This window comes from Amphiura filiformis, chromosome 1, assembly GCF_039555335.1.
Source record: "Amphiura filiformis chromosome 1, Afil_fr2py, whole genome shotgun sequence".
Classification (NCBI taxonomy): Eukaryota; Metazoa; Echinodermata; class Ophiuroidea; order Amphilepidida; family Amphiuridae; genus Amphiura; species Amphiura filiformis.
Window position 1 is genome coordinate 42793411 of NC_092628.1, and position 144179 is coordinate 42937589.

Consider the following 144179-nt stretch of genomic DNA (forward strand, 5'->3'; position numbering starts at 1 on the left):
AATAAACAGTGTATTTGTGTTGTGCATTCGTGTGAGTTCGGGTAAAAGGTGATTTTGGCCTTGAGTCAAGTACGACTCGTAACAGTATGCCATCAAAACAAATTATATGATGTTTGGAACTTCACATACAACTAATAATATATTGTTACTATCAATACCTTTCCTTAGTTCACACACGAATATATAACAACAACACACTGTTTGTATAAGTTAACAAAATAAAAATCTTTAATGAAAAATACAATATGATTAGACAATGATTTCGCAAATAAGCATGAATGCGTACCCGATTAATTACCATAGCAATTGGTTTACACTATTTTTGAATGTATTGCCCTGCACTAGGCGTAACGCCGTTCCTTTGTATTGTACATAGATTATCAAAGAAAAGGGATAAAGACCATGGATCGTATTTCTATAGAATTTTACATCATACTGATTACTCGTACCTGTAAGATTAATGTGTTTAAAAAGAGCGGTATATCGTAGTCAATCTCTCGTTGCACACGTACACAAGTGATGAGTGTATCCTGCTTAAAGTGCCGGGCAATACATTCAAAGTTAGAGTGAACACGTTGCTATGGTAATTAATCCTGTTTCATAACTACTTCTACATAACAAAATTTCAACGCACGTATTTGTAGCAATTCAATATGGCCAGATTTTTCCCTGGTATATTAATAGATTTTTTAATTTTTTTTCTTGTTTAATATACTTTTCGTTTAATGTCTGCTATTTGTGATGATGCTTGTGTGTCTTGCTCAAAAAAAGTTTACGATTGTCATAAAAATATAACATGTAAAATATGCAAAGGATTTGTTCATAAAAATGTACCAAATTGAAACCAAAAGAACTACAGCGTATAAAACACAATGAATGGACTTGTAACAATTGTACGATGGCTCAAAATAAAGACACACGTTCTGACGATGATAGCGATGATATAAATATCACACATCATCTTAAAACAGCAGATATTACTGATGCCAACTTTATTAAGAAATACGATGAAATGATTTTCAATCCATTGAAATTTGAAAATAGTACTACAGATAAAGATAATATTACTAATGACAAATGTATCCACCAATGTAACTATGTAACACCAAACCAATGTTCCTTCTTAAAAATGGTAAATTAAATTTTATGAATGTTAACATTAGAAGCCTAAAAAGAACTTTGACAAACTCAAGGAATGTATGAAAGCTATTAACCACGACTTTACCATAATAGGTATTTCTGAAACCCATTTAAGAGATAAGCCACCTGATTTTTACAAAATCGCTGGATATAACTTTGAATGTGTCCACAGAGTTGGAAGACAGAAAGGGGAGTAGGCATGTATATTTCGGACAAACTTAAATACCAGGTACGCAAAGACTTAAGTAAATCAACCCCAAACTTTGAGTCATGCTTTATAGAAATTGAAAATGTAAATAAACGAAATATCATTGTTGGTACTGTATACAGAGCCCATACATCTATTAATGATTTCATAACAGGAATAGATCCTATTTTAAAGACTATTAATGCTGAAAAAAAGCTTACCTATGTTTTAGGCGATTTTAATATAGATCTATTAAAAGTTGAGGAACATAAAGCATACCATGATTATTTAGACCTAATTTATTCCTATTCATTAATGCCAACTATATACAAACCGACTAGAATTACTGAAACTACCGCTACACTAATTGATAATATATTAACGAATAACGAAGCTGTAATTCAGTCTGCTATCATAGTTACAGATGTGAGTGACCACTTTCCAACAATCTTGTCAACAAATCTAGATGTAACTGACATTCCAAGTCCAACGGTGACACATAAAAGGGTTCATAGTAACGAAAATATTTACATGTTAAAGAAAAGATTAGCTGATGTCAAATGGGAAGAATACCTAGATAATATAAATGCAGATGATGACTACAATAAGTTTATCAGTATATTTAATAAAATATATGATGAATGTATTCCATTAAAGAAATCTTCAAATAAAAGGAAAAGGGATCCGAAATCGCCGTGGATAACCAAAGGGTTACTAAAGAGTATAAACATTAAAAATACTTTATATAAACAGCATTTGCAAAACCCAAGTGCTGAACGCCTTCACAAATTTAAAATATATAGAAATAAACTTCATGCTTTGATACGCAAATCTAAGAGGAAATATTATTTTACCAAGTTTGAGCGTTCTAAAAATAATATGAAACAAACATGGAAAACAATCAATAATATCATTGGCCGTGGTAAAATAAGACAAGCTCAAAAGAAATTTAGAAGTGACAACGGCAATACTATTACCAATCCCCATGATATTTCCAACCTTTTTAACGATTTCTTTGTACATGTAGGTCCTAATCTAGCATCACAAATTCACAAATCAGGTAAAGATTAGTTTGCTTACCTATAAAATCCAGCATCTAGCAGTATGTATATGAAGCCAGTTGTTGAAATGGAAATCATTAAAATTATTGATAAATTTAATCAAAATAAAAGTGCTGGTCATGATAATATTGGAAATTTTATTATAAAAAGAGTTGCAAAGGAAATTGTTCAGCCGCTTGCCTCAATCTTTAATCTCTCCATTTCAACCGGTGTTGTGCCACAAAAAGTAAAAATAGCAAAGGTAATACCAATCTATAAAAAAGAAGATTCTGAAGTATTTTCTAATTATCGCCCAATTTCGGTACTACCTTGTTTTTCGAAGATACTTGAAAGACTAGTGTTTAACAGATGTATTGCGTATATAGATAGTAATAAAATACTAAATGATAAGCAGTTTGGTTTTCGAAACAACCATTCTACATACATGGCCATAACTCAACTAGTTGACAAAGTTAACTATGCCGTTGAAAGAAACGAAACCACAATTGGAATTTTCTTAGACCTTTCCAAAGCCTTTGACACTATCGACCATAACATATTAATTCATAAATTGGAACACTATGGTTTTCGTGGTATCGTACTTCAGTGGTTCACTAATTATTTAAGCAACAGAAAACAATATGTACATTACAACTCTTGTGAATCAGAACTTAAAGATATTATTTGTGGTGTACCTCAAGGTTCTATACTGGGTCCCTTATTATTCATTCTCTATGTAAACGATATTATCAACACATCAGATGTATTAGACTTTATATTATTCGCAGATGACACTACTATTCTGTACTCACATAAAGATATTGAAAGTAAATATCAATTAATTAATAATGAATTGAAAGAAATTAGTAATTGGTTCAAGTCGAACAAACTATCGGTAAATGCAAGTAAAACAAATTACATGGTTTTGGGTACACCACATATGACATCAAAAATAAACTCAACTGTGTGTGATGTATCTCCTGAGATCATTTTAGATGAGTCAGTTCTGGAACGGGTTACTAATACAAAATTCCTGGGTGTGATTATTGATGAATGTTTGACGTGGAAATACCATATAAACTGTATAGCAAAAACCATCTCGCGAAATATTGGAGTTATGAACAAACTTAAATTTTATGTACCTGATCGTATCCTGTATTCTCTATATTGTACTCTTGTTTTACCTTATTTAAATTACGGAATATTGATTTGGGGTGATACGTGTAAAACATACTTGGATAAAATTATGAAATTACAGAAATGGGCTGTGAGGACAATAGCAAATAGTCATTATAGAAGCCACACTGCTCCCTTATTTGCCAAATACAATATTTTAACTCTTGCAGACACCTACAAACTTGAATTGGGGGTATTTATGTACAAGTACAGTAATAATGAATTACCGGGCGTATTTGATGGCTTCTTTACACTACGTTCCAATATTCATAATTACCAAACGAGAAACGCAGATAAATTCAACTTAATGAAGAACAACAAAACATTTACTGACCATGCCATTCGTACTGCTGGTCCAATATTATGGAATTCATTGCCAAATTCAATAAAACGGCAAATTCATTGAAACATTTCCGTAAGATATATAAACGTGACTTGATCTCAAAATATGATTAATTCTTGAGCATCGTGTTTCTCGTTTGTTTGTTATGCTTTGTTTTGTTTTTTTACTTCTTTTGATGGTAACATTTCTTTGTTAAGGGGGGTGACTTCCTCTGGCCTTACTGGCCTTCTGGTCATCCCCTCCATAATTCGTTTGTTTGATATTGCCTTTGTTTTTTAAAATATATACTTGTGTGATTTCATGTGAATTATGGGAAAATAAAATATCTTGTTTCTTGTCTTGTATTTCATTTTCACGCAAACAGGCAAAAGGGAAGAAGCATTTCGCAAATTTTGGCAACATATTTTATCGGTACATACACACAACATTTTGAATTGTTTCCCCCGAAACAGATAGCAAACCAATCTGTTAAAATTGTCAAAGCAATCTGTTAAATTCAAAAACTTATCACAGAAATATATATGCCTAAGTTTAAAACAAACATTGTAAAAGGTTGGAAAATGTATATAATTAATCTGTACTTAATAATATACCGTAATGTTTACATGGACTTTGACCTGTAGCCAGCCCGCCAGAAAACAAACTGTTAGTCATAGCACTACAGGTTACAAGGTAAATGGGTGCATTTACAGACGACAAACATGGAATACTTGAAAATATTGCTGTTACTCCCCATATTTCAACGATAGTAGGCAGTTACATAGAACCTTAACTGGTAGGTTCAACGTTTGACGATTTTCATTATTTTGCCATTACTGGATATAGACAATGAATATTATTAAAATTTCACTTTGTTCATGACTGCCAACCGATATTCCCACTTCACAGTAAGTATTATTTTATAATGTTTTCAGCATAATGTATTCTTATGTACGATGGTGTAATTACAAGCTATTGCAGGCTTATTTTGTATGAGTATCACCCTATACAGGTATATTCACAATTTAGTTCATTCTTTTATCTTCAATGCAGGCCAATTGTTCTTTTAAATTTGTGTACTCCCGGTGTGTACTACCATATCAAAAGTATATACTTGTCCGCTGCTACATGTGTCTCTTTTTACCCCGGGGGGGGGGGGGCACTCAACTTTGGAAGTGACGGGTATGTGCCTACCGGAGTCGCGAAGTAGGGGCCTATCGGGTACAAAGCGTTATTTTAAAAAAGGGGGTCATTGGGTACAATATTTTGAAAAAAGGGGTCATCGAGTATAAGATTTTTTTTTAAGGGTCATCAGGTAGAAAATTTTGAAAAAATGGAGCAAAATTTTGAAAATTTCGGCATAATTTTGAAAAAATGGAGCAAAATTTGACAGTTTCGGCATTTTTTGTTGCATTTTGATGATGCTATTCTAGAAAAAAGGGGTCATTGGGTAGCCGCAACCAAAAAAGGGGGTCATTGGGTAGCCGCAACTAAAAAAGGGGGGTCATCGGGTATGGCTTTTAAAAAGGGGGTCATCGGGTATAGTCGACTTCAAAAAAGGGGGCCTACAGGCACATACCGTCACTTCCAAAGTTGAGTGCCCCCCTGGGCTTTTTACATAATAGCTAGGAATAAATACCAGACTCAACTCAAATGAAGGTCACTCCAAGTTACCCCCAAGTCACATGGTTTAGGAATATAGAGATCATTCCTTACCCATGTGACTCGGGTGGTTTTAAGTGACCTTGACTTGAGTTGCTAGCTATTACGTAAAAAGAGACACATGTAGCAGCCGACAAGGGCATCATTTATTCATTTTGACATGATTTACACATTTATGGAACTGCTATGTACAAACATAATTGCCTTATTTACAATGACAAAATTAACTGTACCATTTTTACTTTAACACCCGCTTTAACATTCCTCTTTCTTTAGGGTTATCAAAATTTTCTGCCTAGGCTATGCAACACACATCATATCAGTCACCAAGGTAGTGAGTATTTTGCACACTCCTAAAAACTTCCTACCTACAGTACAATAATCTTCTTTATGTAAGTAAGAAAATGAGTAATCGACAACTAATTCGCCTCTTCAAATGCTTACTGGTCTTAACCTGTGGCCTTTTCATGTGGCACATATTGGGATTTGGAAATTGGACATACAATTACTTTCAAAGTCCTCGGTAAGTAAAAGAGATATGAACGAATGTAATGTATGTATGTATAAAATTAAAAAAAAATATTGACATTTTATATAGCGCCTTTCATGTGTATCAAAGCGATTTACATTTATTCCGCTGTCATTAGAATATGTCGCTGTAATACAATGCCCAAGACATGCTAATACCTTTGGGCGGGGCTCATGGACATTATTCCTAACAGCTCCCCATTTCACCCCTGGGTGGAGAGAGGCAATTGAGGTAAAGCGTCGTGCCCAAGCGCCTTGCCCAAGTGCACAATACCATATGATGGCACCGCCGGGGCTCGAACTCGTAACCCTCCGATTGCGAGGTAGAGCCACCGTGCCCTCAGGTAAAAGGTATTGATTTACAGTTTTAAAAACAGTCACACCAATCCTTAATAGCTTTCGATACGCGCTATGTGTTCCACTCTGTAGGCTATAAATAATGTAATGTAATGTAATGTAATGTAATGTAATGTAATGTAATGTAATGTAATGTAATGTAATGTAATGTAATGTAATGTAATATAATGTAATATAGGTATTAACCTATTCTCTATATAACAGATCCATTTCTCAGAGGTACCCAGACGCAAAGCCATTTTCATACAAAAGTCGGAAAAGAATCAATTCTCACAACACCGAGCTTAATGAAACGGAATTAGCTGCTCTCGTTGAAAGGTCTAAAATATTACCCAAAGGTTCAAAAAATATACATAAGAATGACAGCGATCCTCAACCAACTCTTCCTTCGTGGATGTTCTACCAGATGGCTTTTCAAGGAGACAAGTGGGTTTCCAATAAAACAAATGCTGAAAAATTTAGGTAATTATAGGTTGTTATATTTTTTGCTCATTTCTCCGACGTCCACGTTCCCGTTTATGTCACCCAAATATCTCTTATTTTTCCATTTGATCTGTCTCCTAAATGCCCATTTTTCAATTTCAACAGTAATTCTCATTATCACTGATATTTTCTTACTTATTGTGAACACACAAAGCCAGTTGAAGCTATTTAGAACTAAAAATTCGATGTTTGAGGCTTCTGTGAGACTGTTTTGGATCTCAAAAAAAATGGTCATGTTTTCACGCAATGCTGCCCTAATTTAGGTCCAAACGGTCGGTCTCTCACCCAACGACCCCATAATTCTTACATGTTGCGCTCACCTAATGACCCCAGATTTGTTTTTACCTTTTACTCTGACCAAAAGCCCGTTAGTGTGAAAGTGTCAGCCCTATACATATATCCATTTCATATCGAAGTGTATGTATTTTCCCCCTAATTTTTACAATCTTCGTCAAATTTTGTCCCCCGTGATATTTGTCTTCAACCTCACCTCACCCCCTGTTGACCTTCCCCTGAGAGAGTCCTGGCTACGTCATTGCATATTAAGTTAAGCAAGCAAGCCAGAAAGAAAGAAGGGAGTGCAGGAGGGAAAGAGGGCGAAGAGAATACTTCAAAGTAGCCGTGCCTAAGATGAGCATTGAGGACGTTGCCTTTCAAATGAGTAACACATGATTTACGAAGGATTTAAATAATGTAATTTTTTTCTTGTTACAGAACAGAACTACGTGGAATAGAGTTGAATTCAAGAACTCATATGGTATTGTCTCATAAAACGACTCCTGTAGGAGTACGATTGCCCTGTTATTTTTGTAAACCAAATGACACAGTCCAAGTACAAAGCTGGTTTACTCGTGTTATGCCACAGGTAAGCAATATTGAACTTAAAGGAAGTATCCGGCAATCACAATATTTGCCTTATACTCGTATGTTAGAAAATTATTATCAAGCACGAATCGCTTGGTTTCATTTTAAGGGCGTACTACACCCATGTATTGGTTTGATAGCTTTTGATTGGTCTAAAAAAATATTTTTTCATTTATAGCTAGGCATTATATGCACGGATCATGTGAAATAAAGAAAAAAATAAAATAATAATAAAAAAAGGTGTTTTTAAACCATTGTATAGTAAGTCATTTTAGCCCTATATATTTTTTGTTTACATGTATCCTGGTAACTCAGATGCATGTTTCATAACAAACCATAAATTGTCCATAATTTATTCTTTTCAACATGTTCAAGTAGGGGGCATGAATAGAATACATTAAATCCTTTGTTATACCATCTATAGAAATGTACTCACTGATTATAACACTGAATAAATTAAATAGGCCTAATCTCTTCCACATAGACAATTTAATAGTACACCATGTATTTATCTTCTATAATGTGGTGTTAGGAAAAGAGATTAAAAAAGGCTATACGGTCATCAAAGGTCAGGTTATAGGTCAATTGGTTCAGGTCAAATTCAGGCATCAACATGTGGTAGTCTGTGATATCATACATGTCATAATGAGGCATCAATTTTGATATTTTGTCTGTTACTGGATATATAATGGAAATATGTGAGGTGGATATACTAAAATACCTTGGGATGTAAATGGTGAGTACAATTTAGATTGCCTAGTTGAGATGAATTGGGCAAATAAATATAAAATAGTTACCAAAATCACAAAAATGAAGCTTACGGAAAACTACCTAATATGGTGGTATGGGTGACAAAAATACAATCTTTTTCAACATTGCTGTAGTGTGGTTGTGGTAACCTGTTACCTATGGCTTAATTAAGTTTCAGTGAAATAGTGTCGCAAGTTCAAAATACAAAATATAGCTCAACATTGAAAATAGAAGCATTTTAACCGGTTCGTTTTTGATAGTTGTGGAGCACCAAGTTCATGAAGTCATAAAAGAGATCAGGGACCGCTTATTCCCATTTTACATATCAACATTATTTCCCTAATGTGTTAGCAACACATATCCAAAATTTTAACGAAATCCGTTGATAGTAAGCTTTCCAAAATGAAGTGAATTTAAAACATCAGTGATGTACCACCTTTTGGCTTATATCATTAGAAGCATGTACGCTTCATTGATACTGATGCCACCAATTGAACGAGAAGATTTGCCCCTTCATTTTGCATACCACTTTGTCCAATTTCTTTTTCTCATTTCTTCACAAAATGCAAAAAATGCAAAAAAATGCATGGGTGTAGTACCCCCTTAAACAAATTCATATTGACCATATAAACGAATAAAAAAAGACCCTTTCTCAACACGCGATATTCAAATCAAAATTCCCGTGCACCGAAATTGTCTGGTAATACAATGAAGGCTGGCGACAGTTGAGCACAAATAACCATGACGTCATTGCCCTAACCAATTTAGGCGCGGTAATTTTGAATATCGCGTGTTGGGAGACGACTGTATTTTATTATTTTTTGTGGTTAATATGAGTTTGTTTGAAATAAAACCATGTGATTCGCGCTTGATAATTATTTTCTAACATATAAGGCATAATGTTATTATTGCCGGAGACTTCCTTAAAACTATAAGTAGTGTATCGTGGCAAAGAAAACTAGTTTAACTATACATCCTTCCCCACAATCCATAGCGTATTTGGATTGCGAATAAACATGATAAATAAAACTCACCAGTTGATAACACCTGTTTAAGACCTCTCTTGCGCCAGAAATCCCAAACTTTACGAAAATGTCCAGGGTGTCCTATCATCAGTGTAGATGTGTTTGACTCAACCGTTGTACTGCACGTTGACACGCCTTCACCCAGGATGGGTCGTCATTGCCCTTGCCAATTTTGGCGCGGGAATTTGAATATCGTGTGTTGGGAGACGACTGTTTTTATTCATTTTTGTCAAGATGAGTTTGTTTTAAATAAAACCATGTGATTCGTGCTTGATACATATTTGGCTAACATTTAACGTACAATGCCATGATTTAATGGGATGCGGAAAAGGTATTATTTGTCTTAAAATTTTCTAAATTAATTCATGACATTATCATTCCTTCAATGTATCGTTGCGAAAAACAAAGCACACAAAACATATGAACCAAAAGTTCCCAGATTTGGGGACACATTACCCAATTAACTCTAAAAACTTTTTGTTTCAAAGTATATGATATGGTCAACAAATTGCATTTTGAAATAGTCACTATTTTCAGTTTATTGTAGACTTCATAGCGTAATTGCAGAATAGACCACACCACAACTTCAGATCCTGAACATTGCGTTGATGGTGACGAGACCGTATAATGATATTTATACTTTTATTCATTTTATTATAGGGTCGAATATATATTATAGTTGTTGCAGTAAAAGTAGATTTACCATTCCAAACCGTTGTTGGTTAACGAATAACCATCCACTTGAGTGTATAGGGGCCCCGGATATAGGGGCCGGGTAGCATTACAAGTGCGAATATTTCCGATTCAAAAGTATGATTTTTACACGTTCTTTTCAGAGTTCTCCTCTTGAGGGGAAAAGTTTCAAACGTTGCAGTGTTGTTGGTAACGGTGGTATACTCGCGAATAGCACCTGTGGAGCAAACATAGACAAGGCTGACTACATATTCAGGTAACCGCACCCGTTGACCAACCGTCTAAAACTTCTGGTCATTCGAATTGCATAATATACTCCTCTTAATTCTTTCCCACACTCCATTATTGGTTAAGTTCAGGTTCCAAAGTAATATTTTCGAAAGTGAATGGAAAGATGAATCCCACTGTAATAGTTTTGTAATAATTAGTTAATAATTAGTCATTGTATTAGTCATTCGATTAGTAATTCATGTAAATATCTAAATCACGATAAATCACGAAACCATAATCATTAGTCATGTAATTATTCTTTTAGTAATACAAATACACATCGTTTCAGTATTATTTTCCTTGAATAACAAAAACTCGTATCTTGTATGACTTATTTTTAAATAGTCGAATTAGACCATTTTTTTGACCAATTAGATTTTAAGTGTTGACATACCGCCACATATATATAAGTGAGTGTGTTTTGTAACTTTAATTATCTCTGCGCGGGTGTCGACTGCAGACGAAAAGTATCAGAATTGTAAATTTTCATGACCATATTTGGAATTAGATTGAAAAATGCATTAAAATGAGTACAAACAAGCCTAGTATATTGGGTTAGTGATTCTTATGATAGCTCTTGATATTTTGAGAAAATATCTCAAAACTTGGGACTATAAGTCTGACTAGCACTCAGTTCATTAATGTCACCATGATATGTCATCATTATTTTGTTGATGTAGTACTATATAGTATGTCAAATGCATTAAATAGTTCAAATTCTCTTCCAGGTGCAATTTGCCTCCAATCGCTAAGTATATCAGAGATGCGGGACAGAAGACAAATCTTGTTTCATTAAATCCCAGTATGATAATGAGTCGGTAAGCAAACTTGATTTGGAACAAAGATCTAAACGAGACAATGTGTGCTAAGAAGAGTCTGTAAAATGATAAGCACTATTGTGGTTTTTTTTGGGGGGGCAAACAACGTGCGCCTGAGGATTTTGAGGTGCGTCAGGAAACATCTTGCTACATGTGGATTATCATAAGTTCATCCGTTAGGCTAAAAAAATTGTTATGTTTCAAAGCCCATGGCAGGTTCAAAAACGAATCCGGAATGAGCTTATTAAGATTTCATTTTTTTAATTTTTCAATTAAGATGCCATTTTCGAGTATTCAAAAGTATACAGCATAAAACTGTGGTTGATTTACATAATTGAAGTAATATCAATTGTTTTGTTTTATACCAGCTTATACCTAAACAATGCGAGTATCGCATCAAGTAACTTTTCTTCCAAATTTGTCTCAGAATTTAATGATTTTACGGCAAAAAAAAAAAGGAAAAAAAAAGAGAAATAAAAAATGAAATTGCCGTTTCAGCTGACATAGACGCGCTAAGAAAACGCACGAGCGCGGCGGCTTTGAGACATAACAAATTTGTTAGCCTAACATACGTATATACACTTGAATAGAATTCTACTTCTTTTTTACAAATTTCAGATACGGCTTATTTGGCAGCAAAAACTTAACACAAAAATTCAATTCTGATTTAGCTGAATACACAGGACTTATATTGGCGACATGTCTAGGCGACCCATCCTGGGTGAAGGCGTGTCAACGTGCAGTGCAACGGTTGAGTCAAACACATCTACACTGATGATAGGACATCCTGGACATTTTCGTAAAGTTTGGGATTTCTGGCGCGCGAGAGGTCTTAAACAGGTATTATCAACTGGTGAGTTTCACTTAATCGCAATCCAAATATTACGCTATAGAAGGTTGAACTATACTGCGCCCAGAAAGCATACACTTGAAAAAAAAAGTTTAAAACTAAACCATATTTATTTATTTTGTTTTTTTAAAGATATAATCTTGCATATTATGACACCCCTTTATTCCAATGTAACCTCCAGAAGCAGAGTTACAAACATTTGATTAGACAAAGATCCAGTTTTAAAAGCGACAAACTGCCCTATACACGTCCGATTGGAGCATGTGATGACAATGTACAGCCATTATGCATGGTCAACAACGGTGGCCACACAAGATATTGATGGGATTAAAAGAAATTAAACAAAAGGAAATAAAGAAAACTGAAACAACAGAACTGAAAAATAAAATAAAGTTGTGAAGAGTACAGAGAAGAAAAAAAAATGAAATAAAAACTTACTGCTTTAGCATATGTTTAGATATAGCTTGACTGAAGAAACTGTGTTGTCTCTTTGTTGCACTTGTTGGAATCTTTTCGCCTGTATAGACCAGTTTGTCACTTTTGAAACTGGACCTTCGTCCAATCAAATGCTTGTAACTTTACTTCTGGAGGTCACATTGGATTCAATGGGGTATCATAATGTGGAAGATTAGATAGTGCGTCGATTAAAAAAATGCCGAATTATGGTTTCGTTTTAAAATTAGGAAAAGATTATTGCCGTTTCCCACCAAAATTCACCCGAACATGGGCAAAAGTAATGTAAAATACCAGATTTTTGCGAGCACGCGCGCACATCAATTATCCAAATAAACCGGCATATATCTCACCATAATGGGCTATTCCAGAAATTAACGGCACCTACCCTAAAAAAAGAAAAAGAAAAGCGCAGTGATTTATAGTGCGCTACGCACAGGCACAACGCCTAGACATTGATCCACAAGCCTCAGCACACTTTACAGGTTGTCGCTGACCACTATGGCCCCATATCAATCCATAAACCATTAAATAACAAATCAGGGACTTTGCTGCTTCAAGATGAGCGCACACCCTAGACATTCCACAAATAACCATCGCAACCAGGATCAGCTCCCCGAGTTTCGTACGGGTTACAACGAGACAAATTAGCAGTGAGTTCCTTGTCCAGGGGAATTTCAAGCTAACTCAATTTTTCCACGAGAGCGTAATAGGCACCGCCAGGGTTCGAACCCGCAACCTCTCGCACCATAGTCGAACGCCTTATCGATTGAGCTAACTTGACTGCTAAAGAAGACACGGGATTCCCAAAAAGTTTGAGTTTTCCCATGTCTTCTTTAGGGGTAAAAAGCCGTCCTCGGCAATTGCGAGCACCAACATGCGAGGGGGTATACACCCCCCCCCACACACACACATTTGAACATGAGAGTCCGTGATCATTATTTTTAGAATCCAATAAATATTCATAGCTGATTGATCATTGATTATCGACTATCGATTAACACCATCTCAAACGCTGCTTACCAGCGTGCTAAGACTGTGATGAAATCCGTAGCCATGATACTCTATGTACTACTGCTGGCTATGATCTTTCCTTTGTTTTTTCTTATTTCATCTGTCTTATGATTTACGAGGTCAGATCTTAAAAAAGATTAAGATTTTCCCATGTCTTCTTTAGGGGGAGAGCCAAAATTATCTGGATGCGCCCAATACCTGGTCAAAATGATGCAACCGGGATTTTTTTTTGCGTCTTTGCCCCGACTTTTTAATTTTGCCCCTCCCCTGACAAAGAAAACTGTCTAGGTTCCTGGATTCTAACTGAGCAATGAGAATAATTGGCCACCAGTTTCAAGTGTTCATAGAATAGCTTTAGGGGGTACTACACCCCTGTGGTAGATTTGTGACTATTTTTGCATTTTTTCAAATCACACACTGGTAACAAAAGTTATGTATATTATTGGGGCAAGGAATCCAATTACTACACTGAAATTTCAGTGACTCAAGACAAGCGGTTCAGTGTGATAGGAAATGAGGTACATCCTAGCGGTACCTTATTTCTTATCATAAATAACGAACCGCTTGTCTTGGGTCACTAAAATTCCAGTGTAGTAATTGGACTCCTTGCCCCTATACATAACTTTTGCTACCACTGTGTTATTAGTTTTTGAGAAAACGCAAAAATAAACGCAAATTTATCGAGGGGTGTAGTACCCCCTTAAGACTTTCAGTTTTGAATACGAATTACAGAATTAACCAGAATGTACCTACTTTTTTAAAAATCTATGTCATACACAAATTATATATAAATCTTCTTTATTTTTCTTCAGGTTTCTATCTAGCAACTACAGCTCTGGAATTATGTGACGAAGTACACCTGTATGGATTTTGGCCATTCCCGTTCACTTTTTATTCTGAGGAACCCATTCGTTACCATTATTTTGATAAAGTCAAAGCTAAATCAGAAACACATAGTATGGCATTAGAATTTTGGGAATTGTGGCAAATGCACCAGGATGGCATTCTTAGACTACATATAACACCGTGTTATGGCGGAACAAATAGCCCTAAACTGGCTGAACATCAAGTATCATTTGATTGAAAGTGTTCAAACCTATCCTGGCTGAAGGTCAAAGCATGAAAACAATTTTTGTCTTATGGAGCTGAACTCATCTTCGACGATGAACCGAAAGATTTTTCTTCGTGTACTCTGATCTCTTCTGGATGCAATATATCTAACAAAATATACACTATGGAACGCATGGTTCTTCATGGTGGCTCTCATGAAAGAACTGCGCTGTGTGTGCAAGGAAGTAGACCGTGATCTATAGGCGAATCCAACGAGCCAAGTCATGGTCAGGATTTGGGCGGCCATTACTGGGTCCCCGCAGCACCAAACTGGTGTTGTGACCGCCCAATTGGGTAAAGCTGCTTAAAATTCGATGTTAGATTCTTTTGTGTTGTAAACTGTCAACTGTCATCATTCTTTTGTCTACGTGTAACTGAAATTTTGGAAATAAGCTTTTGTCGTGGATATCTACTGAAAAATGTCATAAAAAGAGGATGCTAGGATCACGAAATACTCCTTTAACCCTAACCGCCTAAGGGCTTTTTGGCGACGGGAAGGGAAAGAAGAAAGGAATAAAGAGAGAAAACAAAGGAAGAAGTTGTTTGCTCTGGGTGGGATTCGAACCCGGGACCCCTCGCATGCCAACCACTGGCTCGGCGACACTTAGCCACGGGTGTTGGGCTTCGCTGGCCAGTGGAACCGTGCCTATTTATCACTTAGGGCGATTGCGTCATCACACCACGTGGGATGGACGCACGAACAGCGCATATATCAACTTGTATTTTTTAGTACTTAGTACGGTTAGGGGAGGTTGCTCGAGGACACGTGCAGCATCAATCAAACGCGCGCTCGCGGGGGAACATGAGACAAATCTGGGTTTTTTGGCCTAATTTTTTACACAATGTTTGTGTTTGTTTCCGTTTTGGAGTCAAAATAATATCTACTTAGAAGTATAACAAACCTGAAGTATAAAACACATTATTTTACAGTCCACTAAAATATTTTCAAATAAATTGGAAAAAAAATACACAAGAAATATATACAATTGTTAGAATGTTTCACTCCAGTGAAGCTGGAATCCCAGCAAAAGAGCAATGTAAATTAATTATGGTAGCCATGCATGCAGTGTAATATTTTCACCTCTGACATATTCATAACATGTTGGGGTGGGTGCACATACAGCATGTACTGTGCACACAGGTTTTAAAGAGTTTTGCAAAAGTACATGTATAGTAGTTTACACTCAATTTACAGTAACATGTTATCAGCATAATATAAAAAAGTTTTGGTAGTGTTTATTAATATAAAATGATTTAAGCTGGTTTTTTTATGATCTTTATATGAAATTGTGCCTTATTTAATACGGTAAACAGGTATGAAAAGATGAGAAATTGTCTTGAATACCAAGAAGATGAGCCATCATGGAAATAAATAATTTTGGGCCTTACTCGACTCCAGATTTGTTAAGCACTTCAAAAGTTACAACTGAGCTCAATTTGATGCCTTTCTGGGAAAGTGCACAATACTTCTGATATTTTACACGCTTCTGCAGGACTATTGTACGCACAAACATTTGTTTAAATAATCGTCAGCAAATTTTTTGGAACATCTCTAATATTTGGGTTGCTAATCACGTGGTGTTTTAGACAAATTGGTATGATAAAAGTGCCAAATCCTTCGGTAGCATGTTATCCAAAAATGATTTTATTCTAAATTTCCAAATTTAAAGAAAAATTTAATTTGAATATTAACTTTTTGAAATACTTCTCTTTGGTTTATGCTATTCAACAAAATTGGAAAAGAGATGTTAAGATGGTGGACAGGGAAAAAATAGATGATATTAGTATCTCGAAACTGAATGAATGATTCCGGCAATCACAACATTATGCCTTATATGTTAGAAAAATTATTATCAAGCATGAATCACATGGTTTTATTTAAAACAAACTCATATTGACCATAAAAATGAATAAAAACAACCGGCTCTCAACACGCGATATTCGAAATTCCCGCGCCAAAATTATCCAGTGCAATGACGTCATGGTTATTTGTGCTCAATTGTTGGCAACCTTCATTGTATTACTGGGACGTCATTGCACTCGACAATCTCGGCGCCCGGGAATTTTGAATATCGCGTGTTGAGAGACGCCTGTTTTTATTCATTTTTATAGTCAATATGAGTTTGTTTAAAATAAAACCACGTGATTCGTGCTTGATAATTATTTTTTTTCTAACATATAAGGCATAATGTTGTGACTGGCGGAGACATCCTTTAACTAAATTAGTCCATGAAATGTGTAGTTATTCAAAAGGTCTTTAAAACCCCTGTTTGTGGTTAATGGGCTATTCAGTTTGAAGAGTGGGACAGTAGATATTTCCAATTTAAGATTTCACACAGGTATGTAACTGTGAATAATTGCTCTCTCATATTGGTTTTGCTAAATCTGTTTTGGATGGTATTGAAATAACTCCTTTTTGGAATCAAGTTCAGTTTAATCTTTTGAGAAACTCCCTTGAGCTTAATATGAGAGATATTATTTTGGACCTATTGGATACTGAGAACTTCAAATTTAATTTAGTAATACTTCATGCAAAGTATTATATTTATATTTGTAAATAGGATAAAGGTAAACTTAATTATAATATTTTTGTAAAATTTCTTAAATCTTGTAGAAAAACTGGGAAGTTTTTTGCTGTTAAAAATGACAGTCTTAAAAATGGAGTAACAGATGGAAAAATGTCAATTTGTAATGAGATGTTTGGTGGTTCATGTGCTAAATTGAATTATTGTGCATTCTTATGTTTATAATTGTATCGTGATATATTTTCTTTGTATACATGCTTGTATGGGGTTTTTTTTTAAGAAAAGAAAAAAAGATGACTTGATGCAATAAATGACAGAGCCTTTTGGCTCTGTGAATGATAAAAAAAAAGAGTTTCAGAAACATATGTTTGAAATTGGTTATCTTGAGCTCAAGCAAAATCACCAAAACAACGTATAACCCACTGGCAGCTGGACTTCACTGCAGTAAGCTTAAAATGTCTTGTTTGGCTGTATTCTTGTCCAAAAGTATTAAAAAATATACTTGAACAAATACAATTCGTCATGGTTCATCGCGTTTATTCCTGCACACTAGTTATAATACATGTACAGCGCTGGCGAATATTTCACACGTTTCTCTTTGTCTCATCAAAGTCAGCGGCTCAAAATGGATATAAAGTTACATAGATGTTTCATTTTCATGACTTTCGTCATCCTACAAAATATACATTATTCGGTTGGGGGTAAGTAAACATTATTTGTTTAGTTAAACGCTATTCTCGATGTTTAACTAACTTCAGCAATTTCGGGTAACTTTTTAACACTTCCTGTCCCTTCTACATGTTCTACAGTCCACGTGCGCAGCAAGGCGTGTCAGTGGAGTTGTTGTTGTTGTTTCGGCTGTTGTCGCAATGGTCACAATTTAGTAAAATAACATATAGGCTACATAAAACTAAAACACATTGAATGTTGCCAATTATATTTTCATTGGCTCCTTGAAAGTGCCAAAGAAGATGCGTGGTGGTTATTTAAGGGAAAGTGTAAGAATTTATTTGAATTATTCCAGTTTATAAATAGCAATGTGTACTTCTCAACTATTTTTAGTATACATCAGGGTACATAAAATATATTCAATAGGTAGCAGGGTGCAGTGTAAAGCTATCTTCATTAGATAACAGGGTGTATATCCAGGGTGTATAGTGTAAATCTTAACATGCTTAAAGTAGACATGTGACATTGTAGATAGCATGACAGTGTATATAGTGCAAACAGTCTTCAGTAGATAGCACGATGTAGTGCAAAATTATCTAGATTAGATAGCGGGGTCTATTGGCATAGCGGGATATAATAATATAAAACTACCATCAGTAGATAATATTGAGATAGAAATCGTCAGTAGACAGCACCATCTTCAGTGGGTAGCAGTGTGTGCAGTGCTTAAATCATATGGTGAAAGCCCTGTAGTATAAAATTATCTGCAGTCGATAGCATGGTGTAGCATAAACTATATTGAGTAGATTTGTGTACAGGGATATTACTCACAAAACACATTCTCTTTATTGCTAAAAGATATTTGTATTTTAACTAGCCTTATTACTTTTTAAGTACACTATATAGGGTGTACCAGAAAAAAAACCGGGTGAATGAATTTGGACATAAGTCAGAAAATAGGCATTAGAATACAGCAAATTTAAATAAAATCTTGCATTTGACTGATTGCAAAGAAATGAGCGATTACATAAAGGTCCCGGATAAAGGTCCGTTCATCCAGGAAAGTTCTTTCTCAACTTTCCTGGTTCATCCTACGCCGCAATTGCTTTGCGGTGCGGTGCGTTACCCATATATCGCACCGCAAAGCAATTGCGGCGTAGTATGAACGGACCTCACCGCATCCGTCAATTCACTTCATTCCAAGTTTGAATGAAAGATCACCCAACACAATGCGCACTAGTGGTTAACATGTCATTTATATTTTGTTCGGTGATATACTTTTCGTTCTTCTAAAACAATCTGATTCTTACAAAACGTTTAATTAGGTTTTGTTCAAATACTGCACGATATTAAAAATGAAATCTTGCATGTATGATAATACACGGTACTTGCAAATATCTTTTTCGTTAATGTTAATATAATTATTGCATGAAGAATTATCACATAAAGAATTCCATCTGGCTAAAAAGTTAAATATTCTCACACCTTAAATAATATTTGTAATATTTCTAAGAAATGGTAATGCAAACTTTAAATCTTTAAAAAAATGTTCATGATATCAAAAATCACACGTAAAGCTGTAAGCACTTGATCATTGTCATCCTTGGCTCAAATCTTCTTTGGAAGTTTAAAATATAACATACTGCACAACATGAATAATTCAAGCTGGTAAGCTTCTAATTGCAGAAATCAAAGTTTTTGTGGACAAACTGTTGCTTCAAATAATGTCATGAATAATGAATGCAAAAGTTTTAACTTTAAACAAAACCCTCATCACTTAATCCCACCCAGGTGCAATGGGAAGCTGTTAGGGGTAGTCACAGTCGTCGTACTGATGAACCCTGCGCCATTTGTAGGCTGCAAACGTGGTTCCGACATATTCTAATGACGGCGGAATAAATGTAAAGCGCTCTGAGGCTGTTTACGGCATAAAGCGCTATATAAATATCTACATTTTTTTTACATTTTTAATCATGTCTTTCTTGGTTTTTTGAAAAGTGTAACACATTACATGAAAAAAGTTTTTAATATTTTAGCTATCCAATTTCAGAAATCCATGTTTAGTTTCTTAAAATGGGCGTTGCCTTTTAAATTGTTTGTCCATTTCTCGACTGATATTCAAATTCATGGACTGGAAATACAAGATGTAACACATGAAATTATGCAATTGTATTACTGTTTCAAATTTAAAATGAAAAGCGCAACACATATACTCGTTCTTGTATTAAATAAGAAATGTCTAAGCTGTCAGAGGCACTTTAGTTAGGTTCATTTTATAATCGGGTTCAAAAGTCAGCTGAAAAGTTAACCGATTATCTAAAAGGTTGCTGCGTATATAGTAATAACAGTACATGTACTCTACGATTACGTTGCGCCTTATTCCCCATTATGTTACCAGAATTTTATTTCAATGTCAAGGTCCATGGCCCATAAGAGTCAAATCTTAATTTCACTGCAATCTATTGACAGAATGGGCAAAGTTAAGTATTTACTTTTAAGGGTTCCATGGCTGCTCATTATATTTTTTTCATGACCCGTGTATTTATTTCATCATAATAATGTGAGCCAGTGAGCCGTGTTTTCATGGGTACTGGTGTGACGGGGTTTGGATTCATTATTTGTCATCTGTAATGATCCATTGACCCGTGTATGTGCAATAACCATGATAACGCAATATCATGTATTAGGCAAAAAAACAAAAACATGTTTGTTTCCTGTAGCAGGTCAAAAAAGTCAAATGCAAAATGCGGTTTTTTATTTTTATTTATTTTTATCATCCATGTCTCCAAATAAAAAAATAAAAAACTTTTTTGCTGCAAATTGGAATGGGAAGTTACAGTGGGTCTCTCCGACACACACACAAAATCATATTTCTTCATATTCAAGAATATTTATGACCCCATTTCAACCTGCAGTAGTTTTTCACTATGCTCGTTTGTTGTGTAATGTGTAAATGTTTATTCTAGTAGTGTTTTATGTTTGTTTGTTTTTGCGATTTTTCCGGGTTTTTTTTCTTTTTTTTCCTTTGTAAGTGAAAAAAATTCAAATGCGCACAATAAGCCGTCAAAAACGAAATGCGAGCGCGCTACAGGAAACAAACATGTTTTTTTTTGGCCTTACCTAACAAACATTAGGAAATCAATGCAAACAAATGGGTAGAAAAGTACACTTTATCCCGGGACTTTATCCTGCCTTAAATTAAAATTTTAAAAATGATATTAAATTTTTAGTATTATCTTAGTACATTTTCGATTATTACAGTCACAAATAACAAATCTGGCAACTAACGGTTACTGTCATATCAAACGTTTCCAGGATGATATTTATGTTGGAGAAACTTCGGCCCACCTATACGTGCAAAATCTTTTAGTTGAGACTCTTAGTTTCGAAGACGTTTCGAATTGACGTTTTTGTAACACGTAATTTTTGCCGGTAGTTTGATTTCTGCACTTTCCACCATAGATTAGATCCAAGGCCATTAATATTTTGTTTATGACATTTAGCCACAAGCCGGAGTCACAAACCCCTCCCCATGTGTATCCCTCCCCAACACACCCTAATGACCTTACTCTACATGCCACATATACTGTTCCCCCCCTCCATGCCCTATCACAGCTCTCTGTACATAACACATTACTTACTGCATCACAAAAACAATCCACGCACAAGCGAACCCCCCCTGCACACACACCGTCCTAAAAGGACTTCTCTTAATCTTGTGGGCCTATAACTATCATTTTCCTCCTGGTCACACATGCGTCCGAACTCAATCTAATTTATTTCAAAGTTGTGCACAACGTGACTACAAAACGTTTAAAACTCCCGAAATCATGTAATACTCAGTATTTCATTTCTGCATTTTCTGTTGTTTCTGGTAGTTTCTGTAATTTCTGTATTCTGTATATCTGTCTGCCGGGACCCAGATATAGCTGCCATTGAGGTGTAGGAATGCGTGAAATTGGATTACTATTTTCATTCATTTTGTGCTCCAGGGTATATTATATACTAGTGTTTTGGTATGGTAAACATTTTTACTCAAATTGATCAAGATAGGGCAAAGCCGTCACAGAGACCTTTTCTAATTAAAGGCCCATTCAGTGACTTGCTCAACCAGACCGGCTTCAGATTTTGGTACCTTTGTCATTGTCATAGATGTGCTAACATAGCCTGCTAGTAGTTCAGCCGAAAGCCATGTATGAAAGACAAAATAAGGCATTTTACATGAATCTCTAATTATTAACTACATGTATTTCAATGGGGCTTCAACTTTGTCTATAATACTGTTTCCTTGTTTTTTTGGACCAAATTTTTCATTTCAGAAATATCGAATGACAATCTCAACGATTTATTCTTGACTTGGGATTTATACACAGTTTTAATTTTTTTATACTTTCGCTGGGATCACTGAATGGGACTTTAAGTCATCAGAAAGTCAGCGCCAGCCCATGTCAATGGTATTTACTGTTTAAAAGGATCTTAATCCCATGATTTAGCCATATTCAAGCACTCATTTGAAGGTGCAAGGCGCTATATCTGAAATTGCCATAATATCACATAATTATCACTGAATAGCAACGAAATGCTAGTATTGCTAGTGTATCATTTTCCACTGCAATTTTCATGCAACTTTGCGCTATTTTTACTTAAAATTTGACAATTGCATGGTGGTGTAAATGTATAGAAATATCACAGAATAGCAACTTTATGTGCTACAATGCGTTAATACCATTTTATTTCAGGTAGCATAATACTGCAACTATCGTGCTAGTGTGTGCTATTCATACTACACCAATTACTTTGTAACAGAATAACGCCTCCTTTTGCTACATAGAGCTATTTGTGCAACTTTATTTCAGATAGCATAAATTTGCAACTATCGTGCTATTGTGTGCTATTCATACTATACCAATTACTTTGTAAAACGATTACCACCTCCCTGTGCTATATGAGCTATTTGTGTAATTTTATTTCAGATAGCATAAATGTGCAACTATTGTGTTAGTGTGTGTTATTCATGCTACATCTATCACTTTGTAACAGAATAACGCCTCCTTGTGCTACATAGAGCTATTTGTATTTCAGATAGCATAAATCGTGCTAGTGTGTACTATTCATACAACGCCTATTACTTTGCAACATATTAATCACATAACAAGTGCTCAATGAAAAAGGAAATAAAATTGTACCCCTGCTGATCCCTACTGATAAGCTGTCACCTCCTCACTTCAGGTACCATCCTCATCATGGAGGTGGATTACAGCCAGTCTTGTGATGAGCCTCCATTTGCATCTGTCTTGTGCGGCTTGGGTCGCAGTGTATGTGGTCATTTCCGTCCAGGATTTGATGTTTGATTTCCATGATACAAGATACAATTTATTTCCCATAATTCACAACAAGTCACATAATAATCAAATATTAATATAAGTATAAATTTTTAAAACAAATAAACAAGGGCAATATCAAACAACAACGAATTATGGAGGGGATGACCAGAAGGCCAGTAAGTATGATGACGTCCTCTGCCTCGGTTAGCTTGTGTTTATCCTAGGGTTCTAGCAAGATTTCCTGCACTGCCTCTTGCTACGTGACCAAAGTACTGTAGCTTGTGTTTTCTCACTGTTGTCTTACTTTTACTCAATATGGGCAAGAACCCATTCATTGGTGTTTTTGTCTTGCCAAGTGACACGCAATATACGACGGTAGCACCATAGTTCAAAGGCTGAGATCTTTTTGGTGTCTGCCTTCTTCAGGGCCCAGATTTTACATTCGTAGGTTGCTATGGGGAATATGAGTGCCTGAAGAAGTTTGGTTTTGACTTTGATTGTGAGTGACCGGTCTTTGAGTAGGTTTTGGAATTGACTGAATTTGTTTCTTGCTTATTGCAAGCCACCTTCGGATCTCCTTTGAGAAGTTTGCAATCTTTGTCTTTTATGTTTGAGTTCCTTGTGGCGGTTTTTCTATCAAAGTTTTTAGCTGCTTGGAACAATTCACGCGAATTGTGCATGGCATTATATTGTTCAAGTTTTGAACACTCCTGTTTAAGGGATCTAGAATGAGCGTTTATTGCGTTTCGACAGTATTTTTGTGGGACATGAGAGCACCTCAGACCTATCGAATTGCATTCTGAATACGAAGCATGTCTTTCTGATATCAAATAATTTTCATTTTTGAAAATCACAATATAATACAAATTTTATGACAAATTATAAAATTTGATATTTTCCAAATTTTTGATATATAACAGTCCTCGAAGTAAATTATATAAATCTAATGATATATTCTTAAAGTGTATGTAGCTGGGAGGAAAAGCCGACGGTCAATTGAAAATTTTGACCTTTCATATTGAAGATATGGATTTTTTCGCAAAAAGACCAAATTTTTTTTGGTGTTTTGGGGAAAAATCCATATCTTCAATACGAAAGGTGAAAATTTTCAATTGATCGTCGGCTTTTCATCCCACCTACATACACTTAAGTATAAATCATCAGATTTATAAAGTTTACTTCGAGTACTGTTAAATATCAAAAATATCAAATTTCAATGATTTGCCATAAAATGTGTATTAAATTGCGAATTTCAAAAACTCAAAATTATTTGATATCAGAAGGACATTCTTCGTATTCAGAATGCAATTTGATATGTCTGATGTGATCTAATGTCCCAAAATAAATACTGTCCAAACGTTCATACCCCTTCCCTTAAGCCAGAGTTCTTTGTCTTCTCTAACCCTCTTTTCGACATCCTTCTTGAGTTTTTTGTATTCATTATTGATCTCAGTTGGGTGCTGGCTCTGTGGGCGCAACTGACGTTTTGCGTCAATAACTTGCAGAGTTTCCTCACAGATCCATGGTTTCTTTGCTTTCCTTTTACGTTTTCCCAGGACCTTTTTGGCAGCTTTGTGAATGTTGTCTTTGAAATCACACCACAGTTCTTCTGGAGTATTCTCAGTGTTTGAAAGAGCTTGAAATGTGTTGCTTCTTTCTACTTGGTATTTCTCTTTGATGCTTTCATCCTGTAGGCTCTGGATGTCATAATTGTCAAGTGTTCTTGCCTTCTTCGGAATTTTGAGACGCAGTTTGAAGTCTGCATATAAAGAATTGTGATCACTGTCGATGTCTGCAACTGGAAAAGTGCGGCAGCTCTTTACATTTGTTTTCCATCTCTGTTTGATGAGAATGTAGTCTATTTAGTTTCTGTATAGGTTGTCTGGTGATGTCCATATACAGCCTGTCTCAAAAAAATTGTGCAAGTGAAAAGCGCCCTCTCTGGTAATTAGAAAATACCGTTGTGACATAATGCTTACATCAACGTCAAGGGCGTAGTCTTAGCTCTCAAATGTTGTTTGTTCTGTTCAATTTGCTTGTTTTAATCTCGAGATATGTTTAGTTAAAGACGAAAGGGTTAAATCACAATTGTGCCACTTTTACTATAGAGAAGAGGGCTTTACATGTAACAGTGATAGCATCAAGTTTATCAAGAGTTCCTTTGTGAAATCAAAAGAATGCATCAATTACACAATACAAATTTTTTTGACTGTTTTGACTGTTTTATCATGATGCAGGAATGATGATTCCCTTTTTCCACTTAAAAGAGATTAAAAGATAAATATTACATTACATGTGCATGTCAATGATTTTATCATGGTATATGCTGTTCTCTTAGTCACTTAAGACATGTTAAAAGACAAACAAATATTGCGCACTTATACATGTTAAATATAGGTTAATGAACGCGTATTACTTGTTGGGAGAGATATTAGACAAAATAATGCACGCGTGCTGATGTTGATGCGTCTAATGCATGCGGCCCGAAAGGAGGAGGGCATTAGACGCATCAGTAACGTAGCTGACGGGGGGGGGCAGGGGTGGCAATTGCCCCCCTGGCAATCCCTATTTGGGCCCCGCCCCATTTGGGCCCCCGCCCCCTAGCGCAGGGCAAAATTATAAAAGAGTGAGATGAGAGAGATGGAAAAAAGGGAAAAGAAAGAGGTGCGGATAGAATTGAACTATAGAACTATATATTAAAACGAGTTGCTTTTAGGGTAGCGCCCTTGTATTCCTTTTTTTTTTTTTTTTTTTTTTTTTTTTTACCACCGAAAAAAAAGGTTGGGTCAACCTTTTCGGGCTATTGAGGGCGGAAAATGTTTTGTTTGCTGGATTTGGGCCCCCGCCCCATACAGGCTTGCCCCCCCGGAAAAAATCCCAGCTACGCCACTGAGACGCATCAACATCAGCAATCATTGATTTACATGTACAGCTCTCTTCTCTAGTAAAAGTGGCACAATTCTGATTTTACCCTTTCGTTGTTAAATAAACATATCTCAAAATTGGAACAAGCAAATTGAACAGAACAAACGGTATTTGAGAGCTAAGACTGCGCCCGTGACGTTGATGTAAGCATTATGTCACAACGGTATTCTCTAATTGCCATAGAGGGCGCTTTTCACTTGCACAATTTTTTTTGAGACAGGCTGTATATTTTCTCCTTGGGTGGTGTTGGAAGAAAGTGTTGCATACGATGAACTCGTTGTCTTCGCAAAAGTCGGTCCCCCTCTCGTTCCTTTCACCAAGACCATGTGGGTCTACTGTACCACTTGGTTCACTACCCTCTCCTATCTTGGCATTGAAGCCACCCATTGGTATCATAATAATCTTGGCCATTTTCATTGTGTTCTGTACAGTTTCATAAAATGATTCAATTTCATCGTCATCATGCGATGATGTTGGAGCATAAACTTGAATAATAGATATGTTGAAGGGTTTGCCACTCAGACGCACCATAATTATGCGGTCACTAATTGCATGGTATCCAATGACAGAGTTTTTAGCTTCGCCCTGAAGTAATATGGCAAATTAAAACAATAATCATCCTTCAGGCAATGAGCAATTAAGCTAGGTGACAGTACATGGGCCTTACTGACCATAAATACCAGTAATTAGGATAGAATTAGTGGCTTTGGTTTTATACCCTTTTGGTAGACCAACTGGACAAGACCAACTAGTTAGTAGTCCTGGCAATATAAGCAATACATTCAGAAAATATAGATTGGATTGAATAATCAGTTATTTTGATTATAGTGTGCTTGTAACCAGTAGTCAGTAAAGTACACATATTTTAAATAAAATGCCATGCTTTTAAGGGATTGCAGGAGCCATTATTATTTTAGTTTTTGCCATTTAATTAAAAAACTGTAGTGTACTAAATATTGGTAAATGGTAAGATAGAAAAGCCAAAAAGATAGAAGTTTGGAGTTATGAATGAGTTGACAGGAAGTTGAAGGAGTGAGATTGTTATGGAAATCTGGATGTAAGCGCGAAAATATTGAAGGTCAGGTCAAGGTCATCCGAGGTAAATTGAGTAAAGATTGTCAGATTGTGGATCATAATTCTGCGCCAAAATGGTTGTTTATTGCCAGTTGAGGTCGACTAAGTATATATTGTTGGATTGTCAGAATTTTCAAAGTTGTGTCAAGCGCATTTGATGTCAACTGAGCATTGATAGTCGGATTGTCATAAAACGTGGTGCATGTAATTACAAGTTAGCGTTAAAACCATCAAGGTCATATCAAGGTTAACAGTTACTGATAATAGATGGTTGGATTGTCATGAAACTTGGTTGATATGATCACCCTTGAGCAACAAATATTCTTAAGGTTGTCTGAATATAGATTGTTGGATTGTTGTGAGAATCAGAAGATGTGATTGTCATTGAGTTCTTTGTTAGAGTATGAATTAAATGTAGACCTATTTAGCACACATTTTTCAATTCAGCTTTCCACATGAAAATTCTCGAGTATTTCCTAGTATGTCATTACCAATAAATCCCAATATTTCCCACCCGGTTAGTTGTGCCACTCACAAAGAATTACTAGCATTCCTAGTACTTGGCTACTTGTCAATGCAAAATAATGAAACATGATCTTCATCCATGGCGTTGTCGTAAAGACAGTTCTTGTGGAAGTTAAAACGGTTACTATGGCCAGAGTTCTAGGGCTAATGACCCCCTTCCCCCTTCACCTGCATTTTAGATGAATAATATTGCCATAACAAAGTGAATTCGAATAAGTGCAAAATGAGCTTATCTGCTAAACACGCACAATTTCACAGTTTAACATGATGCGTATAATATGTGACTGGACACCGCGAATCAGCCGCGAATCAGCCGTAAAGTCGGTCCAGGTCAATTTTGTTTTATAAAATATATATCATAAGCTTTAAAATGGTATATCATTTGACTTCAAACGATATCCAGAAGCGGGTTATGGTTTGTTGAACTCTGTTCCTTCAACAAAATTGTATCTTTTATCGGTTCTACATGTGTTTCTATTTCCACATTTCTGGTAATAAATATCAAACAGTCATTATTGGTGGTAATTTCAAATCATCCCCAAGTCAACGAGGTTCAGAAATGTCCTCTCATTGCTAATTGTTGATTATACATAGACAGAATACCTAGACAAAATACAATGCTTTGTTATCTACCACTTGAACAGGATTTAGCCAAAGCAAACAAAGACAAGAACTATTCTATAGAAATAGGTAGAAGCTTATTATCCTCTTCAGCAATAGTATTATTGATTGATTTAAACAGTGCTTGATGAGATACTTGTCGCACTGAATTGTGACAGCTATGAATACGACCATCACACACATTTTACGCTGTAACTCGGAATACAATTGGCCGAGTTTAGCTTGAAATTGAGTTAGCTTGAAATTCCCCTGGATAAGGAACTTACTGCTAATTGTCTCGTTGTAACCCGTACGAAACTCGGGGAGCTGATCCTGGTTGCGAAGGTTATTTGTGGAATGTCTAGGGTGTGCGCTCTTGAAGCAGCAATGTCCCTGATTTGTTGTTTAATGGTTTATGGAATGATGTGGGCCATAGTGGTCAGCGACAACCTGTAAAGTGTGCTGAAGCTTGTGGATCAACGTGCGCACTATAAATCACTGCCCTTTTTTTTCTTTCTTTTTTTATTCGTAGTGTCCACTCACATATTGCGCGTAATTTAAGGTGACGCGTCATTCTGTAGGAAATATTGACATACTATAGTAAGAATTCCAATTGAATGAACGCAGCTTTCAACAGCTGCACTCGATCCAACAGCGATCGTATATCGCGTATTTCAAACTACAACGCGAACGCACGACCTTGGATACAATGCTAACCAATCACAAGTGCGTTGGCATGGTTGGATTCACTTCCGAGTTTCTCACGCACAGTCGCACACGCTGGCGTACATCGCGCAGTGTACGTAAAATTCGTCACGCTATTGAAAGCTGCGTTCATTCAATTCGCCGTAGAAGTGTCGGTTTAACTACCATAGTAATAGATGAATACAATTTTGAATAGATCGCCCTGCACTACAACGTTCACGCGGTACATATGCATTGAACCATAGATGTCAAAGAAAGGCTGATCACTCCCACCTGTAAGATTAGTATATATTGTATTCAATCTATGTTTGCTGACATACACAGGTGATAAGTGCAATCTGCTTGTAGTGCAGGGCGATCTATTCAAAAATTGTATTCATCTATTGCTATGGTAGTTAATCCGATTATTACGTCCCTTCTACGGCGAATTAGAATTCCCACTATAGTCATTTACAAAACGCCGGATAAAGCCATATTATAAAATTTCTTTAAAAATAGATTTGTATTTATTTTCCATAAAATGTTAGCTTTTACTGTCAGATGTATCCCCTTTTAATTTTGAGCCGAACAAGTGAGGTAATAGGTCTGTCACACTACGACGGACTGGATTAACGTACATCACCGAATACAAAAATATTTTATTCGGTGGAAAAATCACCAGTCCGGCAGAAGATTCGGTGGGATTTTGGGTCCGATTCCCGTTCGTCTCTCTATGCGTTGTGGCCGCTAATAATCCTGCAGGCGTCTTATATCCGATCGTTCAACGTCCGACAAATGACCGGATTTGGGGGTCCGATTCCCGTTCGTTTCTCTATGCGTTGTGGCCGCTAATAATCCTGCAGGCGTCTTATATTCGATCGTTCAACGTCCGACAAATGACCGGATTTGGGGGTCAACGTCCGACAAATGACCGGATTTGGGGTCCGATTCCCGTTCGTCTCTCTATGCTTTGTGGCCGCTAATAATCCTGCAGGCGTTTTATATTCAATCGTTCAACGTCCGACAAATGACCGGCGAATCCGTCGCATGTGGCACCAACAGGCATGACAGGGACGTCCACCCTATCAGAAAGGTGGGGGAGGAGAGGGTGTTTGAGAGGGTTTTTGACCCCTTAGACGTAGCAAGCACTTTTTCAGAGGGTGAACAAAGTGGGGAAAGACAACGTTTAAGGGGAAAAACTTTGACGAAAATGGTCAAATATTGGCTAATAAGTACAAAAGGGCTACAAATCTGATATATCAGGGCAACCAGCGTCCGGGGGCAATAGAGGTGAGAAACCTTTGGACAATGAAGGCCCAATTGAAGCCATTTGTCATTTTTTGGATCAATTTTTAGCACTATTATTGGGTACTATTTTAGTTTGAAACAGCCGCAAATTGGTGAAACGAAAAATATGCTATCCGGTGGTGAAGGCCTCACAGGAACGTATTTGCAACGAACACGGGCCGAGTGCAACGAACAAAGAACATGTCGACGGGACGGCAGTAATTTTCACAGGCTTTTGGGCCAAGGAACCACATTTAAGCACTGCCTATAATAATCACAGGCCTATACTTAGGCTTACTACTATCCTGGACCTACTCAATAACGTACAATTTAACCTTTTCCATGTTTTCTCTTCTTTTTTCTTTCTTGTCATTCACGAAAACTGGTAGGAATTTGATATTGAGTCCTCTACCCTTCAGAAAGTGCCCCTCCCTCATTACTACTTAGATGCATAGGCCTACTAAATTACGTGCAATTTAACCTTTTCTCTTCTCTTCTCTCAATTTTTCTCACTTTCTTTTTTTTTTCTCCCTTTCCCCTTTTTTCTACTTGTCAGTCACTAAAGTACTGGGGGAATATGATATTGCGTCACACACCCTTCAGAAAGTCCCCCCCCCCATCCCATGATCGATGCACATGTTCGCCATAGGCCTACATCCGGCACAAGCGCATGCGAAACCTTGCAAACACCTGCGGTATATAAACGAAAGAATAACATACAAACCCAGGGTATATATACAGAACAGTACGAACACACATCGGACAACTTCCGAACATGTGTATTCAGCACACTCCGTTTCAAGTTTTGTGCATGCACAAAACTTGAAACGTATTGTCGACGGACTAAACAAACATCACCTAACACGAAACGCATTTGGCGGATAATAGCAGGACATATGAAGAACATAAAACGAACATTGACGAACACTAACGGATTTGCTAAAATACCACCCGTTTCTTATACGGAAGACCGATCCGGTGTAGTGTGACACTAAGACGGTTTGGGTCAACATACATCACCTAATGCAAAAATATGCTATCCGGTGGTGAAGGCCTCACAGGAACGTATTTGCAACGAACACGGGCCGAGTGCAACGAACAAAGAACATGTCGACGGGCCGGCAGTAATTTTCACAGGCTTTTGGGCCAAGGAACCACATTTAAGCACTGCCTATAATAATCACAGGCCTATACTTAGGCTTACTACTATCCTGGGCCTACTCAATAACGTACAATATAACCTTTTCCATGTTTTCTCTTCTTTTTTCTTTCTTGTCAATCACTAAAACTGGTAGGAATTTGATATTGCGTCCTCTTCCCTTCAGAAAGTGCCCCTCCCTCAATACTACTTACATGCATAGGCCTACTAAATTACGTGCAATTTAACTTTTTCTCTTCTCTTCTCTCTTCAATTTTTCTCACTTTTTTTTCTTTTTTCTCTCCTTTCCCCTTTTTCTACTTGTCAGTCACTAAAGTACTGGGGGAATATGATATTGCGTCACACACCCTTCAGAAAGTCCCCCCCCCCCATGATCGATGCACATGTTCGCCATATGCCTACATCCGGCACAAGCGCCTGCGAAACCTTGCAAACACCTGCGGTATATAAACGAAAGAATAACGAACAAACCCAGGGTATATATACAGAACGTACGAACACACATCGGACAACTTCCGAACATGTGTATTCGAGCACACTTTGTTTCAAGTTTTGTGCATGCACAAAACTTGAAACGTATTGTCGACGGACTAAACAAACATCACCTAACACGAAACGCATTTGGCGGATAATAGCAGGACATATGAAGAACATAAAACGAACATTGACGAACACTAACGGATTTGCTAAAATACCATCCGTTTCTTATACGGAAGACCGATCCGGTGTTGTGTGACACTAAGACGGTCTGGGTCAACGTACATCACCGAATGCATAAATATGCTATCCGGTGGTGAAGGCCTCACAGGAACGTATTTGCAACGAACACGGGCCGAGTGCAACGAACATGAACGAAAGAAGAGCGAACAAACTCCGGCAATATGCAGCACCATACGAACACACATCGGATAAATACCGAACATGTGTATTCGGTACACTCCGTTTCAAGTTTTGTGCATGCACAAAACTTGCCGACGGACTTAACGAACATCACCTAACCCGAAACGCATTTGGCGGATGATAGCAGGACATAAAAAGAACATAAAACGATCATTGACGAACAACAACGGATTTACTAAAATACCACCCGTTTCTTGTACGGAAGACCTATTCGGTGTAGTGTGACAGGCGCATTATGAACATCGCATACGCGTTCGACTAATATTTCTATCGTAATAATAAAACGACGGTTCCGGCGGTTTATTCAAAATCTCGGATTTTGACAAAACTACAGCACCTAAAGTCTTGATTTTTGCAGAGAATCTTTGTTTACTAAAGTACATTACAATCGTGTAAAAACCTGAATTTAAATTTTTTTTGAGGGCGTTCTCCTCAGCAAATGTTATAATGGCTTTAATTTAAAAAAACCAGTGACAATCAAAGTTGGGCTCTCTTTCCTTCTGCAATTTTTTGCTATGATGTTTGTTTAATCTTAAAATTGTCTGATACAGTATATATAGGCCAGCTTCAATTTGTTACTAATGGTTTGTAATTAGCTTACCTTAAAATTAAGGAGGAAAAAAAAGAGAAGATGAAACAAGAAATGTATTTAAAAAGACAAGACCATGGATGAAATTCATGTTTCATAATTTTACATTGACAAGTACTTGGAATGCTAGTAATTTTTTGTGTGTAGCACATGCACAACTAACCGGGTTGGAAATGTTGTTACCACGAATACCACCAATGACATACTATAGGCTAAATTGAAAAATGTGTGTTAAATAGGTCTACATTTAATTTATACTTAATTTATATTTGTACAAACAAAGGGATCAATGGAAATCACATCCACCGAGTTTCGCATCAATCCAACAATCTATAATTATTCTGACGACTTTGTGATTACGTTTTATGACATGACTTTGAACATTCTGACAATCCAACAATATATACTTATTCCACCTCAGGCTCAGATGACCTTTAACAATTATAATCAAAAAGACTGATTACTCAATCCCAGGGGTTCTCAATTCAATCTTTATTTTCTGAATGTGTTGATTATAATTGTTACTTCTTACTGCCCAGTTGCTCTACTAAAATGTATAAAACCAAAGCAACTATCTACGCCAATTACTGGTATTTAACACCCCCCACTAGTGTCACTCCCAACATCAATTAGTGATGGTAACTAACCCTAGTTAACAGTGCAGGTGCCTGGGCACCTTATACCCAGCTTGGTTCCTGTCTGGTCAGGTAATTGCTCATTATAATTGTTGAATTAGTGGTCACTTGTTGTCAGCAGGGGTGCATTTATATCATTTTTCATAGAGCAATTGTTCAAAATATTTAATGTCAAATGGTTCCTAAAAACCTTATTTGTGAATTGATTTTTATCGTTGACAAAACAAAATGTATGTTTAATATATCAATTATTCCATTAACAGCAATTTCCTAAGTTTCCATCCATAAATAATCACAGAGTATCATCTGTTTACAAATAAGTGTTTATTTTCAGATTTCCAATTAACCATTATCAGTAGGGTGCCAAATCCAGACCTTCCTAATAGTTATAGTCAGAAACAGGTATTTTGTCCTGTAGTCCCTGGCAACCCAGTCTGCTTGTGGCTCACTCGCAAACATACACGACAGAAACCGGCTGTGAAGGAGCCTATATGCACGTAAACAACTTCCTTATAACATGTATAATAAAAGTCATGCATATGCAAAATGAATTACCTACTGCTAACTTGGTAAAATGCATACTCGTAGCCCAATCTTGTACATCATAGCACCCAGTTTTGGTTTGTGGTTTCGAAATGTTGCAATTAAACATTAGTTCTTTCAAATATGAAACGCGAAAACCCAAATCTAGAACAAACAATCATATATTTAGAAAGATATAGCAAACTTTCCATGATAGAGATTGGACCCAAGACAAAGTACACCCAAATTAAGTGTCAATTCAGAATTATCCCACCATGGTGGAAAAAAACCACCCACACACACCCTCACATTGATTTGTTACTTGAAACTCATTTGTGCAATAGACTTTGGAATTGCAATTATTTTCTTTAGAAAAATGGACTTAATTTTGCCCAGAATGAAAGTGATGAGTGTTTTGCCTTAAATCCTTAAAACCCTGGCAATGAACTGAAATGTAATAAAAATATGATTAATACACGGGTTTCCTTTCTTCTTACATTTCCATATTTCTTCTTCATCACCTCACTTTGCCCAGTGACCATCCTAGCTGAGACCACACAGAGTTCTGAACAGAAACTCACATAAACACGACCACACGAGGAACCGCCATTAGAGGACAGAGTACCACTAAATGTTACTCTTCAGGAGCACAATAGACACAAATTTCACTATTGTTAATGCAAATCACTGTTTTTCCTTTCTGCTTCATCGGTGAAATAGGTTTTACACATGAAAAAAGTGTTGTTTATTTTAGCACAAAAAACGTAAAATAAACTGGGAATTTTAACCAATGCTTTTTCTATTTTAATTATAGCAAATCATGACAACGGTTAATGTAAATCTAATACTTTACTTTCTGCTCACATCATTACTCGTTGATGGTCGATAAACGTCCCAATAAATCGGACTTAGTCACCGGTCAGTTCTACAGCATAGATATCCATGGCTAACGATGGTTAACTATGGAAACATGTTAAAGGACATCAAGAAAATTTTCTAAGCTATTTATTTTGAGCTCTTTCGAGACGAGTAATGGATATATTCTGTAGATTTAGGTTTTGTCTGTGACTGCTAATGTGAGGCCGTCGTAGGTCGTACGGGGCTCAAACTCGGTGGGTGGGTGTAGTTCTGTCCTGGCAAGAAGATGTTTATGTTCGTTAAGTCATCCGACCCCGGGGCCCCCTCCCAGGGGTCATTTGAGGTAAAATGACTAAAAACTGTCATATGGGCATGAAACTAGGTCGTACGGGGCTCAAACTCGGTGGGTGGGTGTAGTTCTGTCCTGTCAAGAAGATGTTTATGTTCGTTTTAAAGTCATCTGACACCGGGGTCCGCTCCCAGGGGTCATCTGGGGTCAAATTACTAAAAAGTGTCGTATGGGCATGAAACTTGGTAGGTACAGTCAACATTTAAAACAACATTTTTTGAAGGTCATTTTGGGGTCATCCAAGGTCACCACGGGTCATCTGAGGTCAAATTAGTAAAAACTCATATATGGGCATGAAACTTGGTGGGTACAGTCAACATTTAGAGTTATAAGTTTAGATCATTTTGGGGTCATCCAAGGTCACCCAGGGGTCATCTGAGGTCAAATTACTAAAACTGTCGTATGGGCATGAAACTTGGTGGGTACAGTCAACATTTAGAGCCAAATTTTGGAAGGTCATTTTGGGGTCGCCAGGGTCATCTGAGGTCAAATTAGTAAAAACTGTCATATGGACATGTCACCATCAGCCTGGTAATCGCGCCCAGCCGAGAACCGCCAAATATGGTAACCGCCTAGTCTATTTTAAAACTGATGCATCAATGACTATGTTCATCATGTCATTATTGTATCATTCTCTCATACATTAGGAAATGAATTTGGAGAATAGAGGCCTTGCATGTGACATATCATCCCGTAAATATGGCGGACTACTCAAATGCATTCAACAAAAGCATGATTGCAATCAAATAGGTTGATGACAACATTTGATTGAATGGACTGCACTCCGCCATAACTACGGTGAAGGACACCGGCTCAAATCCTTTGTTTGGAGCCAATCGATAATTTCATGCAGGGCCTCTATACTTTCTGTTAATAAAATACTATGCTGTCCTCACACTCCAGTAATTTCAGATCATTGAGCTCAGTAATACATCAAAGAATGTCTTCCAATTCATGAAAACAAATAGATAATCTGCATATCGGATTAAAAGCTTGAGGCATTTCAATTGCAAGGCCCATTACTTATACACTAACAACAACATAGGCCTACAAGTGTATATAATGTAGCATGTGCACACATTATCATGTTGTGGATGGTGAATCAAGCTGCAGTGCCTACCCATTCCCAAATAAATGCAGTGACCAACCGGTGTTCACTCATGATTGACGTACTGATCATTATGTATGATTTAAACTCATAGGTTTTGGCAATTTGGGAGGGGTGGGTTCAAAATGACCCCATAGGATTATACGGGGGTAAAAATTTCAAATTGCTCAAATACCCCTTTCAAATATACCAAATTATTTAAATAAATAAATAAATGAATGAATGAATGAATGAATGAATGAATGAATGAATGAATAAATAAATAAATAAATAAATAAATGAAAAAAAATGAACAAATTGTAGCGTAGCATTAAAGTCATAATAACCATTGCTGGCAGGCGGATTCGAACCAACGATATTGACATTACCAGTCTGATGCTCTAACACTGAGCTATGCCATCATCTAGTAATGAGGGTCGAGTTTTTAGCGTATACAGTGTTTGTCTGTGAAAATGCCGCCTTGTGAAATAAATAAATATAAAGTCTCAATTTTTATTTAAATTTATTTGATAATTTTCTAACCTATATTTTCTTTAGAGCAGGGACAAATATTCCCCTTTTATCCAATTTGGCCGCTAAATAAGAATCTACTTCTTTTATTACTGATTTAATTCCGCGATTTGTTCCATTCAGCAATATCAAAGATTAATGTCAAGCATCTCACGACAGATACTAGTATTTAGTTGGCTTAGTGGTTTTACATAGTGCTTTTTAACCGGAGGTACCGAGATCGATTCCCACCTCTGCCTGCAATTTTTTTTTTCAATACTGGGAAATAATAACCTGACATTCGCCGCTGACATTCGTACTGCAGAAGCGGAGTTGTAACTTGTTAAACTTTGCTCCTTCCGTAAAAGGGTACATTATTTTGGCACTGCATTATTTCTTTTTTTCCACATTGCTGGTAAGCCCTATTAAATATCAAATGGTCATAATTGGCGGTCACTTCAAATCATCGCCAACTGAACGAGGTTCAGGAATGTACTCTCATTGTTAATTGTTGGTTAATCCACCACTTGAACAGGATTTAACCAAAGCAAACAAAGACTTAAGCTTTTTTACGAATGCTATACATAAGTATAAGCTTATTATCCTCTTCAACAATAGGATTAAAGATTGGTGCTTGACTGGAATTACGTGCTAGAGTCATTGGTTATTGTTAAAAGGCAATAAGGTGTGTAATTACAATATTTCCTCTGAATAGGAAAGACTCTCTACATCGAACCATGGATGCTGGTGGTTCGAATTAAGCCCGATCCTGACTCCACTTCGCAGCGGTATGCGATGCTGCGATGCTTTTCAAACATCTCAGCATCCCGCGATGAAATTAAAATGTACAGGTGGAGTCAGTATCGGGCTTTAGGAATAAAACCCAATTCGAAATGATGCGCTTGAGAATTCAACAATATAAATAATGGTAGCTCTATTATAATACACATTAATGATACAATTCCAAAATATAATACGTTTTCTGTCTTTGCTTGTCACGTGGTAGCGATTATATTTTTAAATAAGTTTCAAATGAATAACAACAAGACAAGTGGCCGAGTGGTCTAAGGCGCTAGGCTCATAGAGTACTAAGCGTTGCGCCGTGAGTTCGAACCCCGCCTCTGCCAAACTTTAAAAGAAGTAAATTAAAATTTGACTTTTTTAATTTCATATTTGGGAAATGTGACTGGGTGAATTTATGTATGGTGTGGAGTGGTGTGATAGGGCATGTACTTTAACTGGCCGGCGTTTTATCGGCAGTCAACGAGTAATGTAAAACTTGTATAATAATCCCAAAATTAGTAGTTTTGTAGCGGGCGGGGAGAGGTGCACACCCATGAGCGTTTTCAAAGGGGCACACCTATACAGGTATATAATGCTATACGGGGGCACATAATTATGTTCGACTATTTTGCGCTTAAAATAATCCCAAAATAATTATTTTGCAGGGGGGCGCACTCAAGGTTTTTTTTAAAGGGAGGGTATTTAATGCCATTCGGGGTGCCCAGAATGGCACAAATTTGAGACATGAAAGAAGCTTTATTTATATTTCAACAATAGGACGTAATCCGCGACCCGGCTTTCCCGGGTATGTGAACAGTAATGGTTAGTGGGGCTCTGACTTGAAATGTCTAGAACCGCTCTAGTTAAAATAAAGATTTTGATATCGGCCTCTTTAAGGATAATACTTGAAATTGAATTAAGAAATAGATACAATAAAAAAAACGTGTTTCTTTGTTTTTATAGGCGATTTTTGCTATTTGTGTGGCTACTTAGGAGATGGACCCGACAACTGTTCTCCAGGAAACCTTAATCCAGATGCGGAAGAAACATTAGAATATCCGTGCGAAACTGGAGAATGCTTTGTAAGAAAGTACTGAAATACAATTAATTTTAATCAAGATACTGTATTGAAGTAGACATAAGACACGGAGATCACTAAATTTCAGATCAGATGTTAGTCTTTGTTCCAGCCGCTTTGTTCTTCTTCGTTGCAAAGGAGCACAATCCAGATTGGAACCGAGACAAGCAATATGTACGCCCGTTTTGAACGCCGTGTAAACGCATGATGGCGTCCAATTTTCGAAATTGGGTGACTTGTGCTTGGTAGGTGTGAAGTACATCTGACTGGGCGTTTTAATTACGTAACGCATAAAGGCATTGACATCATCAAATGGCTGCCTATAGTGCTGTAAGTGTTAGGCTAATGGGGAGGGGGGGCTGTGTTTAGTTTCTATAATAATTATTATTAGGCCTACATTTATTTATCATCCTTTCTTCTTTTCCTTTCTCTGTACTTATTCTTTCCTTGCTAAAGTATCACTCCCTCTCCTTTTCCCCCTTCCCTTCGCCATCCCTCTTACTTTTTGTCCCCTATCATTCCTACATTTTCCTTATCTTTCTATTTATTTACTTCTATTTATTTCTCTTCATTTCTTCTCTTTCTCTATTCCTCCAGTCCCCCTCTCATTCTCCATATCCCCTCCTCCACCTCTTCCTCTCTCATCCCCTCCCAAGACCTCTCACAGAAGAGCTGCCACCCCCTTGGGTACGCCACTGTTAATGCTAATTTCCCAATTAAATGTCAATTTGTGAAACAACTTTTATATAGGCCTACACCAGTAATTATTATATGTTACATGTATACCATGTATACAGTATTAAAGACATGTGGACATAGCAGCCTTAATTCTGATGTGCAATCGATCAGCAAGCGCATTCAATTGATTTAAATGAAGCGCCTAAAATCAGTGGGTGATAACGAACTGTACACATTGTGCATATGCGGCTACTCAATTACACCACTGGGATGTATGGGAACAAAAGGTACCTCTCGCTCGTGTAGGCGGTTTTTACGTGACTTTCGTTTGATCACTTATTGACAGTCCCTCATTTCAAATATATAGTTTTGGTTTCTCTTTTGTTCAGAAACCAAAAATCAAGGGATTAAAAAGTAGAGCTGATCTGATCTGCAATCATCAGTCAAGATTAATAGGTAAATTTTCACGGGAAAATTTTCTGGACACGTGACCAATGCATATCAATGCGAGTGTAACCTCGAGCCTGATCTCTGACCCCCGGCGGTGACCTCGCTATTCAAGTCTTAGTAATTTTGAATTGGAATAGTATTTTTGACCGCAATTTTGATAGAAATTTGTGTATTGCAAATTTATTAAATATTATGTTATCTTAATTTCTTCACAATATCATCAAAACGTAATTTCAAAAATATCTATCTACGGAAAAAAATATTTATCTACGGAAACTCTTACCATAATATTATTAACTTGCGACAAGTAACTTATTTTGCATCAAAGAAGGAATTCTTCCTATTCAAATACATTGGAAGAACACCCGCTGTGCTCGGGGTCACATTCCATAATGCTAATATGTCTGCGCCCATGGGTGTCACGTGTCCAGAAAATTTTCCCGTGAAAATTTACCTATTAATTCTGACTGATCATAACACTATTATGCTGGGAGGACACAGTATAGGGTATATAACCAGAAGTATACAATAGCCTATTGTGCTAACATAATTATTATCATGATTGATATCGGAAATCTATCCCGCGGACGACAGTTGATGCTCTCTGTCGAAGGTAGGTGGCATATTACACTCACGAGTTCTAGGCCTAGAAATCATATACATGCGCGTATACTGAAGGATGGGGTGGGTTGGGGAATTTGTTTGTTTGTATGAAACATAAACGATGCATGGAGATGATTTGATTATGAATTAGTTTATTATCCCCGGAAGCACAACCCATACCTCTTTAAGAGGGGCTCCCTCCCTATATAACCACCTCTTTCCTAAATTACCCCTTTCCCCTCCTCCTCCCCTACATTCGATATCTTCATCTCGAGCTCTCCTCCCCTTCTCTTTCACTTCCAATGCTCTCTCTCATATGTTTCTCTCTCTCCCGGCCCATATCCCCTTGCCCTCCACCCCCCCACCCCCCAATCTTCTCCCTCTATCTTCTACTTTTGCAGTAAAAATTGCTTCAGTAAAAGTCATTAGGTTATTAGAGGTCATATAATGGCCTTCCATCGATTCTGGTACATGGGATTAAGGACATGAATCGATTTTGTTTATAGCACCTATACAATTACAGTAGCGGTCCCTTTTGTAATGTCGAATGCAAATAATTCAATGGTCTATATATTTTCACAGTGAAATCAGCTTAGGCTATTTCGTAGTCTCAAGCCAATGCTTTCAAACTAAATCAATGCTTTCAAATGTAGACTGTTTTGTTCGACTTCTCTGCTCGTGAATATTGCACTGCGAAATTTAAACATTTCTTTTGTATACTTAGATCAGGTAACTCGAAAATCCTGTAATTTTATTCGTCACACCACTTATAAGAAACTGAAACCAAAACCGAAACTACCTGTCACAAATGTTTAGTTTTAAACAAAAGATAGAAACAAAGAGTTCGATATCTTGTGATTCAAGTGGTTAGGCAGGACAATAGGAAACCACGTGACCAAAACCAAAACCAAAACTAAAACTATATATTTGAAATGAGGCAGTAGCCTGCCTATTATAGCGTTAATACGCTTTCAGGTCAGTTACCGATTTAATGGCGGAAGCCCTTTGTCCCGAACAAAAGATACCTCTCGATGAATAGCGTTTCGGTAAATCAATTCGGCACAAAGAAACAATGCGTTACGTAATCTATATATTGCCACTCTATGTTTATTAAAAGCTCTGTGGTCCTACTAGTGTAGACAGACAGCCTCAGGCCAGTCGTAAGTCATTTTACTTTACTAAATGTATGTGACAATGCATTGAAAGTTACGAAGAATTTTTTTAGACTTACGAAGAGCTACGAAGCGTCGTAAATGTTGGTGAATGAACCCCTGGATGTAATTGATATTCGAGTAGACTTTTTACTTACAAGTCTGATAGCGGTAAGTGTTATGGAAATTTCTGGAATTCTGGAAATGGGGCAATAAATAAAATCCGAACCGAAAACGTAGGCCTTATTTTTTTTACTGTACGCATGTAAAGATACTCGATTTTGACTAAAAAAAAAAAATGTAAGATTCTGAAAACATAATAATGATAAAATTTGATGTTTTTTTTTCACCCAATACTACATATTTGTTGGTCTCGCTATGAGGTTTAAACCATCCAATTTTGTATCAAATAAAAGCTACATTACCCCAGCCTACACCACATTTCGCCATACTGCATTTTAGAAACGCTTGCTGTTAGAATAAGAAAATCTTAATTGTAATTATTGCACAGGTCACGGCAGCCCTGTGACCTTTCCGGAAAAAGCCGAGTGGCAGGTTTTTCAAATAAATATTTTCTGTGTAAAACCTGTACCATCACATAGGTAATGGAATATATGAATATTAACTGTACATCTATCATAACAATTTTTGATAACAACTTGCGTCACAATTGATCTAGTATAGAAGGTAGAGAATTTATTTCAATCTTATATACGCCATTTGTTTTGGAATCAACTGAAAATTAATTCTGTAAAAACGGTAATTGTTTTATGTAAAATTGACATTAGACCCCACAAAAGATTACCGCTTTGTTGTTATGATAATCTAATCTTTTGATTTCGTAAATAAAATTAGGGTCTAATGTGGATTCTGGATGCAAACTGGAACAATCCAATGCCTTGTCAAAAGCATTCACTTCAAAATGGAGTTCGGATGCAGTTCGTAATACAACTTCCGCCAACAGCACGTGGCCGAAATTAAAATCGATTTTATGTATTGTGTATGTATCATAGGACGCTCGTATTGATTGTCTCTATGCGCTTGAGAATTCAACAATATAAATAATGGTAGCTCTATTATAATACACATTAATGTTTTAAGCAGATACAATTCCAAAATATAATACGTTTTCTGCCTTTGCTTGTCACGTGGTAGGCCTATGTTGAAGTTGTGATTATATGTTCAAATAAGTTTCAAAAGGATAACAACAAGACAAGTGGCCTAGTGGTCTAAGGCGCTAGGCTCACGGAGTACTAAGCGGTGCGCCGTGAGTTCGAACCCCGCCTCTGCAAACTTTAAAAGAAATAAATTAAAATTTTACTTTTTTTAAATTTCATATTTGGGAAATAAGACTGGGAGAAATTATGTATGGCGTGGAGTGGTGTGACCCCAGCCCTCACATTTGACATGATCCATTTGGGGTCAAACGTCACGGATGAGTAATTCTGGCTAAAATGTAATTTTTATCAAAAATGCTTATCCTCCTACAGATTACATTGTACAGTCATGAGATTTGTACACAGATTTGGGGTCAAAGGTCATTAAAGGGGTATTTTCGGTACCAAATACCATAACCAAATACCTGAGATGCAATCTTGAAGCAGTTGGCTCTTGTGCCCGAGTGCTACCAAATTACACAATACAAACTTTTTTTACTGTTTTAACTGTTTTATCATGATGCAGGAAAAATAATTCTTAAAACAGATTAAAAAATAAATAAATATTTCACATTCTGCTGTAACTTAAATACATGTGCATGTCAATGATTTTATCATGGTAAATACTGTTCTCTTAGTCACTTTAAATTGCAATTCCAGGTAAAAAACACATGTGCCTGCTAACGGTCAAAATTTTTTTATTGCATAAGGTGAAAGGGCTTTGGTAGTATGTTACAAAAAGTCACATCAAAAATTCCTCCGGAGCTTGTTGCCAGAGCAACGGCAGATTTTATGATTTTGACGATTTTTGCTTATTTTGGAGTAAAAATATGTACTTTTCTGAATTGCTCCTGACTTTAAATTTGAGGCTACATTAAGAAAAGCAACCTTACCAACATAAAGTACTATCTTTGTGCTTTCCCCAGAAGCAAAAAATATTTCAATATTTTTCCCTATGTGCAATTTTAGGGCTGGGCAACATTGCCAATTTAGAACTTTTGAAAAAATGCAATTTTTACCCTATCTTTGAAGTCTGAAAACAAATTTTGCTTGAGCACCCAGAATTATTTACTCTTTGTTGGTACTTGGGCAGACATTGCCCCTTCCAAATTTGGTAAAAAAATCTCTGGGGCTATTTGACCTGTAAAGCCAGTGTTGCTAGTTTGATAATTTTCAAAAAATGCATTTTTCGATATAATGCATTCTCTTCATATTTACTCATGAAAACTTTAAAACAGCGTGTCCCAAAAGTAACTTAACATTGTGAATTTGCCATATCTCAAATATTTCCTCTTTCATACCAAAATGGAGAACATATTCACATAGATTGATCTTTTAGAATTATTCTGATACCAAAAATAGCATTATTGATGACCACTTGACCTTACTGTGCGACTGTACATATGTGTGTATCAAACCCACAAAAGCAAGCTCATAATTATGTTCTTTGTTCAAGCACATGAATGATGTGCTTTCCTGAACAATAGTTGGTTCACTCACGCTACATTTAGGTAAGAACATTCATGGATTACATGGCCTAGCGTAAGCGTGACTGCTGTTTTAGATTATGATTAGGATATATTGACAACATTACACTTTACTTTAAAACAGTTTAAGTGAAGATGAATTTCCTATAGATCAACGGATTCAGATGGTATGGTTCTTTGCCGAGACAAAGTCGGACAAAGGAACATTTTAATGTAAATTATGCACCCAGACGAAAAACAATCCAGCAACTAGTGCAGAAATTCCTATCAACTGGATCTGTTCATGATCTATCTCAGGCAGGACGTGGAAGAACAGGAAGATTGGCTACAAACATCGATGTCATACGAAGAGCAGTGGCGAAAAGTCCAAGATGATCAGTACGTCGACTTTCAATGGAGAACAACTGTTCATCGAATCCTCAGAAAAGATCAAGCAGTTTCCATATAAAATCCAGATAAATATAAAATGAAGATTACGCATTGAAAACAAACAAACAATCAAACAAACACAGCAAAATTAAACAAAACAGATTTTAAAACGATAACACGTTGTATCGTGTTATCACGTCTCAAATGACGAGACTTATTTTGCGTTTATAAAAGTGGGTTTTACGGTACGGTAGATATCCGTTAATTTCATGCCAAAGGGTCATGACCACATAGGCATGTTTGGTATCATATAAACATTTCTAAAAGAATTATCTACATACTGTGCATTTTTTGTAACAACACTATTAACCCAACGCAAGTTATGGCAAATTCACAATGTTAAGTTACTTTTGGGACACCCGGTACCACCAACTTAATTGAAATATTTGCACACTTTGCATACATGATTAGACACACACTGCAACGGAAACAACACTTTGAGGCTGGGGACAAGTCCTGTCCTGCAAAAACCGGTATTGCCAGAAAATCATATTTTATTAATCCAAATTTTAAATTTGTGCGTTTTACAATTATTTATTCGGTTAATTTTATACTATTTTTGACGAGTTGCTTATTTTGGAGTAAAAATATGTACTTTTCTGAATTGCTCCTGACTTTAAATTTGAGGCCACATTAAAAAAGCAACCTTACCAACATAAAGTACTATCTTTGTGCTTTCCCCAGAAGCAAAAAATATTTCAATATTTTTTCCCTATGTGCAATTTTAGGGCTGGGCAACATTGCCAATTTAGAACTTTTGAAAAAATGCAATTTTTACCCTTCTTTGAAGTCTGAAAACAAATTTTGCTTGAGCACCCAGAATTATTTCCTCTTTGTTGGTACTTGGGCAGACATTGCCCCTTCCAAATTTGGTAAAAAATCTCTGGGGCTATTTGACCTGTAAAGCCAGTGTTGCTAGTTTGATAATTTTCAAAAAATGCATTTTTTGATATAATGCATTTTCTACATATTTACTCATGTAACCTTTAATACCACCAACTTAATTGAAATATTTGCACACTTTGCATACATGATTAGACACACACTGCAACGGAAACAACACTTTGAGGCTGGGGACAAGTCCTGTCCTGCAAAAACCGGTATTGCCAGAAAATCATATTTTATTAATCCAAATTTTCAATTTATGCGTTTTACAATTATTTATTCGGTTAATTTTATACTATCAATGTTAGTTGATAGAATGTGCATTTAAACACCATCTGATACAATACAGGTTCAGACATATGGACGAGTTTCTCGACATGTGGCTTAGTAAGCCTATAAGCGGGCTTCAGACTCCAGTATTGTACGTACAATATTGTATGTACAATATGTACGTTATTTAATCTATTGCCATTCTATTTCCAGTAATGTTTAAGTTCTAACGAATGTTTGATGACGAAAAATCGATAATATGTTACATACAATATCTAGCAGAAATATATTATCGATTTTACGTCATCAAACATTCGTTAGAACTTAAAATTACTGGAAATAGAATGGCAATAGATTAAATAACGTACATATTGTACATACAATATTGTACGTACAATAAAAAGTCTGTATACTGCTTTAGGCTTAGGCGACCTTGAGGATAACTAAGCCTAGTTTTGACCAAAAATAGTAATTTTTTGAAAAATGACATTTGCATCTTGGAAAGTGTATCAGCTTACTAAGATGGATGTTTGGATCAAAAAAGTAAATCACAACATTTTTCTGTGACCTATGGTTTTTGACCTATGACCTCTTGGAACTCATAAGTATAGGCCTAAAATGCAGGTTTTTAATGATTTTGGTCATTTTGGGCAAAAATGGACCCTTCTTAACCACCATCTCATTTCATTTCATTTCATTTCATTTTATTTGCCAGATAAAAAAACATTAAACATACAGTAAAACACATAGAATGATTGCACAATATTAAAAGTATATAACATTTTCAATTGACCAGCAATTAACATGAGTTATTTTCATATAGGAGTTATTAAAATGCAAAACTCCAGTCCATGATGAGGAATCCAAGACTCCCTCGGTGTGCAAAAACAGGAGAACAAGACACAGAGCCTCCGGCAGGGATAGCCAAGAGTAACAAAAGTCACTTTCAAAGTGGCTAAACCTAAAAACTCTGCAAAAACAACACAGCAAAACAGAGATCACACCGGAGGAGACAGGATTTCTTCCCATGAACTAGAGTGGGGGTAAATAAATAAACTAAACATATTACATAAGAAACACTCTACAAAAATCAATTCCAGCTGAGATTTTTGAAGTGCTCTTTGGAATTTGTTAAAAACCCATTTAAACTGAAAAGAAGAATTGATTACGGAGATCTTGAGGAAGTAGCAGGAAATCTGTTGAAAACAGTGAATTTAAAACCATCTGTGCGAGCATAGGTGTGACTAAATTTTAAATTCTCGTTGTGGCGGGGATTCACGGAGATAAACTTAAAGGGATTGATATCATACCTCCCATACAAACATTTTGAAAAAAAAGACAAAGCAAGGTAAATATATCTGTTACGCATAGAAGATAAACCAAGCATTTCTAATCTGAAATTGTAACTAAGCTCCCCCCGGGAGCAGGAACACAAACACGAGCCAAAAGTTTTTGAGTTTTTTCAAGTGATTTTGAATGACCAATTTGGTAAGGGAGCCACCCTGGTATTCCATATTCCAAGATGGGTCTACATAGGGTGGAAAATAATCTGACGAGAATATCTGGATCGTTACAATGGACCAGCCGCCTAATAAAACCAAAGAGTCTTGAAGCTCTTGAAGTAACATACTTGACATGATCACCCCATTTCATATTAGAGGAAATTAAAACAACATACTTGACATGATCACCCCATTTCATATTAGAGGACCATTTCATATTAGAGGTTTTGAAACTTATGAAATGATGGTGTTACCAGATTATATGACAATTAATTTACCCATACCAGTAATTTTTGAGTTCGTCAAAACATGCGTGCATTTGTTTAAAAATATAGCCTGGTAAAAATGATACGCACAATAATATAAACTTCAAACTCCCATGGGGGCATCAATATTGACGCTTGCCATTACCTTATTGAATTTCTCCCCTAAATTAAGACATCCATCTGTTGTTCCGATGCCATCAATAATTCTGGGTGCTCAAGCAAAATTAGTATTTAGACTTCAAAGATAGGGTAAAAATTGCATTTTTTCAAAAGTGCTAAATTGGCAATGTTGCCCATCCCTAAAATTGCACATAGGGATATATTATTGAAATATTTTTTGCATCTGAGGAAAGCACAATGATAGTACTTTATGGTGGTAATGTTGCTTTTTTAAGGGCTGGGGTATGAACGTTTGGACAGTATTTATTGTGGGACATTAGAGCATATCAGACATATCGAATTGCATTCTGAATACGAAGAATGTCATTCTGATATCAAATAATTTTGATTTTTGAAATTCGCAATTTAATACACATTTTATGGCAAATCATTAAAAATTGATATTTTGATATTTAACAGTATTTGAAGTAAACTTTATAAATCTGATGATTTATACTTAAAGTGTATGTAGGTGGGATGAAAAGCCGACGATCAATTGAAATTTTGACCTTTCGTATTGAAGATATGGATTTTTTTCCCAAAACACACAAAAAATTAGGTCTTTTGGAAAAAAAAATCCATATCTTCAATATGAAAGGTCAAAATTTTCAATTGACCGTCGGCTTTTCCTCCTGCTACATACACTTTAAGAATATGTCATTAGATTTATATAATTTACTTCGAGTGTTGTTATATATCAAAAATTTGAAAAATATCAAATTTTTATAATTTGTCATAAAATTTGTATTATATTGTGATTTTCAAAAATGAAAATTATTTGATATCAGAAAGACATGCTTCGTATTCAGAATGCAATTCGATAGGTCTGAGGTGCTCTCATGTCCCACAAAAATACTGTCGAAACGCAATAAACGCTCATTGTAGATCCCTTAATGTGACCTCAAATATAAAGTCAGGAGCAATTGAGAAAAGTACACATTTTCCCTTATTTTCACCCCAAAATAAGCAAAAATTGCCAAAATCATAAAATCTGCCGTTGCTATGGCAACAAGCTCCGGATGAATTTTTGATGTGACTTTTTGTAACCTACTACCAAAGCCCTTTCACCTCATGCAATCAAATTTTTTTGACCGTTAGCAGGCACATGTGTTTTTACCTGGAATTGCAATTAAGACATGTTAAAAGACAAACAAATATTGCACACATATAGGTTAATGAACGCGTATTACTTGTTGGGAGAGAAATTAGACAAAATAATGCACGCGCGCTGATGTTGATGCGTCTAATGCACGAGCCCCGAAGGGGAGTGCATTAGAATGTTAGACGCATCAATATCAGCTATCATTGATTTATATACAAGTACATGTACAGCCAGGGCTGTCAATTTTTTGGAATTGCTTGGCGTGAGACAGAGGTTTTGCCGACTCCAATGTTCAATTTGTACCATGGCCACGGCGCTCGAGAATGTGAAAAGCGGGGGGGGGGGGGGTAGGAGCAACAAATTATTCATGACGATGCGTGAGATTTTACTAATTTTCCAGCTTTTTGCGTGAGATTTACTACCTAGGCGTGAGATTATACTACCTTGGCGTGAGACCGTGAGAAAGTGACCTAATGCGTGAGACTCACGGCCAATGCGTGAGAGTTGACAGCCCTGGTACAGCTCTCTTCGCTAGTAAAAGTAGCACAATTGTGATTTTACCCTTTCGTTGTTAAATAAACATATCATTATCTCGAAATTGAAACAAGCAAATTGAACAAAACAAACGGCATTTGAGAGCTAAGACTACGTCCTTGACGTTGATGTAAGCATCATGTCACTATTTTCTAATTGCCAAAGAGGGCGCTTTTCACTTGCACATTTTTTTTTAGACAGGCTGTATAATAATAAAATAGGAGCGATTAAGAAGTAAAAGATGCTAATACAAGTTCATGATTTTTCTGCCGAAAGCAGTATGTATTCGAATTGGAACATGAAACACGACTATTGGGCGAAATAATGGCCGGATTGCCATGACAAATCATTCTGTCAAGTACATTTGGGCTACGTTTTCCATGTTGCCACGAAGTTCTTACAGTACAAAATGCTCAATGAGTCTGCATTTCGGGCTAATGAATTATGCATTAGAAAAAAAAATGACAGGGACGGTCATAAATTCTTTATACGGGGTTGTAGTAAAATGTTTGCCTTGAAGAGTGATTATAAAAATGTTTGACTTGATTCTGGACTTTGAAAAGAATATAAAGCTTTGAATGTGTAAAGATTTTATTGTTTTAAAGAAGTTAATCTGAAATAAGGTATCTGTGAAGGATTTTAGGGATATTTAAAGGGCCTGCACCCCCCGTCTTACAAAAATGTCGAATTTTTTGTGAACGGTAGCTAAATAGTTCAGCCTGAGACGAATATTTAGGGGAGATCGGGGCAAAGTGGAACACGGGGCAAAGCGGAATCATCAGTCGGCTGCGGAGCAGGTGACTACAAGCTCCTATCTTTGGCTGCATCCTTTTTTGTACTTTGTGTACTTAACCCTCTATCTTTTTAACCAAATATCCCACAGAGTCGTGCGATATGTCAAACTTTTCCTCTGGTCATAAAGAACAAAAAAGTCAGTGGTCACATCTCTGTAGGATCATTGGTTGATGAGATATAGTCACTTTTTTCTACTTTGTGCATTTAACCCTCTATCTTGTTAACCAAATATACCACAGAGTCGTGCGATATGTCATACTTTTCCTCTGGTCATAAGGAACAAAAAAAGTCAGTGGTCGCATATCTGTAGGATCATTGGTTAACGAGATATAGTCACTTTTTCTACTTTGTGCATTTAACCCTCTATCTTTTAACCAAATATACCACAGAGTCGTGCGATATGTCAAACTTTTCCTCTGGTCATAAGGAACAAAAAAGTCAGTGGTCGCATTTCTGTAGGATCATTGGTTTATGAGATATAGTCACTTTTTTGTACTTTGTGCATTTAGCCCTCTATCTTTTTAACCAAATATACCACAGAGTCGTGCGATATGTCATACTTTTCCTCTGGTCATAAGGAACAAAAAAGTCAGTGGTCGCATATCTGTAGGATCATTGGTTAACGAGATATAGTCACTTTTTCTACTTTGTGCATTTAACCTCTATCTTTTTAACCAAATATACCACAGAGTTGTGCGATATGTCAAACTTTTCCTCTGGTCATAAGGAACAAAAAAAGTCAGTGGTCGCATTTCTGTAGGATCATTGGTTTATGAGATATAGTCACTTTTTTCTACTTTGTGCATTTAGCCCTCTATCTTTTAACCAAATATACCACAGAGTCGTGCGATATGTCATACTTTTCCTCTGGTCATAAGGAACAAAAAAGTCAGTGGTCGCATATCTGTAGGATCATTGGTTAACGAGATATAGTCACTTTTTCTACTTTGTGCATTTAACCCTCTATCTTTTTAACCAAATATACCACAGAGTCGTGCGATATGTCAAACTTTTCCTCTGGTCATAAGGAACAAAAAGTCAGTGGTCGCATTTCTGTAGGATCATTGGTTTATGAGATATAGTCACTTTTTTCTACTTTGTGCATTTAGCCCTCTATCTTTTTAACCAAATATACCACAGAGTCGTGCGATATGTCATACTTTTCCTCTGGTCATAAGGAACAAAAAAAAGTCAGTGGTCGCATATCTGTAGGATCATTGGTTAACGAGATATAGTCACTTTTTCTACTTTGTGCATTTAACCCTCTATCTTTTTAGTACAGGAGCAGCAACCTCAAAAAAATGACTTCGTTCACCCTCCACTACATACAAGGTTTGACACCATAGGTAGTTAGTATGGACCCTCTAGATCACTGCTAGGTAGGTAGTGGACTCAAATTGTGGTATCACTTTTTTTTTACAGGTCATTTTATGTGTGGACGTATAATCGCATAAAATCACCAAAAATAGGACAACATTAAGGGGTAGGGGAGATATAAATTCTCATAACTCAACTTTTACTCATAATAATGAATTTATTTTGGTATGAATATGTAGCTAATTGATTGTTCTAACTGCCTAGTATTATTTGAAAGCAAACCTAGGTTTCATTTGATCATGATTGGAAGTGGCCAGTCCATACACTAGTGAAAAAACAGATTTTTCACAACAATGCGCAGGGTGGGTGTTTTTGTGACATTGGCTTCAAATTTTACTATTGTGCCAATTTCTATTTTCAAAATTAATTAAGTTTCCTTTTTTAAATTTTGTTTTTAATATCAAGCATATCTAGGCAAACTTTGATGTTCTGGTTCAAATATTTATGTATGTGCATGTTTGCTTGCATGTTGGTTTGTGTTGTGTGGGTTTGGGGTAGGTGTGTGTGGGTATGTGGGGGTGGGTGCAGGGTGTATAGGGTTCAGGGTTGGGGTGTTTTACATGTTTTAATATGTCACTCGGCTGAACTATATAAGTTCTATTAACAAAATGTGTTTGTTAAGTTGCCATTCATGTACGGTAATATTTTGAATATTTATATGTGTGGGGTGAGATCAACCGCTGTTTGTCAGGAAAATAGACTGAAAATGTAAAAAAATAGTTACTTTTCCACATGTAGCAGCGTGTGTAACAATATTAAGGGGTAGGGGAAATATAAACCATCATAACTCAACTTCAACTCATGATAATGAATTCATTTTGGAATTAATATGTAGCTAATTGATTGTTCAAACGTGTTAGTATTATTTTAAAGCAAAGCAAACATTAATTGTCAGGTAGATAGCCATAAAATGTGAGAAAAGGTTACTTTTCTATGTATAACCATGTCAAATATGGCATTATTAAGGGTAGCGGAAATAAAACCACCATAACTCCACCTTTACTCATAATAATGAATTCATTTTGGTATCAACATGTAGCTAATTGATTGTTCTAACTTTCCAGTATTATTTTTAACAGAAAAACCATAAGATAGACATAAAATATGATAAAAATGTTAATTTTCCAATGTGTAACAGCGTAAAATTTGACCATATTAAATGTTATGGGACATACAAACCAACGTAACTCGACATTTATTCATCATAATTCATTCATTTTGGCATTAATATATAGCTATTTGGTTGTTGTAATCTTTTAAAGCAAAATAACCATTAATTGTTAGCTGGAAAGACATAAAATGTTAAAAAATGTCAATTTTTCATGTGTAGTACCGTAAAATATGACAATATTAAGGTGTAGGGGACATTCAAATCACCAAAACTCAAGTTTTACTGATGAAAATGAATTCATTTTGGTAACAATATGTAGTTAATTGTTATTTCTAACTTTCTAGTATTATTTAAAAGCAATTAAACCATTAGTTGTGAGGTAGATAGACATAAATGTACGAACATGTTAATATTCAATGTCTAACAGCGTAAAATATGACAATATTAAGGGGTAAGGGGACATACAAATCACCCAAACTCAAGTTTTACTGATGAAAATGAATTCATTTTGGTATCAATATGTAGCTATTTGATAGTTCTAACCTTCTAGTATTATTTTAAAAGCAATTAAGCCATTAGTTGTCCGGTAGATAGACATAAAATGTATGAAAATGTTAATATTCAATGTCTAACAGCGTAAATATGACACTATTAAGGGTAAGGGGACATACAAATCACCCAAACTCAAGTTTTACTGATGAAAATGAATTCATTTTGGTATCAATATGTAGCTATTTGATAGTTCTAACCTTCTAGTATTATTTTAAAAGCAATTAAGCCATTAGTTGTCCGGTAGATAGACATAAAATGTATGAAAATGTTAATATTCAATGTCTAACAGCGTAAAATATGACAATATTAAGGGGGTAAGGGGACATACAAATCACCCAAACTCAAGTTTTACTGATGAAAATGAATTCATTTTGGTATCAATATGTAGCTATTTGATAGTTCTAACCTATAGTATTATTTTAAAAGCAATTAAGCCATTAGTTGTCCGGTAGATAGACATAAAATGTATGAAAATGTTAATATTCAATGTCTAACAGCGTAAAATATGACAATATTAAGGGTAAGGGACATACAAATCACCCAAACTCAAGTTTTACTGATGAAAATGAATTCATTTTGGTATCAATATGTAGCTATTTGATAGTTCTAACCTTCTAGTATTATTTTAAAAGCAATATTAAGCCATTAGTTGTCCGGTAGATAGACATAAAATGTATGAAAATGTTAATATTCAATGTCTAACAGCGTAAAATATGACAATATTAAGGGGTAAGGGACATACAAATCACCCAAACTCAAGTTTTACTGATGAAAATGAATTCATTTTGGTATCAATATGTAGCTATTTGATAGTTCTAACCTTCTAGTATTATTTTAAAAGCAATTAAGCCATTAGTTGTCCGGTAGATAGACATACAATGTATGAAAATGTTAATATTCAATGTCTAACAGCGTAAAATATGACAATATTAAGGGGTAAGGGGACATACAAATCACCCAAACTCAAGTTTCACTGACGAAAATGAATTCCATTTTGGCATCAATAAGTAGCTATTTGATTGTTCTCATTTTCTGGCATTATTTTAAAAGCAATTAAGTTTCCCACGAGGGGTTGAAGGTCATAATGGGGCCAATACTAAAAAATTATCCTATCATGTTGTAATGTTGTAATCTCAAATTGTTCCTCTCATCGCTAAGAATTGTAAAAAAGACAATTGTCATAGTTCTACGAAGCTTAGTTCAGGGGTTATAACGTCGAATATATCAATATCATAAATAAAGGTCAAATTTTTAAAATGGTCCAATTGCACCAATTAACGTAAGAAACCTCAATCGTATACTACATTCAAATTTTGGTGCAACGATTTGTATTCCTGTGTTCCCCTTCACAGTTAATGCAGCCAAAGTTGAATTATGGTAATATTTCCCCTACCCTTAATATTATCATATTTGACACTGTTACACATGGAAGTTTTTTCTCACATTTCCTTTGTATCTACATAACAACTAATGATACCAGAACGTTCGATGAATTCATTATCAAGAGTAAAAGTTGAGTTATGGGAGTTTATATTTCCCCTACCTTGATATTGTCATATTTAGGGACCGTTCACAAACACTTGTAAGGGGGGCCTGATGCAAAAAAGGGTGGCCCTTAAAAGTTTTGACCCTCCTAAGGGGGGCCTGAAAAAATGATCAAAATTTTCCTGGAAAAATTGAGTTTATATGATTTTCTATGGGGTTGACCCATAATTTTCATGTCAAAAAGGGGCCCTACAATTTTTGAGGTCTGTAAAGGGGGGGCTCGAAAGAATATTTTGCGATGAAATTTTTTTGCATCAGGCCCCCCCCTTACAAGTGTTTGTGAACGGTCTATTACGCTGCTAGATATAGAAAATGACTTCTTCTGACAGTTTCTGTGTATCTACCTGACAACTAATGATCGCTTTGTTTATAGAAAGTTAGGCCAGCCAATCAGATACATTTTGATACCAAGATGAATTCATTTTCATGAGTAAAAGTTGAGTTATGGCAGTTATATATTTCCCCTACCCCTTAATATTGTCATTTTACGCTGTTAGACATAGAAAAATTACCTTTTCCTCACAGTTTCTGTATATACTGCCTGACAAATAATGGTCGCTTTGCTTTAAAATAATACTAGAAAGCTAGACCAATCACTTGGATATATTTTGATACCAAGATGAATTCATTTTCATGAATAAAAGTTGAGTTATGGCAGTTTACATTTCCCCTACCCCATAATATTGTCATATTTACGCTGTTAGACATAGGATATTTACCCTTTCCTCACAGTTACTGTGTATCTACCTGACAACTAATGATCGCTTTGCTTTGAAATAATACTAGAAAGTTAGAACAATCACTTAAATACATTTTGATACCAAGATGAATTCATTTTCATGAGTAAAAGTTGAGTTGTGGCAGTTTATATTTCCCCTACCCCTTAATATTGTCATATTTATTTATGCTGTTAGACATAGAATAGTTACCTTTTCCTCACAAATACTGTGTATCTACCTGACAAATAATGGTCGCTTTGCTTTAAAATAATACTAGAAAGTTAGAACAATCACTTAGATACATTTTGATACCAAGATGAATTCATTTTCATGAGTAAAAGTTGAGTTATGGCAGTTATAAATTTCCCCTACCCCTTAATATTGTCATTTTACGCTGTTAGACATAGAAAATTTACCTTTTCCTCACAGTTTCTGTATATCTGCTTGACAAATAATGGTCGCTTTGCTTTAAGATAATACTAGAAAGCTAGACCAATAACTTGGATATATTTTGATACCAAGATGAATTCATTTTCATGAGTAAAAGTTGAGTTATGACAGTTTACATTTCCCCTACCCCGTAATATTGTCATCTTCACGCTGTTAGACATAGAAAAGTTACCTTTTCCTCACAGTTTCTGTACATCTGTCTGACAACTAATGGTTGCTTTGCTTTAAAATGATACTAGAAAGTTAGAACAATCACTTAGATACATTTTGATACCAAGATGAATTCATTTTCATGAGTAAAAGTTGAGTTATGGCAGTTTATATTTCCCCTACCCCTTAATATTGTCATATTAACGCTGTTAGACATAGAAAACGTACCCTTTTCTCACAGTTTCTGTGTATCTACCTGACAACTAATGGTCGCTTTGCTTTAAAATAATACAAACAAGTTAGAACAATCAGTTAGATATACATATTAAATTGAATTGAATAGAATTAATACCAAGATGAAGTCAATATCATGAGTAAAATATTGAGTTCTGATGATTTATTTTCCCCTACCCCTTAATATTTTTCTATGTTATGCTGATATACGAGGGAAATCAACATCAGTTTTTGTTGGGTTTTTTTAAAAACATTTTTTGTCTTTTTTCCCAGTGGTTACTCACGTCCTACACATAAATATTCACATCAATGGAAACTTAACGGATTTTGTAAATGGAAGTTGGTGCAGTGAAGTGACATATTAAGACATGTACACACACATTCATCCCCTCACATACCCTATGTACACCCAGCACCCCCCCCCCACACACACACACACCTCGTCCCACAGACACCCCAACGAACTCATACATATTATAATGATTGGAACTGTTACAATAATGTTTCCCTTGATATGCTTAACATTAAAAACAACATTAAACATTAAAATTTAAATTAAAAAATTAAAAATGGAAACTGAATCAATTTTGAAAATAGTGGTATAGTTGTGAGATTTGAGGCCAATGTCAAACTTTACACATATGGTTTAAAAAATCAGATTACCACTCATTTATGGACTATATACTTCCAAATATGCTCAAATGAAACCTGTTTTGTTTAAAAATAATACTAGAAAGTTAGGAAAATCATTTAGCTACATATTGATACCAAAATGAATTCAAAATCACGAGTAAAAGTTGAGTTATGGGAATTTATATCTCCCATACCCCTTAATTTTGTCCTATTTTTGGTGATTTTATGCGATTATACGTCCATACATAAAATGACCTGTAAAAAAAAAGTGATACCACAATTTGAGTCCACTACCTACCTAGCAGTGATCTAGAGGGTCCATACTAACTACCTATGGTGTCAAACCTTGTATGTAGTGGAGGGTGAACCAAGTCCTTATTTAGGCCCCCTGTGGGATCTTGCTCCTGGACTATTTTAACCAAATATACCACAGAGTCGTGCGATATGTCAAACTTTTCCTCTGGTCATAAGGAACAAAAAAGTCAGTGGTCGCATTTCTGTAGGATCATTGGTTTATGAGATATAGTCACTTTTTTCTACTTTGTGCATTTAGCCCTCTATCTTTTTAACCAAATATACCACAGAGTCGTGCGATATGTCATACTTTTCCACTGGTCATAAGGAACAAAAAAGTCAGTGGTCGCATATCTGTAGGATCATTGGTTGATGAGATATAGTCACTTTTTTCTACTCTGTGCATTTAACCCTCTATCTGTTTAACCAAATATACCACAGAGTCGTGCGATATGTCAAACTTTTCCTCTGGTCATAAGGAACAAAAAAGTCAGTGGTCGCATTTCTGTAGGATCATTGGTTTATGAGATATAGTCACTTTTTTCTACTTTGTGCATTTAGCCCTCTATCTTTTTAACCAAATATACCACAGAGTCGTGCGATATGTCATACTTTTCCTCTGGTCATAAGGAACAAAAAAGTCAGTGGTCGCATATCTGTAGGATTATTGGTTAATGAGATATAGTCACTTTTTTCTACTTTGTGCATTTAACCCTCTCTCTTGTTAACCAAATATACCACAGAGTTGTGCGATATGTCAAACTTTTCCTCTGGTCATAAGGAACAAAAAAGTCAGTGGTCGCATTTCTGTAGGATCATTGGTTTATGAGATATAGTCACTTTTTTCTACTTTGTGCATTTAGCCCTCTATCTTTTTAACCAAATATACCACAGAGTCGTGCGATATGTCATACTTTTCCTCTGGTCATAAGGAACAAAAAAAGTCAGTGGTCGCATATCTATAGGATCATTGTTAATGAGATATAGTTACTTTTTTGTACTTTGTGCACTTAACCCTCTATCCTTTTAACCAAATATCCCAGAGTCGTGCGATATGTCAAACTTTACCTCTGGTACGTGAAGACGGCCCGATTGGCGCGAGGTTCATATTGGTGCGTATGCACCAAATATGTATCTTGTAAACCTTAAATTTTGCCTTGCCTTCCTTCGTAATCCTGATTGGGCCACAAAAAAAAAAATGTGTTCCACTTTGCCCCGGTCTCCCTATACTAGGTATATTCGTCTCGGGCTGTCTCCGGTTTTAAAGCATCGCTCGATGGGTTAAGCTTTACTGATTTTCTTTATTTTAATACTAGTATATTGTAAAAACCAAGTAGCTGTGGTGTTAGCTCAATATGCTAGGAAAATATTATAACCGATGACTTCATGTTCACTTTGGCTAAATCAGCTGTATTTTTGCTGATAAGGGTGCATAAATTAGCATTCGACATGTTGGAGAAATTCGCGTCAACTGTTTCACTATTGAAGTAGTAGCACTCACAACGTTCTTCTTCTTCTTCTACCGGTGAGTACATTCCTCTCTTCGAGAGTATCGCCGTACACACGACGAAATGATTGCAAATTTACACATTTGTAATCATTTTGACCACAAAATATGATGTGAAAATACCGGGGAAAATACAGGTACCCCCGGGTAGGCCTAAGCAATGAGAACAAGTCCTCAAACATTTGAAATTTGTAGCGTTACTATAGGTATGCCAGGCAAACCTTAGTTAACACATTTGCTAGTCAGCCAAATTCGCCTAGAACACAATACATATATTTACATAGAAATATAAAAGAACTGGCCGGTCAAGGAAACCTACATAAATATGTTGTCTATACTTCACTTAACCCAAATATATGATTTTTTATGGTGATAAGTCACTCGCACATGGAATTTTAGAGGGATTTTGATAGCAGTTCCATTAAAAAAGCTGCTATCAACATGAGGTCTAAGATCTAGAAACACCACCGGGAATTTTGCTAGATGAATCTTTTTGATGAAAGTCAATCTTTGACAAGATGTAACTTTACTATGGAAAGTGCTATGAAAAAAAGGTTTTCAGTTTTGGCTTTCTTTACTCAAGGGCTTTAATTTGATATATAAAATGATGCAGTTTGATGGCAAATTTGAATTCACCTGGCATACCTACTTACTACAACCGGAGGCTGAGACTTTTGAATGAACGCAGGTTTCAACAGCTGCACTCGATCCAACCGCGATCGTATATCGCGTATTTCAAACTACAACGCGAACGCACGACCTTGGATACAATGCTAACCAATCACGAGTGCATTCCCAGACAAACGAGCACCTAGACCAGTGACTTTGACTCGCGTAGTGAAGCGGACACTGCTTAGCAACGACTTTGACACGGACGCATACCTGGGCGCAAGCAAGCAGATATGTTCGCGTCTACGGAACATGTTGTATTTGATGCGAGCGATAATGGCGCTGGAATCACACAAACCAGCGCGCCTTTCTCTCCAGTCGCGTGTACAGAACATGTTGCATTTGACACGAGTGATAATGGCGCAGCAGTCACGCAAAGCGCGTCTTTCTCTCCAAATATGAACGCTTTTTTTCTCCGCGTCCGACCAACCGACCAAAATCACCTTGGATACGTGGCTTCACCTACTGCCCTGGTTAGGGATGGGCACTCATAGGTCTAGGTGGTATGTCTATGAGTGCGTTGGCATGGTTGGATTCACTTCCGCGATACTCACACACAATCGCACACGCTGGCGTATATCGCGCAGTGTACGCAAAAATTCGTAAAGAGACATAAATCATCTACACATGTCAGATGTATATATTGTATTAGCAAATATCCACAAAAGCATTCATTATAAATTTATTTTGATGATTTGTCATATTTTATGCCATATATAATATCCTTAAAACTAACCGGTGGATTTGCGAACAATTGGTCGACATAAATGACGTTATTTTTAGTAATATGCAGACGAATGGCCAAATTACCTGTTGTGATAAATTTATCTGTACAAATTGTCGCACTCTGAGTGACATATGGTACGGTATATTTGCAACCCTGCTGTGGATATGTGAACAATTTGTCGACATAAATGACGCTTGCGGAGAAATTATTAGAAAAAAAGGGTTTTTTTGCCTAGGCCTGTCCTAGGCCTATGCTAGGTATGATCATCAAATTTCGAAGTAGCCTTTTAGTACTTTTTTGGTCCTGGTGACAACCCTGCAAGTAGGATATTTCACATTGAAATTGTTTTGTTTAGAAAGGTGATTATTTAACTTGGGCAAATGTATTTTTCCCAATTCTGTGACCATCATTGATGGTACCTTACAATGAATACCTGTACAAAAAAGCAAGTACCGGTACCCATTATGCAACATTTTTCAGCACAGCAATCAATTTTACAGAAAAGAGATTTTATTTGAAAAAATCTTACTATCACTGTATGATAACTTCTGCTGTATAAAGGTGTACCAATTGACACTTTTTGACTTTCAACCTTAAGTTTCTGGTGTCCAAATTTCATTTGTTAGTTATTAAGCTATTTCTGTGGTCACAAGTTGGGAGTTGAAGGAGGCCCTCTATTATATATAAGCATCCGGGGCTCATGATACGTGATTATAGCCTAGTTTCCTTGTGTGTAGCCTCAGTACGAAGGCTACAGCATCAATGTATTGAAAAATGCAGGGTCCATCGATCATGTCAGTAAATGAATAGGGCCTAGGCCTATTTTGTTTTGGGACTGATTATTCGGACTACCACCCGGCATGCAGGTATTCCTACATTAAATACAACAGAATTATTACCATTGCAAGATGGCTTAAAGCTAGCATTTCAAGTATCTCTTATAAGCTAATAACAAATGGTGCCCGCTGGAATCTCTTGAGGCATTGTCTTTTTTAAAGACATTTCTTGTTTTACACAACTTTATTATGTCTGCGAACGGTACAAAACGGTGATCGTAATGTTTATTATGTGGAGGGCATTGCACATATTGCAAAATTACTGTCCTCTGACCCTGACTGACCTGCACTGTTTGACACGTACTAGTAGACGTGGTCGACGCTTACATAGCAGGGCACAGCGTCAACACCCTACGTTATAAATATTTTTCTGCCTCCGCAGGAGGTAACCCGGAGGTAGTTTGCTTTGAAATTTACACCTAAAATGCCGCACATTGCGCGGCATGTAGGCCGATTGTACAAATTTATATTCTGACAAGTACTCTAATTTCCGCCCAATATCGAGAGCCCAATATATATCCCCACCTCTTTGCGCCATACATAAATTCGCCTATCGCCATTTCCGAATGTTCAAAAAGGTAATCACGCTTCCTCAGCATGTGCAATAAATTAGCATTAAAATTAATCTTATTTTATAGGGATTCTAGAAACACCTAGCACGTGGCGCCAATGGTGCGGGTCTATCAAGCTCATGAATTATGCATTATAATTTTTTTAAACTCATATATTGTATAATTGAAGACCGAATTAAAAAGACTAGCTTGCGTATGCCGTCCTGTCAACCAGACCAAAAATGCCATACTGCGCAGGTCAGCAACCAATCACGGCGCGCCTTTGTCCTGACGTCAGACGCAAACTAGTATTTTTTTAATTCGGTATTTAATTATGGATTGTAGCCTCATCACATCAGAAATATCGTAGAAATGAAGTCGGACAACCGTTATGCTGTGTGTGGCAATGGGAATACACATTAAACAAGGTTTAATTTCATGATTACATGAAACCTGATTATCAATGGAAAAACTTTGGCTGACGTTCATGGCGACACTTTGGATGTGATAATTTGACATCATGGATTGTTTTGTGCAAAATTGGAGGTATTTTTGCGGCGAGTCAGCAGACCGACTGACATGCAGGCTAGCATGCTAGGCTCGACTAGGCCACAATCACCGTGTCTACATCATAATAATAGTTCATACCCGCTGGACAGCAGGAAGAATGTTTATAACTTACATTTCAATACAATCATGTTACTTTTACCTTGAACTTGGAAGAAATTGATTTCAATAACAATTTCAATATTGCAAACTCATGACCATCAGTGACCATACATTAGGCCTACACTAAACAGTGAGATCCGTGCCGGTTTATGACTAGAAAGTAGAATGGATTATTTATTTCTCTTCATCTTGATATCAACATTTAAAGGCTTAATGTACGATTTCCTTCCAATTTTAAATTTGTCATTATATACTCAAAATGCTGAAATAATACTAGTAATAATGATCGGGAATGGTTTCTGTCCATTTTGAGCTGAAATAACGAGGTAACGTGAAAGAAACACTGCTTGTTATTTTGGCCGTTTAACACGCAGTTCTATGGGCGGACATAAAGTCATAATTTTTGAATTATGACTTTATGTCGAACTTTGCTCTGTTTACCTACAAACACAACAAATTTGGCTGATTCCATTTAGGTGCAAGTTGTGACATGTGTAAACATTACAATTATGCCAAAAAATCAGGTTTGAAAAAAATTAACCAAATTCATATTATAAGATCGTACATTATGACTTTAAATGGTAAATTCATGAGTTTGACCTCAATTAAAATACAAAACAGAACCCGTGTCAAATCTACATTGTATGTCGCACAATTATGTGTTGTGCATGACTGAGTGCATAATGCTAGCATATGACTAGTCTAGGGCTAGGCCCGGGGCTAGCAAACTGATTTCAATAACAATTTCAATATTGCAAACTCATGACCATATACCATCAGTGACCATACATGACACTAAACAGTGAGATCCGTGAAAGAAAGTAGAATGGATTATTTATTTCTGTTCATCTTGATATCAACATTTAAATGGTAATAGGTCTGTCACACTACGACGGACTGGATCAACGTACATCACCGAATACAAAAATATTTTATTCGGTGGAAAAATCACCAGTCCGGCAGAAGATTCGGTGGGATTTTGGGTCCGATTCCCGTTCGTCTCTCTATGCGTTGTGGCCGCTAATAATCTTGCAGGCGTCTTCGTTCAACGTCCGACAAATGAGCGGATTTGGGGGTCCGATTCCCGTTCGTTTCTCTATGCGTTGTGGCCGCTAATAATCCTGCAGGCGTCTTATATTCGATCGTTCAACGTCCGACAAATGACCGGATTTGGGGGTCAACGTCCGACAAATGTGCGGATTTGGGGGTCCGATTCCCGTTCGTCTCTCTATGCGTTGTGGCCGCTAATAATCCTGCAGGCGTTTTATATTCAACCGTTCAACGTCCGACAAATGACCGGCGAATCCATGGCATGTGGCACCAACAGGGACGTCCACCCTATCAGAAAAGTGTTGGAGGAGAGGGTGTTTGAGAGGGTTTTTGACCCCTTAGAGGCAGTGACGTAGCAAGCACTTTTTCAGAGGGTGAACAAAGTGGGGAAAGACAACTTTTAAGGGGGAATACTTTGACGAAAATGGTCAAATATTGGCTAATAAGTACAAAAGGGCTACAAATCTGATATATCAGGGCAACCAGCGTCCGGGGGCAATAGAGGTGAGAAACCTTTGGACAATGAAGGCCCAATTGAAGTCATTTGTCATTTTTTGGATCAATTTTAGCACTATTATTGGGTACTATTTTAGTTTGAAACAGCCGCAAATTGGTGAAACGAAAGCCTAATTGAAGCCATTGAAAAGTTTTCACCATTATTGTATAATATAAACAATTGTTTTAAAAATAACACGTGGATGTCCATAGCAGAAGCAAAAAGGAAGACTTGTCCATTTTGTCAAAATGAAGGTCCAATTGAAGACATTTGCATGGGGACTGTAGGGCCCATTTACATTATTAGGCCTAGGCCTATTGTGCAAAAATTTAGTTTTAAAAATGGAAAATTTGGAAAATTGTTTTTGGTGCATCATTTTTACACTATTATTGCCTTAAATAAAAACCAAAGAAGGCCCGAACTGAATTTGCAAAATTTAAAATGTTACACTGATCCACTGACACTTAGATATAAGACTTCAGACTCGTAATTTCAGGTAAAGCATGCATGGATTGATATGTTAAAGTCAGTAATAGGCCTAAGTCCGTCTTAAATACTGACTTTGGTGACAAAATGTCACGGGCCCTACATATCGACGGGCCGGCAGTAATTTTCACAGGCTTTTGGGCCAAGGAACCACATTTAAGCACGGCCTATAATAAGCACAGGCCTATACTTATGCTTACTATATACTATCCTGGGCCTACTCAATAACGTACAATTTACCTTTTCCATGTTTTCTCTTCTTTTTTCTTTCTTGTCAATCACTAAAACTGGTAGGAATTTGATATTGCGTCCTCTACCCTTCAGAAAGTGCCCCTCCCTCAATACTACTTACATGCATAGGCCTACTAAATTACGTGCAATTTAACTTTTTCTCTTCTCTTCTCTCTTCAAGTTTTCTCACTTTCTTTTCTTTTTTTCTCTGCTTTCCCCCTTTTTTCTACTTGTCAGTCACTAAAGTACTGGGGGAAAAATGATACTGTGTCACACACCCTTCAAAAAGTCCACCCCCCCATGATCGATGCACATGTTCGCCATAGGCCTACATCCGGCACAAGCGCCTGCGAAACCTTGCAAACACCTGCGGTATTGAAACGTATTGTCGACGGACGAAACAAACATCACCTAACACGAAACGCATTTGGCGGATAATAGCAGGACATATGAAGAACATAAAACGAACATTGACGAACACCAACGGATTTGCTAAAATACCATCCGTTTCTTATACGGAAGACCGATCCGGTGTAGTGTGACACTAACACGGTCTGGGTCAACGTACATCACCGAATACAAAAATATGCTATCCGGTGGTGAAGGCCTCACAGGAACGTATTTGCAACGAACACGGGCCGAGTGCAACGAACAAAGAACGAACATGAACGAAAGGAGAGCGAACAAACTCCGGCAATATGCAGCACCATACGAACACACATCGGATAAATACCGAACATATGTATTCGGTACACTCCGTTTCAAGTTTTGTGCATGCACAAAACTTGCCGACGGACTTAACGAACATCACCTAACACGAAACGCATTTGGCGGATGATAGCAGGACATAAAAAGAACATAAAACGATCATTGACGAACAACAACGGATTTACTAAAATACCACCCGTTTCTTGTACGGAAGACCTATTCGGTGTAATGTGACAGACCTATAAGTTCATGAGTTTGACCTCAATTAAAATACAAAACAGAACCCGTGTCAAATCTACATTGTATGTCGCACAGTTATGTGTAGTGCATGACTGAGTGCATGATGCTAGCATGACTAGTCTAGGGGCTAGGCCCGGGCTAGTCCTTTACTAGCCCTTGGCAGTTGGCAGTATCTGGAAAACACTCCTCCGACACAGCGCTAGTCCAAATCTAAAAACACTCTGCCAGTCGAAACTGAAAACCACTGCGCTAGTCCGAATTTGCAAAACATGGCGCTATTCCGAATCTGAATTTAAGAAACACTGCGCTAGTCCGATATTCGGACTAGCGCCGTGTTTTTCAGATTCGGACCAGCGCTGTGATTTTCAGATTCGGACTACCGCTTTGGTTTTCTGCAGTTTCGACTGACGAAGTGTTTTCCAGACTCGGACTAGCGCAGTGTATTTCGGATTCGGACTAGCGCCGTGTTTTTCAGATTCGGACCAGCGCTGTGATTTTCAGATTCGGACTACCGCTTTGGTTTTCTGCAGTTTCGGACTGACGAAGTGTTTTCCAGACTCGGACTAGCGCAGTGTATTTCGGATTCGGACTAGCGCCGTGTTTTTCAGATTCGGACCAGCGCTGTGATTTTCAGATTCGGACTACCGCTTTGGTTTTCTGCAATTTCGGACTGACGAAGTGTTTTCCAGACTCGGACTAGCGCAGTGTATTTCGGATTCGAACTAGGTGTGTGTCGGACTGTTTAAGTGTTTTCAGATTCGGACTAGCGGTGTGTCGGACTGTTGCAGTGGTGTTCAAATTTGCCAAATGCATCCATGGGTTTTATATTTTATTTTGTAGCCTATCTGAAAATTTTACTTTGTATAATTCTTGCATATATAATTAGAAAATAAGGCCTACCTGACAACATTGCATAACAAAAATAAAACTGAGAAAGTTGTTGCCAACGACTTGGTTTCGCTCCATTTTGACAGGCCATATTTTGGTAACCGAATATCCGATTAAAATAAAATTTTCAGTCTTGTATTAGGAGAAAATGGACTCACATATTTGAATCAGACAAAAATCTATATCCAATAGCGGTACCTTAAAGCTAGCATTATAAGTATCTCCTTAACTAATAACAAAAGGTGTCCACTGGTATCTTGGAGGCATTGTCTTTTTTAAAGACATTTCTTGTTTCATACAGGTCCATACTCCGTTGGTGAAATCAATATTCTATTATTGACTTAGATAAAGAAAGTTTACATATGCATTGTGATATACACGTGTGATTGAATATTATAATACAAGCACCTGGATTTTAGGTGAATGGGCTAAATGTGTTCCTTTATATAATTGTAATTCTCAAAATTTAATATATCACAATTTTAACTTACGATTTAAAAATCGTTACGCCAAAATGCAGTAAAAATGTATCCAGAGCAAACAGCAATGGCCGCTAATTAGTGTATTTAATTTCAAGTTAGTGTATTTAAAAACAAAACCTGGGTTTACCTGAAAACAAACCGAATTTCCTTGTAAAAGTAACACCATTATGGGATACTAGAGCATGCGCAAATCGTATATAACGTGTAGAATAGAACTTGACGGTATCTCATATGATAGTCGTACTATGCTTAGCCTGAGTCGCTCGGCCTATCTCGAACAAAATCGCCATGCGTAGCTATTGAAAAACGAGAGGATTCGCCGTACTATCACGGCAATGTTTGACACGAAGACATATAGGGATGATGACGCTGTGCAGGGTTTTGTCCTCAGAATCGGTATAGGCAATTTGTACAGAGCATCGCTAGCCTGGTTTGGTTCTCGTAATGTAGCTGACACTGCATAGCAACAATTTTGGCAAGGACGCAAACCCGAACGCAAACAAGCATACATGTCGCGTCTACGGAACATGTTGCATTTGACGCAGGCGATAACGGCGCAGCAATCACGCAAACAAGCTCGTCTTTCCAGGTTATGTACTCGCCTAGTAACTCCGTTAATCCGTCACAATCACCTTGGATACGTGGCTTCACCTCCCAATGTGGTAAGGGATGGGCACTAGTAAGTCTAGGTGATTAGTCTATGATCACTCCACGTTTTATGTACCAGTGAAATGCGATTAAAATAGTACACCGCTTATTTGAGCGGCTTTATTTTCCAAATGTATTGTCAATATTCGCACGTTTTTAGTTCATTTGCTTCCGACAAGTGTCTATATAAAGAAATATTTTTATTTCAGAGAGGAAGTTTTGGCGCGAATTTCAACAACGTCCGGTTTCGAAATTTGGGTGATTTTTAGGGTCAAATTTGTACCTAGATGGTCATCAATATAATTAAACTATTAAAAGAATAATATTTAACACGTGATCAGTTTTAATTTGATACCAAGCTTTATATATATCCCAGGCAAAAAAAATCATTGGTCTTCCCAAAATTCACTACTGGTTGCTATGCAAATCATGCCATGAACATGGCATGTTCATGCCATTAACATGGCAAGACATTCTAATTCTTTTGTTTTGTATATGGCATGAAAATCCTCCATCAAGGATTACATGGATGGTTAATTTTGAACCCATAAAAGTTGTAATTGACGCCCTTGAATAAAGATTTAATGGGCATGGAAGTAGAGAAAATTTGACATTGACCATGATTCATGCCATGAATTACCCATGAATAAGGAATTTATGAGCATGGAAGTAGAGAGAATTTGACATTGACCGCGATTCATGCCCATGAGTTACCCATGAACATGCCCTAAACATGTCAAGGCTCTGACTAAACGCAATGACAAAAAAAAGTGTGAGCATGAATTTCCCCAATTCACGAAAATTTATGACCGTTGCTAGCGAAAATAGGGCATGTTCTTGGCATGTTCATCATGTTCATGGCAAGATCTTGACATGTTCATGGGCATTACTCATGCCTAAAATTTTGCCTGATATCTGAAGTACGTTTTTTATTGACAAAACGCCATTTTCATGCGAATTTCAATGGCGCGTTTAATGGTGGTGCGCTCTCTTGAGACGAGGCAAACTATAGACGATCTTTTTTGTAGTCTTGACCCCAGAGGTCAATGGTCATGGGCTACATGAAGCAATATGTATTAATTTTTAAATAGCTCTACCATTTTTCACCCCTATATGGCAGTGACGTCAAGGTTGAGGCAGCTGTTTCTCGCGCTCATCTATGCGGGGTCTTTAAGCGCATGCGTGTGTATTCCACCAGATCATGATGCACTTATGGTCCACGGCAAACCCGATTCGACACTTTGTGGCATTAAACCCAGTTAACAGGACATTAATCCAGTAAATCAATTCAGTAAAGCAAATAAGCTCATGCATTCGATCAGTTACTGAGCGTGTTTATAGTGGGAGCAGATGTGCGGTACATTGCGGTACAATTTCTACCCGGTTAGAGATTATCCGGATACTTGCCCACTATAAACACTAGCAGTATATGTATGTACGGTACATCGATATCCTTCTAAACCGAAGGATATTGTGGCGAGATATTCCCACTATAAACCCTAGCAGAAATTCTATACATCAAGAAGTGTATCAAAAATGTATCAAAGTGTATTAAAACTGTATCAAACGGCAATTTGATACAGTTTTGATATACAAAGGGTGTATTGAAAATGTATCAACTGAAAATATAGGGTATCAAAACTGTATCAAATACCACCTAACTGTATCAAAAATGTATCAAAAGTGTATTGAATTTGAACTTAGTTAATTTTGGCCATGCTTGTTGCATATCAAAAGTGTATCAAATTGGACTTTGCAGTTTTTTAGTGTATGTAAAGTGTATCAAAATGAACTTTTTGGTGCTAGATGTATATCAAAAGTGTATCAAATTGGACTTATTCAAATTCTGGCTGCATACAGTGTATCAAAAGTGTATTAAATTGGACTTTGCCTGTTTTTTAGTGTATGTAAAGTGTATCAAATTGAACTTAGTTAATTTTTGGTGGCTAGAGGTATATCAAAAGTGTATCAAGTTGGACTTAGTCAAATTCTGGCTGCCTACAGTGTATCAAAAGTGTATTAAATTGGACTTAGTTTATTTTGGGTGGCTAGAGGTATATCAAAAGTGTATCAAATTGGGCTTTCATAAACTGACCTTTTGTAGTGTATCAAAACTGTATCAATAACTGATCACATGTCTAAATAATGACTCATCATTTTCAAATTTGCCCATGTGGCATGCATGCAGTTAACACCAGGATTTGCATTTGGAAATGTACTGTATTTTAGAGCAAATTATGGTGTTTTATTTATCATGATGAAGATACAAACATGCTTGTAGACTGCGCATTAGGTTACAATGTAGTTGTAATCAGGGACTGTGATTAAAGAGGATATTTTATTGACTTTGTTCTGATAAGGTAAGCTTATTATATATAATATATAGGGCCTCTATGTATATGTATTAAGCATGAATATAGCACATGCCTGTATAGTAAAAAACCCTGCTGAATCTTTTTGTTATTGGTAGCCTTTTTGTCTCTTTATTGAGGGTAACAACTTCAGTGACAAGCACTGCTTTCCAAGCAGGCCCTCTGATGTATGTATGTTCCATTTTGGTTGGGTTTTGCTTCTTTTTGCTGAACCATGAAATGGTCTCAGCCTATATGAGTGTATGTTACTAGCTTACTAAGTTACTAGCTTACTAGCTAACTGACTAACCATTTGGTCTGAAATGGACATATCTCTAAATGCCACGAAGGTATGACCCCATGAGGGTGTCATATGAAAGAGGAAAACATAAAGAATATAATAAAAATATTTCCAAACGTCAGAGGTCATCCAGGGGTCACAGGGGTCAAAAAAGGTCATTTTAACCGAAAATGCTCCGATTGAGCTTAAATTTAAATGCAATGATCCTAATGACATTCTAAACATTTAAAAAATATTTTTAAAATTCATTTAAGGTCATTAAGGGGTCATAAAGGGGTCAAAGGTCAAGTTTTTCAAAATGCTCCAATTGAGCTTAAATTTATATGCAACGATCCTTATGACATTCTAAACATTTAAAAAATATTTTAAAATTCATTTAAGGTCATTAAGGGGTCATAAAGGGGTCAAATGTCAAGTTTTTCAAAATGCTCTAATTGAGCTGAAATTTATATGCAATGATCCTTATGACATTCTAAACATTTTAAAAACATTTTAATATTCATTTAAGGTCATTAAGGGGTCATAAAGAGGTCAAAGGTCAAGTTTTCCAAATGCTCCAATTGAGCTGAAATTTAAACGTAATGACCCTTATGACATTCTAAACATGTTGAAAATATTTTAAAATTCATTTAAGGTCATTAAGGGCCATTACAGACTCCGGGTGACAGTGGTATAGGCCTACCACAATATACTGTCGAAGCCACATGGTTCAGCTATGGTGCGGTTATCGCTCTAGTTTGCAATACTTTCTCACTCATTTGTCCTATTGTGTTGTAATTTTGAACATTGATAGGGGAAAGTGCATTGAGCTGCTCCGTGATGGGGGAAAATGCTAGAGGTCAGCATTGGCAGTAGAGGGCAGTGTTGAATTTGAGCTTGATTAGACTAATTTCAAAATTTGACCTTTGACCCCTTCACTTTGAGCTTTGGGGTCATTAATGTTTGCAAATATGTTTAGATCATGTAAGGATAATTCTTGTGGAATTTGAGCTTGATTGGACCAATTTTGAAATTTGAAAAACTGTATGAAAAGTGTATTAAAAACTGTATCAAAAGTGTATAAAAACTGTATCAAAAGTGTATAAAAAACTATATCAAAAGTGTATCAAAAAACTGTATCAAAAGTGTATCAAAAAAACTATCAAAAGTGTATCAAAAAAACTGTATCAAAAGTGTATCAAAAAACTATATCAAAAGTGTATCAAATGGCATGTATCAAAAATAGGGCGTTTCCGCTGGCCAGCATTAGAATTGGAACGCTGATTTGATACAGTGACATATTTGATACACTTTTGATATAATTATGTATAAATGTGTATGAAATGAAAGGATAAAAATTTGAACGCTAATTTGATACAGTTTAAATTGGAACGCTGATTTGATACAGTTACATATTTCATACACTTTTGATATAATTATGTATGAAATATGTATGAAATGAAAGGATAAAAATGTGAACGCTAATTTGATACAGTTTAAATTGGAACCCTGATTTGATACAGTAACATATTCAATACACTTTTGATAAAAATTATGTATGAAATGTGTATGAAATGAAAGGATAACAATTTGAACGCAAATTTGATACAGTTTAAATTGGAACCCTCATTTGATACAGTAACATATTCAATACACTTTTGATATAAATTATGTATGAAATGTGTATGAAATGAAAGGATAAAAATTTGAACGCAAATTTGATACAGTTTAAATTGGAACCCTCATTTGATACAGTAACATATTCGATACACTTTTGATATAAATGATGTATGAAATGAAAGGATAAAAATTTGAACGCTAATTTGATACAGTTTAAATTGGAACCCTGATTTGATACAGTTACTTATTTGATACACTTTTGATATAATTATGTATCAAATATGTATGAAATGAAAGGATACATTTCATTTGATACTTTTTGATACATTATCTTGGCATTTGATACACTTTTGATATGTATAAAATGTGTATGCAATGTTGATTTGATACAGTTTTGATACATAAAAGTGTATGAAATGAGGGTTCCAATTCAAATCCTTTTATTTCATACATTTTTCATACGTATCAAAAGTGGTGTATCAAAAGTGTATCAAATTTCAGCCAGGGAACACACCAGTATAAATTGTGTGCGGTATTACCGGAAGTGGGGAGCTTCTTCATGATGCGTAGGACGCGCGCAGGACATTCGGAACGATTTTCACCCCCAAGAGTTATCAAAACAGAAGCTACATGTTCACCGCTATGATCATATTGTTGAATGGGCTGTTTAAAGCTCGCGCCACAATATTTACACATTCCCCGTGTGACCTCGGGGTCATTGCAAATGTACGATAATGTTAGTTGGTATATAATTTGTACGGCAACTGTGTCTCACTATAAACAGCAAGGGTATCGGTATATATACAAGGATTATCGTGTACGGTATACTCAAAATGCGGTATATTCACTATAAACACGCTCACTAACGGCAACCAGCTTCGATCGATCACCCCAGCTGCAGCGTGTGTAAACTCTAATTTGCATAGAGGCTGTGCGTGAAATTATTGATTGGCTCAGGAATAATAGACAAAGGGATAGGCATCCTAGTCTGCTGCCCTCTTTCGAAATATGTATCCTAGGTCTCACAATAGGCGGATTAGCGGCCATTTTGTCTTCGACATCACGTGTCCTTGTATTTTAGTACACAAATATATAAGTTAACAGGTTTACTATTTTAAAATTATATTTTGAGTATACAATATATTCTGTGAGTAAATAGATCAAATGACGATGATTGTTTAATATGCTTGATATAATTAAACTGTTTGACCAGCTAGTATTCTCCTCCGCCGTCAGTGTGATTCCAGTCACTCCACGCACCGTGTTGCGAAGGTGGAGGAGTCTAAAGCTGTATTGACGAACACGCATGCGTTAAAAATATGTAGCCTAGGTCGAACAATAGCGTGACGTAGTTTCCGGCATTGTTACTATGCACTTTCACCCTCCTGATTGGCTCCATGCTCCAAACAAAGGATTTGAACCGGTGTCCGGCGGTGTCCTTCACCGTAAGCATGGCGCAGTGCAGTCCATTTAATCAAATGTTGTCATCAACCTATTTGATCGCAGTGCATTGTTATGTGTGTGAGACGAACTGTCGCGGTTGATTGCAATCAAACAAACGATGTCTTATGTATTACTTTGTTCCGTGATCAGTCAGCTACCTGCACAACCGATTCTTTTGTTCTGCAAGGCTCACTCAGTCATTTAATGAGGCAATACAAACGATCGAAATTGGTGTTGAAATGAGCAAAATTTTGAGTTACACCTTTTCAGTGTAAAATTTTTTTTCTCAGCCAAATGAAAAGCAATAATTTTCATTTTTTCAGTAAATGGCTGGAAAAACTATAATGCTTGATACTGATTTTTTTTTAATCCTGGTGTTAAACTTAGGCCTGAAATTCAGTCATTTAGTGTAAGATATTCGATTTTTATAGGCTTCAGCTCGGCCCGCGAGCTTTTTCTTGGATCAACCTTTTAGCTTTTCAAAGTAATATAGTTCGCTAATGAAGGATTTTCCCCAACTTTCTAAAGCACATCACCGTGAGCTATATATCATAGTTTTGTCAGAATTTCCGTTTTGATTTCACCATCTTTCACTGTCGGCTGAAAAAATTTCTAAATCAACACGTGAAATCTAAAGGCTAGTACTAGCATTGTGGATCGATATCCCTGGGTTTAATAGGAATACCGGCATGGCTATAGTGTTGCCAGAACTTCAATATAGCAAAGAAATTCCCAGACCTATTCAGTATCGAAGTTACGTAATGTTACTATGTCAACGGGATCACGCGCTAGAGTAATGAACCACGATCGAAATGATCACCACATAAAGTATATGGCACTCGAAGGCATACCAAAGTAGCGTGATCCGGTAACCAAGAGAATTACGTAACCACTTCGATGCTGAATAGCGCTCCTACTGATCATGTTTAACCAGAACACCCAATTGGGGATTTAATCGCTGGTCGGGCAATTTGCTTTCAATGAAAAATTGACCTGGATAACAACAAAGGAAATATCGACTATTTCTGCTGGTTGCTCTCGAGATAAAAGTACTCACCATTGCCTACTTTTACTTAGTTTGACATTTTCGGATCATGAATGGAAAAAGGGTAAAACAAAAACGGAAATTCTGACAAAACTATAACATATAGACCCACACGATGTGCTTTACAGAGGTGGGAAATATCTTTCTTTAGCAAACTATGTTAGTTTGAGACGCTAAAACATGAATTCCGTAAAAAGCTCGCAGGCGAATTCAAGGCCTATAAAAATCAAAAATATCACACTAAAAGACGCAATTTGATGCTTAATTTTAACACCAGGATTTAAAAAAAAATGTATATCCAAGCACCAAGTTTTTAACTGACCTTACTGAAGAAAAAAAAATATTGCTTTATATTTGACCGAGAAAATTAATTTCATAGCAAAAAGGTGTATCTCTGAATTGTGCTGATTTTTACATGTATCGATCGACTTTTAGCGCGACTAAGCATTTCTAAAGAATTGGTTGTCCAGGCGGCAGACTGTGATGAAAATCGTGATGTTTTATTTAATCACTCTCGACACATTTATTTCTTTTGTAGGCCTATTACTTTGTTTTGTGATGAAAATCGTGATGTTTTATTTCATCACGCTCTAAAACAAACGATTTCTTAATGTATTACTTTGTTTTGTGATGAAAATCGTGATGTTTTATTTCATCACTCACGAAAAATTGATTTCTATATTACTTTGTTTCGTGATGAAAACCGTGATGTTTTATTTCATCATCACGCTCTAAAACAAACGATTTCTTATGCATTATATTTGTTTTGTTTTATTTCATCACGCTCTAAACAATAATTATAGTTGTTAAATGCATTTTAAGAAAAAATTCTTATTAAAACAGTATGTTGTTTAGAAAAAATGTAGAAAGTGATGATGATGATGATGATGATGATGATGATGATGATGATGATGATGATGATGATGATGATGATGATGTCTCCAAAAGTGTCCCGGTTTTTTTTCTCGCCCTAAATCGCGCTCTCATGACCAAATAAAGCACTTCAATAATCAATAATCAGTCCCGCGACGGCGGCCTCCACTAACTAGCTACTAACTTGTGTTATGGGCGCTGATTTTCATGTTCACTGTCACTTACTCATCAGCCAAGTACGACCCTTTATCAATCACCTACAGTACCCAATTTCGGCATACTATATAAGAAACTCATCATGATGATCGAACAAAGAGTACTTTAAATGTAACCTGTACCGTTTTTGTGTGGCATTCTTCAGAAGTGAGCGGTCCGTTTACCAAAATTTTCGGTCAAATCTCCATTCAATTAACACGGGAGTTGGCTAGCTATGCCTTGCCCTCACTCACTATTTTACCAAAGTACGAATATTTCTGAACATCTAACCTAGCTGTAATTTTAGGTCATGTTAGAGAAATATATTTGCTAGAAGTTTTTGAGAGTACTTTTAATATTGGCCGGTTATTTTCACACATTGACGTTAACTAGGCAAAAGCCTATACTTCTAACATGGCACGATTTGTACAGGTCACAGCTCAATGGTGAGAGCACTGTGTATTGTGTATAGGAAAACGGACAGTAACTGCAGTATGTACGCCGCGCCACTCTTTGAGCGAACAGTTTATACCTGATACAATGATGGTCCATATGGCCCAAAATCTGATCTATGGTAGCTGCGACTCCAGAGGTGTAAGCAATATAATGTGTAAAACGTAGATTGTGCAGGCCCAGGTGGATGTGACTTCATAAGAGCAATGTCGGGGATTATAGATCACAATTTTTCAATCGATGTGGAGAGATGAGGTCCGACCAACCATGGAGCTATTATAAGATGGAGAGGAAATAGATTACGTAACGCATTGAAACCTTGTGCCGATTTGAAATCTGACAAGCTATTCATCGAAAGGTACCTTTTGTTTGGGACAAAGGGCTTCCGCCATTAAATCAGTAAGCTGACCCGACAGTGTATTAACGCTTTACCTAGCAGGCTACTGTCAATAAGTGATCAAATGAAAGTCGCGTGAAAGCGCTTAATGGAACGAAAAGTACCTATTGTTATACATAAACCCAAGGGTGTGATTGAGTAGCCGTAAGCACAAAAGGCACACATTAGCCGCTAATGCATATTTCGTTGTCACCCCACTGACATTAGGTGCTTCATTTAAATAAATTGAATGCGCTTGCTGAATGATTACGCATCAAGGCTGCCATGTGTCTGCATGTCAATAGTACAATAATGGTATTAAATAGCTACGTCCCGGGAGCTACGTATACATGTAACATATAATAAGTATACCGGTATAGGCCTATATAAAAGTTGTTTTACAAATTGAGATTTTATTTTATTTTATTTTAAGAAGGGGAATATCATAATCAGTGGCGTACTGAAGGGGGGCAGCTCTTCCGAGAGGTCTTGGGAGGGATGAGGGTGGAGGAGGGATATGAAGAATGAGAGGGACTGGAGGAAGAGAGAAAGAGGAAGAAATAAAGAGAAATAAATAAATAGACGTAAATAAATAGAAAGGTAAGGAAAATGATAGGAATGAGAGGGGACAAAACGTAAGAGGGGATGGAGAAGTAAAGGGAGATAAGAAGAGGGAGTGATACTTTAGCAGAGAACAGTACAGAGAAAGGAAAAGAAATGAATGACAAATAAATGTAGGCCTTTTATAATAATTATTATAGAAACTAAACACAGCCCCCCCACACACACACACATAGGCCTAACACTAACAGCACGTAGAAGAGTGGATCCACACACTATGTACACAAATATACATTTGGCCACATTTTATTATACGATTAATACGAATTTATTAAACATGGTAACAAATATTCTCTAGCAAATCGGTTATACGGTGGAACTGGTAGGCATATTATAAATTCGGGATATTAAATATCTTCCTGACCAGCCAGATCTGCGCATGGTCAAAGACGAGTATCAGACCGACGCAAACTGGCTTAGTCTCCACATCAGCCAGTTTGGTTCCGCCCCTCCACAGGGAGCGTAACCTGTGTAGGAGACTCGGTCGGACCTGGTCGGACCTCATCTCTCCCCATCAATTGTGTCCTATAATCCCCGACATTGCCCTTATGAAGTCACATCGCCCTGATCGAACGTGGGGACATGGGGAAAGCCTGAATATAGTAAATTACATTTACCTTCATTTAAATATTTATGACACGTACGTCAAAACAAATATTCAAACGATGATAATGTGTAATATAATAAACGTGAAATTTTAGTATTTTCAGAGTTTTTGTATATTTTAGACGTTCTATGACTTTTGTTTGCTGTGTAGAGGCTGAATTGCACATGACCATTGAGGCCAGTGACACGTCAGTGATAGTCATGGGCAAATTGATATCGACAGTTTTCTTCGATAGGGGTGTTTGAGGTTACTACGGCGTACCATAAGGGACATGCTCAATACAATTAATAAACAACCAGGTTGTCGTATTGAGCATGCGTGGTGATAAATTGGCAAGAAATTCTTTCTGTTGGGGTGTTTGATAAAATTCCCCTTAAAGGGAAAGCTTCCTGGAAAGCTTAAGCAACATAATAGGCCTACGTCACTAACTTTGTCCGATCGGGCTCAAATTTGGTGGGTGGAATCCTTGATACGAGGGGAATATATGCACGAAATAAAATTGAGGTCAAGCAAGGTCAAAGGTCATTACAGAGAGGTCAAATTCAAAACTTTGTCCGATCGGGCTCAAATTTGGTAGGTGGAATCCTTGATACGAGGGGAATATATGCCCGAAATAAAATTGAGGTCAAGCGAGGTCAAAGGTCATTACGGAAGGGTCAAATTTCAAACTTTGTTCGATCGGGTTCAAACTTGGTGGGTGGAATCCTTGATACGAGGGGATTACATGCCCGAAATAAAATCGAGGTCAACCAAGGTCAAATGTCATTACGGAGGGGTCAAATTTCAAACTTTGTCCGATCGGGCTCAAATTTGGTGGGTGGAATCCATGATACGAGGGAATATATGCCCGAAATAAAATTGAGGTCAAGCGAGGTCAAAGGTCATTACGGAGAGGTCAAATTTCAAACTTTGTCCGATCGGGCTCAAACTTGGTGGGTGGAATCCTTGATACGAGGGGATTACATGCCCGAAATAAAATCGAGGTCAACCAAGGTCAAAGGTCATTACGGAGGGGTCAAATTTCAAACTTTGTCCGATCGGGCTCAAATTTGGTGGGTGGAATCCTTGATACGAGGGAATATATGCCCGAAATAAAATTGAGGTCAAAGGTCATTACGGAGAGGTCAAATTTCAAACATTGTCCGATCGGGCTCAAACTTGGTGGGTGGAATCCTTGATACGAGGGGAATATATGCCCGAGATAAAATTGAGGTCAACCGTGGTCAAAGGTCATTACGGAGGGGTCAAATTTCAAACTTTGTCCGATCAGGCCCAAACTTGGTAGGTGGAATCCTTGATACGAGGGAAATACATGCCCGAAATAAAATTGAGGTCAACCGAGGTCAAAGGTCATCACAGAGGGATCAAATTTCAAACTTTGTCCGATCGGGCTCAAATACAATAAAACAAACCTGGGGGTCGTACACCTAACAGTATTAAAGTTAAGAAGTATTAAGAAAAATCATAAAATGTGGGTCCCTATTTTCAAGGTTACCTATTTCTCCAATGCTTAAGCAATGAAATATACGTCACTTATACGTTGAACACGGATCGATTGGCGCGAGGTTCATATTGGTGTGTATGCACCAAATTTGTATCTTGTCATGTTAGAGATGAGGTCCGACCAAATGCTTGTGTCATACTTTTGTTGCTGAGCGGCGTGACGCACGCGCATTGCAGACAAACGGACACAATCGAAGCTTGTCATTGGTTAATACGTTTTGCCTGTTGCCGCTTGCCATGGAGTATGACGGGGGCATTCACTGTGTGCGATCATACGTGAGAGGCAATTCCCGATAATATATTAAGTTCCCTGGCAGGCCTTCCAACGTAGGGGGCATGGGTCTCGATTTCCTTGACTGCTCAAAAATGTTCGGCTACCCTCGCTCGCCATAATCAAACCCGAATAAAATTGTAATAAATTATTGATGACCCTAATTATTTTTACGCCAGGACGCTCAAGAATCTGAAGATTTCAGTCCACTTGCCTATTGTGCATACTCTGGATATTGCATTTAAAGCCATATTATAACATTTGCTGAGGAGGACGCCCTCACTGATTTTTTAAAATTCATTTTTTTACACGATTATATTGTACTTTATTAAACCAATATACCCTGCAAAAATCAAGACTCTAGGTGCTGTAGAACGCCGGGATCAAAGTTCCGTTTAAAATGCAATGTCCATAGTCGATTTTTAACTGGGACTTTCGCGATTAATAAACTGGTAGATTCTAAAATCAGAATTGTTCAGTATTGAAGTGCTAATATAATTATGACATTATGATGTTGCATTCAATAATATAAGCCTATGTATACTTTACTTTTACTGTCACTAATATAATTATATCAACTTTTTCATAACAATTTTATACTAGTATTTTGATGCTTTTATTTATCAAAAATCGACTATGGCATAGTCTAGATACCATTGGAAATTGAAGTTTAAGGTTCAAACTATGAAACTGTATCTTTGATAGTTAAAAGGAGTAACTATTATAGGATATAGCTAGCTCTAAACTTATACGTCACTATGTGAAACGAAAAATTCGGAAAAATCACTTTTCGCCACTATGTGTTACGACTGACGATATTAAATGTCGTCGAAGGTCATGGAAATGTTTTGTAAGAAAACACACTACAACAACATTTTTAGAAATGTTGTCAAAATGTTTAATATGTTGTGCAAACATTTTTGGCCAAATATTTTGTCAATATTTTAGTTTTCAAAAAATGTTTTTGAATGTTATGGACATGTTTTATGCCCTTAATGTAATCTTTATATGTGCCCGTACACCACGAATCAGCCGTGAAGTCGGCCCGGTCAATTTTGTTTTATTTCGTGTTTAAAATGGTATATCATTTGACTTCAAAAGATATCCAGAAGCGGGGCAGTGGTTTGTTGAACTCTGCTCCTTCAACAAAATGGTACCTTTTTTCGGTTCTACATATATGCGTCTCATTTTCCACATTGCTGGTATTAAATACCAAACAGTCATAATTGGCGGTCATTTCAAATCCCCAAGTCAACGAGGTTCAGGAATGTCCTCTCATTGTTAATTGTTGGTTATACATACCTAGACAATGCTTTGTAGCCCACCACTTGAACAGGATTTAGCCAATGAGCAAACAAAGACTAGAGCTATTTAAGGATTCTATAGAAATAGGTAGAAGACTATTATCCTCTTCAGCAATAGGGTTATTGATTTGTTTAAACAGTGTTTGACTCCCACTGGCAAATGAGAATCTTGTCGCACCAAATTGAGGTACCTATGAATTCGACCTTCACGCACTTTTTACACTGTAACTCAAAATACAATTTGCCGACTTTACGGCTCATTCGTAGCGTACGGCCACATATAACCCGACATTTAAATATTTTCTGCCAACCTTTTCCAAACTTTTAAGAATGTCGAAAACGTTTTGTGTTTTTCTATGATTATATTGGTCGTATAAATTAGCAATATTTTTGCGTGCAGGTCGTAAGTACGGGTGGTGTGACCGCTAGGGGATGCACTGATACGAGCAGTGGGTTATTCACCTGCGGCGTTGATGGTTTCGAGTGCTGTCAGGGAAATTTATGCAACGGCGATCCAACTAATTGTTACGTGTGTACTTACTCTGGAGAAGGACCCGACGAATGCTCTCCGGGAAACTTCAATCCGGATTCTTTTGGTGTAAAAAAGTCATCGTGCCAAAGTGGACAATGCTATGTAAGGAAGCAATTACCTAAACTACGCACATCAAGTATCGTTATATTTAAAGGCCCATTCAGTGATCCCAGCGAAAGTGTTTACTTCTTATTCCACTTCTTTTTCTTCTTAAATAAAAATAAATAAATAAATGTAGATATCTATATAGCGCTTTATGCCGTAAACAGCCTCAAAGCGCTTTACATTTATTCCGCCGTCATTAGAATATGCCGGAACCACGTTCGCAGCCTACAAGTGGCGCAGTGTCCATCAGTACAACGACTGTGACTACCCCTAACAGCTTCCCATTGCACCAGGGCGCAACACGGTGGTGGGACGGGGAATCGAACCCACGCACGTCGAGCAAGCTCTCAGATTATGAGTCCAAGGCCGCAACCGCTGAGCCACCGTGCCCTATCTTCTCCCTCTTTTTGTTAAATGGGAAGAATCACTGAACAGGTGGCATACGTAGTTATCAGATCACACTTGGTCTTATATAAATTAGCAATATTCTTCTTTGCAGATCTTGAATAAGTTTGGTTCGATCGCTAGGGGATGCACTTCAATGACTGTCGGAACGCACACCTGCGGTGATAGTGACGAGTTCCAATGCTGTCAGGGAAGCTTTTGCAACGGAGAAAACAATCATGACAATGCAGGTTAGATTTCTTCACACGAAGAGGCGAGATTAACGAATGGTCAACATTTAAAAACACAATTTTAACATTATGGTATTGAAAATAAAGTGGGAAAAGTCTTTACAAATACATTGTTACTCAAGGTCATTCCAGACTTGTGCTTTTTACATGAGATGTATGCCAATGGTAATAGTTTTTACCTGTTGTATATTTATCATTAAAAACAACAATCATCCCTGACAAAAATAGGTTTCCATAATCAAATAAGTAGTTTCTCGACGGGAATTCATAAGTTATTCACACCGGTTATTTGTTAACTAAAGCTTTTTTTTTTCCTTTCCTCTCAGCTACCATGGCTACGATACTTGGACTCGACATGTTAGTGTTCATCATTATAGTAGCAGGCGCATCACTGGTAGTTATAATAGGTGAGTGGTTTCATTTAATTATGTATATAATTATATTATTACATAGAAAACGCAGCAAAATAGGTCACAACCAATAAGACTGAACATTTTCAAACCGGAGGAGAACATAATAGTGACCATTGACATCACGTATTATAACTGAATATTGAACTATCTGAGACCACACTAGTGCACAGGTGCATTTAGTTACCGTGTTTGTTATGAGACTTTGTGGCACCCAAGTAGGTGCATTATTTACTTTATTCAGAAAGGTGAGCGCGTTATATTGGGGATGTATAGAAGGGGTGAAAATAGTGATTCCGTGACCAAATCACGGAGAACAGGGGGGCGGCGGCCAAGATTGACTGAATTTTGACGTCGTTATTGGTTTTACACGTAAACACGCAAATGTCTCATATAATTCCAAAAGTGTATGCATGTTATTTTAAAGCACTATTTTATCACTCTAAATCCGTTGAGGTTCGACAGTGAACCTCATTGTAAGTACTGTTTTTTGAATGTTTTGTATGAATAACGCACGATATGTTTATGATATAATACAAAACATTTCTCCCATCGTGTATCAATGTTTCCCACTCCCGGCTGTAATAATTTTTTTTTCTTCACATTCATTTTAAATCCTAAAATATTTATTTTCATGTGAAAATGTATGTACATTGCACTGAGAAATATATTGTGTGCATTTTTTTCTGCAACGGGGCCAGTAGAGCTAAAAACGTACCTCGGCACGGGGCGTCCAACGTCCAGTCCAACGTTCAGGCAGTGTTGCCGTCATATTGTCTGGTTTGTTTACGCTATTGGCTGTTGCCACATGAATAATGTCGGCCACCGTCGTCTGACGGAGAATATGATTTGAAAGTGTTTTTTGTTTTTGTATTTTGAAGCATGTGAAAAGTATGTAATATTTTCAAAATGGTGGGAAACTCCAGATAGAGGGCGCTTTTTCAAAACGGCTTCCAAAATGCCTAAAAAGGTTCAAAAATTGCCACAAATTGTGTGATATAGATATGATAATGCTAAAAAAGTATATCCAACATGACACGGTGTATAAGTCAATATTTTGATATGTGTTTTCCTTCTTCCTCTGTTTTATGTGAGTGTTTTATGTATAAAAGTTTCGCGCAATCTCCGCGCAATTGGTTGTTTTTTTCCGCGCAATTTGCAATTTTTTCCGCGCAATTTGCTATTTTTTTCCGCGCAATTTTGTTCCTGCTTATTGTGTATATGCTATGGTACTTGATGCATTTTAAGTGAATTAAAGTCTTTGTCGATAGTAATTTGTTTGCGTCTGCTAGATATGGGTTGAAAAGTTCACAATTTGGTAATCATTGTATTATGTTATCGCCAATAGTCTATATATTGTAGTCGATGGTCTCTAAATATATTATTAACTAATCTATAATGTCATTTCTGTTTTCTCATTCATCTTATTTTCAGGTCTTCTTATTGTATGCTGTTGCTGCTACAGACATGGTTGTTGTAATTGCTGTTGTAAAAGTAAGTCCAATTAAAGAACATACAATTTAATTTATATTTTCCATCAACATCAAACACGCAAAGCCACATTATGTATAATTAGAGGTACATTATCATGCTATAATACCACGGGTCTTGGGTAGAGAAGTGCTTCCAAGAACATAGAATTGGACCTATCGCAATGTAGCAATTTGTAAAAAACTTGGACAAATTGTATACCTGAAGCCCGAATTTGCTGTCAAATTTAAAACAATTGGGTAAAATGTTTACCCAATTTTCAGAAAAAGCTACCTGCGGCTGCAATGAGGCAAATTTTGAATATAAGTCTGAAAATTGAAAAATTGTCCTCCCCATACCAAGTGGCCAAAAATGCGACCAAAGTAAGGACGCATGGCAAAAATATTACATGTATGCCTTCGATCAAATCTTTGGTCTTAACCATTACGAAATGTATATATTCATAATCCTAGCCCTAACACCAACCCTTACCCTAACCTTAACCCTAACTCTAAAACCAAATTGATACATCGAAATGTAACAGCGCCTCAAGAATCAGGCATCACGATCACACGTTAATGGTCATACACAAAACTTAAAGATCAGTATTAGTTCGTATATTATTTACTGCATTTTTAAGCTACCAAATATTAGTCAATATAATATTATTACAAAATATTGGTATTATGAACGTCTTATAAATCCAACCATCGTGGTGTAAGAGTTCCTCGTGCCGTCACGCACAGAAGTCTAACGCCTTGCCAACTGAGACAATTTGCCTGTTAATTTGTTTAAAAATAATGTTCCGCATTGTGTTTTGTTTCAGGGGCAGATGACTCTCGACCAATTCAACATGTTCAAGAAGAAGCAGAAATCCCACCAAGATATAATCCAACCTTTACCGAACCAAACCCACACAAAGACAGACACACTACGCCGCTTGCATTGCCAAAGAATAATTTGCAGGGTAAGTAAAAACCGCTGGTCAAGCCAACGCCTTACTCAGGTCAAGCTCAGACCACAGGTGACACAAATCCGAACGCTGCCTTTCGTCTTAAAGATTCTGAATGAAATTGGATATACGTATATTTATGAGTACATTAACAAAAAATAAAATATACTCCATTTTTAGCAGTAAAGGTAAAAGAGTCGAACCTGGATTTTTACAGGACGGAGTGCCCATGTCTCTTTCGTTAGCAATTAGGCCAGACTCCACCATGAAATGTTGCTGTGGTGGGTCGCAACACGTCCTCCACATCGAGTCGGTTACCTTCCTAGCATTTAAGAATGCCGATACCAATTCATACACCTGGGTGGAGAGGAGTAATCGTAAGAAAGTGCCTAACTCAAGGGCACAACACAATGGTGTCGCCGGATCTCGAACCCGCAACCTTTTGATTATGAGTCGAAGCCCATTCCTCTTGGCCACCGTGTCTCCAAAATCAGTACGTGCTCATTAGCATTACGGTTATCGTCCAACTTACTCGATAAACGATCTAAGTCGATCTATATACACTTAAGTAAACCTATATATATTGAGTTTCGATAGTTGTTACTTAACCCTAACGCCCGAAGAGATTTTTGGCGACTGGAAGGGAAAGAAAGGAGAAATAAAGAAAATGAAAGAGACAAAAACAAACAAAGACGTTACATGCTCTAGGTGGGATTCGAACCCGAGGCCCCTCGCATGCCAAGCACTAGGTCGCCGACACTTAGCCACAGGTCTTACGCTGGCCGGGTCAGCGAATTCGTGCCCATATATCACTTAGGGCGATTGCGTCATCACATCCCGTGGGATGCACGCACGCACGAGTTTCGATAGTGGCTACTTAATCACCGAGGACCTAGCCTAGGGAATCCAGATAAGAAAGTGCATGCTACTAGCCAAGAGCCTCTTCTAATGGCCTTGCTTATTTCGAGTGGTTCCCTGAACCACAGCAGCGCTAATGCTAATATCGGATTTAGCAAAATTGCGGTAATTCGTTAAAAAGCCTGCTCCTTCCTCTGGTACAGCACAGACTGGGGCTTTCTATAATTTAACAAAGTCATTCAAAAGCCATGACCAATTACAGAAGCATTACTCTATGGTCATATTCCACTTCAACACCGTTGCTGCCAGTCTTCATAGGCTAATAGTCAAGTGTACTCATGTTTCGTTTGTTGCAGCAGGTAATAAATATGATGTCATGATCTCTTATGCCTGGGGTGCAGCAGAAGATGGTTTCCCATGCCAGAGGATGATGGTGAAACTGAAAGATGAACTAAAGAAAGCAGGATACAAAGTATGGATGGATGTTGATTACATGAGTAAGTGAACCGTTACATTTTCGGTCATTTCAAGTTATGAGTATTAGGATTGGTTTTGGTTTTGGTCACGTGTTTCCTATTATCTTGCCTAAGCTCTTGAGTGACATTGTTAACGATAATTTTGAAACGTAAAACTTTTAGAAAAGCAGTTTCGGTTTTGACCTAACTTGGTCACAACCATCATTGACCATGCCCCTACATGTCACATGAAACTCGTGGGGTCAAAGGTCACGTAGGGGTCATAGGGATTTAAAACGTGATTTCAACTCAAAATGCTACTTCTCCCACAAATTTCGCAGGACAGTAACACCACTTACACACATGCATTGTTACTACCCAGTGTGTATAAATCATACACAGATTTGAGATCAAAGGTCATTAAGGGGTCACTTCCGGTATAAAACCAAATTCCTTCAAAAAAATTATTAGCTAAGAAAAACATAGGAGAGTGACGGTATGTGCACACATGAATTATGTTTACCAAATATATATGTGGTATTTTTTAATTGGGGTCAACGGTCATTAAGGGGTCACTTTCGGTATGAAACGAAATACCTTCAAAATGCTACTTCTCCCACAATTTACGAAGGACGGTGACGCAACTTGCACACGTGCATTGCTATTACCCAGTGTCTATGAATCATACACAGATTTGAGGTCAGACGTCATTAAGGGGTCACTTCCGGTATAAAACCCAATTCCTTCAAAATATTTTATTAGCTAAGAAAAACATAGGAGAGTAAACGGTATGTGCACACATGAATTATGTTTACATAATGTATATGGGGTATTTTTTATTTGCGATCAAAGGTAATTAAGGGGTCACTTCCGGTATAAAACGAAATACCTTCAAAATGCTACTTCTCCCACAAATTACGAAGGACGATGACGCAACTTAGACACATGCATTGCTATTACCCAGTGTCTATAGATCATACACAGATTTGAGGTCAAAGGTCATTAAGGGGTCACTTCCGGTATAAAACCAAATTCCTTTAAAAAATTTTATCAGCTAAGAAAAACATAGCACAGTAACAGTATATTCACACATGAATTAATGTTACCCAGTGTACACGTGGTATTTTTTTAATTTTTGGTCAAAGGTCATTAAGAGGTCACTTCCGGTCCAAGACGAAAAACATTCAAAATGTCCCTTCTGTCACAAATAACGTGGCAGAGTGATATTATCATTATCACAATCATCACTGACCATGCCCCTACATGTCACATGAAATTCGTGGGGTCAAAGGTCACGTAGAGGTCAAAAACGTGATTTCAACTCAAAATGCTACTTCTCCCACAAATTTCGCAGGACAGTAATGCTACTTGTACACATGCATTACTTTTACCCAGTGTCTATAAATCATACACAGATTAGAGGTCAAAGGTCATTAAGGGGTCACTTCCGGTAAAAAAACAAATTCCTTCAAAAATTGTTATAAGCTAAGAAAAACAGGAGAGTGACGGTATGTGCTCACATGAATTATGCTTGCCTAATGTATATGTGGTATTTTTTATTTGGGTCAAAGGTCATTAAGGGGTCACTTCCGGCCCAAGACAAAAAAATTCAAAATGTCCCTCCTGTCACAAATAACATGGCAGAGAGATACTATGTGCACACATGCATTGACATAAGGCAATGCCTGTGGGGTTTTCGTAGATTTTGAGGTCTAAGGTCATTAAAGGGTCACAACACGGCTGCGTTCGTGGTCTTAGACCACAGCTAAGTCTAGTTTCTTTTTGGACTGGTAACGTTATGAAAAGATTATTTTCTCAACTTATAAAATGAAGACAACTCCCAGATGTAGGCCCCTTACAACTTGGATGCAAATTATGATATAGTTGGAAGCTCATGAATAAGTAAATGCTGTTGGTTGAAATTCTTGCTCATTCAGGAGACAACATGGACGATAAAATGGCGTATGCTGTACAGAGATCCGCTGTAATCTTAATGTGCTTGTCTAAGGAGTACCAACGCAGTGAATCCTGTAAAAAAGGTAGGCTTATTCACAATCGAATAATACTTAGCACAGTAAGCAGTGGCGTAGGTAGCAGTGGCGTAGATTGCTTTTTGACATTTGGGGGATGGGGTTGGAAAAAATTTCTGAAGTAATGTGAATCTAGCACCTTTTGGTGACAAAATAAGCTTATGGTACAAATGCACGCGAAGTGCGCGAAAAATTTGACCATATTGAAGCAAAATTGGTGAAATATGGTTCAAAAGCGGAATAAATTCGCACTTGGGACCAAAATGGCCAAACATGAGGTTAATTTGCTCAGAAACTCACATACAGGCGTCAACATTGGGGGGGGGGGGGAATGAGTGTATCGACCTTCCCCCCATATATAAAATATATAATATTGAGGGGATTTATTCCCCCCCATCCCCCGGATCAACGCCTATGGTAGGTAGGTTTTCGTAATGGGAGGGGGACGGGTCTCGAATCCCGCGATTGCTTAATTGTTGACCCCAGAAAGAAAATGGGCACGGTATACCAACTTGATGTGGGGAAACTAGTAAAATACAGACTAGACGCAGAGGGAGTAGAAGAAAACCCAAGTAATGTAGGCACAGTAGTAGGTAAATTTCGATAGCCAAATATTACCAATTCCAAGGCCCACAAGTGTTAAACCAGCAAAAACAACCGGCATCAATGAGAACACAAAGGTGCACTGGAACAAGTGATTAACAAATAGTGAACTTGCTTTCATCACAGATCTGTGCTTTCAGAGTTAAGACACAGCTTATTTTGCTGATAAAATGGCTGCATGATGCGCAACTCCAACCTTGCTTTGCTCTCCCTACCTAACCCCTCTCTTTCTCCCTGCATGCCCTTACCTTTCTCCTGCATGCTACTTACCCTTTGCTTGCTTTGCTATTTCTTCCTATACTAAATGGTTGTAGGCACAGGAGGCATTCCATCAGTCCTCTTGTTCCTAATCGCCTCTCTGTAGTTACCAACCCCCACGTTCTCGAAGATTGCAAGTCAATCGCGTATCGCCTGTTATGGCTCTGCCTTGCGGCACAATTAACAGACGGGGCTCTGGGGGCAATATTCTGTGACCTGAAAGGCTGTTGGAGCAGTCTGGATGGTTGCAGATGTTGCTTGCTGTAAGACATCTCAAGAACATCGAACCTACATCTCCAGGAATGTCTACAGATAGGAGGAGAATAAGGGTGAGGTAACCCCGACAGAAACCTCAATCGACAACACGCCCTGCCAGCGCGTCGATTTATGGCAAAAAACCTTCATGATTATGGAAAGTAGCAAAACTAGAAGCCGTAGAGCCCATGGCCAGAATGGGCACAGCTATCAACCATACAGAAGCTGTAAATTGCCTAGTCATAACGCTAAACATGACGTCTTGAAGCCAAAGCCTAACGGAAACTTCAAGATTGAGACGGGGAAAATGGCTGGACAAAAGTTGAACATTTGTACTTATAATACAAGGACTCTGAGAACAGAGGAAGTGTTTGAAACACTGTTGGATGAACTACAAGAATTCAAATGGGATATCATTGGATTAGCAGAAACCAAGAGAGAAGGACAGGGGATTGTTGAACTACAGGGAGGAATGTAGTTGTATAATCATGGTAAAACTGAAGAGGACACAGAAGCAAAAGGAATTGGATTTCTTGTACATCCAAAACTTACTGATTATGTCACAGAAATAAAAAGCTACTCCAACAGAGTAGCTGCACTGAACCTTCACTTGACAGGAAAAGACCAAATAAGCATCATCCAAGTGTATGCGCCCACTAGCGAATACGATGATGAGATAGTAGAAATATTCTATGAAGACGTGAGTAAGGCAATAGAAGCCAACAAAGGAAAGTATACAATTGTAATGGGCGATTTTAATGCCAAAGTAGGAGAATGCCAACCAGATGAAGAGGCCATCATGGGAAAATTTGGTTATGGACAGAGAAATAAAAGAGGTGAAATGCTACTGGAATTTGCAGCACAGCATAAGCTGGTTATAGGCAACACATTCTTCAAGAAAAATAAAAACCGCTATTGGACATGGGAAAGCCCCGATGGACACACCAGAAACCAAATAGACTTTATTCTCAGTAGCCAAAAGGGAATTATCCAAATGTAGATATATGAAGTGATCACAGAATGGTGAGGGCTAAACTTCATATCAGCAAAAGACTAGCCAGGCTTAAATTTATCAGAAATGAAAAGAAAAGCAAGATTAACATCCTACGACTAAGAGAGAAGAGGTCAGAATTCCAGTTGGAATTGAACAATCGCTTTGAGGGACTAGACATTGAAGAGTTGAATTTAGACCAAAAATACCAAACTATATCCAGCACTGTGATGGAAGTGGCAGCAGAAGTAGCTCCACAAGAGAAGAGGAGGAAGCAAACAACTGAGGAGGACAAAGAGATTGAGGCCCTGGACAGAAGGAGGAAAGAATTAAGAGAAATTATCGACAAATCAATACCTGAAAAGAGCGAATACAGGGAGCTCGTCAAAACTGTGAGGAAAAAACGTAGACAGAGAAGCAGAAAGAAGAGAAAAGAACAAATAGAAATCATTCTCAAAAGTGGAAGAGGACCTCAGCATATTGCAAAGCTGAACCGGAAGAAATCAAGAATGCACCAAATGAGACAAAAAGATGGTATCTTAACAAATGACAGGCAAGAGATACTTAATGTATGCGCAGACTTTTGTCAAGACCTGTATAGCTCCAAATCATATGAGGCAAAACCAAATACAATATCACCAGACATATCAGCCATCCCAAGTATAACACAAAAAGAAGTGGAAATGGCGGTAAAGGTGATGAAAGACAGCAAAGCACCAGGAACAGATGACATTACTAGTGATATAATCAAGATTGGAGGAGAGGGGATTACTCAACATTTAGTTGGACTCTATAACCAAATACTGGATGAAAAAAGGATACCAGTTTGCTGGAAAGAGGCAAAAGTGATCCTCCTTTACAAGAAAGGTGAAAAAACAGACATCAAAAACTACAGACCTATCAGCCTGTTATCACATGTTTACAAAATTTTCACAAGGATAATACAGAACAGAATTAAAGGAGTGCTTGATGAAAACCAACCAAGAGAACAGGCAGGCTTCAGAAGTGGATATTCAACAGTAGACCATCTGCATGCCATCAACCAACTTATTGAGAAGGCAAATGAATATAATTTGAAGCTATGCATTGGATATATAGACTATGAGAAGGCCTTTCACTCAGTGGAACATAAAGACCTCTTTACAGCACTACGTAAAGTTGGAGTCAATGAAGGCTATGTCCAAATTCTCGAGGACATAAATGCCACAGCCAAAATCCACATTGAAAACGATGTTTCAAAAACAATCCAAATTCAGCGTGGTGTGAGACAGGGAGACACAATATCCCCCAAAATATTCACTACAGCAATGGAAGATATATTCAGAAAGCTGAACCTACAGGAGAGAGGGATCAACATAGATGGCGAGAAGCTAACAGATCTGAGATTCGCAGATGATGTAGCTTTGGTGACAAGATCAGTAAAGGATATGGAGGTCCAGTTAAATGAATAAAGGAAGTAAAAAGATTGGACTGAACATACACAAGGGCAAAACAAAATATATGACAAACTACCAATCAGAGGATGTCATTGAAGTTGAAGGCGATGTTATCGAAAAGGTGGATGGTTACAAATATCTCGGCCAAACAGTGAAGATGGAGGACAACACCAGGGAAGAAGCTTTGATCAGAATAAAGGCAGGTTGGAGTTGCTTTGGAAGATTCAAGGACATTCTATGTGATAAAAAGTTACCAATGTATCTGAGAAGTAGAATGTTCAACCAGTGTGTATTGCCAACAATGACATATGGGGCAGAAACATGGACAACAACCAAGTACCTGGAACAGAAATTACAAACAGCCCAAAGAGCAATGGAAAGGAAGATGCTTCACATTACCTTAAGGGATACAATTAAGAACACTGAAATAAGACGTCAAACTCAAGTCAAAGACATTATGGTGAAACTCAAAGAAGCGAAATGGAGATGGGCAGGTCACCTTGCACGAAGGGAAGATAACAGATGGACTAAACGGCTTACAGAATGGCAACCAAGAACAGGGAAAAGATCAAGAGGAAGACAGAAGAAGAGGAGGTGGCGTGATGACATTACTGCCTACATGGGACCTACATGGACAAGAAAGGCAAGAGACAGAGAACAGTGGAAGAATCATGAAGAGGGCTACGTCCAACAATGGTGAGTGAGCTTATTTTGCTCTGAGCTTGTTGTCGTTTTTGCTACCGAGTTCTATTTGAACTTGCCTTCAGTTTTTGACTTGAATTTGTTTTAAATTACAGCATGTAGTTTTCATTGTTTGCTTTTATATTTTGTTGTCCGTCCCTGAAGAAAAGCAGTTTATCTGCTCGAAACGTCGGTTGTTTTTTGTCTGTTTGGTTCAGTTTGCTGATATGCTCAGTGCTTTTCATCACTTATTTCCAGCACATCAAACTTTGCCTGTGTTTGTGTTTACATTTGTTGTTTGGTAGTCTTTTGGTTTATCGTGTCTGCTTATGTGCATAGTGATGTTAATCACTTGTTCCAGTGTGTCACTCCCAACCGAAGTGCAATTCAAACCCTCACTATTGCTCAGTAAAGACATTAGGAAAAACAATCAGACGGACCAGTGTATACTTTAAATTTAATAATTTATTCAATGCTAATAATAATAATTTGTTGAGTTTCTTTTCTCCATCAAATAAAAAAACAACAATACAGAGTTATACAAGAGAACTAGTTACCGGATTATATAACCTTATGACAATGATTTCATTTAAATCACAATGATTCCCTAATACAATTTGTTATGAAAAATAGTCCACAATGACATGGATTAATTAATTGTGACGTGTCATGTCAAAAGGAGACACTTTTGGGCAGGATCGTAAATGGAGAAATAGCCAAAAATCTGCCCGGGGAGATTTTTTCACAATTTTGGTTTGTTGCGAATTTGTGATGCTATTAATGTTTAAAATATTGTCTGACAGTTTCAGACCGGAATATAACTGGCATCTTGTATTTTTTGAGACATTTTTCTAGGTAATTCCTACTCTCAACATTGTCAATAATATTTTTAAAGGCCGATATCTCAATTTCCAATTTTATAATACCATAACTTACGAACTCAATATCTTTGCTTAGGAATGTCCGATTTCATTGGGGAAAACAGCATTGTGGAGCAAAATATCTCTATATTTAAGATAATATGTAAAAACCTCAAAATTGATAACCTGCCCAAAAGTGTCTCCTTTTGACATGACACGTCACAATTAATTCATGAACATTCCAAAATTTGTCAAAGTCCAAACATACTTTTGATTCCGAAATTCAAATCCCAAATATTTTCGAAGTACAAATAAGATCTTTGTTAAATAATCTACTATAAAATCTTACAAGTCCAAACGTGAATTTTGATGAAAAATTGTAAACACCAATATTATTTTTAAAGTACTTTTCACTTTCTTCGCGTACTACATTTTTAACAACATTGATATCAAAAACCAAACTTAATTTGCTTGTGCACATTCGCTAATTAGCTATAAAAGTTATTTCTGCTAGTTATATTTTGCTTTCATCGTTCATCATTCACAACACATACCTGTGGTGAAAAATCTTTTATAATTTATAAATACCATGCAGTGTCTATGTAGGCGAATACAGCGTATGAAAATGCATTGAAGCGATTACTTGAATAATCGTTTAAATTTCGGCGAAATACAGTTCATAAAATTCGACGCAGAGTTCTGATATGAAATGTTGACCCTCATGTAGACTTGACTTTGATGCTTTGACCCCAGTTGAAGTTTCCGGTTTTCCAAACTCAGGATAATTACAGCAACAAAACGGAACGGTGGACTACAGATTGAAAATAAAAGACCAACAAAATACTAAATTTCTGTAGGCCTTCTTTTGATTACATATTTTTAATTTAAAACATGAACATGGACTGAAAAGTTTACTGATAAAACATTCAGAATTATGCCGATATTTTCCCGGCAAGTTATCAACTTTTCTTTTAACCAACAACATTATCAAAAATCACATTTAAAACCTTTTTACCCCGGCTTTTTACAACCTTCCAAAATCCATTGCACTTTTAAAAGGCGAACTTTAATTTCTCAACAATCCCTTTTTAGAAATTATATTTTTGACACGGATGTTTGGTCAATTTCCTTTTGTTATGACCATCCAAAATTGATTTTGACCTTTATGGTCATTTTAATAAAAACCACTATTAAAACGAACTTTGATATTTTTGCAATTAACCTCCGAAATTATGTCACCCCCTTAATTTGCATCTAATTTGCATGACTATTATTTTCTTGGTTACATCTGCATTTTTATGTGACGAAACTGTCTGAAAACCACACTTTACATGTAATATAGCCACGAGTGGCATTTCTCATAAAATTAATTTTGTACATTGGATCCAAACAGAAAATATGTTGACTTAAACGGAGTTCCCCTCACACGGTGGTCATTTCTTTGGTACCGCCTTCACTATCTATGCACAGACGTACGCCCTCTAGACAGCACCCCTTGAGCTCATATTACACTTGTACCAATACCTTTATTGGGACCATTTATACTGCGCCAAGTATCCTTACACTTGGAAAAATAATCACAATTTCAAAACTGAGCAATATTGGGGTAAATTTTTTCCATAGATGCACTATCTAATCCTGCACATTATGACACCACATTGAATCCAACGTGATCTCAAGAAGTAAAGTTACAAGCAATTGAATAGACGACGGTCCAGTTTTAAAAGTGACAAAATGGCCTAAAAAAAAAAAAAAAAGATTCCAACAAGCGCAGCAAAGAGACAACACAGTTTTTTCAATGAAGCGTTATTTAAAGCAGTTTTTATTTAATTTTTTACTTCTCTGTACTTTTCATAACTTTCACTTTATTTGCCAGTTCTTTTGTTTCAGTTTTCTTTTGTTCCTTTTGTTTTAAATTAAGGCCAAACGCATAAATTAGCCATTCACCACTCTCAAACCAGATGTCTAGTCTGTGGCGTTTTGAATAGGCCCGTTTGTCACTTTTAAAACTGGACCTTCCTCTAATCAAATGCTTGTAACTTTGCTTCTTAAAGTCATATTAGATTCAATGTGGTGTCATAATGTGCAGGATTAGATAGTGCATCTATTAAAAAAACAAATTTACCCCAATATTGTTCAGTTTGGAAATTGTGATTATTTTGCCAAGTGTAAGGATACTTTATTGGCGCAGTAATAATTGTGCCATAAATAAAATGAAAATTAAGTCAAGAAAGCAGAGGAATGTCAAAAGGAATGAGGATAGTGCATGGGTGTCATGGGTTTGGCGATATTATCATACAATCCGCGAAGCATGTGTGACCATCAAACTTTGTGAACATGGCAAAAATAAAAATTTATAACCGTTATAATTCGTTTAACATAAAGGACCTACTTATACTCAAGGCCGTCGCTAGACCATTTTCTCGGGGGGGTCGAGAAATAAATTTTGTTGGTATGTGACCTGATTTACCTTGCTGGCCCTCTGATCTGCTATTAAAAGAACATTGTCGGGACAAATGCGCGCGAAAAAATTGCCATTTCAATGCTAAAATGAACACATTGAGGACAATTGTGTACTAAAATCGTGCCAAAGGAAGATGCATAGGCCTTTTACAACGTTTGGTTAATTTATTCCCGGTATTTAGATTCAGCTCATGAGTTTTATGCTTATTCCAGGCATCAGAGGAGCTGCCTTAGCACACATATTTATGATTTACATAATAGAAAGGATGGAATTATGACTCCCATATTTTCTTAACGTGGCTGTGTACTCTAGACATTGTTTCTTTCGCGAAATTGAGCTTTTTTGAAATGTTGCAGGTCGAGTCTTTCAAAGGTCTGTATAGAATAATAAACTCAGGGACAAAGAGATCACATTCCTCCGTTGAGCTCCGTTGCATATTGGGATGAATTGATTTTATTCCTGAAAATAGACTGCATGTTGTGCTATGATGGTGGTGTAGATTCTTTTGATATGATTATATTCTCAAACCCGTTAATATAATACCGATATTTTTGCTTTTTTAACAAAATATTTGTAAGACTTACAGTTGAATATATGTGTTGAAAGAATATGATAAGCGTTACTGTGCGTATTGAAATTCCACTCTTTGTCTTGAAAACAAAAACTGACGAACAATCGAATTTCCTTGAGTTAGCAACATTAAAGAGAATAATGAGCATGCGCAGATCGTAAAAATTAATCATTTCAGCTGATACATGGCAACGCGCATTCGAAATGAGGAACGCTGTACGACGTGTTTAGCCACCACTCGATCGGCGAATTCTGATCGGAGATCTCGGTTTTAATTTTTAAAATTTAAATTTTACTGTAATTAAACCACATCAGGTTTATTCTTTCACGTCGTATTTTAGTACACTATTCGACATTGCAATCAAGCAAAAAGTATGGATTTAACTGAAGTTATGTACTCGTTTCCACAGAAGCGCAGTATGCGAAATATAATAAGAAGCCTATCATTTGTTTGAAATACGATGGACACGAGCCCTCTGATTGGTTGGGACTTATGATCTGCATGCTGATTCATTATGACGTAAGAACAGAATATATGATGATGAAAAATCTGCCTGCAATCAAAGGCGCTATTGAGGATATGCTCCATCCAAGTGGTAAGTATTTGTAAGTATAAGGGTAGTGTTTACAAAATGAGTAAAACTAGAAACATTGTTAAAAGAACGCAACCTAGCCGTGTCGTCTTGTGTCATTACATATTAATCTCCAGCGTTATTTTGAACTTTGATCCCACGATAATATTTATTTAAAAAATGGGATTTTATAGTGCACGATGCCACCCTTCGATGACCACCCACTTTGGCCCAAGACCATTCAAATCATTATACACCATTCAGGGACCCAGCTCAATATGTGCAGTCTCCTAGTCTACCTAACCATCGCAACCATGATCAGCTCTCCGAGTAACGTACGGGTAAATCGAGACACTTCGGCAGCTAGTTGTTTGTCCAGTTGATTTCCAAGCTTACGCAATTATATTCAACCTCACAGGGGCTCTAACTCGGTTGCCCTATCAACTGCTGTCATAGTGCAGTTATGCTGCACAGCAAACATGATTCGACCTTTGCAGTACTTAAACCTGGTTAATAGGAAATTACTCTAGCAAAATCAATCGATAAAGTCTAGTCTATCCTCCACATTGAATGGTGGACTGCACTTATGCCCAAATATGGCACTTGCCAATCAATAATCACCCACTTGAAATCCCCTGACTCGCTGTACTGACCAAAGTTATGGACAGATATGGGAGCTGTTTTTGCTGTTATCTGTCATTTACATATCACCAACTCAGTTTTTAGCCTACATATAATGTATACATTATTCTTGATTGACAGCAAGTACAAAAAATATCCGTCAAGTGGTTTAGCTTTAATGCCCTTCGGAAGAGAGCGATCTACAAGTGAGTGATAGTCACTAAAAGTTGCATTCGATTTACACAGGGAATTTTGCAGGCCATGCCGTGCCCTTCCTTACTAAAACACCAAAGTGCGAATATTTCCAAATATCTAAATTAGCTAAAAATTTAGGACATGTGACAAAACTATTTTCTAGAATTTCAGAGAGTACAAAAAATATTGGCCGGTTATTGTTAACACAGTGACGTCAACTAGGTAATGGCCTATACCTCTAACATATACTGTTTGTAGAGGTCACATGTCAATGGTGAGAGTACTGTGTATTGTGTATATGAAAATGAATAGTAACTGCAGTATGTTAAGTATCTGGCTATACCGTTAAAGCCATGTTATAACATTTCCATAAAAATTAGATTTGATTTTCTTTTCCATAAAATGTTAGGTTTTACTGTCAGATATGACTCGTTTTAATTTTGAGCCGGACAACTGCGGTAAAAGCAAAGAAACTGAAATTTACTACCAGCGCAGATGTCGCCAATGCATATCACATCTTTGGTGTGCGTGTACCATCCGCATGCCGTGTGTGTGATGTGAACATCGTCTACGCGTTCGACTAATATTTCCATCGTAATAATAAAACGACGGTTCCTGCGTTTTATTCAAAATCGCGAATTTTGACAAAACTACAGCACTTAAAGTCTTGATTTTTGCAGGGCATGTAAGTTTAATAATGTATATTACAATCGTGTAAAAATATAATTTTGAACAATATTGAGGGCGTCCTCCGCAGCAAATATTATAATATGGCTTTAATTGTGAAAGACGTGGAATCAATTCATGGATATTCAAAATTATCATTACTACTAATTATAATTGTAAGATTGACCAATTTGATCAAATATACACAAATTTAAGCAAAGTTGTCCATTTATTCATTCACAATATACACTACATGAATATTTGAATACTAAGATAACTCTGGTGCCATACGGTATTCAAATGCGAAGTAAAGACACATTGCAACAATATGACATGCATTCGATCAATATACAAAATAAAGGTTACAATAGCATAGCAACTTTTATTCAAAGGGATTAACAATGATATACTATCTTACGGGGTGTGATCAGATCAACAGCCCCATACCCTCACTTTATCCTATCGAAATGGAGATTTGGGCAACAGAAGAAATCTCACATTTTCTTATAATTCTAGTAAAATTTTAGGGTGAAATGATATCCGTTATGGACGAAAAAGTCACAAACTTTATATCACCAAACCCTCCGTTCCCACCCAATCAATGCAATGTTTGGTACGAACCACACTATTTTAGGGATAAAATCAAGACTCGACCGGCGGTCGACCGCAGTTCTGGGCCCGTCCGGTTGGAGCCGGTTTCTATTGTTCTAAACAAAGAAATGCGGTTCAACCGCCGGTCAACCGGCGGTTGAGTTTTGATTTCATCCCTTAGTGACCGTTGTGAAACACGTTTTTGCTTCTAATATAAAGACCACCAGTGAAATCTAACTCAAAACATGAATCAGATTGTGTTAGTACAGGCCTCAGTATGAGGAACAAAACACAGTGACGTCACTTGCACAGTTGAATTGACATTTGGGTTGAAAGGTCATCAGGATTATTTCCGGTAGTCAAAGGTCATTTAATTGTCATTTATGGGCAGAGACTGAATATCTTTAAAAGGCCTTAGTGACGCTACTTGCAGTTGCATTGACATTAACCAGTGTCTCTGGGGTGATCTCAACATGGGAGTTCAATGGTCATTTAAGGGTAGACTAGGTATTGTTGGTCGAAGCAGCCACAAAATCGCCTTTCATTATCTAAATCAATATATTATTGAAGAAAAAAAACACTTCGATGTTTTGCAAAAGTTCAAATTACAAATCATATACTTTGAAAACTTGCTTGATTTATTGTTGTTAATGAGTTATATGTTGTCGTTTTACAAAAGTATTGTTATTTCAGCTCTCTTTACAACATAACTCAAGAACCACAGGACCTACAAAAGTATATCTGTGATATTTGAATTCTTCTACACACTCGCTATGAAATGATCAATGCAATTTTTGTCAAAGCTCACTACCACCTCCAAAATGCTTGTTCCATCAATTTTATTGTTCACGCAATCACGTCAGTTGCACATAATGCATCTTGCATCAGCGAGTAGCTAACAGTAGTAGGGTATACACAAATAAGATCAAAGATCATTTAGTGTTCATTTCCGATGTTTATTTTTTTGTTTTTGCAGGTTCTCCTTACCTTTCTCTTCAACGTTTACGCAAGCCAATGCCAATACCATCGGTAAATATCTTGTCTGAGTGAGAGGACATTTGGGCTTCCAAGGGTTTGTCATTGACATGGAATTAATACCGACTTCGACTTCGATGATGATTGTTGCTTTGGTTATATCTGTGCGAGTAGATATTTGCAGCAATTGGATACTTGAGCCCGATGGATCAGAATTTGAAATAATTGAAAATGCAAATTACAGTAAAACTATAGGTAACTACACAAAACGTCAGGTTTGTGGCCCCATGCCCCCGGTCCCCTAATTGGCGCTGTCATTTCTTGCCCCCCCTCCATTGGCTACGTCACGCGTCATTGCCCTAATCAAGATGAAAAGTGATACTGGCGATTTTGAAGATTTAAATTGTGACAGTAACGAAACCCCTCTAGATAATAGACTGGTAGCAACTCCAAAAATTAAACTGAGTGCTAAACATTGTGGTTAAAAGCTGGACATAATTATGTTTAGATACATTGTATAGGTGTTAGAAATACAATACCTCTGTGTGAAATTCTTATTGTCAGGTACACACTTTAGGTTTTTTTGCATCCATAGAGCATGCACAGGTTGCCACTTGATCCATTTATTTTATCAGAAAATGATGTGATCAATATTGTGTAGGTAAGGTTTTCATGTTTCTTTTGTCTAAATAAATAATTTGTAACAATGAATAATTTGAAACAATCTGAGACTACTTTTGGACGAATCAGAGCATTTTCAAAATTTGAATATAATGTAAAAGGTCGTTGACCTTTGATCTATTTGACGTCATAATCCCTGAACTATGCATCCTACAAAAATATGGCAATTTTTGTTCCTTATGCTAAGTGGAAGAGTTTGAGGTATCACATAGCATGACTGGAGCAACTTTTAACATTTTATATCATTACGACCTTTAACCTAAGCTGGTGCCCATACAGCTCTATGACATGATATTTTGGACACAGGTATTTTTGTATTCCTATACACCTATTCAATGTATCTAAACCTATTTGCAGCTTTTAAGGGGTACTACACCCCCTGGCCAATTTTGTGCCTATTTTTGCATTTTTCTCAAAAATTATAGCGCATTGGTGACAAGTAAGATATGCATATTATAGGGGCAAGGACTACAACTACTGCACTGGAAATTTTATTTCCTTACAGAAAACAGTTTTGGAGTTACAGTCAAAAATGAGGGAAAACCAAGATTTGATCAATAAATCAATAAATACTAGCCTAAAGTTGCTGAATTTTCAGTGCAGTAGTTGTAGTCCTTGTCCCTATAATATACATATCTTACTTGTCACCAATGCGCTATAATTTTTGAGAAAAATGCAAAATAAGCACAAAATTGGCCAGGGGTGTAGTACCCCCTTAACCACAATGTTTAGGAAATTTCTAGTATAGGAGCAAGCTATGGAGTACTGCTACCTGTCTATAACACTAGTAGTAAATGCTGCTATAGCCTATTTGGAACATGAACTTAGCACTTTGCACAAAAAGAAAAGAGGAAATCAACAACAAATTATTATTCAAAGGTTAACAAATGAGTAGGCCTATGGCTCTTGAAACTGCTGACAATGGGACATGACCGTATGGATGATGAATGGATGATGGATGGATGATACAAATTTTATGGCAAATAATTAAAAATTGATATATTAAAAAAAAAAGTTTATTTTTTTGATATTTAACAGTCCTGGAAGTAAAATTTATAAATCGAATTATATATTTTTTAAAGTGTATGTAGCTAGGAGGAAAAGCCGATGATCATTTGAAAATTTTGATCTTTCGTATTACAAATCTACATTCTTTTCCCCATAACACCTAATTTTTTTAAAGGTCTTTGGGGAAAATGTGTATCTTCAATACGAAATGTCAAAATTTAAATGATCGTCGGCTTGTCCTCCCAGCTACATAAGTACATATCATTAGATTTATAAATTTTATTTCGAGGACTGTTAAATATAAAAAATAAACAAGATATCAATTTTTAATAATTTGCCATAAATTTGTATTATATCGCCAATTTCAAAAAAAATCAAAATTATTTGATATCAGAAGGATATTCCTCGTATTCAGAATACAATTCGATATGTCTCATTTGCTCTCATGTTCCACAAAAAATACTGTACAAACGTTGTTACCAGAGCCCTCAAGTGTGTTTTTAATATTTATGTTTTATCCTTTTTAATACTAGTTTGGTGGTTTGTATTTCATTATAAGGCAGAAGCCAATAATTTAGTTATTGTAGAACACCGTTACACAGCCAAAGGGCAGACCAGCACAAGGGTATACCCGTGTATAAATAACCGTAGAATTGAAATAGAAATATAATACCATCTTGTAAAATTCGAACTTTAGAACACAAATGTGGGGAAATGTTACTATTTAACCTCTGATGGTGTCGTGTAAATAGAGATTGGTAAAAGTTATCACTGTAGTGAATTTTTGTATTAATTATGCTCATATTAGAGATATATAGAGATCCGTTGAGGACCAAAAAATCTGTAAAATTTCCTGAAGTCGCCTAAAAATAATTGATAAATCAGGGAAATACCTTTAAACCATTTTCTTTTTATAAATGTTAACAATATCATGAAGAAAACTTAAAGGTTATACATCTCCTTGAGATCGCATCCTTTATTGGATTTGCACGTTATTCCTCAAGCCCTTGCAAATTATACGTCGCAGCACTGAGGGTTGCTTCAGGGATCTATACGAAGGGATAAGCATCCTAGGTTACATAACCAAACCGGAAGATGTAGCCTAGGTCTAGACAATAGGCGCCATATTGCAGGAGGGTTAGAGTTCATAGAGGAAACGTTTAAGGTTAGTAGATTTAGGTCACCCAGGCATATCAGTAATGTGTTTCACGAGTTGTAATACCGACAGGTAAAAACATTGATTTCTTAAAATTCTCCCGATAACCTTTGGTGAATCTATGCAATATGACGGTAATTTTTGAAACATCTATGAATCAATCTTAAACATCTTCATGATATTATTTTTTTGCGCATGGTCAAAGCATGCTCTTACGCTATCCACAGACTATCCGGTGGAAATTTCAAATCAACGATCATGCGTTAATATTTACAAAATGGCGAATGATGTATCCTAGGTCGAACAATAGCGTGACGTAGTTTCTGGCATTGTTCCTATGCACTTTCACCCTCCTGGTTGCCTTTTCAATGCTTTTGTATTACTTGCTTGAAATGTGTTTCTTCTTTCGGTAAAGACAATATGACTGGATTTTAAAAATAAGAAATAAATGTTGTACGATTGCTCCAAAATACATTTTTATGGTCCCAATATAGGTGTGAGCTGATCTCATTTGTTTTCAAAATTCGCTTTTTGATATGCAATATTTTGGGTTTGTTTTAATTGTTTAGCTTTGCGTGCAATCTTAGTGGTGTTTTCATTTTCTTCCATTGTTCTGTAGGATGCACACCAATAAATGCTCCCCATTGACTTTCTGTACAAACAGGGTCAGGGAAAACGTCAATTTCTTGACTTGAGAGCGACTCAGCTCTTCAAAACATACAATTTCTGCAAGCTGAAAGTCAGATAAAGACAGCCAGTGCAGAGAAAACATACGGAGTCTAGTGACTTTTCGCAGAAAGTTGCCGACTATATCACAATATAGGCCATACAGCTTACGCCAGTTCACAAAAAATTGGTGTTTCTGATATGTCACATTTAGAAAGCTTCATACAAAATCGGATGCTGCTCATTGTTCATAGACAATCTAATATCCAGGCCTAAATGAGGATTAATATGAATCGGGGCCTAATTGTTTGTTTTTAAGCCTTTCATAATGCATTACTTTAAGTGTCAGGCCACTTTACCACTTTTCGAAACACTGATTGTTCCTCGGAAGGGTAAAGGAGATTCCTATTTACTGGTGTGCTCTCTGTATGGCTCCTTTTTGTAAGGACCCAATGGAAATAAGCTATTGTTGGTAGGCCTACTCTATTTCATATGCCGTGTTATTACAATTTTTATGTAATATATTTTAAGATTAGTAACTTTTTTATTTTTTCATTTCATATTCACAAATCTTATGTATCTTTTATATATATTTTGTTACCGAGTGATATGTAAAATCAATCAATCAATGCGTTTACGTTTGTTTTTAATATTTTGTTGTATCTGTTTGATTTTGGTTTTTTATATCTTCATAATTTGTATATAAGGTAATAAGTTACTTGTTGTAAAACACAGCCCAGCGGAAGACGTGTTATGAAGAAAACTTAAAGGTTATGTCCGGCCATATTATAAGTCGCAACACTGAGGGTTAATTTTTTATTGACTTTTTTTTTAATTTGCTTAAAGTGTTTTTCCTCTTTTATTTTTTTTGGCATGAAAATAAAAATTTGATTTTATATAAAAAACATGTGAAAACATGTGCTCCAAATTAACCCAACCTATGTGTGATCTACGGGAAGCAAACTTTTCCCCTAATAAATTTACATGTAATATAGGTATGTATTTATTTTTCCTACCGCAAAATCATGTTTGTAAGTTTTTTGTTATACCCATTCCATTTTTGGTAATGGCTCAACGGAATACCACCTTAAGGCCTTATATGGGCCTTACCGTGCATAAATAGTATACCGTAGGCAGAATGCAAGACCATCGTAAATATATATTATTTTTAGCCACGTATGGAAGTTGGTGAATTTTAAAAATCATCGTAAGTGACACATACGATGTCTTGTAAAAACAGGAAAATAAGGAGGTCTATTGGGATTTGGTCTAATACCATTTCGTCTAATTCCCGTTTAGTCTATATTCAATTGGTCTATTACAAGAAAGGCTAATTGCCACTTAGTCTAATAATCATATAATCTAATAGCCATTTAGTGTAATATTGTTTGGTCTAATAACCGGTATGTCTACTAACCATATAGTCTAATAACCATTTGGTCTAATATTTCTTTAATAACCATTTGGTCTAATAACCGTTTGGTCTAATAATCGTTAGGTCTAATACTCGTATGGTCTAATAACCGATTAGTCTAATATCGTTTCGTCTATTTCTTAATAAACTAAATGCTTGTAAGACTAAATGGTTTGTAGACCAAATGGGTATTAGACCAAATAGCTATTAGACCTATTCGTTATAGACAAAATGGGTATTAGACTAAATGGTTGTTAGACTAAATGGTTTTAGCCTTATTGATTATTAGACTAAATGGTTATCGGACCAAATGGTTATCGGACCAAATGGTTAAAGGACCAAATGATTATTGGACGTAGTGGTTATAGACCTAATGGGTTTAGACGAAATGGATGTAGACGAACTGGATATTAGCCCAAATGGTATTAGACCAAATGGCAAATCCCCAATAAGGTCATGCACTTATGACATCTAAATTCAATAAAACTCTTAATATTATCATGACTTTCAAAATCAATTTTCTGAATATTCCAATTACACCATGCAATCTTAAAGAAACAGCTTCGTAAAACAACAAAATACTGGTCCTATAAAACCATATGATATGCAATTACGATGGCCTTGCATTGTTCCATATACAAGCATGTAAAAAATATTGCGGAATAAAAATCTGATAATAACTCAGATTTAAAAAAAAATTACATAATGCCCGTATTAATGGTATTGTGTGAGTGGTGATTGGCAAAAGTTTGCACTGTAGTAATTATTTATTTTATGCTCATATATTACAGGGACTTTTGGAGATCCGTCAGAACCCTAAAAATAATCGATAAATCGGAGAAATGGTCTCTTTTGCCATGAAGATATTATACAAATATTGACTGCCCAAGAGGTAAATGGTCAAAAGTATTGCTCCGAGTGATCTCAAAACAGTCCCGGAAAACAGTACAATTTTCCCGAAGCAAATAGTAATGTTTCGATATCACGAGGAGCAATATTTTTGATCATTCACCGACTGAAGGGCAGTCAATATTGTTTTACCAAATATTTACACAACAAACCACTTTTTTTTTGGCAGCGGGAAATAGTACTTATAATATAATTGCCCGCTGGAATATTGCTACTGTTTCCCGCTGCCATGGGAACAACCTTTCAATTCAAGAATAGTTAAACTATTCCATGCCACGTGACGCGATTTTAATCAAACGCCAAGAATCTATGTATGTGGTATAAAATTAATATAATACTTCATGTGCATGTTGTCGTATTCATGATATCGAGTAATTAGTGCGGTTTGCGCTTTGGCCACGAGACATTTGTAAATGCCGACCTGTAGTCATTTTTCTCGGCCTTAGCCACTGCTTGAAAATGTTAAATAAATTTTTTGTAGTATTTAAGGTGGTACTACACCCCCCGATCAATTTTTGTGACTAATTTTGCATTTTTCTTAACAAATAACTACACACTGGTAACAAAAGTTATGTATAGCGGCAAGGAATGCAATTACTTCACTGAAATTTCAGTGATTCAAGACAAGTGGTTCATTATATACATGTATGTTAAGAAATGAGGTACATTATACGAGGGTCATTCAAAAAGTTCTACCTCCATCATCTCATCTGTTATGATATTGAAATTGCCCATGTTTATACTCTGAAATCTCAGCTACAAAATTAGGTGAAAATGTGACTTTTGGTTGTTTAAATATGTTGGTTAACATGAATACAGATTTGGTACGTCGGAAACGGTTAAAAGTTGAAGCCAAAAGTGTAGTAAACATCATTTTGTAGCTTTGGAAAATCCCCATAAAAATGTTTCCAAGATTGCTTACTCACGAGAAATATTTCCTATTTGAGCTCCCTGACATGCATTGGGACTTCAAAATAAAATAAAACACGTTTTATATGAGAAGAAAATATCAAAGGATTTCAACAGACACACAAATGTTAGTGAAATTTGCCAGATTTCAGCTAGACCACGTTTAAGGGTAATTTGTAATTGCGTCCATATTTTAAGCAATGGATGCATCTTCTTAACGTGGAAAAAAGATGTTCAGTTTGCTAATAACCTTGTATATACTTAGAAAATACGAAAGACAATATGAAGGCTATTTTGAACATGTACCGATTTTGTTGTGCAAAAGAGACTATACCCAGTGAAACTATACTATCTGCAAGCATTAGATTCTGATTAAATTATTTGAACAAAAATAAAGTAATTTAATCATTTTCAGAAATAAATCTGTAATTTCCACATAGATGTGGCCTATACCTTTTTAAACAAAAATAGCTGTTCTTTACAGACAATTTCCGACGTACCAAATCTGTATTCGCTTTAACTAACACATCTTAACAACCAAATAATTTTTTTATTTTGCAGCCAAGATTTAAGTGTATAATCATGAGTAATTTCAACTTCCTAGCGTGTAAGACAACAGATATGTGACGATGGAGGTAGAACTTTTTGAATGACCCTTGTAAATAACGTACAGCTAGTCTTGAGTCACTGAAATTCCAGTGTAGTAACTGAATTTCTTGCCCCCATAATAAACATAACTTTACAGTGTGTTATTATTTTTTGAGAAAAATAGTCACAAATTCATCAAGGGGTGTAGTACCACTTTAAGGAAAAGGTGGTATCTAAAAAAGTGTAATATCCTTTACAATATACATGTAAATATGTGATAGAAAGAGAAATGATATGTTTTTGTTTCTTTGAACAAGTTCATTAGGAATGTAAATTTTTTTCATTTTGAACAATTCCTAAGAAAAAACAGAAATCATCAGAAATGATATGGTATGTGGATTTCGCTTAAGGATTTGACAGAAATGATATGGTATGTGGATTTGTATTTTCGCTTAAGGATTTGACAGAAATGATATGGTACATGGGTTTGTATTTTCGCTTAAGGATTTGACAAAAAAAGGGAGATGAGTGTTATGTTATCATTTAATGAAAGTTGATGTTTATCTAGTTCATGTTAGAAATTAAATTTGCATTTTTTACAACAATACTTGTCTTGAACAAGTGTGTTCTTTATTGTTTTCTTGCATCTGAGCTTTATGTGCACGTTTAATACACATTATTCCAATAAACTTGTTTGTTTATAAATTCTTGTTGTTCTTGGCTATAAGCAAGTTCAAACTAGGGAGAGCTTATTAAATAATGTAATGGAAGTCATAATCATACAATCATCATAATCCTAAGCCAGAATGTTTTTTATAGTAATTTTATTAATACATTCGACCAAATTTAGTTGTACAGGGTGTTTCAATAAAACACTACTTTGACCCCATTTTTTCAGGTTTGTTTGTACTTAAGAGTGAATCTAGGAGTAGACCACGTGGACCCGGAAAGAAAGGGGTCAGTAAATTGAGCTCATTTGTGGTATCATCGTCCCAACAAACACAAAACGTTTTCGACATCATTCACAAAAGGTTAGAAATGGTTGCCAGATAACGTTTAAATGTCAGGTTATATAAAGGACATATAAAGGGTATAAAACGTTTTCATAACATTCAAAAACATTTTGTTGATAACCTACTGCAAATATTCTAACCTAATGTTATTTAAATGTTGACAAAATATGTTAACAAAAATATTGTACAATAACGTTTTGAAAACATTTTTATAATTATTGTTGTAGTGTGTTGTCATACAAAACATTTAAAAAAAAACGTCTTAAACGTTTTAAACGTTTTTAAAAAAACGTTTTTTAAAAACGTTTCCATGACCTTTAAATAACCCGACATTTAATGTTATTAAAACGTTTTTATCTAAACCAAAACCCAAAATATAACATGTTTAAAACGTTTTAAAAACATTTTGTGTTTGCTGGGATACTGTGATCTCATACTCATATACCATTATAAAAATAACAGTGTTTCTAAAATATTAATTAAACAGTGACGAAAATTGACGATTTTCATCAAAATGAGCTTCATTTGGAAATCATGAATTTACAAACATCTGCTTAACCAATAACACATGGTAATAGGTATATGTAACTAAATTTACTTGCTAGGTATGTCGAGTAATTTTTGATCCAGAAAAAAAAGTAAAAATATATGGCAGTTTTGGGTAAAAATAGGTATTTTTGCATATTATATTGCTCAACTGGTCAGCAGTCTGGATTTTTGTACTTTTTTTCCCTAATATGATGGATGGGCAGAGACATTGGCCCACTTTCTGCAAATTTAAAATCATCGTGCTTTAAAGCAATAATGTGTGATTTGCATAAAGACTATATTCCTATTTAAATGTTAGTTTTCACTGATAGCTACTGATCACACTGTCCATTTTAATTCCGAGCCAAACAAATGAGGTAAATGAGGAAGAAAATTGCTATTTCATTCCAACGCCTACAATTATGCGTGTATTAGCTCGCCGATCATATTGTTATCATGATTATTGGCTGAGCTTCACGCAGCTGGGATGTACAAGCAAGACGTAAGACGAATAGCGATATACACACATATTTTACGTCAAGACGCAAGACGAATAGCGATATGAATACAGTTTATACGTCACTGATTCAATGATTCTATGATACACACGCACCACGCGATATATTTAGCCATCACTCGATCGATGAACTCGGAATAAAACCAGAGGTCTCCGGATTAGTAATATAAAAACTTAAATTTGACTGTAATTAAAGCACTTCAGAATTAGCCTCTTTCACGTGGTATTTTAGTGGGCACTACAATCATGCAAAAAGTAGAAATTCGACAAAAATTGAGGGCGTCGCTTTGGAGTAAATCATACATTATAAATAGCTTTAACTTTTATTATATAGAAACCACTGCATTTTATTTTTGCATATTTGCAAACATTATGGGGCAAATTTGAGCAAAAATGTGAGAACTCTGCCATATGAGTCTTTGCCTAGACAAATGTATCACAGGTTTAAAAGTTATGTGTCATATGAAAGAGGAAAGTATATATATTAATATTTGAGCATGATCACGTTTGCAAGCTCATAGGAAATTCTTCAAATAGGCTTGTATATTTGATGTTGCATTTTAGCTCACGCACTTTGTGTTTGCAGACGCGATTTCATAAATTTCCCGTGCGCCAATTTTCCTATTACTTTGTGTTAGTTTGTTGACAACTCCACAGAAAGAATTATGGTACTTATTTCCAACTGAGTACAACATATGCCTTAATGAATCTTGTCAACAATGCAGACAATTCGACGTAATTTCACAAGCTCAGGACTTCTATTTCTATTTGATATGTTGTCAATCAAAATACATAAATTATCCCACTTTTTTTTAACGAAAAAGACTTTTACGAATATTCCGCTATTAACCATATACACCAAATCCATGTGTAGTATGTTACATGTTTCTTGTCAAAATACTTGCGCCAAGACATGGGTTGCTGCATTTAGCATCCATCAACCGAAATGTTGTACAGAGCTTTTTAGTATAAAACAGTGGAATTTAAACTTGTTAGTCAATCATCTTATATTTATAAACTTTGGCACAAATGCTAGTGGAATACTAAGCTACCTCTTTTGGCATAATTGTTACTAAAATATGAAGTCCTACTCGACTAATGTGATATTTTCCGTGGAAATTGTGCTCAAACGTGTATTAATTCCAGCGCAACGCATTTACAAACTCTACGTCAACAGTTTTGCCAATATCGGATCAAATTTCTCTGGCAACTAAACCTCAATGAACCACCCAATTTGATATAAAAAATTATTAGCGTGAATACTTTTGCCATGATATTAAACATGTTAGAAGTGGTCCGAGTTAACCCTAGAACTACTGAGCCATATTTTGTAACACGGACTACGAAAGGGGGCGTTGTTGCACCCCCAATTGTCAATTATAAACGTCATATACCTTAGTAGATAATTAAATCTGGTCAACCAGAAAAAACTCACTTTTGGTCAGATGGAATCACCGACGTTTCGGCCAAAACCTTTGGCCTTCAGCTGGGTGGATGATTTAGGGTCATCCGAGGTCAATCGATGAGGAAGTTGCTTGATGACCCGATCCCAACCATGTGACAGATTCACTCTAACGCCCCCGCTCCTGTTGAGTGACGGTTGTTCGGCTCGTACCCACACTGCTTCTTTGACTCCCCGTTCAAACCAACGGGGTTCACGGTCCAAAATGACAACGTCGTCAATGTCAAAACTGTGACCACTGCCCTTAAGGTGTTTGTAGACAGCTGAATCGTTGCCACTTGAACTGGCGCGTCTATGTTGGGACATGCGACTCTGCAGTGGTTGGCCGGTTTCACCAATGTAATGTTCTTGGCACACCTGATCTTCAGCGCACTGGACACCATACACAACACCACTTAAACGGCCCTTGGGCTGTTTGTCCTTTGGGTGTACTGGCGACTGCCGCAGGGTATTGGTTGGCTTGAAGTGTGTAGTGATGCCGTGATCGCGGTAGATCCTCTTTAATTTCTCTGAAACATCCCCATGATAGGGGATGGTGACAAAAGTCTTGGTACCAGAAGACGCGGTGGGTTCGCTGGCTGGTTTAGCGGCTTTCTCACCACGATTTAGGGCCTTGTCACTTGCCCAGTCTTTTTAACCACACGTTTTCAAGGCGTGGCGCAAGTGTTGGTGCTCATTGATCTTATCAGAGTCCTTTGTGATGATGGTATCGGCCCTGTGATAAAGAGTATTCACTACACCGAGTTTCTGGACCAATGGATGATTAGAGCTGAACTGCAAATATTGATCAGTATGTGTTGGTTTGCGAAATACTGATACTGAGAGAGTGCGATCTTGGTTGACAGTAACCAAGCAATCCAAAAATGGAAGTTTATTGTCCGTCAAACCTTCTTGGGTGAATTCGATGTTATCATCCACGTGGTTAATATGCGCAAAGAACTTATCGAGCTCCGAAAACTTGACTATAACCCAAGTATCGTCAACATAACGATACCATTTGGAAGGTGGAGATCCGGGGTAAGACGACAAGGCACACTGTGAATCTGTCACATGGTTGGGATCGGGTCATCAAGCAACTTCCTCATCGATTGACCTCGGATGACCCTAAATCATCCACCCAGCTGAAGGCCAAAGGTTTTGGCCGAAACGTCGGTGATTCCATCTGACCAAAAGTGAGTTTTTTCTGGTTGACCAGATTTAATTATCTACTAATTGATCAAATCCCAGATGACTGAAAGTATACACAGTGTGAACGTCATATACCGTTATTTGGTACCAATATATAGCTATTGGTTTCCTCTATCCAGTGATACCAAAATAAGAACAAACATGCCCCACATAATGCCGCTATGACATCATAATGTGATGGTGCCCATGGAAATTTTGGAAATTCTGGCTATGTACAAAAGTATAGGCAAAATTGATTTTCGGCTAAAAATTCTACCAACATTTTCTCCGAATTTTTTCCTCAATATAAAAGGAAATGACTAACTAACAAGTAAAAAGTCAGTAGCTCTTGGAATAATTTACAGGAGCCAAATGAAAATCATTGATTTTACTGTAGAAACCAATGATGGGCCTCACCCCCCCCCCCTCCCCTATGGCCGTCCTACCCCGGGTAAGGTCCTGGGGTAAAAGATTTTTGCGTTTCGTCTTGACTTTACAGGGGTAGAATCGGTCACTCGTGTTTTTGAACACATTAAGGTCAATATGTTTGCATTCTCAGAGACCAATGGTGAACCCCCTGAAATCAAAACAAAACACAGATATCCAATTTGGTTGCTACTGCGCATTACAAACTTAGCTGAATAAAGCCTGGTGGATAGTCACAGCGTTTTTCTCGCAGCGGCAAATCGCCGCGATTTCTCGCCAACGTGTGCGACTTTTCGGCGAAAGTGTGCGACTTATCACGCTTTCAATTGCGAGAAAAAAATTATAGGCTGGCGTTGCCAGTCTATTATGGTGACATATGTTGCCTAAATAATAGCGTCTTCTCCATTTTTATGCATTTTATAACAGTGTCATTTTCGTATGAAGTATAATAGGATACCAGTGATTTTTGAAGGACAATTTAAGATTTTCTTTCTCTCTCTGCAGTCTCTTGTGTTTTAAATATTTGCCGCGAAATAGATCACATGTAGGAAAATAATAGTCTTGCACATTGGCCAATACTCCGGCGGAGTCAAACGGTCAGGATAAAAAACCTAATAGAGGTTATCCGTGTTCTATAAGTTGCATATCCTATCAGCGACTGCTATACCTTGTTTAGGACTTTCAAAACAAGTACCTGCATGTGTAACCATGACTGCTTCAAAATAGCCCGCCAAAGTCATGCAGGTAACTCCGAGGTCGTGCATTGAATTGGTTTGAATGAGGAATACTACGGGAATCAGCGCCTTTTGTTAGAAGTCACGCATGAGTAAAGTGGATAACCTCTATAAGCCTGTAGTAAAATAATAATAATAATTATACAGTAAATGGTAGGCCCTATAGACGAATCCAATTTCACGCATTCCTACACCTCAATGGCAGGCATAGCTGGGTCCCCGTCGGCCCCATCGTCACCTAAAATGTGAAATGATGCGGCCTTGGAGGGTATTTTAAACTGCATTCTATCACCCGTGTTAGACAAAAGAATGATGGCAGTTTACAACACAAAAGAATCTAACATCGAATTTTAAGCGGCTTTAATCCACCCAATTGGGAAATCACAACACCAGTTTGGTACTGCGGGGACCCAGTAATGGCCGACCAAATCCTGTCCATGATTTGGCTCGTTGGATTCGTCTACCACTGAGGATCATGAAAGTAGCCTAGATCACCGCACATACTGATGCACATACTGACTATTAAATTGTGCTGAAAAGATCTATCTCTTCCTTGCATCCACACCTTCGATATTTAATAACGAGTAGCAATGGATTGCCAGGAATTCATTTTCTTTTGGACATCACGATAATCACCCCGACGTATGAGGATATTGTTCGTCGGTCAAGTTCGCCATGATGTCTGTGATTTCTTCATGCTTACTTGGGACAGAAAATCGCCAGCTAAAATCGTTTTCAGTAGAAAAAATTTCAACTGGAAATTTTTCTATCGCAACTCCGTCGGCGGCAAAAAATGGACTCGCTAGCGTTTTCCGCTGAACAAGTGCGACAAAGTCGCTGTTCGTCGGCGGGGAAAAAAATCCACCAGGCTTTCGATTTTCATTGTCTAGATCAATATAAATAAAAATAAATAAATTTCGGTATTTTTATAGCGCCTTACCACAGATTACGGAGTGTTCAAAGCGCTGTAAATACATTATTTAAAAATAACACTTAGATTTTTTGCAAAACTTCATTCCACAAATCATATAATTTGAAAACTGTCCTAATTTATTGTTATTAATGAGTTATGTACAATTTACAAAAGTGTTGCTGTTTCAGACCTCTTTACAACATAATTAAAGAACCACAGGACCTAAAAAGTATATCTGTGATATTTGAATCGTTCTACAAACTTGCTATGAAATGATCAATGCAATCTTTACCAAAGCTCACTTCTATTCGCAAGATGATGTGAACTACCAAATCGCAACAGTTTTTAATATGTTAAAAAGACACAAAGTCTGGACATTAATTTCTTCTTGCTAATAGTCAATTGATTTTCCTCTGGGTTTATATTTACAGTGTACAGGATCTGTGCAAGACCAATAAACCATTTAATGTTGTAGCATTAAATGTGTTAATTGAAAAACTAGAAACATTGTGGTGGATATGTTATGCCAGAGAAGTTATCTTACACTTCCCATAATGCATTTCTTCCATTTCAATATTCTGTACTGATTTGCTATGTTGTGCCACGGGTCGACAAAATATAGCTCAGTAAACAGAGCACATCCAGATCTTGCAAAATATGTTTAATTCTTGACTAGCGACCTTTGTCCAGCCAGTCTATTCTCAAAATGAAAACATGAAAAATGAAAAAAATGAAACCTGTACAAAGTAATGGGAGCATTTGTTGGAATGAGGAGATGTATTATGTTGCAAAGGATTCTGGGAAGGGTAAGATATTTTCTCTGCATGCTTTCTATCCCTATCAACAGTATGGGTTTTCTTGCCCTAAACCTCTAATGTGTACTTTATCTCTTATACCCAAAATTGTAAAAACACATATCTAGGGTTTATGCAATAGCTGTCAGGTGCTTTATTTTAAGATTATGTACAATATAGAATGCAGAAATGGTCAAATGTCTATAGGGTAGCTTTTGCAGATAATGTCCTTCTCGATATCATTACAACTTTTGCAACATGTTTGCCTGGCCTAATTAAGTGTATTAGCTCTCATTTTATTTACTCAGTAGTTCTGAATATGCACTAATTGGGAGAATTTGAGACACTGCTTGCTCATGGCTCGTGCACAGAAGTATGGGGCCTATAGACAGCACGAGCCCAATTGGTGCTTTATCTATTGACTTGCCGAATGTACTATCTGTCCGGCAAAGCAACACTGAAAAGCAAACATTCAAGCAAAATTCTGTTACATCTCTTTTACAAAACGCCACGGCATCGCAAGAACAAGGAGTTTGAACAGTGTTTGTAATATGATCAGCACGACAGTCTGCGAAGGAGACTATTCTCTGAAATTTGATAACAATTTTCGTAACAAAATGCTCCAAAAATCACACTTTCCGTCCGAAAATAAGTAACAATCATGAATGATCATGCAAAGATCGCCCTCCATGATGCAGTCATGTCTACAGTAGAATTCATCTCGACCTTTGCAGGACTTAAACCCCATTAAAAGCTATTAAACCAAGATAACACTCATTGAAACAGCTCAACTGATTAAATCGGATCTTCTCTGGTTGTGCACATGTGTCTGTTTTCAATGTGCGATATCGCAATAAAGCTGGTATTACAGCTTCAGTTGGGTAACCGATTATAAAGGAAACGGAAGGAAACAATGGTATGTGCACCTTTGTTCACGAAATGAGACAATGCCCTGCTTTTTGTTAACCAGCATTCTTGAAAATGAGCAACATAATGATTGTTGACTTAACACGGTTTGGAAATAATTTCTTCATATTTTTGGTGTTATCTGTCGTTTACATATCCTTCCTAAAACACAAAAGTGCGACCCTCTCCAAACACCTAAATTAGTTTAAAATTTAGGACATGTTACAAAACTATATTTTCTAGAATTTCATAGAATAGTTTAAATGTAGCTTGTACCGTTTTTTTTTGTGGCATCCTTCAGAACGGAGCGGTCCGTTACCAATATAGCTCAATATTTTCGGTCAAATCTCCATTCAATTAACACGGGGAGTTGGCTAGCTATGAGCTAGCTATGCTTTGCCCTCACTCATATTCTACGAAAGTGCGACCCCTTCTGAACATCTAACCTAGCTGTAATTTTAGGTCATGTTAGAGAAATATATTTGCTAGAAGTTTGGAGAATAGTTACAATATTGGCCGGTTATTTTTCACACAGTGATGTTAACTAGGCAAATGCAATATACTTCTTCATACACTATGTGTAAAGGTCGCGCGTCAATGGTGAGAGCACTGTGTATTGTGTATAGGAAAACGGACAGTAACTGCAGTATGCAAATTACCAGCTCCATTACTCAAATGATGTAGCAAGAGAAAGTAAAAAAACATAGAAAATCTAGACTACGACTATAGTTCATTTGCTGGCGCAAATGAGCTAAAAAGTTACAAAAACTATACACTAGGCCTACTGCATTCAAATGGAAAGTCATACCAGATAATCAGAATCATATAATATTTTCTATTCTATTCTATTGCATCACCATTTAAAGGAGTATTTCGTGATCCTAGCATCCTCTTTTAAAGATATTTTTCATTAGATATCCACCAAAAAAGATCATTCCCAAAATGAGGACAAGAGGATCAAGCCAACAACAACTTTGATTTGACTGGAACAAATTCTGAGACGGGAATGGGCAGCACTAGACCAGGGACGCATCAGACGTCTTGTAAACAGTATGAGGAGGAGGTGCTTGGCAGTTATTCAGGCAGAAGGAAGGAACATCCGATATTAACTGTTATGAAAGTGAACATTACAACAACAGTTACAAGAGACATTTGTAAAAACCATCAAATCACATGAGTTTAAAACTGAAAATTACAATGTGTGTAATGATATCTGCGTGTTTTTGTATTGTTGTAAGTGCAACTTTCAAATCTGGACCTCACTACAAACATGATTTTTTTTTCTCAAAATGGACCAGGGAAAGTCCATTTTTTAAGTTTAAGTTTTAAAAAAAATAGGAATTGCAAATGCAATAAATTTTGATGATTAAAAAAAAAATATTTTTGTATTTTGTGTTAGGGTTAGGACATCGAGTTAGTGTTTAGGATTACGATTTAGGTTAGTGTTTAGAATTAGGAATGGCTTTACTTTAGAGGTACATAGAGGATTTAGGGTTATTGCGATGGTTAGACTATACTCTAGGGATATGATTGTGGGTGTAATTTTAGGGCACCCCCCCCCCCCAGTTATAAAACATTCTTCCATTTAGACAACATGGGATATTTTTAGCATGGAATAACAATATCCATTGTGCAAAATACAGGTCCATTGCAATGCAAACAGACAATGTAAACAGCTAGCCCTCATTCCATATTCATAACCTTGGATTAAAGCAGCATTCAGACTTTTTATTGTACGTAAAATATTGTATGCAACATATCTACGTTGTTTAATATATTGCCATTATATTTCCAGTAATGTTTAAGTTCTAACGAATGTTTGATGACGTAAAATCGATAATATATTTCTACTAGATATTATATGTAACATATTATCGATTTTTCGTCATCAAACATTCGTTAGAACTTATACATTACTGGAAATAGAATGGCAATAGATTAAATAACGTAGATATGTTGCATACAATATTGTACGTGTAATACTCGGAGTCCGTGGAGCGCTTTAGGGTGTAAATTACAAAAGGTGTTGCATAACAAGCATCCATGGCCATGCAGAATCATAGGTTATGTGTGTACTGTATGTTGTATTGGGAAGTTTGCTTACTGAATAGAATGCTAATACACAAAAATTAAATGAACATCTGGGAAAAGTTAAATTATATATATTTTTTAAATTAAATGCAGGCTTTTTGCTTATCAATGGTTCGTTGGATATCGCCATCTCACGATGCGTCACAAGTTACAAAAAATTGCAACATGTATCAAGACCATTTGAGGCTTGTAAATTGGATCCCAAATATTTGGCATGTGCAGGGGGGCAAAGAATTTTTGGCGGGCTGAGGGGGGGGCAAGAGATTTTGGCGGGCCGAGGGGGGGCAAGCGATTTTTGGTCGAGCCGTTTGAAAATTTTAACACCGGGAGGGGCTCATAATTATTGCACAGCCCCTAAACATTTAGATAACGAGTCATAGGACTCTAAAATCAGTGTTTTAACGGTTGTGCAAAAACAAAGTATTTTTAAAGAAAAAAAATCGTAGCTGAAGCAGTAAATATTGAACTTGATGGACTATGATTGGTTGCTCAACTTCATATATTAATGATATGGGCTTGATAGATACCAGTATGAGTATTGGGTGCACCTCCATACTTGTATTAAGGGAAAGCCGTAGTACATTAGCAGTTTTATTAGCGCATCATTGGTGAGTTTGCTTTGCACCATCGATATACAGAGTTCAAAAGAAATAACTCCTTTACAAAACGTTTCTTTGCATAACTTGACATACATTTTGTTGATTTGAATTGTTTTGCTACCCTCTCAAAGTTGTCCTATATCAAGAAACAATTTGCTGGTTAAAAATAAACACATTTTCCAAAAATGATGCTTTGCACTTTTCAACATCCCATTTAATGCACAAAACATTTTCAATAGCAAGGTTATGATTGATTTGATTGGTTTATTTTCCTTTACCTCTCTGTCTCTGATCCCTAAGTTACCCATGCAACCATCATTCAGTACAAAACAATGATTCGTTGAAATTAATTTTGACATGAAAGAGGTTTTCTTTGGAGTTTTTAATCAGCAGTTGTTGCAAAATGATAAAATCACTAGTGAGGGAAAATGAGGTGTCCGTACGCATACATTTGAACAACAGAGTGAACATTTAACTGTATATTGGTAGGCTGAATCATATGTGACCGTTCACGGCGAATGAGCCGTAAATTCCTCCCCCGGTCAATTTTGTTTTATTTCGTGTTTAAAAAATAAACATCATAAACTTAAAAATGGTATATCATTTGACTTCAAACGATATCCAGAAGCGGGGTTATGGTTTGTTAAACTTTGCTCCGTCAACAAAATTATAGCTTTTTACGTTTTTACATGTGTCTCTTTTTCCACATTGCTGGCAATAAATATCAAACAGTCATAATTGGCGGTCATTTCAAATCATCCCCAAGTCAACGAGGTTTAAGAAAGTTCTCTCATTGTTAATTGTTGGTTATGCATACCTGTATAAAATACATTGCCTGGTAACCCACCACTTGAACAGGATTTAGCAAAAGCAAACAAAGACCAGAGCTATTAAAAGTTCTATAGCCATCTAAGGTAGAAGCTTATTATCCACTTCAACAATAGGATTATTGATTAGATTTTGACTATCAAAATGAGACAGATGTCGGGCCAGCTTAAGTTACCGATGAATACGACCTTCGTACACATTTTACACCGTAACTCAGAATACAATTTAGGGAATTTACGGCTCATTTGTGCTGCCGGGTCACATATTGTATCTTGTATCTTGATCTAAAGTGATCGCTTTCTTGGATAAAGGCGTAACAATCATAATGTGGCCACAAGATTGAAGAGGCTTGGATGCTTACAGCCAACCTCTTAATTCAAACAATCTTAGATGGCCATTCCTTCATTTACTTGTACGCCTTGTACGCAAGAGAGCCGTCGCTCTAGATCGTTGCAACTGTTTCAGTCTACCACACACCGACAACGCCTGGCTAATAATTATTTGGTGCAGCAGAGACATTAAAATGAATACACGGGATCGATACACGTGAATTGCTATGCACGATTTTGATATCAGACGAAAATCTTCGGATACCGGGTTAGAAAATGATGAATATCTCCATTAAATGAATTTTTCTCAAGAAACCAGATGTGGTCTCATACACTTCAAAATACGTGTTAAACAGATATGATGGTCGCTAGAATGCGCTTTGAAAATTGGCCGTGCGCTTTGAACTCAAAATCGGACCAAAACTCTAATTTTATATTGCGTTGGTCCTGTATAGACTACATCGTGTAGTACAGCTGCACTCACTACTAGGCAGTATAAAAGTCGATGACCATTGACCTCAATGGGGTATACAAGCTTATTCACGCACAACCAAGATCAATTACCCGGCTATTGTGAGTAGCCTTAGTCATGTCCCTCGACTAATTATTCGTCTCAAAGAGCTTCAAAGGTCTGAACCAAATGGCCAATCGTGGCTGTGGATTCAACCTACCATGGTGATTTCTGCTATGAAGATATAGGGTCGATGACACTGTGTACCATTTACAAGTAATTTTCACCCCTTCTTGCCAACGAAAGAACTAAACATCACACTACAAACCTTATTTCTCCTGTAGTGATTTTTCCATTTTTGTAACACTTGCTGAATAAAAACTTCAAAGAAAACCCTATTCATGTCCGAATTCATGTCAATGAATCTTTTTTTTATACTGAAAGATGATTACACGGGTTGACAAACATTAAAATCAATCTAAACATTGATCACGTTAATATCGTTTTTGTTTATGTACATTACATGTAGGATGTTGAATAGTGCAACTTTTTCTGAAAGCATCGTTTTTGGAAAATTTATTTGAGCAAAGATTTTGAGAAGGAAGAACTATGGAAGGGTAAAAAATGTTTGTAAAGTTATGCGAAGAAACGTTTTGTAATTTTAGAGGGGAGTCATTTTTAACCCTTTATTTAAAGGCCCTTTCAGTGATTTCACAGGAACATTAAAAAAAATGGAAATTTGTCAGAGTTGCTTAGAAATAAAGAATAAGTCTACAGAATTTCATTAAACCACTTTTCCCCTGAATGCATCGACAAATTAGTCAAAAACAGAAGCTTTAGAAAGGTTTTCTACTTCAACTCAGATCGACTCGAGAAAATCGAGATTTTCGTACAGTGCGCCACCAATCGACTGGAAAAACTTCCTAGTCCAGTGTTTCTAACACGGGGAAGTAGAGTCTAAATTGATTTAAAACAGACGCTTAATTTTTGTAGTAGAAAACAAAATAAGCAATTAAAGGTCACCGAGGCAAACTAACGGTCAATTCAAATATGAAAAACGGTTAAAATTGTGTATTTTGTTTAAAATAGTAGCTACTGATGTAATAAGTAGTAGAAACAATACGCAACGCGCATGGTACAGTGGAGAGTGAGTTTCTTTCGATCTCGAGTCGGACTTTTTGTACTGTCAGTATCAAAAGTCCAGAATCATGCAAATGCTTTATTTTGTCTAAAATACACGGCTTTCGACCGACCACTAGCAGGCTATGTTAGCACATCTATGCCAATTACAAAGGTACCAAAATCTGAATTTTGATGATTTTACGATCGTCCGGATGAGCAAATCACTGAATGGGCCTTTAACTGCGGCCTGGAAATATTACATCTCATGGCTTTTATTTGTTAAAGTGGAATCTGATGCAATTTATCCTTTTGTTGTCAATTTGCGTGGTTTACAGATAATATCAGTTGTTAAGTGTCCAGAAGGTGAGCCAATATCGACACTTAAAGGCCCATCAGGTACTATAAATAGCACCGAGATAACAAATAAAACCATCACGACACTTATTGAAGAAAATAAACAACTCAAGGAAAGACTCCGTTTGGTAAGTATCATTTTAACTCACTGAATAGATTTATCAGGTTTGTAGATATACATTAAGGAAAACTTTCATTCAAACAAAAATAGGGATAAATTTTTTGGGTTTGTTTCAATGAAAATTTTCCTTAATTAATTAATTAATTAATTAATATCATTTTAACATTTTTAATTAGAAGCTACATACAATATATTACATTACATTACATTACATTACATTACATTACATTACATTACAAAAAGTCCACGGTTCTACGTTTCCCTATCTCTCGTGATAAGAACAAGGCTCGTCATGATATCAAAAATAATCGTAGCATTGTTATCAAAAAGGCTGACAAAGGTTCTGCTGTTGTCATCGAAGACAGGGAAAGTTATGTTGATGAGCATGATGAGTGTACAACTCAACTCAACTCTGATCAATATGATTACTTTGGTTAACTGACCCCTCTAGGCCCTTGGGAAAAAACGGGAAATCGCCATAAACTTTGTGTTTTTGGTAAATATTTTAATGTATTTAAAAAAAAATTTAAATATATTTATATTTCACTATTGTGATTTGTCATATTCTTTGGTGAAATTTGACCAATTTTGGTAATTTTTCAAAAATTTAGGCGATTTTACAAAAATCTGAAATTTTTCAGATAATTTGCGAAAGTTGTTGCGATTTTATAAAAATTTTGGCGAGTTTATAAAAATTGTGGCGATTTTATAAAAATTTTGGCGATTTTAGAAATTTTTAAGGGATTTGACAGAAATTTAAGCATTTTTATGCGCGTTTGCGATTTAATGCGACTTCCCGCGTTTTCCCTTGTGACATAGGGCCTCCCTCTGACGTGAATGGAAGCTTGAAAAACTGAGAATAGGGTACAGGACAAAATCCAAGAACATTTCCATTCCTACAACCAACCTTCTTCACATGATGGCTTGCTTAATTTTGCTATCAAAGCTGTCTGATATATGATCCAGGTGCTTCCACTTAAGGGGGTACTACACCCCTCAATAAATTAGTGACTATTTTTGCATTTTTCTCAACAACTAATAACACCCTGGTAACAAAAGTTATGTATATTATAGGGGCAAGGAATCCAATTACTACACTGAAATTTCAGTGACCCAAGACAAGCGGTTCGATACTTGTGGTTCACTGAAATTTCAGTGTAGTAATTGGATTCCTTGCCCCTATAATATACATAACTTTTTTTACCAGGTGTTATTAGTTTTTGAGAAAAATGCAAAAATAGTCACAAATTTACCTCAGGGGTGTAGTTGTACCGCCGCATTCAGCAAGTCATCATCACGACACTTGTAAACAAACCGTTTTTGATTGACAGATGCCGTCAGACGCGATAAATTCTTTTTATCTTTGTCTTTAATTATAGTGGTACCTGTGAATTCAAGGAGGTAGGCTTCCTCTGCAGAGTGTTCTGCCCATATATAGTGATGCAAAATCTAATATTTTTGCAGTGATGTTTGCAGAAACAAGCTTTCAAATGAGACTAAATTCATTACCGTGCGACAAAGTAGCATACCTTGTTCAACGAACTTTTTGACCACCCCTCGTATTTCAAACAGAAAAGGGATTGAGGAAGCAAAATTAATGCCATATTCATGCAGAAGTTGTAATATAAATTATCATTGTTTGAGTGCAATTAATTTGTGACTATGAGTTTATTTATCTATTTTTTGTGTACCTTTTTACCACACTTCGATAAGTGTAATATATTATGTGTAAATTGCCAAATATTGTAAATCATATGTTGCCATATAAAGGAAAATATAATAAATAGAAAATAAATGTATTTACAATATCAGTTTACATTGTTCAGTGCATGATAGCAGTATTGGTCTTTTATTTCCTAGCATGTGTGTCAGTACCGATTGGTGGATCCTGCATCATAAGAAATATTATCAAAAAATATATACGAAAATATATAAATAACCAAAAATAAACATATAATAAATCGCCATGAAATTGTTGAAAAAGACCCCTGTTTACAAAATATTTATCCCAAGTAAGCAGTTGGACAACCACATCATGAAAACAATTTTATGGACAATAGCCTAAGTATGATGCTTACTAAACGTTTGGCTTCCGTTTTAACCGTTTCCGATGTACCAAATCTGTATTCGCTTAACAACCAAAAATCACATTGTCATCAAATAACTTTTATTTTGTAGCTCAGATATAAGAGTATAATCATGAATAATTTCAACTGGCTGGCATGTAAGATACGAGAGATGTAATGATCGAGGGAGAACTTTTTGAATGACCTTCGACTGTTTTCACAAAAAACAATAATACGGCGCTACTTCCACCATCTTATCCTCATAAAATAATACACCAATATGCCAAGTACCACTACACCAATATGCTAAGTACCCGTGGTGTAGTGGTTAGCATGCTAGAACGTTAATCTAGCGGACCGGGTTCGATTCCCGGCAGGTACTGTTTTGAGGATTTTTCTTATTTATAGTAGGGATAACCATCAAAATTTCATGTTGCCCCTATTGCTACAAAAGATCGTTTTCTGGATGGAACTCATCAATAGAAGTATTTTGGTGGTTAAATGGTCAAAATCGGTCTAAAACTTTTCGAATTATGAATTTTCAAAGTTTCCCATTCTGACCGGTCATTGGAACGAAATGAAATGACATGGTCCAAAAATAGCAATTGGGAGCAAAATTGGCATAATCATATATTTACCTTTATATATTTCTTTATTTTAACATATATGCAAACATGAAACAAGCATATTGTGAAAGTATCAAAGGGTTTCTTATGAAATGGCACTTTACTAGTCAATATGGCATCAATTATTTTTTCAAACCGAGGCATTGAAATCATGCATTTAGCGAACATTTGCCAAAAATCATCCAAGATGGCCGATATGGCACAAAATCAAAATTGCACTAAGTCCAGGTAAACCCTTTTTTCACAACCAAAAATTTCGATGTTATTGGGTTTAATATGACCAATTAGTAGGTGTATGCAAATTAAATATTAAGTGTCATTGAAGGTCATTGACTCATTCACAACAATAGAGGTTATCCACTTCACTCATCATGCTCATGTGTGACTTCTAACAAAAGGTGCTGGTTCCCGTAGTATTCTTCATTCAAAACAAATTCAATACATGACCTCGGAGTTACCTGCATGACTTTCGCGGGCTATTTTGAAACAGTTATGGTTGCACATTCAGGTACTTCTTTTGAAAGTTCTAAACAAGGTATAGCCAGCAGCAAGTTGTAGATGGTATAGGCCTAAATATAAGAAAACGTTTAGGGTTGAAATCAGGTGAACAATACATCGAATGAGCACGAAACTTCAAATTTATGTTCAGAAAGGTGTCTTCTTAGCATGATTCGAAAGGAGTATGGAAATTCCAAAGGGAAGCTGGTGATTTAATTTGTAACTCGAGATCTACTTGTTCAATTTTTTAACCTTTTCACAGAGGGTATGATAGAGGTATTACTGGCAACTCTGCCAAATTACAGCTCAGTAGGCCACGTTGTTCACCTGATCTTATTGACATGAATATTTTGTGCCATTCTTGAGCAGTGCTGAACTCAGCCACTGGCAATTAAGCGCACTGTGGCGATGGACCAATTTTGACTCGCACTTACAGGAAAATGAAATAAGTTATGTTGCTGTAATTTGCAAGATAGTTACAAAACATAAGTGGCATTAACATCCCCAATTTTTACAGAAAAATTATGAAAAATAAAAGAATGAGCTCAATTTAGAAATGTCTGTGCAAGCAGTGCACAGTTGAGCTCCCTGCATGTCTATGGGGGTGTTCTAATCAAGTTGATGGTTCATTGGTCATCCCTATTTATAGGCCTTATGGTCATTTGTGAGCTTAAACTCGATATAGCGGTGAATGCATACCCTTTCTGCACTAACGACTTATATAAAGTCTGCACAAAAAGTAACTCAGCTGTTATAAATACGCCTATAGATTCAGAACTAATAATTGTTTTCACAATATTTCAACATGAAAAGAAGGATGATTTATTTACGCGCATTTTGATACCCCATTTGTCAAATTTTGTTCAATATTGACAATACAGCAGTGTTTTGAAAGAAAAATACCCCAATTTAAAAGTTGAAGTTATTTGTATTGATTTGAAGTAAGCGCGAAGATAATAGAGAGCTTGCGAAATGGAGTTACTTTAACTTTAACTTTAACGTCTAGAGGATTATAGAGGATTATGTATTCAAAACCACTCTGCCATTAAAGCCGCTTGAAGTTAAAGTTAACGCCAGAATCTATAGTGTGCCGTAAATTATGATGAAAATACGTCATAATTAAAACAATGGTTTGCATATTTCCTCATAGACTACATAATTACCACTTATGTATTGTCTAGTTAATAGACCAATTATTGGAAATCTAATTTGGTTGGGTAAAAAACATGCCACATGATGCTAAAAATTACTGATTGAATTAGATCAAAATAAATTTTGTTCCAAACGTCACACTTGATATATACATTTGTGTGTGCTCATGACGTACACCAAATCAGCTTGCGGAACCAAGTTTTTGGCTTGACTTCAACGCCAAGGGGATTAAGTTCCAGTAAAATGGACTGATTTTACGGGACCCAGCAGTGTAGTGAACTTCTGCGAATTGCAGCTACTGTGAACATTTTTTACAACGTTGCGTGTCTTATAATTACACCTCTATATAACCAAATATGTTTGTACTGTTCAGGTATTTTATTTAATTATTATTTTATTCATTTAGGCCTACATTATGTACCCCAATTCAGCAGAAAGCTGGTCTAACATGTGCCACGCTATTATACGCATATTATAGGCCTATGGGTATTGTATGTCAACCAAATTATTCATTATTAAAAGAGGAGGCCTATTTGTTACAAAAAATAAGAATGTCAGAAAAGGAGCATCCAGAAATATGTTGGTTGAAATTCAAAATGAGGATCATTCGGGGAGATATATTTAATTCGTTCAGAATGCAAAGAGGAGTCCTTGCCCTCCTAAAAGAAAACTCCTGGCAACGCCACTGGGGAGTGGGAAAGTGAGGATAGATGAATAGATGGAGGGAGGGGATATGATATGGAGAGGTGGTGATGGTGGTGGGGGGGGGGCTAGGGAGAGCAAACAGATAAAATGGGCTTGTGTCCTGATGGAAATATAAAATTGACAAAGCTGACGTTTACTGGAATAATAATTGAGCTTTTATTATAATAATCCGGGACAATAATATAGGCATATCACAAGAATATTTAATTGAAACATGTTTAGAAGTATAATATTAGCTCATAACATAGGCCTAATTCCCATTGCATTGGTCATCGCCAAGAGATGTAATCCATGTTTATTCAAACTAAGCGCCTATTGTAATAAGTGTTACCAACAAACCACTTCAGCAAACAAAAGGGAGAAATTTGATGCAGTCGCTTTTACATACCCTTCTTTTGATCACCCATTGATACCCTTCCCCTAGTTTAAACAACAAGACGCTGTTGGTACAGAAACCAATCTGACGTTCGCGTTGAAGTGAAGTTGAGCAAGAAATCGAATCGATATTTTTGAAGTTGCCGTTAAAGTTCCAGTAACTTCATTCCGCAAGCTCTCTATTGACGGGCTTTACGTGTTACAGTGCTGGCATTATAACCATTGATCGCTGTAAACTGCAACTTTTAAATTCGGGTATTTTTCTGTAAAAGCACTACTGTGTTGTTAATTTTGAACGACATTTGACGAATGGGGTATCAAAATGCGTGTAAATAAATCATCCTTCTCTCTATGTTGAAATATTGTGAAAACAATTATTAGTTCTGAATCTATAGGCGTATATATAACAGCTGAGTTACTTTTTGTGCAGACTTTATATAGAGGAGACACGTAGTTTTATGCATTGGTATCATATATGACGGCATGAAACGTTAGTAATTCAGAGGAGGGTTGCAACCAACCCATTCGGTAGACGTGTTACAAAAATGCCTCAGGTTGAACTTATAGACGAGGGTGCTTTATTTATCCATAACCGTTAATTTATGTTACAGGAAAATTGCGTGAAATAAAAATTAAACATTTAGCCCTGTAGTAGCTTAAACTTGTACAACGAGGTAGAACAACGAGGTCGATACACACACGTATCGGCACATCCTAGTCCGACTGCCAAACATAATTTTCCACAGAAGCTTGTTTTGGTGTCCATAGTGTCCCAATTTCAGAATTAAGTACACTGGACCTCTGTCAGCATTGAGCATTTTGAGATATGGAGGGTCAAAGTTCATACAGAGGTCAAAATTTAAAACTGCTCAAATGCTATTGAAAAGTAGTTGAAAAACTTTGACCATCCATATCTCATAATGCTCAATGCTGACAGAGGTCCAGTAAACATATTTTTGAAATTGGTGGTCTTGAAAAGCAGAATCTATCAAAAATAAATCTGTGGACACTGAAACAACGTCAAAACCACTGGCAATCAGACTAGCATGTTTAACGATACTCATACAATACGTCTCACTATACTCAATTACGGATGCTTTAGATAGATGTATTAAACCATCCATTTGTTGCCGAAATGAGTAATATGTAATTTTTGACATGGATAGTTCTGGGTTTAAGCCCTGGAAATTGCAGTCCATATTTAGTTAGACTATGCCATAGTCGATTTTTGATAAATAAAAATATGTTATTATTCATGATGAACGTATATGGCAAGCTAAGCGGCTCAGAACGTGGGACTAGCTACGCGCAGCTTCTTTCTCGTTACGTGCAGCTTATTAACCAATCAGATTCGCGGTTTTAAACACGTGGAGCTGATGTAAACATCCTCTCTCACAAATATTACGTTGTTAATTTTTGTAAATGAAAATATCTGTAGTATATCAGCAAAAAATGGTAGCCTATAGGTGCTATGAAAGTAATATCTGAACAGAATGATGATTGTTTCATATTTAGGGGGCTATCATTTTCTTCGGAAGGGGATCCCAAATATAGGGGTTCATACTTTTTTGGTAAGAAAAATAAGGGGAGGGGGGTCATAAATTGATAATGACAAAATGTAGGGAGTCACAAGATGACTACAGATAGTGTGTTTATTGTATTCAAAAGACTGATTTCAATACAATTTTAGCCTGTCTAGGGGTAAGGTGTATCGGTGGTGGGAGTCGGGGGTCGTAACATTTTGATACCGAAATAGTGAGGGCCGCAATTTATTGACGCCGACGTTTTGTAAATTTAGGAACCCCCCCCCGTTCCGAAAAAAATATTGACCCATTTTATTCTCTCCATATTTACACAGTGGCATGTGATATCGCTTTCCTTGCAATATCTTTACACAGCGCTTTACATCAGTACATAAAGTTACTTGCTATTAAACACGGTGTAAACTTGGAAACACTAAATAAATATGCTTTGTGTCATTTTAGCCAGGCATTAGCAACATGTTCTCTTGACACGTGCTGTGATTTGGCCTCCTTTACCCGTTCGTTATCTATGCTAATTCCGTAAATTAATTACAAGATAATAATTGTGAAAGAGGATACCTATAACTATACTACGCGCAGCTAACGACCCAACCACGTGATTAAATTTGACTATTTTGATTGGTCAAACAGCTGCTCGTAACGAGAAAGAAGCTACGCGTAGCTGTTCCACGCTTTTGGCCCCCTTGGCTTGCCATAAACGTATTCAGTTGAACTGGAAATACTGATATCTATTACATCAAAATACTAGTATAAAATGGTTATGAAAGAGTTTATATAATTATATTTGTGACAGTAAAAGTAAAGTATATGTAGGCTTATGCAACATATCATAATGGCATAACTATAATGGTACTTCAATACTGAACAACTCTAATTTTAGAATCTGCCAGTTTATTAATCGCGAACGCCCGAGTTAAAAATTGGGAAGCTAACAAACAGAGGGAGTACGGTGACTGAAAAGATCAGTTGTGAAAATCTATCAATTGTGCACACATTAATTAAATCAGAGTTTTAAGCTTAAATACAATATCCAGAGTATGCACAATGGGCAAGTGGACTATGAAGTAGTCTAATATTTAGTGTGATAGTTATTTTGAACTATTATAGTTATTTTCAATTTTAATTGTTACATCTATAGTTATTTCAATAACACATGAAATATGATTGACAGCACGGTTACCATGGTTACCATGACAAGAGATGATAAGAATGTGTCGTTTCCTTTGAAGCCAATTCCTATGAAAATAATAATAAAAAAAAAAGTCATGCAATTTTCCACTACAAATGTTGTCACTTCGCATATTACTTATAACAGCTGTGTTGTTTCAGAAGTTTCTTGTACCGGGTGTCCCAAAAGTAACTTAACATTGTGAATTTGCCATAACTTGCGTTGGGTTAATAGTGTTGATATAAAAATTGCACAGTATGTAGATATTTCTTTTAGAAATGTTATGATATCAAACTTGCCTATGTGGTCATGACCCTTTGGCATAAAATTAACGGATATCTACCGTACCGTAAAACCCACTTTTATAAACGCAAAATAAGTTTCGTTATTTGAGACGTGATAACACGATATAACGTGTTATCGTTTCAAAATCTGTTTTGTTTAATTTTGCTGTGTTTGTTTGATTAGTTGTTTGTTTTCAATGCGTAATCTTCATTTTCTTTTTATCTGGATTTTATATGGAAACTGTTCTTAAAAGATCTTTTCTGAGGATTTGATGAACAGTTGTACGCGGTACGTTGTTCTCCATTCAAAGTCAACGTATTGATCGTCTTTGGCTTTTCGCCACCTCTCTTGGTATGACATCGATGTTTGTAGCCGATCTTTCTGTTCTTCCACGTCCTGCCCGAGATAGATCATGAATAGGTCCAGTTGATAGGAATTTCTGCACTATTTGCTTGATTGTATTTCGGCTGGGTGCATAATTTACATTAAAATGTTCCTTAAACTTTGCTTGAGTGAGTTTGTCCGACGTTATCTCGGCAAAGAACCATACCATCTGAATCCGTTGATCTATAGGAAATTCATCTTCACTTAAATTGTTTTAAAGTAAAGTTTAATATTGTCAATATATCCTAATTATAATCTTAAACAGCATTCACGCTTACGCTAGGACATGTAATCCATGAATTTTCTTACCTAAATGTAGCGTGTGCAGTGAGTGAACCAACTCTATTGTTCAGGGAAGCACATCATTCATGTGCTTGAACAAAAAAACATATAATGAGCTTGCTTTTGTGGGTTTGATACACACATATGTACAGACGCACAGAAAGGTCAAGGGGTAATCAATGATGCTGTTTTTGGTATCAGAATAATTCTAAAAGATAAATCTATATGAATATGTTCTCCATTTTGGTATGAAGTAGGAAATATTTGAGATATGGTAAATTCACAATGTTAAGTTACTTTTGGGACACGCTGTACATGTATGCCCTGCTTGTCATGTACAGCACGCCGTTTCCCTATCAAGTTTCATGTTGCTTTAGACCAGTAGATGTCGTGTATATTGACTTATAAATGTTATGTCGTACACATTTACCACTTACGATTGCTGTACTGACTTTATATACCACTTAAGGTGATGTTCACTATTCGCCGTAGAAGTGACGTAATAAGAGGATTAACTACAATAGCAATAGATAATACAAATTGTGAACATATCGCCCAGCTCTACAAGCAGGAGGTTGCACTCACCACCTGTGTATGTCTGCAATCATAGTATTGAATACAATACCGCTCTTTTCAAAGACACTAATCTTACAGGTGCGAGTGATCAGCATGATATGAACATTCTAGGTCTTTATCCCTGTTCTTTGACGTCTATGGTGCAATGCACTGGTACCGCGTGAACGTTGTAGTGGAGGGCGCTATATATTAAAAAAATTGTATTCATCTATTGCTATGGTATTTAATCTTCTTATTACGTCACTTCTACGGCGAATTACGGCGAGGGTTGTATACAGTCAGAAGTATTCAGCAACTTGACGTATAGATGTCGTACACATTGACGTATCAATAGCATACACATTTATCGCTTCATTCGTTTGAGGTTGTTGAATTGACTCTACATACCACCTTAGGTGATCTATATAGGCCTATACACAAATATCACTCAAGTGGTATTTAAAGTTAGTTCACTAACCTCAAGTGGTAACTGTGTATGACGTTTATGCGTTAATATGCACGACACCTACTATAACGGGTAAGATCACCTGCTGGGACAAAGCTTACTCCTGACGGAACGATTGAAACACACACGGTACGTAGTAACTAGTATGCATGGACGAAAGAGATAACAGAGCGCGTACAATCGGTCAAAGTCTCAGCATCACTCGATAATGAGGGCCGATTGTTCCATGAAATGCGACAGACGAGACTGCTACCCGCGTATTTTTACAGTCTATCGCGTAATCGCAAAAGCACGCAACGCTCTATCGCGTTTACGCGAAGGCACGCAACGCTGGCGTGATTCATAGACGCCGCACGATCGAACAATCGGCCCTCATGAATATGCGAGAACTCAGCATATAATACACGGGGACTTTGACTGGTTGTACGCGGTCTGTATCTCTTTTGTCTGTGCTAGTATGACCATCAATAATTGTATAGAAATGCACTTTTATTATGATAAACTAATTAATAGTATATGCGCCATAAATATCACTTTTAATTTGATGGTGAGAATAAATCGATGGCACATGATCAACTATATCCCTTCCCGAAACGATTGGACGTATGGTGTAGCTTTTTCATAATTATTTTTGGGAGTCTAGAAGAGTAATCGCCTTTACACAATTCAACATAGGAAAATGAAGGATGAACAGCTGACCAGCATCTCTAATACCATCCCACCTAAGGGAACCTTAACCACAAGACAAAAAAGTGCTTGGCAAAAAGGAGGGTAGTAGGTAAAAGGAAAATGACTATACATTTGTGAGAAGGATTTAGGTCGGACACTTCCCTCCCAAGCCAATGGACATGATGGAAGCAAATCCAGTTTGACAAGTCTTTCTTTTAGTGCATGTCTAGATCATGGAGAATACATTTTAGTGGCTATTTTCCGGACACCTTCAATAAGCTGCCTGTTGTGCTTAGAAGGACCACTCCAACACATTCTTAAACGCTCATAACAAGGGCTGAACAAAAAGTTTCTTTCATACGGTCATTTCAAGTTTCAGTTTGGGTTTTGGTCACGTGGTTTCCTATATCCTGCCTAAGCTCTAGACTGACGTCATTATCATAAGGTCATACTATAGTGTACGTTTTCCATAAGTGTCCCAACACATTTTGGCCATGGTTGTAGTGCAGGAGTCCCACTTTTTATAATGAAACTCAATCGCAGACTTTCTCTGCGCACAATAAAATTCCATATCAATAGTGTTGTTAAGGGGTGGGGTATGAACGTTTGGACAGTATTTATTGTGGGACATTAGAGCACATCAGACATATCGAATTGCATTCTGAATACGAAGAATGTCCTTCTGATATCAAATAATTTTGATTTTTGAAATTCGCAATTTAATACACATTTTATGGCAAATCATTAAAAATTGATATTTTTGATATTTAACAGTACTTGAAGTAAACTTTATAAATCTGATGATTTATACTTAAAGTGTATGTAGGTGGGATGAAAAGCCGACGATCAATTGAAAATTTTGACCTTTCGTATTGAAGATATGGATTTTTTCCCCAAAACACACCAAAAAAAAATAGGTCTTTTTGGGAAAAAATCCATATCTTCAATATTTAAGGTCAAAATTTTCAATTGATCGTCGGCTTTTCCTCCCAGCTACATACACTTTAAGAATATATCATTAGATTTATGAAATTTATTTCGAGGACTGTTATATATAAAAAATTTGACAAATATCAAATTTTAAAAATTTGTCATAAAATTTGTATTATATCGTGAATTTCAAAAATGAAAATTATTTGATATCAGAAAGACATGCTTCGTATTCAGAATGCAATTCGATACGTCTGAGGTGCTCTCATGTCCCACAAAAAATACTGTCGAAACGCCATAAACGCTCATTCTAGATCCCTTAATCATTTTTTTAAAACCGCAAGTGATACGTTAGTCTGATCAATTCTGCATTTATATTTTTAATGGAAGATGATAGGAATCAACATGATCAATGTAAATAAATTGAAATGGATTTTTGGATTGACTCGTACTCATTTTTGTACACCAAATAACATTTATTTATTTTTAGTCTTTTTCGGTTAAAAATGATTTGTCCTTATAATGCAGTTGGCAAAATATTTAGAAAAATTAAAATCAATGCTTTCGACTAAATAAAGGTCAACATTTTCAATTGATGGACAGCTTTTCCTCCCAGCTACATATATCTTATATATCATTACATTTATAAAGTTTACTTCGAGGACTGTTAACTATCAAAAATATCAACAAAAAAATATAAATTTGCATAAATGTTTGTATTATATCGCGAATTTGAAAAAATTAATATTCCTCGTATTCTGGATGCAATTTGCTGTGTCTGTGTTCTCATGTCCCACACAAAATACTGTGCAAAATTTGCTATCCGAGCCCTTAAGCCATAGTTAATTTTTCCTTTTTTGACTTACGTTCTTCAGTCGTCGTTGCAGAGTGTCTCTGAGTAGTTTCTACCAAAACGTTTGTCACTGTTGGTGTTAAGTTTTCGATGGAAGTTGACTCGTGGAAGTCATCTGTTCCAATTCCCTTGCCAGGACTTGTGGCTTGTGGAATACCTGTTGTTAATCTTGGAGTCACCTGATTAAAAGTAACCGATGAAACCAATATTAATCCCAATAATGTTGTCACAGATATTGCCATTTTCCACGAAGCAAAGTATTGCTGAAATGATAGCAAAGATGACTAAACTATACTTCTATCGGCACGGTAGTTACAGCGCGCTGCAGCGGTACTTCAAGTACCAGACCTCTTACAAGTAAACCTATTACATATTGAATTAAATAACTCTTACAAAGATTCTTGTCATTTCATTGGCCAAATACTTATTTTTGCTATTTTTAGCATCAGCTGCCAAAAGGCGTTGTATAACAATATGGTTCTTTAAAAGTGTTTTAAATATCTAAGGTGGTTGCCATGGTAAGCAGGTAAGCAATAAAGAAGTGTACATGCGATAGAATTTATGATGTCAGTTTGTCACTTTTAAAACTGGAACTTCGTCTAATCAAATGCGCAAAAACTTTACTTCATGATGTCGCATTGGATTCAATGAGGTGTCATAATATGCAGGATTATATACCGCATATATATATTTTTTAAATTAACTCAAATATGGTTTAGTTTTAAAATTAGGATTTTTTTTCAAGTGTAAGGATACTTTTTTTTTTGGCGCAGTATAGATCGTGTGCATCTCTCTGATTACACTGGGAGCCCAGACGATTTATTCAGCTGAGAAGGGATAAAAGGTTTGATGGCCTGGTTATGTTAGTATAGGCCCAAGGTTTAATATTCCATATTGCTGCCGGATCACAGCCTGTACGGGCAGCCTGGGGGTCACAAAATAGGGGGCCAAAAAAATACATTTATTCAGCTCAAGAGAGACATGGACAAAACTTGTTGGATATCACTCCCAGGAGGATACTTTTCATGCCTATAGCAATGACAGCAATTTTAGCCTGTACGGGGCCCAGACAGTAGCCCCAGAGGAAGGACCGGAATCATACGCGTGAGCAAAGAAGAAGCAAGTACAGAGCTGAACATCACATCTCTCCATCAAAAACGTCAAGTGGCTGCAACAACAGTCCTCTATAAAATGCACATCAGCTTGTTCCAACCAGATCTGAAGGCACAGCCACCAAAGTCATTTGTAGTCAGAAGGGCTACCCGTTCAAGCCTGTCCACGCCTTGCCATGCTCTCACAGTACCAGTTTCTAGAACCATACCTACTGGCAGGACCTTCATCCACACTTCAGTTCACGTTTCGAATAGCCTACCATGGGGCAGTCGGAGACATATCTGACAACGGAGCACCATCCTTCAAGAGCAGCGTGCATAAGCATCTTATTTCACATGTCTGATGCTTTACCCTTTACTCTTGTTGTTCCGAAGCTACTGTGAACCACTGATTGGCACATGTGGTTTTCTTTTATATAGTGCCTATATAATCGAGTGCCTATATAAGTTCTTGAAATGTGTCACTCCTCATGGGCTATTGTTCACTTTAGTATTTAAACACCAGTAAAAATGTTTTTCAGCCAAAAAGACACACAGATCTTTTGAATTGGAACTATTGCATATTGGGGTTTACAACAATACCAAATGACAGCAACTTTTTCCTATACGAGGGCCCAGACAGTAGCCTCAAAGGGCCCGATGTCCCATAACTGGTCAATCAGCCAAATGTAGTGAGCATGTTAAAATGCAGTGGGGACGCCATGAAGGAAGAAAGTGTTAATTTTTAAATGCTCTCTTTTTCCAATCAAACTTGGTTTAACATGAGGGAATAAAGTCGCATTGTGCCGAATGAGGCTTTAAATTTTCCCACGAAGAAGTTATCTATTGCTGATATTGTAACGTTTAATCAAGTAGAAATAAATTGTTATAAATGATTTCATTTGTACAAAACCAAAATGTAACTCACTATTGACGGTTTCGCCTATCATGGTCGGTAGGCATCATCAGAATGATTGTTGTAGATCCTTACTTCCGGTTGGACGTATCCCGGCCGACGAGGGTGTTTTATCAGCCAGGAGAGGATCATACGTGACTAAGGACGTGGGCCCCCTCGTCTCTGTTCATGACGGCCGGGATACGTCCAACCGGAAGTAAGGATCTACAACCATCATTCTGATGATGCCTACCGACCATGATAGGCGAAACTGTCAATATTGAGTTACATTTTGGTTACACATGGCTCCCAGCAGGGATCTGATTATGTACGCTTAATTGAATCCAACACCTCTCAAGTGGTTCCCCAATCATTTATTCAGATATCCAGTAACCACTGCCCTTTTATCTTTTAACCCTTTGTAGGGGATTATCCAGTTTGTATCAGGTGGTGCTATGGAGCGCTGATGTGGTCTTCACAAGAGTACGCCATCTCGTTCGATCTGGTGCCAAGTGCATCAGGCAAAAAACAAGCTTCACGTCATTAGGCGAAGATGCTTCCACGTCGGCCTTCCAGACCTCCTTGCAAACTTTGTTTTTCTACTCCTTCATGTTTCCTGACAATATGGCCAAAGTACTTTAGCTTTCCCTCTATATCAGATTGTTCGATTTCTGATGAACAAGGAAAGATACACTGGAACATAGAAATATTCGAACATCACAAACTAGCGCACGATATCAAATTAATGACGTTTATCGTAATTCTTAACATAACAATTACAGGGAAGAAGAACCACGCATCGCACGCTAGCACATGTACAATTAAACATGAAACTACAATGGAATCATAAATGTGCATTTGAAATTGGGGTTGGAAGATACCTTCCCCTAAATAACAGCTAATAACAGTATTGCGAACCTTCAGCATCCATGGTTCGATGTAGAGAGTCTTTCCTATTCAGAGGAAATATTGCAATTACACACCTTATTGCCTTTTAACAATAACCAATGACACTAGCACGTAATTCCAGTCAAGCACCAATCTTTAATCCTATTGTTGAAGAGGATAATAAGCTTATACTTATGTATAGCATTAGTTAAAAGCTTAAGTCTTTGTTTGCTTTGGCTAAATCCTGTTCAAGTGGTGGGCTAACCAACAATTAACAATGAGAGGACTTTCCTGAACCTCGTTCAGTTGGGGATGATTTGAAGTGACCGCCAATTATGACCATTTGATATTTAATACCAGCAATGTGGAAAAAAGAAAAAGTGCCAAAATAATGTACCCTTTTACGGAAGGAGCAAAGTTTAAAAGTTATAACTCCGCTTCTGCAGTACGAATGTCAGCGGCGAATGTCAGGTTATTATTTCAGAGTTTAAAAAAAATTGCAGGCAGAGGTGGGAATCGATCTCGGTACCTCCCGGTTAAAAAAGCACTGTGCAAAACCACTAAGCCAACTAAATATCTGTTGTGAGATGCTTGACATTAATCTTTGATATTGCTATGGAACAAATCGCGCAATTAAATTAGTAATAAAAGAAGTATATAGATTCTTATTTAGCGGTCAAAGTGGATAAAAGGGGAAATATTTGTCCCTGCTCTAAAGAAAATATAGGTTAGAAAATTATCAAATAAATTTAAATTAAAAATTGAGATTTTATATTTCTTTCTTTCACGAGGCGGCATTATCACAGACAAACACTGTATAAGCTAAAAACTCGACCCTCATCGCTACATGCTGTCATAGCTCAATGGTAGAGCATCAGACTGCTAATGTCAATATCGTTGGTTCGAGTCCTGCTGCCAACAATGGTTATATTTATTATTTTAATGCTACGCTACAATTTGTTCAATTTTTTTCGTTTATTTGTTTATTTATTTATTTATTTATTTATTTATTTATTTATTTATTTATTTATTTATTTATTTATTTATTTTTGTTTATTTATGGAAATAATTTGATATATTTGAAAGAGGTATTTGAGCAATTGAAATTTTGATTTTATAATCCTATGGGGTCATTTTGAACCCCACCCTCCCAAATTGCCAAACGCACAACACCTATGATTTTGCATCATACATGTCATCATCATAAAAAAAAACATTCTATGTATACCTGACACCGGCAACTAGACTACTATACAAAAAAAATAGTATCACATCTTTCCTGCTCAATCAATATATTATAATACTTGCAAATAGATCATAGTTTACTAATCTAATCCTGTAATATAGACCTGTTATATCACCTGTATAAATATAGGTGATCATTGTTTATGGTTTGTTATTGTAGAGATTAGTGTCCGATCTCTGTAATGTAATGTAAATGAAGCATATTGATATGCAGGAAGAATCGATCAGGGTGCTATCTATTAGGGAAAGATAAACACTATTCAAAATATCAATAGACAAGAAGAAAGGAATGTAGAGATTTGTAATTGAGTCATGCATGATTTAACAGAAGGTTCTTTCCAAAACCCAAACGTAATGATAAGCAGATAAACCTGGCATACCTGCCTATGCGGGGATTTGAACCCCAGACCTTTCGCTTGCTCGGCGAACGCTCTAACCACCGAGCTACACTGACTGTCTCTGATAAAGAGCGTTCAAGTGTGGCGCTTAATATGGATATGAGCCGTCAGGGTAAAGAGTCATGACAAACAACACACCAGCGTACGAGATCAACTAATGCTCTGCATGCTAGTCATAGGCTTCAAAATAAAAAGTCCCAAGTTTTGAGATATTTTCTCAAAATATCAAGGGCTCTCTTAAGAACTACTTAAGCAATACTATGTTTGTTTGTACTCTTTCTAATGCATTGTTTCATGCTGATTCCAAATATGGTCATGAAAATTTACAATTCTGAAATTTTGGAATTTTTAAACAACATTTTAAACTTGTCTGCAGTCGGCATCCGTATGGAGAGAGTTAATGATGCTTAGCCTAATCAGCTGGGGTTCAAGTCCCCGCACAGGCTGTATGGAAAGAGTCCAGTACAGTTTGATGACATGGTTCGTTTCCCTTTTATGTTGATTTACAAACTGAAATCCGTGATTATTTAGTACCAAGGTTGATAGCAATCATATAGCAATTTTAATTGAAATTAATCAAGTAGTTTGGATAATTGAAATTATTTAATTAGAGTAACGAGCTGGTTTATGTGCCACTCCATGTCTTTTCCTATAGACTTCTATCATTCTATGTAAAACAGTCGATTTTCAAAGCTGCAATTAGTCCGAAAGTGTCAAATGAAGAGATAATTTGTACACTTGTTGGGTTGTTATGATTATTTGTGACTTAAACCAGTTACTGAAAGTATTTCAAGCAGCTAATTAGCATTAATTAAGATTTTTGAACAATTAATTATGTATAATGAAGAATTTTTTGACTACCATGTATACATATAAGCAAGCATCGCACCCTATTTTTTCTGGTGGGCTTTTTCAAGCCCTATTTGATTTTGACCTCCTCAGACTGTGAAAATGCTCCTGAAAAGAAATTGGCAATTTAAAACAATACAACATTCAAAATGTTCATTAAATAGTTAATTGTTACACCATGTATATTTTCACACACGCCCTGAATATTCATTTCAAGTTTAAGTCATTGTAATCTGTGTTCCATATGCTTTCAAGCAATGTATACTTCTAAATTGGTACATGAAAGTTATAACCATTTATATCAAAACTGATGATGTTTTCACCTTTGAAAATTGTATGTCACGAAAGAGGGAGGGTCCCAGCTTATGACACATGGCCCTGTACATTTCTCATGAATGGTTAAACGTGTACCTACCTTACCATGCTTACTAGGATCCAGGAATTTGTTTTCCTGTCTTTCCATGTCAATTGCAGGAGCTGTAGCACCACAGCTCAACAGCATCAACTCTCTTACTCTTAGCTTCTCTTCTCAACTTGTATTACATGATGCAGTCATGTCTACAGTAGAATTCATCTCGACCTTTGCAGGACTTAACCCCATTAAAAGCTATTAAACCAAGATAACACTCATTGAAACAGCTCAACTGATTAAATCGGATCTTCTCTGGTTGTGCACAAGTGACTGTTTTCATGTGCGATATCGCAATAAAGCTGGTATTCATAGCTTCAGTTGGGTAACCGATTATAAAGGAAACGAAAGGAAACAATGTTATGTGTGGCTTTGTTCACGAAATCAGACAATGTCGTGCTTTTTGTAAACCAGCATTCTTGAAAATGAGCAACATAATGATTTTTGACTAAACACGGTTTGGAAATAATTTCTTCATATTTTTGGTGTTATCTGTCGTTTACACGTCCTTCCTAAAACACAAAAGTACGACCTCTCCAAACACCTAAATTAGCTAAAAATTTAGGACATGTTACAAAACTATATTGTCTAGAATTTTAGAAGAGTACTTTTAATATTGGCCGGTTATTTTTCACACAGCGACGTTAACTAGGCAATGTACTATTACCTATAACATTAACTAAAACACCAAAGTACGAATATTTCCAAACATCTAAATTAGCTAAAAATTTAGGACATGTTAAAAAACTATATTTTCTAGAACTTTAGAAGAGTACTTTTAATATTGGCCGGTTATTTTTCACACAGCGACGTTAACTAGTCATATCCCCATACTGTTAACGTAGGGCTATTTGTAAAGGTCACGCGTCAATGGGAAAGAGCACTGTGTATTGTGTATAGGAAAACGGACAGTAACTGCAGTATGAGGCTAAAGAAAATTGTTGACTTGCCCTTTAGGTACCAACACCTGGGTCGGTCGGTCGGTCGATATTTTTGTTTTGATTTAATTATTTTTGTTGCAATTTGTGCAGAATACGACGCGACGTGACGCCTAATACTTTGCATATAGAGAATTATCATGTGTGAGAGAAATAGAGACAGTATGCGCGTTCTGGTGCTAATGGGATTCAAATCAATGCAGGAAACGCGACTAAACACAATTTCCATCCCGCATTTCCCTGTTAAAGTTATAGCGTATGTTTACGCTTCCAAAATTAATGAAACAAATGCAGAAATCAAGTCAGAATTTGCAAGAAATTGATGATTTTAATAAATAAAAAACATATTTTGAATATTATAGAACAAAATATGACATTTCCCTCTAGTCAAAATAACGGGAAAAAAAACGCGACCGTGTTTTTTCAGATTTTTGGGTCGGTCAATAAGGGCAAGTCAACTTATTTTTTAAGCCTAATTGGTCGTAGCCCAAGACTCACATCGTTAAATGGCAATGGAAAACTCAGCTGCACGGGGTCCAGGGGGGGGGGGGGGCCCTTATGTATAAAAGCTGTAAGTATCCGCGTGAAAGAAAACGCGGATTCCCGGGGCGGATTCAGGGTGGTTTTGAAAAGCACAACAGGGATCCGCGATTAGGGTCTCAAAACGCTCATTTTACTAGAAGAAAAGGGGTTTTTTTAAGGACGATACTCGCTTAGGGTAGTTTTATACGACCTAATCAACGGCCATTAGTGGTGACATTTTTATCAAGTTATTCGGCACAAAAGAGTGGTTTCCGAGCGATATTAATTACAAATTATCCTGAATGACACTCATACCGACACGCGCAATGTCTATCCTTGTTTTGGGGCAAATTTCAAACCAATTTCTCGCTTAGAGTGTTTTTATAATGTCTATCCTTGTTTAGGGGTAACTTTCAAACCAATTCCTTGCTTAGGGTGTTTTTATTTGAGTAAAATCCTCGATTTAATAGGGTTAGTTTGACAAATTATAGACATCCTAGTTTAGGCCCAGCAAACACAAAACGTTTTCGACATCATTCGCAAATGGTTATAAAAGGTTGTCAGAAAACGTTTAAATGTCGGGTTATATAAAGGGTATATTAAGGGTATAAAACGTTTTGATAACATTAAAAAACATTTTTTGATAATCTACTGCTTAGCAAACAAAAAATGTTTTACAGAAAACGTTTGAACATTCTAAACAGAATGTTATTTTGGGGTTGAAAAAATATTTTGCGAAAAATATTTGCCCAAAATATTTGCAATAACATTTTAAAAACGTTTTCATGACCTTTATATAACCCGACATTTAAATGTTATTAACACGTTTTGAAAAAAAAACATTTTAAGAACATTTCTGTGTTTGTTAGGTGTAAATATTTTAACATAATGTTATTTAAGTGTTGGCAAAATATTTGGTAAAAATGTTTGCAAAAATAGTTTACAATAACTTTTTGAACACATTATAAAAATATTGCTGTAGTATGTTTTCATACAAACGTTTTAAAACGTTTTCATGACTTTTATATAACTCGACATTTAAATGTTATTAAAACGTTTTGAAAAAACATTTTAAGAACATTTGCTGGGTGCAAATATTTTAACATAATGTTATTTAAGTGTTGACAAAATATTTGGCAAAAAATGTTTGCAAAAATAGTTTACAATAACATTTTGAAAACATTTTTAAAATATTGTTGTAGTGTGTTTTCATATAAAACGTTTTAAAACGTTTTTATGACCTTTATATAACCCGACATTTTAATGTTATTAAAAATTTTACCTAAACCAAAACCAAAATATAACTTATTTAAAACGTTTTTAAATCAATCAAGGTTTGAAAGTATATGGTTTGTAGAATGAACTTTTGCAAAACATCAAAGTGTTATTTTTCAATAATATATTGATTTACATAATGAAAATCGATATTTTTTTTTTTGCTTCGACCAACAGTACCTTGTCTACCTTATAGAACATTAAAATTCACCAAAAATGTAGAACGATTTCCAGTGCGTTGCCGCGGTATGTAACACGTGGTTGATAATCAGCTGATGGTGCAATGAAGCATACAAATACAAAACATGAACTTGATATGAAGTTCATGTAATTGTTGTATTAACCTTGAAAATAATAAGGTAGACATACGTATAAAACATTAATATTGCCAACTTGTGACAATCTATTTTTTCAATAATTACATTTAGGACAGTAAAATTGCATCTACGCATGCGCCAATATAACAGAGAAATCTGATTGGTTAGTCCGAGTTTACACTGCCTCCCTCTCGCCGTTGTTCTAGAGAATTTCTGGTAGTTAAGCAAATAACTGAAAACTAGAATAGTTGGACACTATGAAAATCGTTTTAATTTAGAGATATTCGGATCGATTATTATTATTAGGGAGAACGGGGTAAGACACTTTTTATATTTTGTACTATTCTGCAGAGGTTAAAGATAGGATCCATAAACTAAATGTTACATGTATAAAGTAAAACTTTGGAGTGTTGATTAAGGGATGGGGTATGAACGTTTGGACAGTATTTATTGTGGGACATTGAGCACATCAGACATATCGAATTGCATTCTGAATACGAAGAATGTCCTTCTGATATCAAATAATTTTGATTTTTGAAATTCGCAATGTAATACACATTTTATGGCAAATGATAAAAAATTGATATTTTGATATTTAACAGTACTCAAAGTAAACTTTATAAATATTTTAAAATGTGTATGTATGTGGTATGAAAAGCCGATGATCAATTGAAAATTTTGACCTTTCATATTGAAGATATGGATTTTTTTGCCCAAAACACCAAAAAAAAATTAGGTCTTTTTGGGAAAATTTTCAATTGATCGTCGGCTTTTCCTCCCAGCTACATACACTTTAAGAATATATCATTAGATTTATAAAACTTACTTCGAGGACTGTTATATATCAAAAATGTGAAAAATATCGAATTTTAATAATTTGTCATAAAATGTGTATTATATCGTGAATTTCTATCTTATTTGATATCAGAAAGACATTAATTTTTCGTATTCAGAATGCAGTTCGATATGTCTGATGTGCTCTCATGTCCCACAAAAATACTGTCGAAACGCTCAAGACGCTCATTCCAGATCCCTTAAGTTAGTAATAGTATAACAGAGTATAGACGAATCCAACGAGCCAAGTCATGGTCAGGATTTGGTCGGACATCTTTGGGTAGCCGCTAGCACCAACCTGGTGTTTTGAGCGTCCAATTGTGCAAATAAAAGCCGCCTAACACCTAGAGAAGATGCAAGGACGAGGAGGGTTAATAGAATAATAGCTAATAATAGATAATTCCGCAGGTAATCCCGTCGCATCTATTCATACATAGTCCTTTTGTTCGCAAGTACATCAATGCATAGATACCGCGTGTAGTTAATCCGATTATTATGTCACTTCAACAGCGAATAGACCATGTAGAAGCTTGTAAACTTTAATCATTCTTTTGTCTACCTGTGTTTATGCAGTTTAAAATTTCCGCCAAGGCCGAATCAT

The 144179-nt window shown here is 36.5% G+C and overlaps 2 protein-coding genes and 1 non-coding gene across 3 annotated transcripts; 2 read left to right on the top strand and 1 right to left on the bottom strand.

Moving 5' to 3' along the window:
- The first annotated feature begins 5809 nt into the window (after window positions 1-5809).
- Window positions 5810-16524, top strand: LOC140160532 (alpha-2,8-sialyltransferase 8E-like). Its single transcript, XM_072183774.1, has 7 exons — window positions 5810-6050; window positions 6617-6874; window positions 7610-7760; window positions 10371-10483; window positions 11226-11315; window positions 11999-12168; window positions 14445-16524. The coding sequence occupies exons 1-7, from the start codon at window positions 5932-5934 to the stop codon at window positions 14714-14716; spliced, it is 1173 nt and encodes a 390-aa protein (XP_072039875.1). The 5' UTR covers window positions 5810-5931; the 3' UTR covers window positions 14717-16524.
- Window positions 16525-17843: 1319 nt separating this feature from the next.
- On the top strand, window positions 17844-100191 carry LOC140166304 (uncharacterized). Its single transcript, XM_072189724.1, has 11 exons — window positions 17844-17968; window positions 38711-38829; window positions 80889-81122; window positions 81625-81760; window positions 82087-82167; window positions 83605-83664; window positions 84467-84607; window positions 85810-85947; window positions 87843-87944; window positions 96464-96649; window positions 99675-100191. Exons 1-11 carry the CDS (start codon window positions 17893-17895, stop codon window positions 99746-99748), a joined length of 1347 nt encoding a protein of 448 aa, XP_072045825.1. The 5' UTR covers window positions 17844-17892; the 3' UTR covers window positions 99749-100191.
- Window positions 100192-138417: 38226 nt separating this feature from the next.
- On the bottom strand, window positions 138418-138490 carry Trnaa-agc (transfer RNA alanine (anticodon AGC)). The gene has a single exon. It is a non-coding gene; the product is annotated as a tRNA-Ala (tRNA).
- Window positions 138491-144179: the final 5689 nt, after the last annotated feature.

What these genes read in the sequence shown, in the direction of transcription:
- LOC140160532 (XM_072183774.1), top strand. Translation starts at nt 5,932, where the DNA reads ATGAGTAATCGACAACTAATTCGCCTCTTCAAATGCTTACTGGTCTTA. An exon ending in TTACTCGTGTTATGCCACAG is followed by an intron (nt 7,761 to 10,370) that starts GTAAGCAATATT and finishes CGTTCTTTTCAG; the next exon opens with AGTTCTCCTCTTGAGGGGAA. An exon ending in AAGGCTGACTACATATTCAG is followed by an intron (nt 10,484 to 11,225) that starts GTAACCGCACCC and finishes ATTCTCTTCCAG; the next exon opens with GTGCAATTTGCCTCCAATCG.
- LOC140166304 (XM_072189724.1), top strand. Translation starts at nt 17,893, where the DNA reads ATGGATATAAAGTTACATAGATGTTTCATTTTCATGACTTTCGTCATC. An exon ending in TATACATTATTCGGTTGGGG is followed by an intron (nt 17,969 to 38,710) that starts GTAAGTAAACAT and finishes TTGTTTTTATAG; the next exon opens with GCGATTTTTGCTATTTGTGT. An exon ending in ATCACTGGTAGTTATAATAG is followed by an intron (nt 82,168 to 83,604) that starts GTGAGTGGTTTC and finishes TCTTATTTTCAG; the next exon opens with GTCTTCTTATTGTATGCTGT.